Source organism: Saccopteryx leptura, chromosome 1, assembly GCF_036850995.1.
Source record: "Saccopteryx leptura isolate mSacLep1 chromosome 1, mSacLep1_pri_phased_curated, whole genome shotgun sequence".
Classification (NCBI taxonomy): domain Eukaryota; kingdom Metazoa; phylum Chordata; class Mammalia; order Chiroptera; family Emballonuridae; genus Saccopteryx; species Saccopteryx leptura.
Genome location: NC_089503.1, coordinates 151,523,675 through 151,653,228, shown reverse-complemented (window position 1 = coordinate 151,653,228; position 129,554 = coordinate 151,523,675). Strand labels below are relative to the sequence as shown.

Here is a 129,554-nt window from a genome sequence, read left to right as displayed (position 1 = left end):
TTATGGTGTAACCATTAGCGAGCCAGGAGCTACAGATGCAATGGTCCCCAAGGGAGACAAGATGCTGCCTACCCTTGGTCTTTGAGCAGGAGAGTGATGTCATCTGATCACTAGTTTTGGGAGATATATCTGTATAAAACTTTGACTATTTTCTTAATTTTTGATAACTCATAAGAAGAAATTGTCAACCTGACCAGGCGGTGGCACAGTGGATAGAGCGTTGGACTGGGATGCGGAGAACCCAGGTTCGAGACTCCGAGGTCGCCAGCTTGGGCGTGGGCTCATCTGGTTTGAGCAAAGCTCACCAGCTTGGACCTAAGGTCGCTGGCTTGAGCAAGGGGTTACTCGATCTGCTAAAGGCCTGTGGTCAAGGCACATATTAGAAAGTGATCAATGAACAACTAAGGTGTCGCAACGAAAAACTGATGATTGATGCTTCTCACCTCTCTCTGTTCCTGTCTGTCTGTCCCTATACATCCCTCTCTCTGACTCTCTCTCTGTCTCTGTACCAAAAAAAAAAAAAAAAGAAGAAGAAATTGTCTTAGATCAGATAAAATGTTTTTGTTATTAATAATTCTCCTCACCTATAACTCCTTCCAAACCCTTCCATAGGGAAGATAGAGTCTTAAAAACCTTACAGAGAAGAATGAGGAGCAAGAAGATTGTTGTGGGTTGAATTTGTGTCCTCTGAAAATTAACATGTTGAAGTCCTACTCTCAACCCTTGAAAACACGACCTTATTGGGAAATAGGGTGATTGCAAGTGTAATTAGCTGAGATGAGGCCGTTTCTGGTAGGCTCCAATCCATTAGGACTGGTATCCTCATAAAAAGTGGGCATTGGGATGCGGTCGCACTCAGGGAGAACACCAGAGAAGAGGAGCTCTGAGTCAGGGCCAGGCTCGGCAAACCTAGGAGTGCCAGAGATTGCCAGCTCCCCACCAGACAGACTCCCCGTCCCGGCCCTGATAAGGGCCCAGTCCTGACCACTCCTCCATCATGGAGTTGTAGCTTCCAGAACTGTGAGACAATCAATTTCTATCCTTAGAACCACACCGTTTGCGGAACTTTGTTATGGCGGTTCTAGCGAGCTAATAGGAGGATGAAAGCTAAAAGTCTACGTTAAAAAAGGAATAGAGATCCTCGTTGGCATAGTGAAATCGGACTTGTGAAGGTTAAGCATCCGTGAATCTGGACAGGTTGCTTGGAGTGTCAAGGGGAAGACAGGAAGAGAAAAGGGGGAAGAACAGAAATATCTAACAAGAATTTTCTTTTTTTTTTTGTATTTTTCTGAAGCTGGAAACGGGGAGAGACAGTCAGACAGACTCCCGCATGCGCCCGACCGGGATCCACCCAGCATGCCCACCAGGGACGACGCTCTGCCCACCAGGAGGCGATGCTCTGCCCCTCCGGGGCGTCGCTCTGTTGCGACCAGAGACACTCTAGCGCCTGGGGCAGAGGCCAAGGAGCCATCCCCAGCACCCGGGCCATCTTTGCTCCAATGGAGCCTCACTGTGGGAGGGGAAGAGAGAGACAGAGAGGAAGGAGAGGGGGAGGGGTGGAGAAGCAGATGGGCGCTTCTCCTGTGTGCCCTGGCCGGGAATCAAACCCGGGACTTCTGCACACCAGGCCGACGCTCTACCACTGAGCCAACCGGCCAGGGCTAACAAGAATTTTCAATGAAGCTTTACTGAGTGATATGTGAGGTCATTTTACAGCTCCCCAAAAAGCATTCAAAGAACTCTACATCATTTGCTTTCTTAGGTGATCTAGATTAGTTTTCAGGCAAAACTGAAACCTGAGTCCTGGTGGAAGGTACACACATGAAGGCAATGACAAGGTTTCCCACTGAGCCTTGTCCCATCTACCTCACACCCTTATTCATCCCACAGACATTTATTAAGCACCTGTGGTGAGTCAGGCACAGCACCAGGTATACAGAAATTTAGTCATAAACAAGACAGACACAGCCCCTGCCCTCCCGGAGTTTAAAATCTACTGAGAGATTGACAATAAATAATTCATCACGTTTCTATTAAAATGATGATGGGTTTGAGTAATTTTACTTATACAACTAATATGTGTAAAGGTGAAGTATAGAATACTGCAATACTCTGTATATAACCTAGACTGGGGGGTAGAGTTGAGACTTAGAGCTTGAAGAAGAACTAGCAGGCAGCAAGGACGTTGGGTTGGGATGGGTGATGATGAAGATTTGACAGACAGAAAGACAGACAGACAGAGACCGTCTGCACTAAGCTTCTGGGGAATCACACAGTTTGGTTCACGTGAGAAATGGCAAGGGGGTCATTGAGTTCGAATCTCACTAAGGGAGCTAGAGAAAGGTAGGAGATGAAGTGAGAGAAGGGAGCAAAAGTCAGGTCACGCTGAAAATATGCAGAGGGTGAGATATTGAAAAGAGTACGTACTTTCTCCAAGACGAATTTTTTTTTAAAGGCATCTATTAAAAAATGTTATTTAGACTAAAAAAAACAAAAACAAAACTTCAAGTCATCACTCTGCTCTTGAAACACCTAAATCAGCCACAAACTTGAGGTTTTATGCTTCCTTTGCTGTGAAGCTAAATATTATGGGTTGTAATATACACAAACCTTGACATCCTTTCACAAGGAACATGAAAAAGGAAAGTAATCAGTGTTGTATTTGCGGCCACTCTGAGGAACACTGCGTGCACCAGCGCACTGCCAGTCACCTGAGGTAAGGATAAGTTCTACTGACCTGCTCTGTTATCAATACTAGTATCTGCTGGATTCTAAACTCCCGAGCTCAGGGACCACGTCTGTCTGGTTCATCGCAGCTCACCCATTGTCCAACGCAGCACCTGACCCATAGTAAACTCTCAATAGATATTTGCAAAATTAATAGTGGCACTCTGTTTTTGTCTTTGTTTTTTTTTTTTTTTAAGTATGGCTACACTTTATTTTATCTTTTTATTGATTTTAATTTATTGTGTTTACATAGATTCTAGTGTTGCCCTGAATGTATCCCCCCTCCCTCGTATTCCACTCAACATCTCCCTTGCCCTCCTCCCCATAGCGCCCTCCCCCCTTCTCTTCAGGTTTATCCCATCCTCTCATCCCCTTTCCCTCTGTCCTGTTTTCCTCTGGTCCCTTTGATCTCTTCTCTGTCTCAATTCCATTAGTGGCTCTCTGTTTTAACATAACCCATCACTCCATAGATTTTTGCCTACCATTCTTCATTCCAGAGAATTTCATATATGTGCCTAATCAACTCATTCACACTATTCCCCATCATCGGACCCCCATAAGGGAAGTACTTAGCTTACATCACTCCCTGAAGCCTTTGAGAAGTCCTTTATGAAACGTGTGGATCTGTGGGATTCACTGTCTTATTTCTTTGCCAATCACAATGCCCTTTGAACTGCATTCCTCAGCAAGAGTATTCTGTTAAAATTATTTCTGGTTAAGGAATTTTTATTTCAGCACACACACAAATGAAGAGTGTAAAGAAAATTTTAAAATGATAGCATATCAATAGCCGAATTCTCAAGATAGACGAGAGAAAAAGCCACACGCCTGACAAATGTTCAAGGGCTGTGATTAAAAACAAATGATAAGCTCAAGGTTTTGAAAAGTCATCCAAAATCACAACCGAGGCTATAACCTCATTTAGATATCTTTATTATCTTACAGTGTGCCAGGAGGACTCAATGACTCCCCAGAGCCCTAAGAGCATACTTCTTGGAGCCCTCCTTTGGAAAGCACTGATATGTTGTATTGCTATTGTTGCCGAAATACTGTATTTCATGTTCAACTGTGTGTGTGTGTTTGTGTGCATGCGTGCAAAAAACCACGAGATACTGCTTTGTTAGGCATTTTTCTCCTGATGAGTCAATTAGCAATCCATCATCACACAGCATACTGACTTTGCCTTCATTTGAAGCCAATCTGTGTCTTTGTTTGAATATGGTAAAAGTAAAGGGGGAAAAAAAAGGAGAAAGCCTTGATTTCATGTTTTGGTGAATAGTTTCAGTCCACGGTCACTGATGAAGGGTTTACCCTTTGCAGAACTGGAGATTTTTCAGGAGCGCCGAGCTCGAGAATCACTTCGGATAGAAAAAGTAAGCGGTAAAGAACGGACCAGTTAGAGGTGGTAATCGTGCTTTGCTCTTGCAGTACCTAAGGTAACAAGACCAACCATTTTATGAATAAGTGGTTGGAAGAATAATACATGTGCAGGAGCCATTTCTCTATTCAAAGAGGATATAGAATCAAAATTGTCAATACAATGCCTGGAACGTATGTCACACAGAATGTCCTGCTTGACGTCCATAAGTGCATCCCTGTGCTAGCAGATGGGGACCAAGTTAAAATGAAGACATTGGACTACATTAACTTGCACACTGAATCATCACAGGCTTCTTAGTTTATTCAATTTAAGAAGTAGTTTATTTTATTTTATTTTTTGAGGCTTCATCTCAAGCCCAACCCTTTGTTGAAGGCATCAGGTTTCTAAAAGAAGTAAAAGTTTCTTTTTCCACAAATAGAGTGCAAGGTCACTGGTGAGATAAGAAACTCACGAAGAGAGCACACTGGGAATAACACAAAAGTGTATATAATTAGGAGCTGAGTCTTCACATGTGAACCACACAATACATTCTATTTAAACTGAACAAGCCCAGCCCTGGCAGGTGGCTCAGTTGGTTGGAGCATCGTCCCAGTGCTCCAGGGTCATGGGTCGGGGCGCATACAGGGGTCACCCAGCAGATGCATAGATAGGTGGAACCACAAAAAGAGTCCTTGCATTTTAAATTAAAAAATTGAAAATATATAAATAAATATATAAAATATAAAATGTATATATATATATATAAATAAAGAGTTAGTAGCCAGCATGGGACTTAATTTTTTGGTTTGTGAAGTATGGATAGAATTGGGTACCAGAAAGAAGGATGAAAGTATTTTCGATAGAGAAACACCCAAAGTGAACACAAAGAAGTGAGAGGTAGCCTGGTGGATACAACACAGTAGTGGAAGCCACTGGTTGAATAGTTTTTCTACAGCCCTGCCTTGGTGTTGACATCGGGTTTGAAACCAAATTAGTTACAAAGCTCCTGCCCCCCAGAACACCCTGTTCCCAATTCTCACAACCTGTTTGTAATAATTAGTGTTATGTGGTCTTAGCTTCAGGTTACCAGCATCTGGAGGGTTCAAGCAACACTGCCTTACGTTCTGTAGAAACATGCCTCAGTACAGCAAGATGAAGAGCAACCTATTCTATCAATGTGCTTCAGAATCGGTAGCTTCCCTCACAGTCAAAACAATTCTCCAAGGTTGGGTAATAGGAGTGGAAGTGTATCCACTTTTACGTAGACACCCAAAATCTTATCCCTTTATTTATTTTAAGCAAGCCTCATCTTGTCCTTGATTCCCTGCTGCCACTGATAATTGAAGGAAAACAGTGTCTAGTTAAAATCAACTGTCCCCTCTAGTTAAAGGTTTCTGCACCAGTAGTTTTAATTCTTTATCTTTCTGCTAGACATTCCTCGCTGCTGGAAGAGTCTCCCCCACCTTCCTTCCTTGTTCAGATGGGTTCTGAGCAGAGCCGGAGGTTCCTGTGTTGAGTGTACGCGGATGGGGAGGAGAAGGGCCTTCTGTCTATCTGCTGTTCTCTCGATGTGCGCGGTCCAATGCAGTGGTCACCAGCCACCTGTGACGACTGAGAACTTGAAGTGTGGCAAGGCCAACTTGAGATGGGTTGTAAATGGGAAAAGCACGCTAGCTTTCAGAGGCTTCGTGAAATAGACGTGTCCATAACATTTTCATATGGATTGCGAGTTCTAAGAGAAATATTTTGAACATGTTGGGTTAAATAAAGCATGTTAACTATTAGAATTAAGTTCACCTTTTAATTTTTTATTTCTTACCTTTTTATTGTGGCTCCAAGAGCATTTTAAATTACATGTGTATCTTGCATTGCATATTCTCGGACAGAACTGTCTGCCATGTGGAGCAGTGGGTCTGCCTTCCTGACGGTGGGCACTGCATGTGCTGAGAAGGGACTAGTCTTGTGTAGTAACTACACTGCTGGTGACCCTATTGTCTCCACAGTGGGCTCCCGCTGTGAATTCTCCACCCACTACCACTTTCTTTTCCCAATCTAGCCCACTTTGATCTGCCGGTCTGTGATATTGTGACTTATCAAAAAAGATATAGCTTTGGCTGGTTAGCTTGGTTGGTTCTAGCATCATCCCAAAACGTGATGGTTGTGGGTTCATTCCCTGGTCAGGGCACATACAGGAATGGCTGATGTCTCTCTTTCTCTCTCTCTCTCTCTCTCTCTCTCAAATCAATACATAATTTAAAAAAATAATAATAATAAAATATATATAGGATTTGGTCTTCCTCTGTTCTGGCACAGAGCTCCTGAAACCCTGGGAATTTCCTATGGTGAGAGAGAAAGGCTCCTCCTGTTAGACTAGCGAGTGACTTAGGGAGCACACCACTGGATGGGGGCTGGTTGCCAGGGCAACCAACCCGTTGATTAGAGGACTGGAATTTTCTGCCCCAGTGCTCTGACCACCAGGGAGGGGAGAGGGCCTGGAGGTTGAATTGATCACCAGTGGTCAGTGATTTAAGCAGTCACACCTATTCCAGGAAGCCTTCCTCAAACCGAGAGGCTGGGATGCAGAGAATGCCTGGGTGGATGGCCACGAGGAGATTCAGGGAGAGTGGTCACCTGGAGAGGAGAGAGCAGCTCCACAGCCTGCCTCCTGCCCTATGCATCTTCCCCACCCGGCTGTTCCAGGGCGCATCCTCTTGTAATAAACCAGTGATCGAGTAAGTAAAAGGCTTCTTGAAGCTCGGTGAGCCGTTCCAGCAAATTAATTGATCTCAAGGAGGGAGTCATGGAAACCTCTGATCTCTATCTAGCCATTGGATCACAAGCATAGGTGACAACCTGGACCTGTGATTGGCTTCTGAGGTGGACAGGGGGGAGGGAAGTTTTGCAGGACAGAACCCTTAACCTGGCACTATTGGGAAATAGTGTCAGACGTGAGTTAGATTGTAGGACACCCAGCTAGAGTCTGAGAATTACTGCTTGGTAGTGTGGGGAGAGGGAGACTTCCCTCACCCCACCCCATATTGGAATTGGGTGTAAAAGTCTTACAACCCTGTGGCATCTCTGCTTCCTACCACTAAGTAGCACGTGGAGGTTATAGGCTGAGGATGACATCTCAGGCCTGTTACTCTAAAACCCTTCCACTGCCCTGCTGATTGGCCATTCCAGAGCTATGACAGCTAATGCAATGGGACAGAGAAGCCCACGTGTTCTGAGTCCCCCTCACACCACCTGGGGTTAGGGTGCTCTCACCACACCCTCCTTTACCCACGGCCCAGAAGGATGGCTCATTAAATTCCTGTCCAGGAATTCAAGTCGGTTTATCATCTTCTCTCTGATTGCATCCTTGCCTAATCTGTCTCCTTTGTTCCCATCACGGAAAACTGTCTCTTCCCTCTTCCTGTGTGATAGGTGTTTCCCATCCACCATCTTCTCCGTGCTCTGTGAGTTATGGTAAAACTCCCTGCTCTGGCTCATGAGACTGGCTCTTGGTATTCAAAGGAGAACTGAGAAGAGAGGCGACAGAGCCACCGAGCTGTGCTGAGGAATAGAAGATCAACACAAACGTCGGTGACACAGTGCACAATTTCCAATCTCACCTGGACTGTCAGTCTTTCCTGATACCCTCTAATTCTCTGATAAAAATAGTCGCTTCTAGATTTCACATACACTGTTTCATGCCTTCCTGTAATCTCTGTTAAATAATATGCACACATATATAACACATAATCGTTTTAAAAATTCAAACAGGACAGAAAAAGCCAAATAAGAAAAAGCACCCCAAATACCAACATCCAATGATAACTGCTGCTAACAACTTTGTGACTCTTTCCAGATACTTTGATTCCAGATGACTATGCTTAATAATCAATTTCAAATAAATGGGATTATTCTATACATGGTGTCTTTTTCACTGATAGAATCTTGTGGAAATATTTTCACATGAATTCATATAGAAACATATATTAATTTTAATGGCTGCCGGTACTCAACCGTAGGATCATACCTTAATTTTCGTGTTTAATCCACATGAATGGATTGGGAAGGTGCTCAAATAAGCAGACTCAGGGTGAACATCCCAATAGATCATTCTGCATGTGTGCAATTAACCCTCTAGAATAAATTCTAGAAGAGAGATTGTGGGTCAAAACTAGATATAGTTTATATTTTTACACATTGTGCCCAATTGCCTTGTTGAAGGTTTTTTCTTTCTTTACTTCCTGTAAGAATAGGCCGTTCCAATCTTTTAAAACTTTATAGATGTAGAAATGTTTCACAGTTGTTTTTAGTTACATATCTTTGATTATTCACATAAAGTTAAATGTATTTTCCCATTTACTTACAAAATGTGTTTCTTCACGTTTCACGGTCCTATTAAAACCACTGATATTTTTTCATATTGAGTTGTTATTATTTATAAATTCATTCATTTGTACATTATGGTTATCAATCTTTTGACCTGTATTGTGAATGTTTCCTAAATTTTATTCCTTTTCAGCTTGTTTATTGTATTCCTTTCCATAAAGATGTTTTATAATTCAATGTAGTTTCCAATTTCTGTGTTAATTTCTAAACAAATAAATATATACACACATTTTCTTCAAGTTCTTTGATGTTTAATTCTCTTTCTTAGTCACTAGTTAACCATTAAATATCATCTTTTATTCTACTGGCTTGAATACACCTTTACCATATAATAAATGCTCATGCATAGACTTGGTCCTATTCCTAGATTCACCAGTTTTTTCTATGAATTTATTTCTGAGCCAATAAAGAACACTGGGTTTTTTTATTAGCTGCTTTATAGCACATTTTAATATATGGTAGAGCATATCATAATCCTTTAAATTCACCCTTAGGTGAAACACAACATAGATTCTTTTGCTCTCTGGCTTCTGGTTGGGGTTAACCAACAAAGAGATTAAGGAGCATAAAGTTTAAGTATTGATTCTAGTAGCTCCCCACTTGTGGGGCCCTATAAATGGCTGTGTCTCTCATCCCATCAAAAGTCCCAGATCTTAAAAGCCAGCCTTTCCACTCAACTAAGTTTCAAAGTTTCTGTGGCTGTTCAATCTGTTCCTACTTCAGTCTTGGGGGTGACAACAGTGCCTTCAGTTCCCAGTTCTGTGGGAGAGGGCACGCTAAATCTTCCAGTTTCCTCTATTTACTGTCCAAACTTTTATAAATAGTCCCCTTGTTACCCTCTCCTCTCAATATCCTAACTTGAGTGTGTCATCCATCTGTTGCTGGGAAAATCTTACTGACAATGACAAGCAATGACAGTGCACACTTCTATCTAGTCCTGGCTTAAACTGGCATGCTTCCAGTGTGTTACCATGAACCACTGAGGCTCCAGCTACATCTAACCATCCATGCTGTCCTTGAACAGCTCTGCCCTCCCTCTCAGCAGAGGGTTTTACCTGCTTCTACACCTACCAACTTACCTGCATGTCCTTCCTTCCCGCCCTCCTCCCATAATTTCTCTGCCTATGCTTGGGATTCCTTCCCTTGATTTTTCTTGGGGATCTTGGGTTACCCTCCTTTCTTTCTACGTCCTCCAGGTTATCGGATTGGAATATTTCACTCCGGTTCCTTCTTAAGGAGAATTACTCATTGGCTGGAGTCCCCTCCAGCTCCCAACCCCTCTCCTCCTCTTCACCATTAAAAGTCTTGAACTTTACTGGGCGTTCACTTTCCAATCTCTTCCAACTGCTATAACGCCGTGGAAACTTCTGCAAGATCTCTGTGTCAGGGGCGGACAGAGTGAAGCATGCAGGAAGTCTCTTGGAAAATACCACCTATGAAATATTGAAGTGGGGGGAAGAGGGAAGCAGAATTTGCCATGTGAAATTATGCCTCTCTGGGATATGGATTATTTTAAGCTAGTTATTTTTTAAGAAATGAAAGACTCAAGAAAAAATCCTTTGATCTTTCCCAGAATTGCCTGCAAGGATTTAGATACAGGACCAAATTCCAGGAAAGGGGTTATCATTACAGATAACTATAGTTTAATATGAACTAGTGTGTCACAGACAGGGAAGAACCTAGTAAGGCCTGTTTGATCAAAGTCCTTTCTCGGAACCATTGTCACCGATGGCCCAGCAAACATTCATTTGCTTCTCCGCCTCCACTTGAATTGTCTTCCTCCCTTTGAAGTCTGAAACCACTACCCTCTTCTTAGTTCAAGTTGGCATAGACGTCACACTGCCCCATATCCTTGTGGAACGCCCATATGTACATATGTACTTGCATTTAGTCATTTTCTCCTCTTAATCTGCCTCAAGTCAATTCGATTGCGAGACCAGCCAGAAGAACTAAGGAGGAAAAAGAGGGGAAATGTCCTCCTCCCCAGCAAGAGGAAGCAGGGCATGGAATACCTTCAGAGGAGGAGGATGCAGATCTGGAAGATTCTTCATCAATCCAACAGGAAACTCTGAGGCAAACATTGCTTCTCTCAGGAGCCCTGTGCTGGGCAGACGCATCCTCACTCCATGCCCTGGTCCTACCTGCTGCATCCCTGGCTGTGAGCCACCCAGCAAGATGCTAAGTGCTAGCCTCTGTCAGCTCAATGTTGCCGATCACTCTGTACTCAAAAACCATTCTTCCTCAATTCTCCCCTATGACCCCCTGAGCTTCTTCTCCATCAAATTAGAAAGGTTCTCTTTCTCTGACCATCCTACTTAACGTTGTTCCCCGGGGTTCTGCCCCAGGCTTTGTCCATTGTGTGCCTTGAGCACCATATCTAGAAAAGTATCAGATGCTGATAGCTTCAAAACACTGATGACTTCCCCTGTTTGGCTCCAGCCAAGATCTCTGTCTTAAGCTCTAGACACGTAGAGCAAACAGCCCTACAGAAAAGTTGCTGACGTGTCTCCCAGACACCTTCGCTGACCCTCACTGAAGTCTTTGTTTTAAAGCCTGCTTCTTCCCCTTCAGCATCTTCTATCTCAGGAAATGGCATGGTCGTCTGCCGCCTCCCTCCTCGCAGTCTTCTGTGGTCAATCACCACACCTTGTCTGTTTAAACGTCAGCCATTTCCCAAGCTGTTCTCTACATCCCTGCTCCCCTATCTTATTTCAAGCCATGGTATTTGCCTCTTCTGAAATAGCACAGCAGCCTTCAAACAGTTTTCTCCCCTTTCTCTTGTGTATCCTATTTTCATTCAACCTTAGTCTCAAGTACACAAATAAAAGTTTTAAAAACTGAGGTCTCTGGTGAGGGACATGCAGATGAAAATCACATTGAAATACACTTTTTTACTTGTTTTATCTGTTTCCTGCAGCTGCTACAATAAATCACCACAACGTGGTAGTTCAACACGATAGAAATGTATTTCTGCACAGCTCTGCAGACTTGAAGTCTAAAATCAAGGTGTTGGCATTCCCTTTAGGCTGCAGGGAAAATCTGTTTCTCCCCTCTTCCATCTTCTGGGACCTGCTGGCATGGCATCCCCCAGGTCATGTCCCCGTCACCCCAATCTCTGCTTCTGTCTTCACATTCTCTTCTTTTCCGCATGCCTGCCTCAAAAGGTCATCTGTCTTCCTCTTATAAAAATCCATGTGCTGGCCTCGAGGGCCCACCTGGGCAATGCAGGATAAACCCTGCTCTCCAATGTTTAATTTAATCTTACTTTTGCCATGTAACGTAATATTCATGGACTCTGGATATCAGAATGTTAATTTATCTTTTGGGGGGAGGTGGGGTGGGGCTACCATTCAGCCCACTACAGCTATCAAAGCAGCAAAGCTTTACACGCAGCAAATATTTAATGCAGGCAGGAAAGCCAAAGAGACTGGGTGCATATACATCACCAGCCAGTGTGGCCATCAATTGGTACAACTCTCAAAACAATGCGGTAGAAATGACACACTTCCACTAAAAATAGTTACACTCCGATCTGGCAATCTCTCACCTAGAAATCTATCTTTGACGAATACACTTAAATATGGACCCACAGAAGATTCAAACTGAGATCTGTATAAAATTGTATTGTACATATAAAGAAAAGAGTAGGGAAAAAAAAGCATCAAAATGTCTATCATGGTTATCGCTGATAGGACACGGACAGTCTTATTTATACTTGTTGATGGCTTTTAAACATTTTTTGATGAACATGCATTACTCTAATAATCAGTTAAATCTGTTTGCAAGTGTCATCCTATGACTTGTGGATTGGGGTTTGATTCACAATGAAAGGATAAATGACTAGTCAGAGAAGGCTGGCGAATAACTTTCCAAAATATTTAAAATACGATTTGGCTATATCACCAAAGCCAAAGCAAAACAGAATAAAAAAATAAAAAAACTAGATTCTGGAAATCAAATGTCTGGGATTTGTGACTAAACCACCACATGTCTCAGGGCCCATCTATATCTGGAGAAAATTAAAAGTAAGAGACAGATAAGTGGAGCTGGGATGGCCAGTTAAGGTCACGCTGCTGTGAGGCTAAAGGGGACCCAAGGAGTCACCCTGCTCATTTTATTACCTAAAGGTAAGCAGTTGCACTCTAGAGAAATGTTAAAGTCTCTTTTAAGAAAAAAAAAAGTGTTCTAGAGAGAGAAATCCAGTATCTCCATTGGACTTCCGTGTTTTTAAATTGTATCAGTTATATTTGACAATGTTCTGCAGGTTCAGTAACTAGAGAAGAGATGTGAGTCTGTGAATTTTCTTTTGGGAACAATTAAAGAAACAAAGAAGAAACCTGTTCCTTTGATGCAATGTCAAATCTAGCTAGATACAGTACAAAAATTATTTTATGATTCTATTTATAATGAAGCCCTGTATGAATTCCAGTTTAAGAACAAGTTATTGGTAACCAAATAATCATTAAGCAAATATCTGTGTAAAATATTGTGAAGGAAAAAAAAAATCACCATATAATAAAGTTTTTTTTAAATGTGCCAAATCCTTCTAGGAGTAACGTGTGTGAACTGCATCGACAATCCCACAGTTCAAATGCCTTTTAGTTAGGAAATGTTACCACGCGTGGTTAGATATAACCTGAGGGCACCAATTAACCTTAAAATATAGCTAAAAATAATTTATTTCTCATGCCCTGATTTTAGTAATTATGAACTTCAGCCATTCAGTGCCTTACTCAATAATCACCGAGAAGTAAATATCTTACCCAGCCTGTCTCAGGAAGCCTTAGAAGAAATGATGTCTTCCCCATTCATGACACACAAAACCTTTTAAGGATTAAGACAATTGTGGTCAAAGGACTCTCTTCTTTCATTATGTACAAAGATCTCAAAGCCTTTAACCTCGAGAGATTATGCAGAAAATGTGCATACAGTTTCCCCAGAGGAAATTCAGTTTGGATGACTAACTCTATGCGAAGAGGAGGCACAAAGGAATGGACTCGAAAACCAGGCAGGACACATGGAAGCTGAGCAATCCTACCAGTCACCAGGGTCCAGGGAGGTGCATTCATCCTCAAGACGGCGGATACAGTTCTGGGAGGCATCATCAAACAAAGTGACTGTGGTATCGAGGTGTTATAAGCTGGGAAGTTATATACACTTGATTTGCAAATAACTTATTATTTGATGCAATTAGTAAAGATGTTTGTATTTTGTTATCATAACTTGTGGAGAGAATACTTTTAAGTAGAGAGTAAGGCAAAAATAAATACATACATTATGTCAAGCCTACACACATATTTCAAAAATGCCTACACCTATTGATATATAAACTCATAAGCATGTATAAGGACTGTCTTTTAATCTTCAGCCAAAAAATCATGAAATGACAGAAAGAGTCATTTTTAGAGGAGGCTTGAAAAAGCTTCTGTCTCCAGAGGCTGGTGTGGGGATAAGAAATTAAGAAAGACCATACAACAAGGGTTAAGCAAGTAGTCTAGCACTGCATAAATACTAGACCACTATTCCCCCCCAAAATAAAATAAAATAAAAAAGCATATTTGTTACGTGACAGTCTTTATTATAGAAAAGCATGTAATAGAACAGCAAGTATAATATGTCTCTGTAAGCATGTGCGTGTGCGTGTTTGTAGAAAGATGTCTCTGTCAACAGTGAGCATCAAATAAATATTTTATTAAATGAACAAGATTAATCTCAGGGTAATAAGGACTGAATGGATTTTAGTTCCTTCTTTTTTTTTTTTTTTGCATTGTTTTATCCCCTCCAATAGATATATATATGTAGGAAAATATTTTTAGTTTTATTTAAGAAAAACAACAACAAAAATTAACATTATTACTCCCTTACATATGACTCAGTAATGCAATATCCTAGAAATATCACTTACCACTCAATTTGGATTTCAGTGAGATTCATTCTGTTGCCCCAGACCTCATCTTGTTCAGAAACCCTGGTTTTTAGAGCTCTGGGTTTTTCAGAGATAGAAGAATTTGGAAAAGGAAAACTCATGGAAGAGAATGGGGTGCATATAAACCACCATAAAGTTAGGAAAGGAAAGGATTGCACATTTCTGTGTGTTAATTAGGCATTTCTCACACTTTCCTGCATGGATATCCTAACTGTAGAGAGAAGAATCGGTTAAGGCCCCTGCAATCTTGAAATTTCTTTAAGGTCTTATGTTTGACCTAAAACATTATGAGAATTTTGATTTGTATTTCATAACATAGCTGTATTTTTAACATGAAATGAGGTGTACATTTATTTATCCTAGAGTAAAATTAATGCTCCATTAAAAAGCAGGCCACATTTTTTGTGTGAGTGCCTGGTGGGAGGAGGGGGTAGGGTAACTCCTCTGTGTAAAAAAGTCAGTCTTGAAAACACCGTGAGTAAAAATCAGCATCACGGACAGACCAGCTGTTTTATAGGTTCTCTGCAATGTTCATATCCGAAAAATCAAAATAGTACTTAAAACACTAAACTATGGGCCAGTAAGGTAAGTGAAACATAATGACCAAGTACTCATTTCAGCACACCAAGAAATCAGGGGTAGAACTAATAGAAATGTTTTATTTCAGAAGCTTCTGTGCCTGTCACTGTCTTGCTGGTATTCTGATAATATTACACCTTTACTACAGATGTGTGTAACTTTAAAATTTTTACAGATGCTTACTAGAAAGTGAATAAGCCCCAGATGTTTGTGAATGCCCCATAACATCAAATTTAATTAAAAAATAAGACATTATTTTCACCTCTTCCAAGACAACAAAATAGAATTTATAATAGGTCTCAGTCCTTCAGATAATGTTATCCTTTAAAACATGCCATTTTTGTCTCTTAAGAAAACTATTCTCACAGTCCGAGAGGTTAGAAAAGGTTAGAAAGTCACTTTTAATAAAGCATTTAATAATTTTAAATTGTATCACTCTTCTTGTTTAGAAGGGAAAATTATAATTACCTTGTATCACTCTTCTGGTTTAGAGAGGAAAATCATATAATTACCCCAGTATATCTCAATAAGAGGAAGGCATGTAGTAATAAAGATGCCAACGGATGAACATTAAATTAAAACCATGTGGAGACTTGGCAAGAGGATCAGAACAACCCAATTACAATTTAAAAATTAATCTTTTTTTTGAATCTTTGGTAACTGAGCAATCAAGAAAAATAAATTCTATGTTGTTGTGAAACAGTTACTGCTCAAAACCTTTAAAATAATAATACCTTCTTGCAAGAGAATGACACTGGAGCTGATCCTCTGGGCTCGGCTTTCAATGCTAAATGAAACTTTGAAGGGTCTTTTTCTTTTGCAATTATTCATTTCTTGGGTTCAGTGAAACGTGTGGGTCACAAAGAATGATCTTATTTTCTTTTTCTTTTCCTCATAAAACATAGTGTTACAAAATAAAAACTACAGAAAAAAGGGGGCATTAAAAAAAAAAAACAACCACAAATAGTTTTCTACATTAAAGAAGCAACTCAATGTAGTAAATTATTATATCTGAATATTCTATTTTTGCACCACATTGAAAGTGTTGGAGTCTGAAAACGTAAATGCCAATGCTGGATTCAAAGAGATATTTATCACATTCTCTAAATTGATGGGAAGAATACACAGACACAATAGGGATTACAAGTCTCTTTGATGAAGTCTCCCCGATTTGAACCTGATTTTTCCTCTTTCATAGAACAAAAGATAATCTCTCCGAAATAAATATTTCTCCCTTTGAAAAATGATTCAAACAAAAGATAATTGGGCAAAATAAGGTACCGAATACATAGTTAAGTTGGGAAATAATAAATACACACAAAAATAAAACACAAAGATTATATCTCTCCACTCCATTTTCAAAAGAAATAAGGTAATGAACAGACAAGCACTTGTAATTTACAAGCTGAAGTCTTCCTCTGACAGCCCACGGATCAATTAAACCCCTTCAAATTAGTTTTGATGTGTTAATGTGTGAGTTCCCTACTTCCCCAAATTTCCACGGACCATTACCGGGTTTTTATGCGGGCTCCCCACTGAATTGTTTATTGTGTTTCGTTGCATGTTAATTTAATACAAGGTTATTTAAAGCTAGGCAAATACTGAGAAAAATAACTCTAAAGAAGATTATTTCCCACTTTATGTTCTCACACTGTATCTTCTGTCTCCTACTAGGCTAAGAAAAGGTAAGAAACATTTAAATCTTGATTTTTCTCTTCAATAGCTGTATTTGTAATCTTTAGCAATACTTTTATAGATTACCAAAAGAGAGCAAGTGGCCACATCCCAATTTCTACAACCTGTTCAAAAACACCTAGATTGTCAAAATTGTTGGCCTTAACCTGTCATCCATGCTTAACTCTCTCATGGAGTGACTAATAGGTAGAGAAAGAATATTTTACATTTATGACTGGGTAATTCACATATGACGGAATCCAAAACAATACCTCAGTTTTATGTGACAGGGAATTACTGTCACGTTTGCCTTCCCCATGCTTCCTGTTGGGGGTGAGTGGTCTATTCTTCAGCATGACAAAGTCTGATTTCTGAATGGCTGGTAGTGTCAAAGGGCCATTAGTATGCTAAGCCTTTTCGTGGCCTGGGATAGCTCCATCCTGCTTTCCCCAATTGTTGCCATTGGGCCACGTGACTGAGGGATGATTTCAAGGCAAGCTTTGGAATCTTGATGTCTTCCAAAAATTAATATTCCTTCTGGTAATATAATCTATTGATTCCTCTTGCTCAATTTTTTAATGACTGAAAAGTGGTACAATTTTAGCGAAACTCCTAAGTGATGGAAAAAGAACACTTGCCTAGCTTCTCTCCTGATTAGGTTGGAAGAGTTTAAAAAGACAGGTCTAATCTGTTTGGAAAAACTGTTGACAGCTTTCTTTATCATGGTCTTCATTTTAATAAACTCTGCGAAGAATGGTGACACTTAGACTTTGAAAACAATTTTTCAAAATGGAATTACTTATACAAATGTTTATTGTAATCCTTGTGTGTGTGTGTGTGTGTGTGTGTGTGTGTGTGTGTATTGTCAACTATTACCCAGCGCTGATATTTCTTTACCATTTCTGAAAAATATTTTTTGTGTATTTATTACTACCAGCACCCATAGGTTGTAGAAGAAGCACAGAACAAATCTGAAAAGTAAAGAGAGTAAAAAGCAGATGATTTCTAATACTGTATTGACTAGTTGCTTATTTTATTACATCTTATTCTACGTTTAGCCTGCAAACCAATAAGGAAGTTCACTGAAAGAGCACATTTAGCTCCCAAGAAGAGTTGAAGGATGATACACTTTAGATTTGTCTACCAGTGATACCCAAGTAAGAGCTGGCCAGAGGACACGAGATGATCCATCTGTTAACCTTGCAGGAATGACATCTATACAGTGCACGTTATTTAGCTATAGGAGTATTCCAAGAATAATATCCGCCACTTACATATTCAAATTTGGAGAAAAAATACCTACCAAAGTTCAATGCAGATTTTTTTTTGTTATTGACATTTACATTACCCACAAAGTTATGTTAAGTCCTTAAGGGAGAAAACTGAAAACTAAAAATATCTTGTCACTCTGTGACTTAGTAGAGCAGAGACTGCTTAGCTATGTTGCTTTACTTCTCTCTCTCTTTTTTTTTTTTTTGTATTTTTCTTAAGCTGGAAACGGGGAGAGACAGTCAGACAGACTCCTGCATGCGCCCGACTGGGATCCACCCGGCACGCCCACCAGGGGCTATGCTCTGCCCACCAGGGGGCGATGCTCTGCCCCTCCGGGGCGTTGCTCTGACGTGACCAGAGCCACTCTAGCGCCTGGGGCAGAGGCCAAGGAGCCATCCCCAGCGCCTGGGCCATCTTTGCTCCAATGGAGCCTTGGCTGCGGGAGGGGAAGAGAGAGACAGAGAGGAAGGAGGGGGGGGGTGGAGAAGCAAATGGGTGCTTCTCCTATGTGCCCTGGCCGGGAATCGAACCCGGGTCCCCCGCACGCCAGGCCAACGCTCTACCGCTGAGCCAACCGGCCAGGGCCTTTACTTCTTTTTTAACAAATCCCCCCCACCCTGAACCACACACCCCTGCCTCTTTTGCAGTGAGTTGTAGTTACCTGACTGCATCTCTAACCGTTTCCCTTACCAAACACGGGTGTTTGCTGCAATTAACCGCCTCTATTTCTGCACTGTAATCTGATTGTATAAATTGACGGAAGACACAAAACCAGTCTTTTAGTTCCTGTGAGTACTCTATAAGTTGGTGCATCAATATGGACTTCATCTGGATGCGGTGTCTACATGACACTTTGGTTTGGTTTCCCTGGGAAGGAAGGGAGTGTTTTCTATACATAAGTGGAAAAGAGAAAAAAGATATTTGGTGATCAGAAGAGCAGGCTGTGGTAGAGACTTTCATGTCTTAACCCAAGTCCATCTGCTTTTAACTGTTAGAGCACGTAGATTTGCTACTTTTCCCAGAATTCCTCTCACAGTTGAGTGTTCCTGGGCGACTGAATTATGGTCAAGGGAATATGGGTAGAAAGGATGCATGCCACTTCCAAGTCTGATTATTGAAAACTTTCCCTGTCACCTGAAAGATATCTTTTCTCATCCACTGACAGAATGAAAGCTCTCCAAGGACCCTGAGAGAAGTGTAGCCTGGGTCCCTGGCCTTACTGGGAGCACTCTTATTTTACTATTGTCAGAAATAAACTTTTATTCTCATGAGCCACTGAGAATTTAGGGTTTATTTGTTAAAGAAGTTAGCATTAACTAATACAAGGAAATCAAATGGGCCAGAGAGAAACTTTATCTGATTTACAAATTACCATGGAGTTAGTCTTGTTTATGATCAATAAACCCAATTGTGTTCATCATCAATAGATAATTTAAATTTTTTTCTTTTACCGGTTCAGGGAAAGAATAAAACCTATATTTCCCTTCTCCAGCCTGGGGGTGGTCTCTGGCACTTTTCCATGAATCTATGTGACTTGTGTGCCCCTCCCTCCCTGGTCCCAGCCCCCACTCAGCCTCCTTTTCTGGCTTCAGATCCCAATGGAAGATCCCAGCTGTGGGGCTCCGGTCACACCATGTATCCCCTGTGGTGCTCAGCCCTAGGGGGGCCGGCAGCTCCTGCTGATTCTGTTATCTGAGTTGCTTCATGGTCTCTCTTGTTTGGCTCCTGAGCCACTCCATCACCTGTGTAAACAACCCCCCTGAATTAGATTTCCTCCTTTTGAAATATCTAAAGTGGTTTCTGTTTTCCTGGCAGGACATTGACTGATATGTATGTATGTGGGGAAAGCCTCATTGGAAAAGGTGACATTTGATCAAAGACTTAAGAGAGGAGGGAGTTAGCTATGCAGATATCTGAGTGGTGGGGGTGGTGGAGAATGTGTTCCAGGAAGAGGGAACAATCCATACAAAGACCCTAAGGTGCAGAAAGGCCTGGCATGTTGAGAACAAGCCCAGGGTGAGGAAGAGACAACAGCAGTTGGGTAAGGGAGGCACTGGAGCCAGATTATCTCTGGTGTGAGAACCCCCTGGAGGGTTTGAGCAAAGGCATGACATGAATTGCCTTCTACTTTAAAAGGACCTTGTGGCTTTAAAAGGACCTTGTGGAAATATACTCGAGGGGCAGAGATGAGAAAATGAAGACGTTAAAAGACTCTTAGCAGCATTCTAGACGAGAAATGATGGTAGCTTTGACTTGTGTGTGAGCTGGCACTACAGGTAGTGAGAAGTAGCCACAATTTGAAGGTAGAGCCCAAGGAATTTACTGGAGTGCGAGATGAAGGGAGGTGTTAAGGAAGACTTCCCAGTGGTGTGTTGTGAATAGCTAACTAGGGATCTGCAAAGGGGCCCGCAAGTCTAAGCATGGGAGTTACCGGCCTGTGTTCCTCTACTAACAGCACACATTTTATTTTTCCCTTGTGTTCTTCCAAACCTCTTCCAGGGTTAATGGGTGAAAGCCATTAGAGTAGTTTCCTTTTGTTTTTTCTTCTTCTTTTTTTTTTTTTTTTTGTATTTTTTTCTGAAGCTGGAAACGGGGAGAGACAGTCAGACAGACTCCCACATGCGCCCGACCGGGATCCACCCGGCACGCCCACCAGGGGGCGACGCTCTGCCCACCAGGGGGCGATGCTCTGCCCCTCCGGGGCATCGCTCTGTTGCGACCAGAGACACTCTAGCGCCTGGGGCAGAGGCCAAGGAGCCATCCCCAGTGCCCGGGCCATCTTTGCTCCAATGGAGCCTTGGCTGTGGGAGGGGAAGAGAGAGACAGAGAGGAAGGAGAGGGGGAGGGGTGGAGAAGCAGATGGGCGCTTCTCCTGTGTGCCCTGGCCGGGAATCAAACCCGGGACTCCTGCACGCCAGGCCGACGCTCTACCACTGAGCCAACCGGCCAGGGCGTTGTTCTTTTTTTTGTACCTTTCTGAAGTGAGAAATGGGGAGGCAGAGAGTCAGATTTCCGCATGCGCCCTACTGGGATCCACCCAGCATGCCCACTAGGGGGTGATGCTCTGCCCATCTGGGCTGTTGCTCCACTGTGGCAGGAGCCATTCTAGTGCTTGAGGGGGAAGGCATGGAGCCGTCCTCAGGGCCCAGGCCAACTTTGCTCCAGTGGAGCCTTGGCTGCAGGAGGGGAAGAGACAGATATAGAGGAAGGAGAGGAGGAGGGGTGGGGAAGCAGATGGATGCTTCTCTTGTGTGTCCTGGCTGGGAATTGAACATGGAACTTCCACACGTCGGGCTAATGCTCTACCTCTGAGCCAACCGTCCAGGGCCAGAAGTAGTTTCTGATAACATTTTTAGGTCTTTAACTGCCTCTTGTCTAATCTCATGTATAAAGACTGTGTGGACACTGTAGTATGGAACCATTTTTCAGAAATATCCCAGTGTGTTTCAGAACTAGGGTACCACAAAGAGAGAGTTGAGGCTATAGGTAACTCCAAACCTTGAACAACTAAGAGAATCAAGTTGCCATTAGTTAAAATGCGGAAGGCACCTGACCAGGTGGTGGCGCAGTGGATAGAGCGTTGGACTAGGATGTGGAAAGACCCAGGTTCGAGACTCCGAGGTCGCCAGCTTGAGAGCGGGCTCATCTGGCTTGAGCAAAAAGCTCACCAGCTTGGACCCAGGGTCGCTGGCTCCAACAAGGGGTTACTCAGTCTGCTGAAGGCCCGCGGTCAAGGCACATATGAGAAAGCAATCAATGAACAACTAAGAAGTCACAATGCGCAACGAAAAACTAATGATTGATGCTTCTCATCTTTCTGTTCCTGTCTGTCTATCCCTCTCTCTGACTCTGTCTCTGTATAAAATAAAAATTAAAAAAAAAAATGCGGAAGGGCTGGGGGTTGAATGGATGACGAGACCAAGAATTCAGTGGGGACATGTTAAGTTCGTGATATCTAATCAGTATCCGAGGGAGAAAATTGAGCCCACAAGCGGAAACCAAAGCTTTTTTTTTTTTTTTTTTTTTTTTTTTTTTTTTAGAGAAAGAGAGAGAGAGAGTCAGAGAGAAGGATAGATAGGGACAGACAGACAGGAACGGAGAGAGATGAGAAGCATCAATCATCAGTTTTTCGTTGCGACACCTTAGTTGTTCATTGATTGCTTTCTCATATGTGCCTTGACCGCGGGCCTTCAGCAGACGGAGTAACCCCTTGCTCAAGCCAGCAACCTTGGGTCCAAGCTGGTGGGCTTTGCTCAAACCAGATGAGCCCATGCTCAAGCTGGTGACCTCGGGGTCTCGAACCTGGGTCCTCCACATGCCAGTCCGATGCTCTATCCACTGCGCCACCGCCTGGTCAGGCGGAAACCAAAGCTTTTAATTCATGAGAAAAGGATGAGGGGGAGATGAAGGTTTGGTAGCTGTTGGTAAATGGGGGACATTTAAAAGCCAGGAGGCGGAATGAGGCTGTGAAGAGAGAAGTAAAGCAGACTATGGACTGAGTCCAGGGACACACCAGCACCTATGCGCTGCGGGGGAAGGAGCAGGGACCAGCGTGGCATCTGAGAAGGAACATCGAAAGGAAGTGGAAGGGAAGCCGGGACAGTGCTGCGTCCTGGACACCACGTGAGGGACGTGCATTCAGAGCTGAGTCATCAATTGTGTTGAGTGATAGGTCAGGTGACATACAGTCTGTAAATTCATAATGGGATTTAGCAATCAGGAAGATTTGGGTGACCCTGAAAGAGCAGTTTCAGTGCAGTGTCAGGAGAGAATGGTAGAGTTGCAGACGGTGTACATAGACAACTCTTGTTGTTGCAAAGAGATGGGGCAGTAGTAGGTGGGAATAAATTGAGTCAAGGTACCATATTTCCCCTTGTATAAGACACACCCACTTTTGAAAATTTGGGGGTCTAAGAACTGGGTGCATCTTATACAGTGGTTATAGATTTTTTACTTGCATTTTCCGCGGTTGTTGTCTTTGCACTCGTAGTTTAATGAATAAAACTTGAGTTCAATAACTTTATGCAATACATTTCTTTTTTTCAAGTTAAGTGCCTCAAAATTAAGGTGTGTCTTTTACATGACAGTATCTTATACATGGGGAAATACGGTAACTCTTTTTCTTTTTTTAATGGGAGAAATGATCACAGGCTTGTGAACTGAGGGGAACTGTCCCAGGAGCCAGGGAAAGATTTATGATGTAGAAAAAAAAAAAAAAAAGAGGTAGACGTATGGGAACACTGTTCTCACATGGAAGTTTCTCAGGTAGATAGTTGTAAAGCCAGGAGGCAGGGCCATTCACATGCAGGTTCGCATTGGATTCGGACAGTCGGTAAAGAAACCATGGAGCCAAAAACTGGTGGGCCATGACCTTTAATCCTACCTTGCACCCGGCGGGCAAGTAAAAAATACACACTGGGCTCCAAAAGCCAGTCACATTCAGTGCTCACAAAGCCACTGACTTATCCGAGTTTCCTAGAATCAAAGGTTTCTAGCTCACCAGACTTATTCTCCTCTGTTCCCCATCTCCGTCCTTATCCCAAATACAAACTCTACACAGACTGGCATCTCACTCAGTACTCCGCCATCTTGGCTGCTTCTCCAGGCCTACTCCACGTGGCCTCCTTCTGCTCTCCTCTGCTCTCTCTTGCTAATCTCAGGAACCAAGCGTCAAGTCCCGTTCTGCCCCCATTTTATAGTGTAGCTTCACAACCTTTAATCCAATATACAAAATAGGGTAGTCTCTAATACAAAGTCACTTCTCTGAGGCATGATTGGATTGTACCGCCCTACATCAAAAAGGGTAGGAAAGGCTTAATCCCAAAACCAAGCCTCAGGCTACAAGGATTCTACCTGCCTTTAGCCCACCCCAACACACATTAATATCACCTGGGCGATGGCCTCCTCGTGTTATCTTTAACAAAGTGAGCATAATACATTTTATCTGCCCAACAATAGTTTAGGAGTGGACCTCGAGTACAGGTAAAGGGATTCCCTTTCAATGGGAGAACGGAGGGTTCCCCTACAGTAACTGAGGGGAAGACAGAATATGTTAGTGCAGTTGTTGGTAAGTGACACGGTGGTACATGTCTGAAGAAGTGTCCTTTTGATTAATTCTCAGCGATGTGGGAAAGCCATCAGCAAGACTGAGGGTATGAGGAGAAGTCACAGAGATTTCAGAAGTGAGAAGAAAGTGCTAGTCACCTAAGGAAGTGAGAAAATGAGTGGGATAGGAATATTTGAATATAGAATATTGGAAAGTTTAACAGGATTGCCAGTAGAATTAAGGTCCAATTTTAGGTTTGTGACCAAGTGAGCCAAATCAGTATAGTTTACTAATTCACCCCAGTCATTATTAGCTGCATAGGTGCAGGCTCAGGATAGAAAAAGGGTTGGGGTTGCCTGACCTGTGGTGGTGCAATGGATAAATCACTGACCTGTAAGGCTGAGGTTGTCAGTTCGAAACCCCAGGCTTGCCCAGTCAAAGCACATACAGGAAGCAATTACTATGAGTAGATACTTCCTGCTTCTCCCCCCTCTTTCTCTCTCTCCTCTCTCCAAAAATCAATTAAAAAAAAAAAAAAAAAAAAGAGCTGGGGCTGACCTGCGGTGGCGCAGTGGGTAAAGCATCAACCTGGAACGCTGAGGTTGCCCATTCAAAACCCTGGGCTTGCCTGGTCAAGGCACATATGGGAGTTGATGCTTTCTGCTCCTCCCCCCTCTTCTCTCTCCCTCTCTTTCTCTCTCTGTTTCTCTCTCTTCCCTCTCTAAAAAATGAATTTAAAAAGATCTTTAAAAAAAGAATTGGGCCCTGGCCAGATGCTTTGGTTGTTTAGCATCGTCCCAAGGCACAGAAGTTGCTGGTTCAATCCCCAGTCAGGGCACATACAGGAACAGATCAGTGTTTCTGTCTGTCTGCTGTCTCTCTCTCTCTCTCCATTCTTCCCTCACTAAAATCAATAAATAAAATTTTTCTAAAAAAGAATTGGATTTGACTTAGGTGGCAGTTTCACTGAGTACAAGAAAGTAAGAAGGGCAATGGACTTTTGAGTATAAGCAAAAAATTGGTGATAAATAATTGGCTGTGGAATTTAATCTTTTTTTTTCTTTTTTTTAGAGGGAGAGAGGGAAGGAGAAAGTCAGGAATGGAGAGAGATGAGAAGCATCAATTTGTAGTTGTGTCGCTTTAGTTGTTCATTGATTGCTTCTCAGACATGCCTTCACAAGTTCAATTCAAGCCAGTGACCCCTTAATCAAGTCAGTGAACTTTGGGCTCAAGCTGACTACCATGGGATCATGCCTATAATCCTATGCTCAAGCCAGCGACCTCACGGTTTCGAACCTGGGTCTTCACCATCCCAGTTCAGTGCTCTATCCACTGTACCCCCACCAGTCAGGCAGGAATTTAATCCAGATGAGGAGGGAGAAAGAACCATCATCAAGACAGTGCAAAATGGGGAACTGGGGGAATGCTCAAAGGATAGGCAGTTGTTGTGCTGTGGTCAGCAAACCGTGGCTGTGAGCCACATGCAGCTCTTTGGCCCCTTGAGTGTGGCTCTTCCACAAAATACCACGTGTGGGTGCAAAGGCCAGCTTAGAAGCACCTTAATTAAGTTAATAACAATGTACCTACCTATATAGTTTAAGTTTAAAAAATTTGGCTGTCAAAAGAAATTTCAATCATTGTACTGTTGATATTTGGCTCTGTTGACTAATGAGTTTGCCGACCACTGTTCTTATGGAATCAAAGGATGATTGGCAGAACCGGGCCCCTCCCCCCTCACTATTTGCTCTTCATGGACAACTTGTCTTCATGATCTGAGCGAGTCTTTACCTTGATATCTAAGGAGCAGGGTGATAGAACAAATACACAGAGGACATAGAGAAAATAGATAAAAGGGTGATGAGAGGAAAAAGAGAAAGGAGGTACAATTGCTATCTGTTTGTGATTGATTGATTGATTTTAGAGAGATAACAGGGAAGAGAGAGAAAAATATTAACGTGTTGTTCCACTGATTTATGCATAATTTGGTTGATTCTTGTCTGTGCCCTGCCCAGGGATCAAATCCGCAACCTTGGCATATTGGGACAATGCTCTAACCAACTGAGCTACCCGGCCAGTGCCAACTGCTATTTGTGTTTAAAGGGGGCTTCTCAGTTGTCACACGATACTTTTTTCTTGGATTTCTATTGGCCAGAACTGGTTACATGACCATTTCTGGCAAGACTGAGGTTTAAAAATAAAATTTTTATCCCAGAGAATAATAAATAAAAAATAAGGATGAAGGAAAACAAACAAACGAACATTGGGCTTAGGCAATTACTTTATTTCTTTGCTTCTAAAATGTGCATTTCCCCACATTTTACCTCTCTGAGATCAGGATATATAATATATAGTTGGTAGTGTGTCGGGGTTTAATTTTTTGTCCTTAAAATACAGAAAATAACAATGCACTTTACAGTTGAAGACATCTTATATTGGAAGAAAGATGGTAGTGTTTTGCCAAGACAGAAGAATTCTAGATGCAAGGAACAGATTTGCTTCGGGTAAGAGGAAAGGGGAGGAATACAATTAGTTTGTGTTTCTACATGTTAAGTTTGAGAATTTAGGATTGGAATGCCAGACGGTGATGGGGTATGTGATCAAATTTATGTGGGAAAATTCCAAGAGTTCTTCTGAATTTTGATTTGTTTATACCCTTTGTTTTCCAAAAACAATGTCAAGTGGCAGTTTTTTTCACTCTACGTAGAAATGATTCGACTGTTGCCAAAGGCTCAGCAACCCTGCCAGATGTCATCATCATTTTATAAGATGATAGGGTCTCAATTCAAGGCTTTCAATTAAATCAATGGCGAAAAATAAAATGTGATTTAAAATAGGAGTTTGTAGCCAATAAGTGATGGTGAGGCTTTTTTCATGTCTTTAGCGATTGCATGTGAAACTTCTGATAGAAATGTCTGGTTTTAATTTATTTCCTTTTGGATGCTTTATTGAAGATCCAAGTGCAAGGGTTGAAAAAAATTAAAACCAGACAACTTCAGATCCACTGTAAATTTCACATGCCATCAGAAAGCCTAAACTAAATGTTTCTTTTGGCCACCATGCTTGAAATGCAAACAAAAAGTAAAATCAATTCACATTTTAATACTCCTATTTGAAATATTAAAATGGTATTTGGACCTAGACATCTATTAAGCCCCGTGGTAGAATCGCTAAGTTGGGTGAAATTGTAATAAATAAATAAATGCACGTATCAAATTATTTCTGTTCCTGAAAGACTTGTATCCTGTGTTTGAAATGTGAGAAATAAGGAAATGAAAGGGATTATTAATTTTTTTTCTAAAATGAAAGCCTAGTAAAAGACAGATTCATGGTTTCAGTCTCTTGCCAGCAACACGGAGCCCCTGTCCCCAACATCCCCAACAAGGTGTTCTTCAGGAAATGGGATTTGACCAAAGATGAAATATTAGAAACCAATAAGATGTGTAGACCTGAGAGAACAATCACATTAAATATTATTTGCACAACAAATTGGCAGTTACAAAATAGTCGTGGGGATGTAAAGCACAGCAAAGAGAACGTAGGTACTAATACTATAATAACTATGTCTGGTGTCAGGTGGATACTAGACTTACTGGTAGAATCGCTTTGTAAGTAATATAAATACCTAACCACTATACTGTACACCTGAAATATAATATTGAATGTCAACTGTAGTTGAAAAAAAAATTCTACAAACTTTTTCTAAGCAAAAATAACAAAAAGAAAAAGCACTGTCCCCAAGTTATTTTTGACATTTTAAAAAATTTTAGTTAGAGCCATCCATCCATCCATCATCCATCCATCCATTCATCCACCCATCTATCAATTTCATTCTACATCTTCCTTGGTGACTATTATATGTCAGGGCGAGGTTAGGCACTAGGAAAATGATCATCAAGAGCGTATATGATCCTTGTCCTCAGAGAGCTTACCTTTCATTTTGGAGAAAGAGGTGATGACATTGTATAAAAACTGCAGCATGGGAAGTGCTCTGAAGGAGAAAGATATGGTGCAGGTGGGTCTACAGATAGAGGAGTCAGTGTGGACAGGGAAGCCAGAGAAGTAGTCCTTGTGTGAGAGCATTGTACAATTAAGCCACTTGTTTCCTATAGCAAAGAGTCTATTGCTTCTTCTTCAAGAAAGGAAGGGAAAGAGACAGAGAAACATCAATTGGTTGTTCCACTCATTCATTCTGTCATTAGTGGATTCCTGTATGCGCCCTAACCTGGGATCAAACACGAAACCTCAGCGTGTCAGGATGATGCTCTAACCACCTGAGCTACCCGTCCAAGGGCGAGTCCAGAGGCATTTTGATCAGGGTTGATTCAGAGGCTCACAGATGCCATTGAAGACCTAGGCTCTTTCCCTCTCTCTGCTCTCCTGCCCTTTCTCGTTGGCTAGGCTCTCATGCTTGTCCCCTCACACCAAGAAGGTGCCACAGCTCTAGGCATTATGTCCTCATACAACTGCATCCAAAGGCAGGGAAAGAGGTGTTTCTCTTTATGTGTCCCTTTTTTTTTCCAGAGGGGATTTCAGATCCCCTTGGCCATGTGCTAGCTGCAAGAGCTGATGGGAAAGCAAGTATAAGGCATTTTTTAGTGTCTATAGTAAAAGTCAGTCAGCCTCTGTCAGCAAACAAGGGATAGGTAGGAAATGCCTAAAATGATACCTACAGATTCTGCCAGATGGAGTGACTCTCAGCAGTGATCTTAAAGGCAAGGGAGCTGACCAGATAAGAGATAACGAAGGTCATTCCAGTGGCTACGGCTTGTGAGGAGCTCTGGAGAAGGACAGGAAGACAGTGGCTAGAGAGGAAGGAGGGGGACAGACCATACAGAGCCTGTCAAAGCAGGGTAAGGGACTTTGTCCTACTCATTTTGTTTTTCTGAAAAACTCTGATTAACACACCATGGAATGCTCCCATCAACAAAAAGGAATGAACTATTGATACACACAATAACTTGGGTGGATCTCCAGGGCATTTTACTGAATGATAGAAACCAGCCTCAAAAAGTCATATACTTGCATGAACCCATTTAAGTAACATTCTTGAAATGTCAATATAAATAGAACCAGACTAGTGGACTTTATTTCAATGTCAGGTTCCATGCATTGATATCGTATCAGTTATTTATATGATCCATGACCAGGTAGCTCAGTTGGTAGAGCATGATTGGGATATGCCAAGGATGCGGGTTCCATTCCCGGTCAGGGCACATACAGGAGTCAACCAACGAGTGCATGGGTAGGTGAAACAGCAGATGAATGTTCCTGTCTCTCTCCCTTTCTCTTTCTAAAACCAATCATTTTTATTTACTTTTTTAAAGATGTGGCCTGACATGCGGTGGTGCAATGGATAAAGTATCGTCATGGAATGCTGAGGTTGCCAGCCTGAACCCCCCCCCCAACCCCCATTTGCCTGGTCAAGGCACATGCAAAAAGCAACTATGAGTTGATGCTTCCTGCTCCCTGCCGCTTTTCTCTCTCCCCTCTCTCTAAAATCAGTAAAGTCTTAAAAAACAAAAAGAAGATGTAGTCAATAGGAAAAATGTTGAAGGGTACACAACACCTCTCTGTACTGTTTTGCTTTTATCTTTCTGTACATTTTACCTGTCCTTGGACATGGCTTCCTCTCTTTGGTACTAGGTACAGTTGCTGAATCTCTTTCTTTCTCCCGTTTCCTGTTGTATCATGGCTTCTTTGCATTGTCCTCCATGCAGATGGCAAGTCTTTCCCATCCTCCTGTTAACCCTATCCTTTTAATAAAAGTGCTGTTTCCATATGCTTAATCCTAAAACCAGCAGCGTTGTTTTTTAAAAATCTCTTTAAAACACATACACACACACCACACCCCGGCTTTTTATTTTATATCATCATTCTTCTTAAGTTCAGTAGTCCACACTACAAACCTGTTTCTAGCATGTGTCTCAGAAGATAATTTTTTGTTTATATGGATGAAGCGTTAATAGTATTTTTGGTGTCTGTGGAGTATGATCACATATTCAGAAATTACTGGGAATACAGTGACATCAAATATTACGTTTTAAAAGTTTTTCATATAAATTCGCACATTAAAAAAAAAGAACCCTATGCCAGGCCATGTGTGCAGAGCCTTCACTTGGAACCTATGATTGTCCCAATTACCACACACCCGTCACTCAGAACACAGCCTGGTTTTGGGAGCTGGTGAACTCAATCTGGCAACACTTGCAAAAGTACTACCTTAGGTTCTCAAGGGCCAAAGGGGCCTGCTGGCTCTTCTACTGGGTCCAGCCCTAAATAATCACGGTCCTTTGCAAAAATTATGAGTTGCAGGTGTTTAAATTTTCAAGTATTTTCTTTTGGTCTTTTCATTAAATAAGGAGTCAAGGCAACAATTACACTTTGATGGGGGTAGTATACTGCTCACAAAAATTAGGGGATATTTCAAAATGAATATGAAGCGATAAAAAAAGAAGCTTTAGATTTTTTTTAGTAAACAAGAACATCAGAAAAGCAAACAAGTCAAAGAAAGTTGTTCAATTATGCAAATGAGATGCAAAACCAACTTTTATTTCATTGGTGAAAATGCACTATTCAAAAGGCTGAAAGTTCTGGAGTATGTGCACGCTCCCTGATCTCCTAATTTCTGTGAGCAGTGTATTTACACTTAAAACAGTTCTGCATTCTTTTGCAACCAAACTCTTCCCCGCTGTTCTACATTCCAGTATCTATTGAACAGAACACCGAACAGGAATAGGAATAGAAGACCTGGTCCCTGCATTGCGGTTCCGCGGCTCGGGGGACGGAGGAAGTTTGTCCCTCGCGCGGCGCCGTGCGGCGTTCGCGCACGGCAAGATGGCGGCGGTCTCAATGTCAGAGGCGCTGAGGCGGGCGCTGTGGGGGAGAAGGGCAGCCGCTCTGGCTGCGGTGTCTGTCCCCCGGGCTCCGACCAGGTAACGGGGCTGGCAGCTGCTTCTTCAGGCTTCTCGGGCGTCGCCTCCGCTCCTGCGGGGTCCTCTGCGGCTGGGCCCCGAGAAGGCCTGGGGGGGGGGGGAGGCGTCCCGAGAGGGGGCGGGCGGCACTGCGGGGAGGCCGGGCCGGCGGGCGGTGCGGGGCGGCGGGGCCGGGGGGGGCCGCGGCGGGGGCCATTAGGCGGGCGGGCTGTCCCGGCGGCTGCCGAGCCTCGGGAAGGGGCGGAGCCTCACCGAGTCCCCGTCCCCCACCCTCCTTTTCACCTGTGGCCCCGCACTGCTGTCCTGACCTGGGTGGGGGTGGGTGAAGTCACCTGCTGTCCTTGCACTGCCGTCCTTACCTGGGGATGAAGTCACTGCTGGCCATTCCTTCCTGTCCTTACCTGGAGGGGGTGTGTGAAGTCACCTGCTGGCCACTCAGGCCTGTCCTGATCTGGGGGGAAATGACCTTCTGGCCATTCGCTCCCGTCCTTACCTTGGGGGGGGGGGGGTGAAGTCATCTGCTGACTGGTCACTCCGGTGCTTACCTGTGGGGTGAATTCCTCTTCTCTTTCAGTGATGTTGATTAGGTTTCTGAAGTGAAACATTATTTTATGCATCCCTGCTTAGGAGAGACACTTGTTGGGAAATCAACGTTGGTAAAAATATTGGAAGTAAAAATATTGGAAATTAATTTTTCAAAGGCTGATGATAGTCCTGCTGGGAGGATCCTCATCCAGAATTTTATTAAATCCTTGCAGTAATTTGGAAGTTTTTGTTATTGTTTTGTCTTGAAGCATCTTTGCGATGGTGGTATTTTTTGCGACTGCATTACTTAATGTTTCATTTCCCCAAGTTTTCCAGACTTTGTTGTCTTAACTGGACAGAGAGTGCGCGCGCGCACACACACACACACACACACACACACACTCTTATCTGCGAATAATTATGTTTTATTGCTGTTTAATATTGTTAGTATAACTATAAACCAGGGCTCATATAGTGTGTCCTGCCTGAGAGTAAATATTGGGAACAGGGACAGAAGGACTGGACAGACTGATGTGAAGGGCACGGGACCTGTGGGAATTGTTAAAGTGCTAATTAATTTAAGTATTATATTAAATACATGTAAATATAAAGGGGGTGCAGAGGATTAGAACTAGAGTTAACTAGAAAGGATTTTTTTTCTTACCTTTTATTTATTTATTTATTTTTTATTTTTATTTATTCATTTTAGAGAGGAGAGAGAGAGAGAGAGAGAGAAAGAGATGGGGGGGGGGGAGGAGCTGGAAGCATCAACTCCCATATGTGCCTTGACCAGGCAAGCCCAGGGTTTAGAACCGGCGACCTCAGCATTTCCAGGTCGACGCTTTATCCACTGTGCCACCACAGGTCAGGCCTAGAAAGGATTTTTGAAGGTAACTTTTATCAAAGTTTTAACTAGTGAGTTTTGGGCAGGTTCTGTGGGTTATGGAAAGGATTGAAGGCCGTACATAGTTCAGAGATATGTGTATAATACACAGTCATTGGAAAACGAGGATGCGAAGACTGGGAAAGATAAATAAATTTGCATTAACTGTTCTGCATACGAGGGACTTGAAGAATGGAATGTATTTCTCTAGTGTCAGGTACTTCATTCACAGTGTGACTTAGGGCTAGGCTAGAGGTGACTGAGCTTAGTTCTTATTCTCCTAGTCATTATGGACATTAATTTTGTGTTCCCAATTAGTAATGTATTCTCTGTTGCCCTAGAACTGAAAACAGATTTGAAGGGCCCATTGGTGCATGGCTAGTCCGAACATGGCTGGATGTCAGCTGAAGTTAAGATACTACATTTTGGACACTTTGATGATAATCATGGCTACTAATCCAGAATTAAAGAGTTTCTTCTTAGAAATGTCTTAGAAGAGATTTGGAAAGAAAATTAAAATTTAAGTTACTGAAGATTACTTTTTTTTCATACTTTAAAAATTTTTAAAGCTAAGGAAAACAAATTTTAAACAAGTCAAATCACATCCTTATTTGCTTTCTTCCTCCTCCTCCTCCTCCTCCTACTCCTCCTCCTCCCCCCCCTTCTTTTTCTTCTTCAAGATTTATTGATTTTCTGTCATATGGGGAGGAGCAAGAAGAATCAACTCATAGTTGCTTCACTCTAGCTGTTCATTGCTTGCTTGTTGTATGTGCTTTGACTGGGCAAGCTCAGGGTTTTGAACCAGTGACCTAAGTGTTCCAGGTTGACACCAGGCTTTATTTGCTCTCTATGACACTTTTTTTACCCAAAGAACTTAACGATGTTTATCTCTAGGGAAATCTATGGTCCTTTTCTCTCACATATTATTTGCTGTTCATCCTTGAGCTCTGTTTTTTCTTTGTGCTTCAAGAGTAATGAGTATCTGAAAAGGTTGAGTGTGGAAAGAAAGCCAATAATGTTTAGAAAACATTTGCAAATGATGTAACACTACAAATGACTTGAGTAGTCATTCTTAGGGAGTATTAGGAGTATTAGGGAGGGTAGAATCAGTAAGGCACTTGGTAAGGAGGGCAAGTAGTGAAAAGGTATAAATATTGGAAAAAAGGAACTGTTAGTAGAAGGAAAGGAGCTGTTAATGGCTACATTAACTTAGAAATTTTATTATAATGTCAGTAAACAATAAAAAAGCAAACCAAAAAAATATCCAAAAACATACACATGGGAGAAAAAAATTATTTGAACAGTGTAAATGATTCACCTGATGGTAGTTACTTAGCTCCTGCTCTAGAGTGAGTGAGTCTCAGAGATGGAGGAGAGCTGATGAGTGGCCCATAGTTACAATGATTTCCAGAGGGTTTGTCCAGGGTCAGTTTAAATACCATATTTCCCCAAGTTTAAGACCCTCCCATATATAATACGCATCTCAATTTTGGGGCCTGAAATTTGAAAAAAAAAAAAAGTATTACATAAAGTTATTGAACTCAAGTTTTAGTTATCATAAATTCATACAACTCCTCATCACTGTCAAAACTCCCATCTATTAGCTTGTCCTCATCTGTATCTGATGATGAATCACTGTCTTCATATATTGCCTCATCCTCAGTTCCATCAGTGGCATTTGAAATGCTACAACCACTGTATAAGACTCACTCAGTTATTAGACCTCAAATTTCTTGGAAAAGGGTGCATCTTATACATGGGAAAAAATACGGTAGGTTCATCTGAAAGCCAGATGAAGTGGCTCCAGTTTCAAAGAAGCCATACTTAGGACATTTAATGCAGCAATTTTTGTTTTGTTGTCTTTAGCCTCTTCATGCACACCTATCTATCTCATCCAGTTCTGGTTTCATTACTCCTGAATTTGGACTGAGTCTTGTATTTACCTCAAACACAGCCCCTGAGGGTCTGCAGAAGGTGCTAATGAATGTGGTGGTGACTGTGTATCTGGGACCTTTTTTTTTTCATGCTGGTTTTGTGGTCCAATTTCTGGCTCTATCCTGTTGCTCTGTTTCCTTTTTTCTTTTAAGCATTAGATAAGCCACTATAAATTTATGCGTCTGCAGGAACCTGCAATGAGTAAGAGGTCCGAAGATTGACAGGAGTTCTATGTGTATTACACCTTGCTAAGGAAGTGTCTCAGCCCAAACTTGAGAAACATTTAACAGAGGTAGTCAACCTTTTTATACCTACCGCCCACTTTTGTATCTCTGTTAGTAGTAAAATTTTCTAACTGCTCACCGGTTCCACAGTAATGGTGATTTATAAAGTAGGGAAGTAACTTGACTTTATAAAATTTATAAAGCAGAGTTATAGCAAGTTCAAGTATATAATAATAATTACTTACCAAGTACTTTATGTTGGACTTTCGCTGATTGGCAGAATAAATCTTTATAAAACAACTTACTGTAGTTAAATCTGTCTTTTTATTTATACTTTGGTTGCTCTGCTACCGCCCACCATGAAAGCTGGAACGCCCACTAGTAGGCGGTAGGGACCAGGTTGACTACCACTGATTTAATACATGTAAAACCCAGTATATATTGTCCTTACTTCAGATTGGATAAACAGATTCCTCTCTGAAGGGCAGCTACTTTTGCTTTTTCTTTGGAACATATCAAAGCCAAGTTTTGTGAGCTTAAAATGTTTCTTAAGTGCTTTCTAACAGGTTTCATTGTTTGGCTTATTTTCCTCATTAAAAAATAACTAACTAGGCCCTGGCCGGTTGGCTCAGTAGTAGAGCGTCAGCCTGGTGTGCAAGGGGTCCCAGTTCGATTCCTGGCCAGGGCACACAGGAGAAGCGCCCATCTGCTTCTCCACCCCTCCCCCTCTCCTTCCTCTCTGTCTCTCTCTTCCCCTCCCACAGCGAGGCTCCATTGGAGCAAAGATGGCCCGGGCACTGGGGATGGCTCCTCGGCCCCTGCCCCAGGCGCTAGAGTGGCTCTGGTTGCAACAGAGCGACGCCCCCGAGGGGCAGAGCGTCGCCCCCTGGTGGGCGTCCCGGGTGGATCCGGGTCGGGCGCATGTGGGAGTCTGTCTGACTGTCTCTCCCTGTTTCCAACTTCGGAAAAATACAAAATAATAAATAAATAAATAAAAATAATTAGTTGGTCTGTTTCATCAGTAGCAGTATCTTTGTTGAGTAATTCTTGGGAAAATTAAGTATTTTAGAAGTGTCTGGCAAACAGTAAAGCTTACCTAAATAAATGTTAATTTATGTTAATTAAAACCTGAATATTTTTCTTTACTCTTGGTAATAGATGGAATTACTTTTTCAAATACTTGACTCCCTTCCATTCCCAGTGACAGGATTCTACATCACTGCCTTGTTGGCCAAATGACCGGTTTTGGCCAGTCACATGTCACTGGAATTGAGATACCTTGTCAGGCAGAAGCCTGAAGTGGTCCCATTTGCCATGTCTCTTTTCTTTCTGCTGTGAGATGGACGTATCTTGAGTCATGTTTTTTAGCCTACATCCTGGAATGCAGATAACAGGAGCAGAGTGGAAGCTGATTCTTGTAGCGTATATAAAATATAAAATAACTAAGAAATTAACCTCTGTTTTATGCCACAGAGGTGTTTGGATTGTTGGTTACCTGAGCATAACAACCTATACCAGGGGTCCCCAAACTACAGCCCACAGGCCGCATGCGGCCCCTTGAGGCCATTTATCCGGCCCCCGCCGCACTTCCAGAAGGAGCACTTCTTTCATTGGTGGTTAGTGAGAGGAGCATAGTTCCCATTGAAATACTGGTCAGTTTGTTGATTTAAATTTACTTGTTCTTTATTTTAAATATTGTATTTGTTCCCGTTTTGTTTTTTTACTTTAAAATAAGATATGTGCAGCCCTGGCCGGTTGGCTCAGCGGTAGAGCGTCGGCCTGGCGTGTGGGGGACCCGGGTTCGATTCCCGGCCAGGGCACATAGGAGAAGCGCCCATTTGCTTCTCCGCCACGCCCCCCTCCTTCCTCTCTGTCTCTCTCTTCCCCTCCCGCAGCCAGGCTCCATTGGAGCAAAGATGGCCTGGGCGCTGGGGATGGCTCCTTGGCCTCTGCCCCAGGCGCTAGAGTGGCTCTGGTCACGGCAGAGCGATGCCCCGGAGGGGCAGAGCATCGCCCCCTGGTAGGCAGAGCGTCGCCCCTGGTGGGCATGCCGGGTGGATCCTGGTTGGGCGCATGCGGGAGTCTGTCTGACTGTCTCCCCCCCCCACCCCCCACCCCCGTTTCCAGCTTCAAAATAAATAAATAAATAAATAAAATAAAATAAGATATGTGCAGTGTGCATAGGGATTTGTTCATAGTTTTTTTTATAGTCCGGCCCTCCAACAGTCTGAGGGACAGTGAACTGGCCCCCTGTGTAAAAAGTTTGGGGACCCCTGACCTAAACGGACTCTTTGTATACACACACACACACACACACACACACACACACACGCACGCACTCACATTTACAAATGAGCAGGTATTAGCACAGGACTGATCAGTTCTGTGGCCACAGGCTTTTGGAGGGCTGGGAAACAATTTACTTTTGTATGCTTCATGGCACCTAGTATAATGGCTCACACTTAACAGGCAAATGTTTATATAGATAAGTACATATTTGGGGTGTGTGATTGTGAAGAAAAGGAGGAAGCATAAGCAGTATTCCCATTTATAGCCACATCAGAGAAAGCCAAGTAGGTACTAATCTACATAAATGTAAGTATAAAATATCTACAATACCTACTCTTTTCTTATTACCTGTAACGGTCTAAGTTTAGGATATTCACCCAAAACTGTTTACTTCTGTGTTGAAGTTGTCTTAGAAACATTTTTTTTGGTACTTCCACATTTCCTTGGCAAATGTCCTGATTCCTCTCTTGTATTCAGATTTAAAAGAGGTAGAAATGAATTTATTAGGAAAAGGGTACTCATGAAACAAGAGCTTTTGGAGTACTAGTAAGAGGTGTAATTATCAGACTTGCTCTCCGCAAGCTACTTTATGTGAAGTTTTTGAGTTTATAGTCCACGGGTCTTTGTGGAGATGATGGAGCAGCCCAGCTCCTGTGTAGTACATGTTAGCAGGGCTCTCTGGTTGGTGTGGGTTGCAGACACAGTAAGACGATTCTGATAGAAAAGCTTCTAAAATCTATCACATACCTTGGTGAAACTTGAGAATCATTTTTATGGTATTTATTCTAAGCACAAATTAATAATAGCAGCCAACATTAGTTTTTCACCTTGTATTAGCCAGGGTGCCAAGGGCTTGACCTGCATCATCTCATATGTTTCTCTTAGTAATTCTGTGAGCTCGGTTGTTCCTAGTCTCTTCGTTTTTTCAGATGAGGAAACAGGTTTTTCAGTTTATAGGCATATTGTATTTTATTATGCATGGCTTTATTGTGCCTCACAGGTGTTGTGTGTTTTCTACAAATTGAAGGTAAGACCGTTCACCAGTGAAAAGGTTATGACTGGCTTAATTGTCAGACTTGCTTTATCGCGGTGGTCTGGAAAGGAACCCACAACATCTCCTAGGTCTGCCGGTATGTTACTAGGAAATGGTCTGATTCAGGGGTCCCCAAACTTTTTACACAGGGGGCCAGTTCACTGTCCCTCAGACCGTTGGAGGGCCAGACTATAAAAAAAAACTATGAACAAATCCCTATGCACACTGCACATATCTTCTTTTAAAGTAAAAAAACAAAACGGGAACAAAAACAATATTTAAAATAAAGAACAAGTAAATTTAAATCAACAAACTGACCAGTATTTCAATGGGAACTATGCTCCTCTCACTGACCACCAATGAAAGAGGTGCCCCTTCTGGAAGTGCGGCAGGGGCCGGATAAATGGCCTGTGGGGCCGTAGTTTGGGGACTCCTGGTCTGATTTAACAGACTAAAGTCGTGTGTTGACTCTTGCAGCGAGAAATATTATGTGTGATAATAGAAATTAAAACCTCGGTATTTTTTATTTCTTTTCCTTTTAGTGAGGTATGTTCTTGATTTGAGAGACCATCTGATGCGCTTTACTTAGGCTTCACTGTGCCTTTTGTTCAGTAAGCGTGTCCAGTTGAGAAATCAGGTTTTTTCTTTTGTTTATTTGTTCTTCAGTTAGGATTTTTTCCTGTAAATTTTGTAATTATTTTGGTGACAGACTTTCTATAGGTGACTTGATTTTTATACTTTCCCACCCTCTTAAACAAAGTACACATAATTATAGGCATTAACAAGGAATACTGCACATATTTTTCTGTTGTCTTGTTCCAGCAATCATTAGGAAGAAGTTATGTGTTCTGCTGACTTTAAAAACCATCAAGTGTCCATTAGCTTTCTGAGTTCTTGTGTCTGCTGTTTAATAGTGTTTTGGGGTCCTTCCCTGACTGGTCTGCTTCCCCTCTAGCAGTTTCACTACTCCTTTTGATTTATAATGGGTCTGAATATCAAGCAGGTAGACCTGTTAGAATTTTGTGTAAAGTTAAGGAGGGCTAATGAAACTGTGATGATGACCGAAATTTACTTTGTGATTAAAACCTTTAACTCATTTAAGGTTGATAGATAATTATAATACATGAGCTCTTATTACAGTTTTTTCAGTTTTCTTTTTTTAGTTTCCAGAGATTCTGATGGAACTTTATCATACCTGAATTATTCAGTGGCCACATTTTTCATCATGACTTTTGTCTAAATATTTGGGTATTTTAGCGAACTATTTTAAGTCTTTTGTCCTTTAAGTAATGGCATGAGAGCAATTCAGAATTCTAGTTCAGACTCTGCTTCTGTTGTCTGTTACAAGTATTTTGATAAGTGAATAAATACATACAACCTTAGGTTCTTTAGAACTAGTGAGCTGCTCCGAACTGCCCTTTGGTCCTGCCCTTACTCACTAGGCTTACTTTTTCCTTGATGGGATTCTGCTCCATCCAGTTTGGTGGTTTTTAGACCCTGGCTGTTCACCAAAATCACCTGTTTTGTGCCTAAAAAATTCAGATGCCTTGGCCTCAGTACGTAGGGTTCAGCACATTTAGGTCGAGGCTTAGCTTTATGGTGATTCTGATGGGAATCTAGGGCTGAAAACGGCTGTGTTTTCTATTTTTGTTGTTTGTTTGTTTGTTTTCTTAAATAGTTTCCATGCTCTATCCGGAAAGACTTCAAAATACATTTTTCCTTGGGGGGAGAGGTGGAGATCTCCAGAAACAAACAACAATGCTTCAACTTTTGCATATTTTCCTAATATAAATGAAATGTTATGCTTTTCGCCCATGCACTGGATCGAGGCTTTTTCTTGGAGAAACTTTTCTTTGAGGCAAAGCAGGCATTTTGAGAATCTTGGAGAAAGCAGGCCATGTTACTCGCTCTCCAGAGACCCTTGTTCTTCCTTCTGGAAGGGCTCAGGTTTAATACAGCGCAGCTGTTGAACTCTGCCCTTCAGAGTTTTTAGAAGAAAGTGTTTCACCCTTTAAAATGGAAATGCCTTTTTTAGGGAGATGGTCTTTGGTGGATATAGTTCTCTAAGAAAGTTTCATGCTTTTCTAGAGTTCTTTTGTTTCAGTGATTTCTTAGAATTGTTTCCGATGTTGAGAGGAGTGTCTCTGAGAGTGAAGGGCCGGCTGCTTTTGTGTTGTTTTGCTGTATCCTTAACAAAGCTTAGATGAAGAGTTTGTTTCTTTGTGTTTTCTAGGACTCAAAAATATGTTTCCCCCCTTTATTCAGCCACTCCATACATGAGTAAATGGACCTTGAATAGGGTTTAGTAGACAAAGGATTCTGTTCTAGATGACTGTTCAGCAAGCCATATGCTTCTCCTAAAAATGTCAGTCTGTCCTGATGGGCTTTAAAGTGAATGCAGATGTTTTGGCTCTTTTGAGGACTACCACTCTGTGTGTGAAAGAGCACTTCTTTTTCAAGAGATTTCTTTAAAATACTTACAGAAATTTGCATGACATTTATATTTATACATTTTGTCTTTTAAGTCTAATGAAATGAGATTTAATTAGACATTAATCATTTAAATTCGATGTTAATAATCTTAATACAAATGAGATTTAGAGAAACAGGTCTCAATATGGTTTTTGTTAAGACTTTATTATTTATTTAGTCTTTTTAAAATTTTGGAATTTAAAGTGCTTTATAATACGTACTTTTGTGCAGTGAAAGGTGATATTTTGGCAGGAAGGGATGCCTTTTTTGATGTTCGGTGCCTTCTGCTTTGGTAGGTTAACTCTAGAAGTTACAGTTGATAGATTCATGTAGTGTTTGAGTTGGAAGAAAATCTGGGCTCATTCTGTTCCACCTTTATTTAATGCACGCATCTCCAGCAATCCCTGCTTCTTGGTTATCTAGCAGTTGAGGAATATAAGGTAAATTTCTGACAGCCCTAGAAAACCCTCTACTTTTAGACTCATTGGCAAGTGATCTTTCCTTTTAATTATTTAATTATTTAATGTTTCCTTTTAATACTATAGAAAAAAATGGTGACCCCCGCCGCCCCCCATGCACACATCAGCCCTCAGAGCATTGAAGACTTTAGTTATCACTCATTCTTCCTCCGTGTCTGTGCTCCAGGCTTAACCTGTCTAGTTTGTGTACCCTTTATTAACGACCATATTTCTTCATGCTTTACTACCCCTTGGTAGTTCTTAGAATGTATTCCATTTGGCCAGTGCTTTTTTTTTTTTAGCTATACAGTGTGTATTATTTTCTTGTTGTTGAGCTTTGAGAGTTCTTAAAATATTCTGTACAGAAGTCCTTTGTCATACGTATGGTTTGCAAATATTTTCTCCTGACCTGTTTTGTGTTTTCATTCTTTTAGCAGTACCTTTTACAGAGTAAAAGTGTTTAATTTTGGTCAAGTCTGGTTTACCAGGTTTTTCTTTTTATGGGTTATACTTTTGGTTTCACATCTAAGAACTCATTGCCTGACCTTCAACCATGAAAATTTTTTCCTATATTTTCTTCTTGAAGTTTTAATGTATTATATTTACATCTAGATCTATGATCAATGTCAAGTGAATTTTTGTATAAGCTGTGATATTTAAATTGAGATTAATTTTTTGCATATATGCATAAATTTGTTTTACTTCTCTTTATTGTAAAGGATTTTTTTTGCCCTTTAATTGCTTTTGCACCTTATCAACAGCAATCTGTTGGCTATATTTGTTTGGGTCTGTTTTTGTATCCTCTATTCCATTGATCTATACCCTTTGGCAGTACGACACCATCTTGATTGCTATAGTTTTACAGTAAATGCGTATTGTAATTGAGTAGCTGTAATTCTTCCAATTTCCTTTTTCAACAGTTTTTTTAGCTATTCTAGTTGTCTTGCCTTTCTATCTAAATTTTAGAATTAGCTTATCTATTGCTGTGAGAAATCCAGGTGGAACTTGAATGGCATTGCTTTAAATCTATAGATTAGTTTGAGGAGAGTTGTCATTTTTACTACGTCGAGTCTTCCAATCCATAAACATGTTATGTCTCTTCAGTTATTTATTGATTTCTTTTATTAGTGTCTCGTAGTTTTGAATGTACAGATTCTATATATGTTTTGTTATATTTATGCCTAAGTATCTCAGTTTGGAGGAGACAGGGTAAATAGCACTGAATAAAAATTTAGTTGCTAATTGTATAATGTATGCAGAGGTAGGATTGATTTTTTTTTTTTTCTGTATTTTTCTGAAGCCGGAAACGGGGAGAGACAGTCAGACTCCCGCATGCGCCCGACCGGGATCCACGCGGCACGCCCACCAGGGGGCAACACTCTGCTCACCAGGGGGTGATGCTCTGCCCCTCTGGGGCGTCGCTCTGTTGCGACCAGAGCCACTCTAGCGCCTGGGGCAGAGGCCGAGGAGCCATCCCCAGCGCCCGGGCCATCTTTGCTCCAGTGGAGCCTCGGCTGCGGCTGTGGGAGGGGAAGAGAGAGACAGAGAGGAAGGAGAGGGGGAGGGGTGGAGAAGCAGATGGGCGCTTCTCCTGTGTGCACTGGCCGGGAATTGAACCCCGGACTTCTGCATGTTAGTGCTATAAGTATTTTTTAGATTCTTTGGGATTTTTAAGTAGGTAATCATATAGTCTCTAAACAGGAACAATTTATGTCTTTTGGTCTAATCTTTATGCCTTTTGTTTCTAATTATTTTCCAGAAGGATGCTAAGAAAGAGTGGTAACAATAGACTGTCTAAAAATTTTTTTTATTTATTGGTTTTGGCGAGTGAGGAAGGTGGAGGGGGAGGAAGAAACAAAAACATCGATCTGTTTCTGTATGTGCCCCGACGGGGTACCAAACCGGCAACCTCTGCACATTGGGACAATACTCTAGTCTAGCCAACCAAGTTGGCCAAGGCAACAGTTGACGTTCTTGCTGCCATTTATCAATATTAAGGGAATGTATTCATTTTTTCACCATTAGTATAATGCTAGCTTAAGTTTTTTTTGAAATGCCTCTTCTAGATTGAGGAAGTATTCTTCTCCTATTTTGCTAATAGTTGTTTGTTTTTTATCATGAATAGGTATTATATTTTGTCTAATGCCTATTCTTTATCAGTTGATATAGTCTTGTTTTTTTTCTTTAGACGATTCATATGATGAGTTTATATTGATTGATTTTTAACTATTGAACCAGCCTTGCATTCTCAGGATAACACCACTTAGTCCTGTTGTTTAATTCTTCTTATGTATCACTGTATTTGATTTGTGAGTATTTTATTATTTTGAGGATTATTATGTTTGTGTTTATAAAGCATATTGGTCTGTGGCTTTCTTTTTTTGTACTGTTTTTGTTTAAATTTGGACTCATAAGATGAGCTGGGAAGTGTTTCCTCATATTTTCTTTGGAATTACTTTAGTTTCATCCTACAAATTTTAATATGTTTTATTTTATTTTCATTTGGTTCCAAATATTTTCTTATATCCTTTGAGAGTTCCTCTTTGATGCCTGGATTATTTAGAGGTATTTTGTTTCATTTCTAAGTAGTTGGAGCTTTCCCTATCTTATTTCTAGTTTAATGCCACTATGTTTTTTTGTTTGTTTTTTGCCATTATGGTCTGAAAACCCAGCTCCCTGGGGTGTCCTGTACAGTTTCCATCCAGAACCCTGTGGCCCTCGTTACCTTGCTCTGCAGTGCAGTCCTACACGTGCACTTGCATCAGTTGGTTAGGGACAGGACAGAGAGAGATAAAACAGAAAAGCAATGGGATTGATCCTCCATTAGATTCCTAACTTCAGTGAGCGGAGAGGAGAGCTTCCTTCTCTCAGGGCTTTGGCTCCAGCAGGTTTCTCTGTGGCCACGGGAGTGCCTCTGGCTGGTGCACGGTGCGTGAGAGAACAGAGAAGAGAAGGCTCATGGCCGATTCCCACACTTGCCCATTTCTGCTAGTTCCTTCTAGCTCTTAAGTGATGTTGGAGAATTACTTGTGGATTTCCTGCCACATTAAGTTCAGGCAGGGGATATTTGAGGAAAAACATGGTCAACCATTGCTAGATGAGGGGTACTGCAGATTTTGGTGATCTTCCCTGATCTGTTTGGTCTTCAGAGTCTTCAAATAGCTGTTTCATGAATCCTTCAGTGGGAGAGCTATCATAGGAGCAGCTGTTCTATGATGTTACTACTTTTTTTATTATTATTTTTGAAGTTAGAAGCAGTGAGGCAGTCAGACTCTCACATGCGCCCGGCTGGGATCCACTCGGCATGCCCACCAGGGGGCGATGCTCGGCCTATCTAGGGTGTTGCTCCATTGCAGCCAGAGCCATTCTAGCACCTGAGGTGGAGGCCGTGGAGCCATCCTCAGCGCCTGGGCCAACTTTGCCCCAATGGAGCCTTGGCTGTGGGAGGGGAAGAGGGAAAGAGTGAGAGAGAAAGGAGAAGGGTAGAGAAGCAGATGGGCGCTTCTCCTATGTGCCCTGACTGGGAATCGAACCCAGGACTTACACACGCTGGGCCGACGCTCTACCTCTGAGCCAACTGGTCAGGGCCTATGATAGATTATTTTTAAACTGAATTCAAACATATCTTGCATTTTAGCACATCTAAATAGATTGGAAAGATCTAAAGGTGACTGAACGTTCTTCATATGATCAGATTCTAAACCATTGATTCTGAACTGTGGTGTGGGGAAGGGAAGAGTTCACATACCAAAAACTTAGAAATGGGGAGAAGAATGGATTTCAAAGTACATGAGCCCTTAGTTAAAAATCATGGCATTTAATAAAAGATATGAGTTTGTTGCACAAGTTAGTGGGTAGAAAAGTACGTTGAGTCACTGATTTCAACCATCAACCAATAAATCTTTACTATTTGTAATGCTAATTATACTTCTGTATCATATGCATGTAGATAATAGCTCTCTGGTGTAATGAAAGTGGGCCCTCCTGAATAAAAATTAAGAACAGTAATATTTTATATTGAGATAACTTTAGGGAACAAATAATGTTTGTATATATAGGCAGTCGCCAGGTTACAAATGAGACAGGGTCTATAGGTTTGAAAATTAAGTATTTTGATGTACACAAAGGTAAAAATAAATACTAAGACAAACATCTGTCTCAATTGCATTTTATAGATAAATGTACTTGCTCTAGCTTACATACAAATTCAACTTAAGAACACACTACCTGCTTCATAACCCAGGGATTGCTCGTATTGTGTAGGTTGACCTCTTACCTTTTCTCCCAATGAACTCTAAGACTTTGCTTGCTAAGGTTTGTTCACTAAGCCAACAGACATTTCTATTTCTTTCCTAGTCTCAAAAGACTGCTCTGCTTTGAGGGGGAATGTGTAGGGTAGACGCGTTCAAGCCCAGGCCAGGCGCTTTTTTCTCAGGGTCTTTGGGTGGGCTTTGTCTCGGGTTGGCATTTCCCAAGGTAGAGTCTGAGAGGCAAGGATGTGGTTGTAGGTGGTTTACTTGCGAGTTGAGCTAGGAACTAGACGTGAGGAGCCAGGGCATGAGACAGGGAAAGGAGGAGAAAACAGTGTGATGCTGAGATGGTTACTGTGAGCGGCAGAGGCTCAGCAAAATGGGAACTCCCTGAGAAGCACATGGGGTGCCTTTCTGTGTGGACATTCACCCACTGGCCCTGTACCTCTCTGCTCACAGAAGGTGTCAGCTCCTTTTACTCTGAGTTGTCCTTGGGTGCCTGGAGACCCTGAGGCATCAGAGGTTGAAGTAGGATGTCAAGAGGATGGATGACCTAAGTCTGAGTTTCTGTAGCTGAACTGACAATGTGCCAAGAGAATGGTACCAGAGGCGTTGGTTATAGGCTTCTTTTTTTTTTTTTTTTTTTTTTTGTATTTTTCTGAAGCTGGAAACGGGGAGAGACAGTCAGACAGACTTCCGCATGCGCCCGACCGGGATCCACCCGGCGACGCTCTGCCCACCAGGGGGCGATGCTCTGCCCCTCCGGGGCTTCGCTCTGCCGAAACCAGAGCCACTCTAGCACCTGGGGCAGAGGCCAAGGAGCCATCCCCAGCGCCCGGGCCATCTTTGCTCCAATGGAGCCCTGGCTGTGGGAGGGGAAGAGAGAGACAGAGAGGAAGGAGGGGGGGGGGGGTGGAGAAGCAAATGGGTGCTTCTCCTATGTGCCCTGGCCGGGAATCAAACCCGGGTCCCCCGCACGCCAGGCCGACGCTCTACCGCTGAGCCAACCGGCCAGGGCCGGTTACAGGCTTCTTATAGCTCAGGAGCCTCTGTGACCTATTTGAGGGGGGGGGGTAGTGCTAATAATAAGAAGTCATTTATTGAGCACCTGGCCACTAAAGTATATGCTATATATATGTTATTTCATTTCATGGAAGTGATCTCAGTTTTAGATAGTCTATTGACAATTATGTTGTACTTTCATCTGTTCCTACAGTTTTAAATGACTCATATTTACTAGAATTTGCTTTATTCACCAATATTCTTGAAGGCCAAAGAATCAGAAAGTGAGGGCTTAGGATTCCCTTAAATGTAAATAATAATAGAAATACTCCAGGGAAGAGGTGGTTTCTTCTGTAATATTCATTGTTTAAAGACATTGTGATGGCAGGATACTTTTGTTTGGTGTGGTTGACCAGGGACTGTGTTGTGTGTATTGTCCCAGCAAACAAAGCTGCCTGCAGTTTCCTTTGAGAATGTAACAGGTCAGGATATTTGCCAGTAACCTGGATGATCTCATTCTTTGGGTGAACGTGTATTTTCTGTTCACGAATGCTGCCCTAAATGATTCAAAATAGAGACCTTTTCTCCACAGCTGCCTTTTAGGATCTTGCTTCTGTCTCAGTGTCTGTCTGATGGCTGTTGTGTAGGCTTTTCCTGCATCATACGAATGTGTGTCAGCCATTGTAGTGCATAGTTACTGCCAGGCTGGATGCCTCTTGCTAACTGGCAGATTTCAGCTTCCTCTTCCCTTAGTTGAGATTTAAAACATTGTTACATTGCTGATGAAGTTCATGATTTGAGTCTATCTTAGGTTCTGCTTGTAAGCGGCCCCTCCTTAGGACTCAAGTTTTAATTTTGATTCCAAAGATAATCTTTTGGCTTTGAGTTCAAACTGTTGATGTGGCCAATTCCCTTAACAGCCTCTTACTATTGTCCTTGACTCTAGCTTTGGGAAAAAACTCTTTTCTGGAGATTTTATATTGACTCCTGATTCTCGCCTTGGCTGTTGTAGCTTCCTTATACTTGAACCGCTCTCCTGGGTCTATGACCTCAGTCTCACCCAGGACTGAGGAGCACGCATTTTGAAGTCAGCTCTCCCAGCTTTGAGTCTTAGCTCTGACGCTGCCTGTCTCTCTGCCTACTTTGTGTCTGTTTTCTGTTCCATAACATGGACAATAATAATCTTTTTCATAAAGTCTGTAATGTCCTTAAAGCAGTGCCTGGCATATGCTAAGTGCCTAATAAATTGTAACATCATCATCACCACAATCATCATCATCATTTTTCTTTCCTTTGTGACTTTTTTTGTTTGTTTGCCCCCATCTTTTTTTCCCTTCCTTTCAAAATTTTTCCTAGATTCTAGTTCCTCTCTCTGGATTATCAGAGCCTCTTAGGTTTTGTCTATTTATTAACAGTATTTTATTCATGCGTCTATAAAAGAATGATCTGCACCTGGCTTTTTCCAGATCGTGACCTCCCGTGCACTCCTCAGCTCCACGCAGTCTATTTTCGGCATCCATCATTCCACTGAAATAGCTTTCATCAAGGTTGACAGTGACCCTGTTGCTAAATGAATAGACTCTTCTCAGTCCTTATCTAACATGACCTTTGCAGTCCAAAAAGATGACTTTCTCATTCTTGAATGAGTCTTCCTTTGACTTCTGTTTGTTTTTCCTCATTTTCACCTGCACGCCCATCACCTTTTGCCCATTCTTTGAACTGTCAGTGTTTCCGAGTTTGGACACAGCTCATTATTTAAAAAAAAAAAAAATTATGTTACATAATATTTTGTACACACGTGGATATATGTTAGGAAGCATAATGGCAGAATGAGTTTGTATGGACCCTCTGTACATTTAAAAGCTGGAGAATTACCCAGTCTTTATTCTTGGAATCCTCTGGCTGATAGGCTGAGTGACCCCACCCTGATGTGTCCATCCTCACCTCTCACACCTGGGGACATGGCAGCAGGACTGAGTTGAGTACCATGAGGTGAGAAGTGATCCTGTCGGCCCCCTGTACTAAGAGGTTCTGCTGAGAAGCATGCAGGAGGGACAGAGAAGAGGCTGTTAGTGTGGTAGCAAAGACCAGAGTGCCTGCGAGCAAACGCCCAGAGAAGCAGCAGCCTCTGGGAGCCGGGAGCATGGGCACAGACTCCCCTGCGGCCTGTGCAGGAGCCCGCCCGCGCACACTGGGAGCCGGGAGCATGGGCACAGACTCCCCTGCGGCCTGTGCAGGAGCCCGCCCGCGCACACTGGGAGCCGGGAGCATGGGCACAGACTCCCCTGCGGCCTGTGCAGGAGCCCGCCCGCGCACACTGGGAGCCGGGAGCATGGGCACAGACTCCCCTGCGGCCTGTGCAGGAGCCCGCCCGCGTACACTGGGAGCCGGGAGCATAGGCACAGACTCCCCTTAGGACCTCCAGACCTGTAAGAGAATTAATTGTGCTCTCTTAGTCCCCCAACGTGGTGGCACTCGTTACAGCAGCCATGGGAGATGAGTGTGCTCTCTTTGTGTCGTCACCAACCGTGACTTTAGTCACCTTTTATTTACACTAGCACTTATTAGGCACTTAGCATATGCCAGGCACTGCTTTAAGGACATTACAGACTTTATGAAAAAGATTATTATAGTCCATGTTATGGAATAGAAAACAGACACAAAGTAGGCAGAGGAGACAGGCAGTGTCAGAGCTAAGACTCAAAGCTGGGAGAGCTAACTTCAAAACGCGTGCTCCTCAGTCCTGTGTGAGACTGAGGTGATAGACCCAGGAGAGCGGCTCAAGTATAAGTGCCTAAATGGGTAGAGCTCATTTGCATCACACACGTTTCACTCACGGAAGTCAGCACATACATGCGGTGACTAAAAAGTATAGAAAATATTTTAAAAAACATTTAGAAATTCAGGTTAGTTCTCTCATTCTTCTACATAGTGATCATTTAGTACTCAATCAAGGAGACAGCAGTATATGCTGAGGCTGTGGGTTCCATCCCTGGTCAGGGCACACACAGGAATCAGCCAATGAGTGTATGAGTAAGTGGAACAACAACTTGATGTCTCTCTCTCTCCCTTCCTCTGTAAAATCAATAATTTTTTAAAAGAAAGAAACAGCAATTTCAGTGGTAGAGGACTGGATTAGTAAGAGGTGGTGTGTGGTCTCCACTGGGGGTTCTGGGCAGTCCTAAAGGATTACCTAAGTTAATTTTACTGTTTGCAGTTTATGCCTGACATGCTGACTGTAGGACCTGCTCTTCATGTGAGATGTGACTCGACCTTTTTCTAGAGCTTTGTGCCCTCAGAGCTCACAAGGATGTGTGCACACGGCTCTTGCACAGTTGTGTGTGTCACAGCGCCCCTAAGACCTTCTGCGTACCCCCTCCCCTGCGTGGGTCCCTCACCACCACAGCTGTCTGGTGGAAACCTGTGTGTCGTTCTCCTCTCCTCTCGGCTCCGGTCAGCTAGCGTTCAGTCCTCATGCTGTTCTGACTCCTTCAGTTTCCATCCTTACTACTACTGCGGTCACTGCCCTGCTTCCCCACTGGTCTCCGTGACCCCAGCTGTCATGTGTTCTCCCTATCGCCCTGACTTCTCAGTGTGCTGCACACGCAGTGCCTTTGTATCCTGCTCACACCTGCTCGGTCCCCCTCTCACCGGCTCCCGCCGGCCAGCCCAGCCCCACACACTCCGTCTTAGTGGACCCAACGTTCAAACACGCCTTCTCTCCCACAGTTTTGGTTCTGTCTGCGCACTGTTTCCTCTAGCTTTCCTCTGGCTTCCCTGCCCCACACCACCCCAACACCCTGCGCCTGCTTATGTTCTGTCTGCCTTCAGGTGGCATTTAGGCATCCCTTTCTCTCAGGAGCATTGTTTGAAGTCACAGGTTTGGATTGTGATCGCAGAGCCACTGCTTAGGCATCTCCTTGTGTGCTGCCGCTGGACTGCGTGCTCTGAGAGCAGGAACTGCATCTTCCCCACCTCCACACTTTTCATCACCCGCAGTGATACCAGCACATGTCTGCACACTCATTTATTATGAAATAATACATGAATTTAAAGACTATTATTCCATAGCATCTTAAGCAGAAGAGCATTTGAGAGATGTGTTTTCCTTAAGACACAGTACGTGGTCTTAAGCGTAACTGTCATGGACGGTGATGTTACAGGTCATGAACAGTGATGATGTCTATAGTTTTATGATGTTCCCTGCGAACCTTACATTGAATATTAGTATTGCAGATTTTATCTTAAGGCAGTATTTATTAAAATACATAAGTAGAATTCTGTCGGACAGCTTTCTGTGTGATTTGGATTTTCACTAGAACTTCAGACTTTTCCATCAAAGAAACAATGGAAAAGATGGAAATTATAATTGTCGATAGTAAAGTAACATTTTCTTTCTGTAATAAATAGCTGTGTAGCTATTATACTACAGATTTTGGAATGGCAGAGTGCTTGTTTATAGAGTAAGCCTTAACTTTTGAGATTGAGGATTATCATTCTGCTGTTATAGTCCACATTAAACAAGTCATGTAATTTTACTTAATTACATTTATTTATTTTAGAAATAAAAGCAAATAAAAATGGAATCTGTTAGGGTTTAAGGAATTTTGGAATATTATAGATATTGTTAAATTTTATTTCGTTTAATTTACTAGAAGAGTTGGGAGTAGAAAAATAAACACTGTTGGGGGAAGCACGTTTTTTGGAAAATAAAGGATTCATGAGTTTTCAATCAAATTTTAACTACTGGTTTTGTGGTGTTATACCTAATTTAAAAGTAAACTGTGAACATGTTTGTCAAGGCTGTGCCACACATAATAGGCACTAAATATGGGAATTAATACGCCAGTTGTTCTTTTAATTGCTTTCTCAATTGTGTAACATTTGATGCTCAATGGGAGCAAAATATCTGCCCTGACAGTCCTGCCACATCCACCACACCTCTCTGTCCCCAGTGCATAATTGTTCTACCTTGTATCTACTTTTGTCATAGAAATTACAAATGTTGATCGACTTACTACCTATGCAACTTACGACCATTTGACTTTACAACCACAATCGCTAGCCACAACTGCTCCGCGTCTGGCAGCGCAAGCGTTGTCCAGCTGGGCGTACGACAGTGCGGACCAGCTCCGGCAGCACTACCATCTCTGCGTGCACCATTTCAACTGTTATCCCAGACTCGGTACAGCAATTTGTGTTTTGTGTCTTGGATATTTTTCATCAAACCCCTCCCAAGATGTCTACCAAGAGGAAATTGTCTTTGCAAATATTAAACCAGTTGTACTGCAGTGTTTTACTTAAACCTGACTAATGTAAAAATAAGAAACAAAATGGTGTAGAGATGATACAAATGGCATAAAATGAACAAAGAAAATTATGATATATAACAATGATGAAAGAAAATTATGATAAAACATGACTTAAAGATTTTTATAACATCATTTCACAGTACTGTACATATATAGCCTACTCAATTTACAACCAAATCGTGTTATGACTAGTCTGTCGGAACCAGTCGTGGTCGTAAGTCAAGCACTAGCTGTACTAGATTCAAAGCAGGGACATTGAATCATTGCTTATATGTCTACCTTCCCCCAATAAAATCTTTAAAGCCAGCATTATGCAGAAGACGTAGTAGATGTTTTATTTTTTTTTCATAGTAGATGTTTTAATAGATGTTTGATGAATTGAGAGTAGGATTAGAGTCTTGATATACATTCTTAAATATATATAGTCAGCAGAGTTTGGGCTTTGAGAACATAGATATACCGTACTATTTTGTAGTCGATAAGTATATTCACTCTTTCAAACTTTTCAAACTTTTCTTCAAACAGTATTTTATTGACTGTATATGCATCAACATAGCCAAAATATTTTAATGTTAAAATATAGTGATGATTAGTTAATAATACTGTATTGCATAGTGCCGAGAGTAGATATTAAAAATTCTCATCACAGGAAAAAAAATTGTAACTATGGATGGTGACAATAATAACTAGAGCTGTTGTGATCTTTTCACAATAGATACAAATGCAGAATTCTTATCTTGTACATTTGAAACTAATATACTGTTATGTGTCAATAATACTTTAATTCATAAAACTCTTCTTTATCCCTGGCTGGATAGCTTGGTTTGTTAGAGCATCATCCAGGAGTGCAGAGGTTGCCAGTTTGATACCTAGTCAGGGCACATACAGAAACAGATTGATGTTCCTGTCTCTATCCTGCTCACTCCCTTTCCTCCCTCTAAAATCAATAAAATAAATGAAAAACCTAAAAAATTAAAAATCTTCTTTAGGTTAATGTATTTTTAAAAGATGAAATGTTTCAGAAAGTTAATTGAAAAAGTACGGTTACATGTCTCATTGTCTTATTGATTTTGTTACTGAAATTAAATTGCATATGCAGTTCTAACAATACCTATTTAAAAGTCATGGACTTAGGTGTTTTTGTTCAGCGATTTACTTAGGGAAGTCAGTGGAAGTTTTAATTACTATGTACAGGTCTAGTAAACTGTAGTTTTATGACTGTATTTGGATCAATCTTATCGAATTACTGAGTTTTTCTTAAATGTCTGAAGGCCTGTAAAACTATTAATTGAATAATAAGCAGGCTATTTTATTCATTAAGCCAACCACTCTCAAGTTTAGAATGTGTGTCTTATTTGGTCTTTTGTGCGCTTGTGCATATATATTTTGTTGTGTTACATTTATGAGGTAATAAAATCTGGATTGTATTTTACACTATTTTTAAAACTCTTTAAATTTGTTTAAAAGAATTTATAGGTCTCTTCATTTTACAGGCATAAATTACTTTAAAAATACTTATTTCAAAGGGACACTGCTTGGCTAACTAGTATTTTCAGTTTGTCTTTTTAAGAACTCACCTTTAGTTACATTAATCTATTATTAATTTTTTAAAATTTATGCCTTAGTTAAAAAAATTGTTCTAAAATAGGTCATAGGTAACTAACATCTAATGCAGCTGTTTAGAGAAATGAGTTATTCATTTTTTAAAAAGATTTTATTTACTGATTTTATAGAGAGGGGGGTGGGAGCGAGAAGTAGCAACTCATAGTTGCTTCAGTTTAGTTCCTTGCTTGCTTGTTGTATATGCCTTGACCCGGCAAGCCCAGGGATTTGAACTAGCAAACTCAGCGTTCCAGGTTGACACTGATCCATTGCGCCACCACAGGTCAGGTTGTTTCATTATTTTTAATCGGAACTTTTTTTTTTTTTTACAGAGACAGAGAGTCAGAGAGAGGGATGGACAGGGACAGACAGAAATGGAGAGATGAGAAGCATCAATCATTAGTTTTTCGTTGCGCATTGCAACACCTTAATTTTTAATTGATTGCCTTCTCATATGTGCCTTGACCACGGGCCTTCAACAGATCGAGTAACCCCTTGCTCGAGCCAGTGACCTTGGGCTCAAGCTGGTGAGCTTTTGCTCAAACCAGATGAGCCCTCACTCAAGCTGGTGACCTTGGGATCTCGAACCTGGGTCTTCCACATCCCAGTCTGACGCTCTATCCACTGTGCTACTGCCCGGTCAGGCCTGAACATTTTTTTTGTAATTGAATCCATGTCTTAGAATTGGCATCAGTTTTTGAGTTATGCTAATAAGAATTTAAAACATCTAAATGGAATTTAATTGTTAATTGAACATTACTTTCTCAAAAATAATACTGATCACTAATAATTTTACCTGAAATGGATCAGGGATAGTGTTATGTGCTCTTTGTGTATATCTCATTTAATCTTCTCAGTGGCTCCATGAGGTGATTGGTACCTTGCTGAACTATAAAGGTAGGTGATAATTTTTGATGATAAGAATGGTCTATGGTCAGGTCAGGCATCAGGGGCCTCCATGAATAGGTGGTTCACAGGCCCCACGATGAGAATATTGGTTTACTGATGATAAACCATAGCAGTAGGTAGGTGGCAGGACCAGTCAAGTCGGGCAACAGCGTCTTCCTTGCAGTGGGAGATGTAGCCCAAGTGGAGTTAGACCTGGAGTGCCCGCCCCTCTAAAAGTCTGGCCAGCTGCGCTTGCTGAACTGCTAAGCTTATTCAGTGACGCACCTGCAGTTTTTCAGATACCACTCATTTTTCCGTGGAAAAGTAGTTTCGGTCTTGATTTATGACAAAAAAAATCCTATGATGTAAATTTTGAAAATGGTATTTGAAATTTATGTCTGTAGTAGCCTCTTCTGCAGAGTGTAACTAACTATCCCAAGGGTGTAGGTTAAGATGGACTTGTACACAGTAGATGGTACATTAATACTGAAGATTTTTTTTTACTTCAACAGCTGGACTAGCTGACATTTATTGAGCCTTGACCAAGTGCCAGCTACTTACTAAAGCTCTGTGTATGTTGTTTCATTTAATCCTTACAGTAACCATATGCAGGGAGCAAAAATGTGGTCAACATTACTTTTCTATGTCGTATTTTAAATAGATAATGCAGTCATAGATTTCTGTGTGTTTAGGTAAATTATGTGCACGAGTCTTGACCCCCATCTGCTAATTTCCCACTGCTCCCACCCAAGAAGTCACTGTTACTGCTTTCTTACCCTGAGAGTTTGTCTGTGTGTGTTCAAGAAAATGCATTCTTATTCCATTCCATTTTCCACAAATGAAGCATACTAATTATAATATTTTTCACTTTGCTTTCAATTTTACAGCTTCCTAAAATCTTTACACATGCAAACAAGGGTGCAATGAATTTATAAACCCACCACCTTGATTTGACATTAATATTTTGCTGGGTTTTTATTTTGCTCATTTTGCACTTATGCATATGTGTAATAGATAAGCAAAATGCATATATATGCATATATATACACATATATGTTTATCAGCAAAATGCATGTATGAATATATTCTTTTTACCTAAGCTATTTGGAAGTAAATTATAAATAGGGCACTTGATCCCTAAATACTTTTATTTTTTTGAGATAAATTACCACTGCCAATGAAGGTTTTTAAGCAGAGGAATGGTATGCTTGGTTATAATTACTTGGCCTTGTGGGCGAGGAGGCCAGTTAAGTGACTGTTACAGTAGTACAGGGCAAAGGTAGGGACAGAAGTAGGGCAGTGAGTTTGATAGTACTCTGTGCTTAATTGCACAGAAAAGAAAAGTTGGCTTTTCACATTTTTTTCAGAGGAAATCTGGAAAAGAAGTGTTTATCAACCTTTTGCGGGATTCCCTTTTCTCTCACCAGTAAACGAACTGGTCCTGCGTGTTATGAGAGGGAAAGAAATGAACTTTTTATTTCTCTCTACATCAGGCACTCCATGCCGATTATTTAACATGTTATTTAATTCCGCCAGTCATTCTAGGAGGTATTATTACCCTTATTTTTACAGACGAGGAAATTGAAGTGCAGCATTGTAAAGTAATTTGTTCAAGATCACATTGCTAATGACTGGCAGATCTGGAATTTTAACCTGGGTCTAACTCTGAAGTCACTATGAGACCCTTTTCCAAGTTGTTTCATGAAGTTAAAAAAAAAAGTCTTTGCATGTTGGTGATTTTTTCTTCTAGATATATTTTTAAATCATGTAATCATCAGTCTTTAAACAATAGTGTCTCAAGAATGCCAGATTTGCCAATGGACAGATCATTTTTGAGTTGAAGAATGAACACCTCCAACTAACTTCCTCTTTGATGTAACATTGCTAGGTGATGAATGCTAGTCTGTTCAACTAACATGTCCCATGAATTCAGCATATTTTTTGTGATCAAATTTTTTATTTTTTTAATGTTTATTTTTATTGATTTTTAGGGAGAAAGGGAGAGAGAGAGAGAGACAGGAACATCAATCTGTTCCTGTATGTGCCCTGACTGGGGTTTGAACCGGCAACCTCTGTGCTTTGGGACAATGCTCTAACCAACTGAGCTATCTGGCCAGGGCTTGAATTTTTTATTTTAAATATATTTATGATACAAACATGATTCCAGTGGTTTTATGGCAGCTGGGAGTTTTAAACCAAAAGATTCCTAAACTGAAGCAAAAACAAGTTGGGATACTTCAAAGTAAAGATAAATGAAGATAAAATATATAGCCTTTTTTTTTTTTTTTTTAATTAGGTGAGCTCTCCAAGATGAAACAGTAACATAAGCTGGTATGAAGCAAATTATTTAATGGATTTTGACACCTTCTAAGCTTTTTAAGGCATTAGAAAATAAATTATGTTGCTCTTAAAGATGCAAAAATGTAGCTTTTCAAAAGTGGTATCTCGATTCACTTGAAAGTAGTAAACTCTCAATCTCTGTAATACTCCCAACCTCAAATAGTCGATGGGAAACAGACATGGTTCAACTTAAGCTCTCATATGGCATTCCCTGGAAAAGCTCATGGAAGGCGAATTGCTTTAAACTAATGTATCAGTCAGGATATAAACTCCAAAATATCTGTGGCTTAGAATAACAAAACTTTATTTCTTGTTGATGCTGTGAGTCCCTTGGTGGGCGCTCTCCCCTCCGTTTGTCCTCTCGCAGGTCCCTAGACTAACACTGTTGGTCACCTGGTAGAGGAAAAGTGATAGGTAATTAGGCACTGACTCTTTAAAGCAGGGGTCTCAAACTCGTGGCCCGCCGAATAATTTTGTGCGGCCCGCAGACTAATCCACAGACTAATCCACGAAGTTCAAAATATTTTGGATAAAATTAAGTAAGCCTAGGGGATTAGTCTGCGGGCTGCACAAAATTGTTCGGCGGGCCGCGAGTTTGAGACCCCTGCTTTAAAGCCTCTGCTAATATCACTTCCTCTCATATTTCATTGGCTCATGTAAGTTACATGCCCCCAGTGGACTCAAGAGAGAGCAGTGAATGTAATCTCATCATATGCTTGATAGGAGAGCTGGAATATTGGTCACAGCCATAATGACTGACACATACTCTTTATGGGGAACAGAAAGAGTGTTAATAAGTGTCTTTTTTTTTTTTTTTTTTAACAAGATGCTAAATACCTCTGGAATAATTAAGGGTCTTGATGTTGAAAAGTGGACTAGATCGGTAACTGAAAATGTCAAGTTTCTTACTTGACTAGAGGAGTAGACTGGTTCATCTGAGCTTGCTTTTCATTTTGTGCATCACATTTTCAGAAATATATTAAAGATTTACTCTTTGTGCTTGTTTGTAGCAAATTTATTGTAGTGAAGTTTCAAAATTCTCAACTGTTTTCATGCAAAGCAGTAATCTGGTGATTGGTATTAAGTAAACAAAGTATCACTTATTTTGTATTACATAGACAGGCACTAGAAGTTTTAAAGTATAATTGGGGAAAATGTGCTACATAAGGCAGTACAAATGAATAATATTGAAGTTCAACAGCTTCAAGTTGCTCTTCTAAAAGTTTGTGAATACATATATACACACACATACATATACATATATACTGTATATACATATACACACATACACAGAGTACTTCTACATTCATACATGAATAGGTTTTTGTTTTTTGTTTTTGTTTTTGTTTTTTTGTATTTTTCTGAAGCTGGAAACGGGGAGAGACAGTCAGACAGACTCCCGCATGCGCCCCACCGGGATCCACCCGGCACGCCCACCAGGGGCGATGCTCTGCCGCGACCAGAGCCACTCTAGCACCTGGGGCAGAGGCCAAGGAGCCATCCCCAGCGCCCGGGCCATCTTTGCTCCAATGGAGCCTTGGCTGTGGGAGGGGAAGAGAGAGACAGAGAGGAAGGAGGGGGGCGTGGAGAAGCAAATGGGCGCTTCTCCTATGTGCCCTGGCCGGGAATCGAACCTGGGTCCCCCGCACGCCAGGCCGACGCTCTACCGCTGAGCCAACCAGCCAGGGCGAATAGGTTTTTTTTAAGTAAAGTTATAAATATTCAGCTTTGATAAACATGTGTGTGTGTTCCTCTTTGTTGGTAGTATAAACCGAGGTTCAAAGGATTCTTCTTTGGCATATTCTTTTTAGTTTTAATTGTGAAATAGACAATAAAAAAAGACCATTTTAACCATTTTGAAGTGTAGTTCAGTGTCCATATTGTTGTTCAGCCATCACTACAATATATCTTCAGAACTTTTTGTCATCTTCCAAAATGGAAGAAACCTCTGTATCTATGGAACAGTAACTCTCCATTCTCCTTCCCACCCATCATTCTACTTTCTATCTCTATGAACTTGACTAGTCTCATCACTGCGTATGTGTAGAGTCATACACTCTGTCCTTTTGTGACTGATTCACTTAGCATTTCTTTAAGGTTCATTTCTGTTGTAGCATGTATCCAAATTCCCTTGCTTTTTAAGGCAGAGTATTTCATTGTATGTATATATCACATTTTAAATTCATTAATCCATCAGTGATTTTGTATTCTGACCTGTACTGCTTATTTGATCTGAGCCTGTGCCTATGCTGATATCACATGTTAATTACGGTATCATATCAGCTGGGGAGGCAAATCCTATCTTACAGTTTTCAAATTCTGGTTATTTTTGTGAATTTTTTCTTCCCTATGACAGTCACTTAATTTTATAAAAATTCTGTTGGAATTTTTATTGTAATTAATTTGTAGATTAATAGTTGACATCTTTGTGGTAATTTGCTTCCAGTTATTTACAAGACATGCTAAAGGACAAGCAACTCTGTTCCTTCCTTCAAGATGTTCTGAACCAGTCGAGTTACTCTTTAGTGGCCAGGATAGCTCCCTAATGTAACCTTCTCAAATGTGCACTTTCTCTATACTTGTTGTGTTTTGTAATATAGTTACTGTCATCACTAGGACATTCATATTTGTTCCTTTTATTTTCGCCTTATTTCTGTTTATTTTGGTAACCTGGGGCTGTGAACTGGAGGTATTTTTTTCTCCTTTACTTGACATTTTCCACCATGTCCTCCAGCTCCTTTGTTACCACCCTCAGAAACCTTGCCCACATTCTCCTTCTCGTTACTCCTCAATACCATTTCAGAGTCTGGCATGTGAGCATAATTACTCTTATCCCTCTTGCACAAATCTTTCCTTAGTCTGTTGGCTGACTCTCAAAGGATTAGTCTAAGTCTTTGGCCTGAGTAGTGTCCAGAGGCACAGTTGCTATTAGTTCCTGGTACAAGTTCCACCTGGCTCAGAAGAATGGGGAAAAGGACATCTATGAGCAGGAGATTATTAATTTTTATTGACTTTCCCAGTTGAACATTTAAAGATAAATAATATTAAGTACTGTACATAAAGGTTAGAAATTACTGTGATAAATCTGAATTAGTATCAGAAGACGTATTTGTGAATAGTTTATAAAGTATCTTCATTGTTATTTCCACTGAACTAAAGATTTGTAGGTTCTTTTCCTTGCCTTTTACTTCATATAATTTGCAAAATAGTAAAATAGACCCTTTACTCCTCAGCTTAGTTTTTTCTGTTAACAGTTCTTTCTTGCTTCTCTTTCGTGACTATAGTTTGTTGAAAACAGTTTAAATTTTCTGTGTTTTTCAAGATACTGGTAGGTAATTGGCCCAGATATCAACATACATCAGAGATAATTATTGTGACATAGAGACTATGTGTGTATTATTTTATTATTTCAATTAGAACTCTTAGTAATATTTTCTTATGGTTTAGTATGGAACTGAACACTGATTTAATGTGAATTTGGGTTAATTCAATTTGTAATTAATTGGCAACAAACAATTGGCTTTAATAAAAAAAGTGAGAATTAATTGATTCCTTAATAATAATTTCTATAAGATTAGGAATTTTCTTTGTCTAAACTGGTCCTTTGAAGTTCTGGTTCAATTTTAATGTTTACAAAGCCATATTCAATTATATATCGGGATGATTTTGCTATCTATAGTTAGATACAAACTACCCCAATTCTCACTTGCTTAAAACATCAGTAGTCATTTGTTTTGCTCATTAGTCAGCAGTGTGGGCAGGGTCTGGCAGGAAGCTTCTCTCTGCTGCGGTGGCTTACCTGGGGCTCATAGTCCCTGTCCAACAGCTCACTCACATGCGGGCAGTTGGTGCTGGCCAGTGATTCCTCTTCAGTTGGGTCTCTGTGGGGCACTGTGGATAGCCTCATGATCTGTGGCTGGTTTATCGGGGTGAATATTCCAGCAAGCAATGTTCTAAGAGACAGGAAGTAGAAACTGCTAGTTTTTTAAGGCTTGAGCCTAGGAAGACACATCGCTTCACTTTTGTGTTATATTGATCAAGCAGTCACAGAGGTCAGATTTTGGGAACAGGAAACATAGACCCCTTGCTCTTGATGAAGGATGGGGTGTCAGAAAACTTGGAACTGTGTGTTCAAACTGTTATAATGATATGGCAGTTTTGCTGTTCTTGAAGAGTATATTTGAAGTATTAAAAACAGTATTTGCAAAGTGTATATGAGGAAAACTAGAGAACTCCAATGAAAGAAATAAAAAAATATCCTAATAAATGTACCTGGGTAAGAAGACTCACTATTGTTAAGATGTCACTTCTTCCCAACTTGATAGATTCAATGCTGTCCCAGTCAAAACCTTAGCAGTGGCCCTGGTCAGATTGCTCAGTAGCTAGAACATTGGCCTGGTGTGCAGAGGTTCAATTCTTGGTCAGACACACATGAGAAGTTACCATATGCTTCTCTTCCCCTCCCTCTCCTCCTTCTCTCTCTCGCCCCCTTTCTTAGCCGGTGGTTCAGTTAGTTTGAAGATAGCTTGGTTGGTCCAAGTGTCAGCCTCAGGTGCTCAGGATGGCTCATTTGATTCAAGCATTGGCCCCAGATGGGGGTTGCCAGATGGATCCTGGCCGGAGCACATGCTAGAGTCTGTCTCTTTATCTCCCCTACTCTCACTTAAAATAAAATAAAATAAAAAATAAAAAAAACCTTGACAAGCTACTTTGTGGATATTAAGAAACTTATTCTAAGTTTTTTTAGTGTATAAAGAGAAAAATATTTACATCTGACATGCAGTCCAAAATCGCACAGTTCATGTATTATAGAGTTTTGAGCTAGTAATCTGTATTATTTTGCTCTAATACTACTTCTCTTCATTTGAGGAAGGCAGAAACTTTATTTTCTTGAAATGCTGCTACATTTTCTAATACTCCAAGTTCTCCCGAATTTTCTTATTACCTAATGCTTTTTTTCTTGAACTATATGGGTTTGGTTAAAAGTATTCAGTTGCTCTTAATTTCTGGAGTAAGGAGATTTTAAAAGATGCATATGTATACTTTTAAAGTATTATAACAACCAGAACATGTGTTTTAACTATTAATTTAAAATAATTTTTATGTAGGTATATTTTGTATAGATACAGTTCTGAGCAGCATATTTGCAGTGATAAGAAATAATATTAATTTTGGAAATAAGGTACTGATTTTTTTTAAAATATGTATTTATAAAGCAAAACTTTTTGTATTATGAGTTACCTTTGTTAGGTAATTAGTAAGTAGATTTTCTGTAAGCTGTGTCTAGTTGTCCCCCTCTGATCCACAGGGGATACATTTTGAGACTCCCGTTTTTGCTATTAGTACGTACTTATGATGAAGTTTAATTTATAAGTTAGGCAAAGTAAGAAGTTAACCAACAATAACTAATAATAAAATAGAGCCACTGTAACAATACACTGTAATAACAGTTATGTGAACGTGATCTCGCTCTCTCAAAATAACTTACTGGGCTGGACTCGCCCTTCTTGTGATGATGTGCGATGACACAGAGCCTGTGGATGAGGTGGAGGGGGGTGGACATGCTGGACAGAGGGCAGTGCATGTTCTGGGCTGGATGGCACTAGGTGTCATCACGTTACTAAAAATGGTATATAATCCACAACTTATTAATTGTTTATTTCTCAGATTTTCCATTTAATATTTTTGGACTGCCGGTGATGGCAGTTGACTGCAGGTAGTTGAGACAGGGAAAGGAAATGTGTGGATAAGGAGGGCACATTGTAGCTATTGAAAGTGGAACCTTTGGCGTGAAAGTTTGTATCAGTTATTGGTGATTATGTTACTTCAAAATAATGCTAGTGATTATATTGCAGAACTGAATACTATAGATTAAGTTCCTTTGGAAATTTGAGTCAGTTGTGTATACTTTTTTTTTCTTTAGGATTTCATTTATTGATTTTACAGAGAGGAAGGAGGGGAGGGGGGAGAGAGGTATAACTCATAGTTGCTTCGCTTTAGTTTTCCATTGATTGCTTCTCCTATGTGCCTTGACCGGGCAAGCCCAGGGTTTTGAACCATTGACACTATCCATTGCACCACCACAGTTCAGGCTATACTGACTTTCAAAAGAGAAATCTACATAGGATGGCTTAATATTTTGGATAACTCTAAAATATAAATTGTCACATCAGTGATAGCTGTGATATTCACTAGCTTAGAGTATAACATTTCAATCTGTTAGCTTTAAGTAATTTGGGGGGGGGTGAGTGTGGGAAGATGCTAATATAAAGGAGTTATATTCTGTGCCCCCTTTATTTCTGACTTAATATTCTATTTTAACTATTAAGACTTTCTTCAAATCTATGAATGACATTCAGGACTAAAGTAATAAATAACATTAAAATGATCATACAAATCATTCTTGTTTAAACTACTTTTGTTTTGAAATTAGAGTGAAGAACCTTTTTTAACATTAAATCCTTTAACTTTTACTTGAGACCATTAAGAATAGGATTGAGATTTTTCTTTTTTATTCTGATGCCATCATTTAGGGATAAGCATTCCAGGAGAGTTAATAAAACTTTGCGCTTTTTCCCCCTGGTGATGACAGAGGAGCTTCTCAGATAGAGCAGCACAGTTCTTGTCACCTGTGGCTATTCTGACAGAGCCTGCAGACCGGAGTTTCCTGAGCATGCGGTGAACTGTCACGTGAGAGTCTGACAACCCAGAGGACAGAACTTACGGGAGAGAAAAAGGGGTTTTCTGTTTCTATTCATTTTGTTTTATAAGACAGATATTGTTCAAGTAGCCTGTCTGTGTAATGTCTTTCTGCCTTTCTTTTCTCGTTGCGTGGATTAGTTTTTAATTCAAAACCTTGTCCTACAGGTCACTGAGCACTTCCATGTGGAGACTGGCACATGACCAAACCCGAGACACGCAGCTCATCACAGTTGACGAAAAGCTGGTAAGGGTTTTCTTACGTATACTGCTAGGGTTCTGCCTCCAGGCTTATTTGGGTAGAGTAGATTTTCAGAGTGGTGCTTTGGGTTCTTCTAGGAAGGTGTTTGAATTTGACTTTCTGGATTATATGTAAGTTTTGAGAAATTTATTTTAAACAAATATTTGTTGCAAAAAAGGTAAAGATAATTTGTATTAAGCGTTACACAAATATCAAGTCATAAAAATCTTAAATGAAAATGATAAAAAGGCTTCCATTTTTGTGGTATTGATAAGTAGCAAATAGGACATTTTATTTTATAATGCATACATTGTTTCTTATTTCTCTGTTATACTCCTATTGCATTAAGTTACAAGGTACCAGCACTACCTAAAATTAAGTATATTGGGCTTCTCTGGGATCAGTTGCCTTTTGACTGTGAATATTTGTGTGCACACATCCATTTCTGCAGTGCGCATGAGGGATTATAACTCGCAACAAATGAATAACGTTCTTCTGTTAATCGCAGCAGATAGAATTTTAACGACTATAACTTACAAAATTTTTCCACATGTGGTCTTATTGTAAATGCAACTTGTAATTTATGCTTATATTGTACAATAGCATAGATTTTGTAATTGTTCTAAGACTTCCAGTAAAAACATGTGGTTCTACTTTCATTTTTATCTGGTTTACCACTTTCAAATATATGGGTATGTTTCTTAGCTACACTCCCCTTGTAATTGTTGCATATTCTTGTATTACTCAATTTTGAGCATAATTTAAAGTTTCTATTTGCACTATTAAAGATGTAAATAGGAAAGTCAATGGACAAGTTAATATATAAGGAAATCTCACATCTTATACTTAAGGCTGGTTGGTTTTAACTTGAAAGCCAAAGGATAACCAAAATAGTCTTAATAAACTGAAGTACTGGTTTTGGCATCCTCCTGTGAAAGACGCTATGGTGTTTCTTACTGACCTAAGGGGGACACTGGAGCCCTGACGTGGCTGCAGAGGTCCCCTCTGCAGGTTCATCCTGCACCGCTGTCTCTGCACCTGTTTGCTCCAGCGGCACAGCAACCACAGCTTGCTCTTCTCGTTCCTGTGCAGGGCGCTTGGATCCCACTTCTCTCTGCCTCTCCCCCTGCTGCTGCTCCCCTTGCTTTTCATTCAGGGCCTTCCGCTTATTCTTCAAACCGAATACCCCTTGTTTCCTCAGGTATAAAAGAACTGAGGTGAGTGCGTGTGGAAGGGGGAGGGCTGCTCGTGCCATGTATTCATTAATTAGGACACTGCTTTAACTTTTGCAATGACCGTCTCTTTTAAGCCCCAAGAAATTGCCCTCTTGTTCCCAGTATTATGGGGTTTTACTCTATGACATTTTTCAAATTTTGTTGAGTTTAGTAGTAATGCGTCTAAGTTGTGTTCTCTCTGGTTTGAGAGTGCGCCAGTCAGACAGTGGTCTGCTGCTCTACGCAGGGTGTGTGCAGGGGCCGGAGGCATGCAGACTGCCTTGAGTGTCATCTGTGTCTCAAAATCAGTTTCTTGTTTTCAGTGAACTGTGTTGCCTTGCATAGCTCTTCTTCAGCTTTGTTAGGTCTTTCTTGAAGTATATGCTAGTCAAAATGTAGGTGTGGTATTCCAGGTAAAAATCAATTGAATTCTTCTGTATAATTATTTGTAGTTACTGAAGTGATATGTAATACAGATAACTGAAACCCATAGTTGTTCATTTAGGTTTATATAGGAACAAAAGTATTAAGTAATCATAGGGAGGGAGCATGATACTCATAGGGTTTCAGGTCTTCTTATCCCCACATCCTATCAGAGGGAGGATTCGGTAAGTAGCCTGATGACAAGACCAGAGGTTGAAGTGTGCTTACAGAAATACTAAGCGATTGGAACCGATTCTGTTTGCATTTTGAACAAAGTGATTCTAAGACTACATATCAGTATTAATGGTGAAAATGTTTCAAATTGTGAAGTGAATCCTTATGAGTATTTTTAAAGGATATATGGAAACTGCACTTTTGTGTCACTGTTGTAGACTGTAAACCAATTAATTCAGGGGACCATTTTTATTAACCACTAAACAGTACATTACTGTTATATTTGTACCTGAAACTGGAGAGGAACTAAACCTTAATTGGTGTGGTGAGGAAGTCAGCCATTCATTCTCATGACTTCTGTTGGATATCTTATGGAATGTATTTTAAAAATAAAATAGGTAATGCCTATTACTAAAGTCCAGGTCTCAGTTGGATATCAATGTTAGTGTTTATTTTGGATACTAGGAATTTAAACCAGAGGATAACTAGCTGTCACTGAGTTATATTAATGAATCTATTTTTCATTTCAAAAATTATGTAACCTTTTACTCAAGAGAAATTGTGCGTGGAGTCCAGTAAGTAATAAAGTCGATGAAGCTGAGCTTGCTGGAGGGTAAGTGTGTTAGGAGTGCGAGGGAGGACTCGCGAGCCTTCCCAAGACAATGGTTCGCAAAGGGGGGTTTGAATGGGAGCCCAGGACCCTGGGAGAGGTCTGCACAGTCACACTTTTTGTCATCATGCAGAGATACTATTAAGCCAATTTTACTTAAATATCCTGGATGAAACAGCAAAAATTATTAATACATATTTAACTTTTTGAGTAGTACGAACGTTCATGTACATCCTCGTGCCTCCTGACCATCCAGAGTATGATTGATTTATTTAAAAATGTGTAAGGCAATATTAAAAAAAGGCAAATGTATGTTCTTTTTGTTTCCATACATTGGATATCAAATAAACATGATTTTAAGTTAATAAAACTGGAACTGGAACTAATTTCATTTTTTGAAAAAATACTCCCTGGGGTCAGTGAGCATGAAAAAAACTCACTACTCAAAGGGTTAAAAACCTCCACCCTGCATACCCTCTTTTTATTTTCCATGTAACAGAACAGAAGTATGCACAGAACATTCTGTTGCAGGTGCCCAGGTAGCTGTGTTGTGTCAAGGAGGAGTCCTGGTGTTGTTGAACTGCTGTTGCAGACTGAGTCTAGCCACGTTTCTCATGGAATACCTTGTAATTGAAAAAGCAATAACATGACTGACAAACTGTGGTAATTCAGTCTTTGGGACATGGCAGACATTTTCTAGAAAATAAACCCTTGGCCTGACCTGTGGTGGCACAGTGGATAAAGCGTCAACCTGGAAATGCTGAGGTCGCTGGTTCGAAACCCTGGTCAAGGCACATATGGGAGTTGATGCTTCCAGCTCCTCCCCCTTCTCTCTCTCTGTCTCTCCTCTCTAAAATGAATAAATAAAAAAAAATTTTTTTAATTAAAAAAAAAAGAAAATAAACCCTTTACTTCAAGGAAGTGTCACCCATATTCAACTCAAGCTTCCAAGTAAAAATGAGAATTTTTAGAACTTGACTCTGCCACAGATCTGAGCACAACGGTGTCCCAGTTCCAGCAGTGCTGGTGGTGGTCATCATGACTGACTTAGAACACTGTGTGAAGTCCATTCACATTGAAGTACCTACCTGCATGCATCTTGTGAACCCTATGTTCCGTATGACCAATGCATGATGTTATAAAGTCATGCACGGGTAAAACTTTCCATTCAAAGTGCAGGAGAGAACAATGCTGTTATATACGAAGATATTAAGGCTCTGAAAATATCGCTCCTTTTTCTAATTACATATCTGTGTGAGGATGAATTTTCTTCATCTATTGCAACGAAGACAGCTTATTAGTATAATACAACAGTTTGAACACAAGAACAAACATTAGAATTAAGCTGTCCTCTATTAAGCTAGACACCAGAGATTTAAAAAAAAATGCATATCAGTGCCACTCTTCTCACTGAATATTTTAATTTTTGAAAATATGAATTTTCATAATAATGTTATATTAATATATAATCAGTTTACTATTTTAATCTAAGTATACATTTAAGTTTTTCTCCATTTTAATATATTTTTTAAAGATTTTATTTATTGATTTTAGAGAGAAGAGAGAGAGAGAAAAGCAGGGAGGGTGGAGGAGAGGGAAGCATCACCTTGTAGTAGTTCTCGCATGTGCCTGGACCGGGCAAGCTCGAGGTTTCAAACCAGCAGCCTCATTGTTCCAGGTCGGTGTTCTATCCACCGCGCCACCACAAGTTAGGCCATTTAAATGTTTTATATGGCAAATATCTACATATATCTCATACAAACAAAACCTCTTTTGGGTCCCAATAATTTTTATTTTTTATTTCATGTATTTTTAAAATGAAATTTATTGGGGTGACATAAAAACTCTTTTGGGTCCCAATAATTTTTATTTTTTATTTCATGTATTTTTAAAATGAAATTTATTGGGGTGACATTGGTTAATGAGATTACAGAGGTTTCAAGTGTACAGTTGTATTGCATTGTGTGCCCACCACCTAGTAATTTTTAAGAGTGTAAAGGAGTCCTGAGACCAAAATGTTTGAGAATCATTCTCCCAAATCTTCTCTTTTCTGGGTTAAACATCCTCAGGGCTTTGATTACCTTCATGTTCTAGTTAATTCATCATCTTGATCACCTTGCAGTTTGACTCCCTTTTAGAATGTTGCCAGGATTCCTGGTGATGCTCCGGATATGTGGTGTGGGGCCTGGCAGGGATCATTGCCTCTGTCTCGTTTAATCTCAGTGTTTCTGGGGAGGGGGGCTTAAAACTCAAGTGCTCCTACTTCTCCTCATTGTCAGTTTCATGGAGAGCTAAAACCTCAGGTCATTTTTATTTGTACTGTTATCAAGTCACGTTTCATTTCTTCCATTTTAAATGTATGCTGTTTATTATTCTAACCATTATTCTGAGATGAGTTCAGAGGGCATGTTACAAAGTAAAGTTTAATTTATTTTTCTGTTACAGTTGACAGGCAAAATTTAATATATACAACATAAGAATTTAAGGGAATTTTTATAATGTTTCAGGGATGCCAGTACCATTGTAAGTACAAAAACAGAAAAAGATTTTTATATTGGCTATTGATTGTGGGTTGACAACCAGCAGCCTTTTTTAGGCATAGAATATAAAGGGGAAAAGACTGCCCAGATTTCCAGGATAAAGAGATAAAGAGTCTTTCCATTTTAGAACTATATACAATGTTGACATTGTTTTAGGACAAACCCTCAGAGAATAAATTGTAGTATTTCCTGGGTGAATTTTATAGCAGAGCACATGGTAAATTTCTAATCAGTCAGTCTTAAGAATATCTTCTGTTTGTTGTGTATAAACCGCTAATACTCTTTTCATTGACTGTCAGAATTAATAAATTTTAAATATCAAAAGAGTAGATGACAGCATCTTGAAATAATCTCGTCAATTAATGTTGAAGGACAATGTTTAAAAAAACCTTTTTGTGGTTGCACCATTATTTTTTCCGAATATGTGATACTTCCTGCAGATAATCAGGAAAGTTTACAAATGACTGTTTGCTGGGCACTCGGTTTTTGTTGCAGGGTTGCTGTGCTCTGGAGGTTGGGGGAAGGACTTCTTTGTCTTTATGCTGTATTAAGAGAGACTTTCCTTTTAAGCCACCTCAGCCCACCCCATCCCACCCCAATCTCTTTGATGAGCCTGTGTTGTCTTTTTATATTCATGTGGACTATACAAAATACAGAAGTTACATCTTTGGTATTCTTTAAAGATCTTGAGTAGGCACACCTCACAAAACAACTCAAGCATGAATTACATCTACATGGGCATGTTTCTGAAATGCTTTTTCATCATTTTTATTACCTATTTTTAAAATACTGATTTCTGTTCACCTACTGTAGTTGAAATTTAAATACAAAAGGTGGAAAAATCTCCTCAAAATGTAAGAATTATTTTAATTGACTAGTAAAGTAATGCGAGATAAGCCTCACTAGTTTGGACTTTGGTTGTAACTTTTCTGAAGGGAGTTGGCTGCCAGCTACCCCTCATCCTTCATTTATTCAGTAACTACTTCCAGGGTGTGCCAGGCACTGGGCCCTGTGTCAGTAGGTGTTCAGTTGGGCGCCTGGTGATTTTGTTTAAAAACTGTTAAGCACCATTTGTTTCAATTACTATAGTTAACCTTGCATCCTCAGCATAAATGCATATGGGAAAGGAAACTTTACTTAGCAATCTATACATCTCAGATCTGTGGGATGGGGAACGATAGCTATCATTTCTAACTGTTTTTTTTTTTTTTTTTTTTTGAGAAATTACTTTTTAGTCAACACTTTAATGTAACATCCTAATCGAATTTAAAACAGTCTGTATTAATATCTTTATTTAGAAATTAGGTGTATGTGTAAAGTAAATAGTCAGTGTTTTGAATGTTACCAATTTGTTGTTTTACTGCTTGATAATTTCTCCCATATAGCAGTAACACCCAGTTAAAGCTTTGTTACTTGTTGATATTTGCATAAGTAATTGCTATTTGATTAAGCACATGATATTAGCATACTTAGCTCACTGGAGGATAATACTGCTGCTTTAGAGTGTCTGCAAGTAGCAACAGGTTATTTAATAGACATTGTTTTTGTCACCTTAATAAGTTTTAAATTTTTTCATTTCTTGAACTTGCTGTAAGAAATTTGTAAAAATGAACAATTTTTGCCAGCCTTTCAAAATAAAACAACTATATTTGCTTCACAAGCATCGGTTTTATGTTGTTTTTACTTCCTAACATACTAAAAGTTTATAGATGAAAACTTTTTATCAGTCTGCAAACTTGAATTAAAAATCGGTCATAAGAGGTGACCTGAACAAAAAAATAAACCTAAGTTAAAGGCTTAGATTTGCTTTGACTGCTTGCTTTTTTTTTTTTCCCCCTAAAGGGGTCAGTTTTCTTTTGGTGAGATTACTTTCTTTTGGTGTATGGCAGCGCTATCTCTGCTAGATTATTGGAGGCGTAGTGTCTGTGATTGGGGTTATACAGCCTTCTAGCATCTCAAGTGTCTGTTTTGTCTGGACTTTGCTCATGCAGCATTCTTGTGCAAAAATTTCAAGGCTTTAGTCTGGAGCTCTGAGTCAAAGGATATGTCTCTTTGAAGGGTAGACAGGAGTTTTTTTTTTTTATGTTTTATTCACTAAGTAGTATTTCATTTTACATCAAAGAATTGCAGCCTTTGAGAGCCTTCCATGGTGGCAGTTGAGCATGTGTGGTTCTTTTTTTCAAGGTTTTCCCTAAATATGGAATAATGTTTCTCCGTGCTTCTCAGTCTACAGACGTTTATTATATTCTTGTATGTCGATGACACTATTAAACTAAAAAGAGAAAATGCATTGATTATAAATGTTAGTTGGAAGAGAGTTTTATTTTTAAACAACTTTCATTGTACTTTTCTCTTTTGGTTTTTACACTACCCACAAGCTACCAGAAAAAAGGAAATGGTGAATAGCTTTAAAAATTATAGTAATAGTGTGACTTAAAATTCTAAGGAAGGAGTAATGACTGATTTTGGAAGTCATTATTATGAAATCAGTTTTATAGTGAAATGGCCATTTTATTAGCCTTTTTTAAAAAAAGTACTAGATGGGGGATTGGAGAGGGGGGAATATTTATTTTGAAAAATGTTAAAGCCTCAATTAATGAAAAATGTTAAGACTTAGTATAGCTAGAATAAATGTCCTTTCTAAACCTTCGGGATAGATCAGATATATTATGAACTAATAACAATCACACAATAAATGATTGCTTGTATGTGTAAATTAAATCGTATTTAATATTTTTATCACATGATATATATACTTAAGCATGTGAACTCATATTAATATAGCTTGCTTTTATGTTTACTGGTAAACATGCCCCTAAAATTACTGAAAATATCTAAATAGAATTAACTGGTCATTTAAAATAGAAATATTTCTACTCATTAATGACTTATCATTAGTATTAACAACTTCAAATGACTTTTGCACTTAACATTGAATAAAACAAGTCAGACAATTTATTATATACAATTATTTAAAGTCATATTATATTGATAAATACAGAACTTTGTTTTCTAAAATATATTTCCATTAAAATGGTATTTTCATATAGTCAAGCTGTATAAAACTTGTACTTATTAAATACTTATTGAGGAAATGAATGGCAATAGGTTTTCTGTACAAACATTGAAACTTAAAGTAGAGCATGGATCTTTCTATATTAGAATTGTTTAAGGAACAAAAGATCTTTCCTCTGCAGTCTTCAGCCGTCTCTATTATCTGTGCTCTTCAGCAATTAAAGCAGGTTATTTTCCTCTCTGTTCACTTGGAATACTTGAACAGTGCTGGAGAATTGAACTGACCAGGAATGTTTTATCTTCCAAAAGCTTTAAAGTTCTATGTACCAATTAGCAAAATACAGTAAAGGTTTAAACTGTTAACAGCCACAACATCTTTGATGTGTGGCTGTGTCCTAGCTGGTGCTGCAGAGCAGTCTCCATTGTGTCTCCTCTCAGGACAGTCGCTGGGTCACTTCTTTTCCTGCTTTACTACCTGCTGTGTATGGAAATTGTGTAGATACTTAACACAGGCTTTTAAGAATTTAAAATTCTTGCATGTTGCTATATAGGAGCTCTGGTTCTCAATAAAATAGAGTTAATAATATTTTGTTTGGATGTTATATGAAGTTTTTTTATCATATTTTAATGCTTATACAATTTATATGTGAAGATACATTATTTATCTTTAATTATTTCAAAGTACATAAGCTGTATATCATGTCCTTGGAGATTGATTGCTTAACTTTATTCATTTAACTGAATATAATTGTAAATCATAAGAGTTTATGTTAGACCGTGGAGATATTTGATGCTATATTTTATACTGTACTTGAATGTGGGTTGGTTTTTATGTTATTGTTTCTTTCCTTGGTAGCAGAAAGAGAGTATTTTGTTTTTAGTTGTATTGCTTTTTCAATTAGCCAGCTTTCCAGATAATTTCAATACTCAAGAATTCATCCAAATACCCACCTTGGATTTGCTGAAACCTCATGTCCCTCGTCTTAGAGTAACTTCCTGATGCAGGCATGGGGGCGGGGGTTGAGAGGAAGGGAAGAGCGCCGGAATAATGTCTTTTAGTGACAGTTATTTTACTCTTGATACCGTGTCTCCTGGGGACAGTGTCAGAGCGTAGGAAAGGAGAACACAGGTCTCAGAACGTCCGTTTCTGGGTTCCGGCTTCCTCAGTCGATACGACGTAGTCTGTGCTCTGAGTCTGTTGTTTGGAAGACCCCTCGAAAGCTTGAGTGTCATTTGTGCTTACAGAGGAGGAAGCTCAGAAGATGGGTAGTGCCTATGATGCTTTCCTGCGTGCCGTGGACTGTGCCCCCATAAAACGCTGCCTCCTTACAAGGCGTACTTGTCAGGACGTGTTTGCACAGGCTTTGGTCGGTTTCGGCGTCATGTGTAAGATTTCACTTCTTCCAGTGTTGAGTATATTGCAGGTTAGTTTGTGAGGGTGTTTAATTTTAATGCCTCCAATAAAATAGGTATTAAAAAATGGTCTTGGCCTTCTCTGGACAACATGGAGGATCCAGATATACCAAAATCTTGGGTGGAAGCACTAATTTAAATTCAGGGCCTGAGGAGCTGATTAGTGTACTGATTTGCATTTATTACGGTGACTGCTGAGTCTCTGTTAGTATAATTAAAATCTGTTAATAAAATAGGGTTCCTCGTTTCGTTAGTGTGATAAGGTATTAAGTATTTAAATATGTCTGTGTGGCCTCTGTTTTAGCATGATTAGAGATGAAAACTCCTCCAGAGCTAAGAGTTTTCAACTACAACCATCTACAGATGGTTGTACAGATCCTGCAAGGGATATTTTTTCTCGCCCCTCCTTTATGGTATAGAATATTATTGTGCTTTCTCATTTGTTCAATTATTTAAGCACTGCTCTGTGCCCTGGGGATATAGTAGGAACTAAGGAAAACATTGTTGCCCTTGGAGCTTATATTTCTCATGTGCATGCATATGCCAAGTTTATTTACAGAACATTAAGTACTTCATAGATTAATCAAGGTGATAGGACAGAGAGTAAATGGAGGGGGGTGGCAGTCATAGGGTTTTTTAAAGAGAGTAATTGAGGAAATTTATTTTGAAGAGGTCTGATAGATGACCTAAGCTCTGAGTGATGGGAAGGAGCCAGGAATAGGACAGTCCCAGGTTCGAGCAGATCAGGGAAAGGGGAAAGGGAACACCCCAGGCTGCTTACTGACTGGTAGGGAACGGGAGAGCGATATCAGATGAGGTCAGAGGAGGACAGGGGCGTAGCAAGTAGGTTTTTATTCGTGTGTGCCCCTTTTTTGCTGTTCATGAAATAAGCTTTATAATTCTCAACAAATGATTAAATTTTAACACCTACTTTTGCAAAAGGATCCCAGTTGTGGGTTTTTGGGTTTTTTTTTTTTTTTGTCTTTGCATTTTTAGATTTTACATAGGGTATAACAATTGAGTGATTCTTCTATTAAAGAAACTCCTGATTTTGAAATTGCTTTCTGATAAAGGTCGTCTTGGCCCTGGAATATTGACTTCATCTCCTGCTTCGACTATCCACTCTCCATGCCCCTCTCTCATTCCCACCACCCACCCAGAAACCGGGACATGGGTGGAGGTTTGTCACCTAAGTAAAGAGAGGAGTAATGGGCTAAGCTGCTGTCCACCAGGTCAGTGCTGACAAAGGCACCGGCTGTTGAAGCTCCCGCATCTCGCTTCTGCTGGGGTCCCAGGCTGGTGGTGATGGTTGTGTCTGTACCTCAGCTGTGCCTCTTCTTGTGCTGTGTCTACCTCTCCTCTCTCCCCCTTTCTCTCTCTGCTTGGAATAGGTCTCTGTCTTTGTGACTTTCTCTTCCTCTTTGGCAGTCAATGTAGGCTGATAGTCATCTGTCTTTCCTTTTCTGGCTGCTTGTGCCTCCACCCCTCCAGCCCTCCCTCCCAGGGACTGGTTCCTCCTCTTCCTCTGCCCCTCTGCCCCTCTGTCTGCCTGTCCAGTTTTGGCGCGCTGGCCAACATTTTGGCTGTTACCATTCTTCCCTTTTTTGTACTCCTCTGTTCTCTTCCACTCCCTGGTTCTTCATCCCCATTCTCTCCTTTTCTTCATGCTTTTGTAGCTCTTGTCTTCTTTCTTCCCTTATTTCTTCCTTCATTTCCTCCCAAAACGATGAGAGAACCACATGAGATGTAGGGAGGAGAGACAGAGAGGGCCCTGCCCTCTAATGGCTTTTTTCTCTCAGGTCTTATTCTTTTCCTTGGGAATATACAGGACTTTTGAAGACCTTTACTAACTGGAGAAAGAAATACTGTGATTTATACATTATATTATAACTGTTATCTTTAATTGAATCTGAATTAACTGAGAAGTATGCTGTTCTGATTCACATGCTGAGTTCTAGGGGATCTTGTAACAAAACATTGTGGCCATCTGTGTATATATGTGTATAATAATTGATATTTTACCGTTTTTTTGTCATGTAATTTGCCTTTTCTAACAATTTTGCTGAATCATTTATGGCATTACTCTCTTTACATAGATTCTGACAGTCATTTGTGTAGATGTATTGCTATATAATTACCACTCCCATGATAAATTTTTTAAATCATTTACAACCTATTTTTTTTATAAATTTTTATTAATTTTAATGGGGTGACTTCAATAAATCAGGGTACATATGTTCAAAGAAAACATCTCCAGGTTATCTTGTCATTCAGGTATGTTGCATACCCATCACCCAAAGTCAGATTGTCCTCCATCACCTTCTATCTGGTTTTCTTTGTGGCCCTCCCTCTCCCCCTCCCCCTCCCCCTCTCCCTTTCCCTCCCTCCCCCCCCCCCCATAACCACCATACTCTTGTCCATGTCTCTTAGTCTCGTTTTTATGTGCCAACTATGTATGGAATCATGCAGTTCTTAGTTTTTTCTGATTTACTTATTTCACTCCATATAATGTTATCAAGATCCCACCATTTTGTTGTAAATAATCCGATGTCATCATTTCTTATGGCTGATTAGTATTCCATAGTGTGTATGTACCGCATCTTCTTTATCCAGTCTTCTATTGAAGGGCTTTTTGGTTGTTTCCATGTCTTGGCCACTGTGAACAATGCTGCAATGAACATGGGGCTACATGTGTGTCTTTACGTATCAATGTCTCTGAGTGTTGGGGGTATATACCCAGTAGAGGAATTGCTGGGTCATAAGGTAGTTCTATTTTCAGTTTTTTGAGGAACCACTATACTTTCTTCCATAATGGTTGTACTACTTTACATTCCCACCAACAGTGAATGAGGGTTCCTTTTTCTCCACAGCCTCTCCAACATGTGCTATTACCTGTCTTGTTAATAATAGCTAATCTAACAGGTGTGAGGTGGTATCTCATTGCAGTTTTGATTTGCATTTCTCTAATAACCAATGAAGATGAGCATCTTTTCATATATCTGTTGGCCATTTGTATTTCTTCCTGGGAGAAGTGTCTGTTCATGTCCTCTTCCCATTTTTTTTATTGGATTGTTTGTTTGTTGTTGAGTTTTATGAGTTCTTTGTATATTTTGGATATTAGGCCCTTATCTGAACTGTTGTTTGAAAATATCATTTCCCATTTAGTTGGCTGTCTGTTTATTTTGTTGTCAGTTTCTCTTGCTGAGCAAAAACTTCTTAGTCTGATGTAGTCCCATTCATTTATCTTTGCCTTCACTTCTCTTACTTTTGGAGTCAAATTCATAAAATGTTCTCTAAAACCCAGGTCCATGAGTTTAGAACCTATGTCTTCTATGTACTTTTATTGTTTCAGGTTTTATATTTAGGTCTTGGATCCATTTTGAATTAATTTTAGTACAAAGGGACAAACTGTAGTCGAGTTTCATTCTTTTACATGTGGCTTTCCAGTTCTCCCAGCACCATTTGTTGAAGAGGCTTTCTTTTCTCCATTGTGTGTTGTTGGCCCTTTATTGAAAATTATTTGACCATATTTATGTGGTTTTATTTCTGGACTTTCTATTCTGTTCCATTGGTCTGAGTGTCTATTTTTCTGCCAATACCATGCTGTTTTGATTGTCATGGCTCTATAATATAATTTGAAGTCAGGTATTGTATGACCCCAGCTTCGTTCTTTTTCCTTAGGATTGCTATGGCTATTCTGGTTTTTTTATAGTTCAATATAAATCTGATGATTTTTTGTTCCATTTCTTTAAAAAATGTAGTTGGAGTTTTGATGGGAATTGCATTAAATTTGTATATTGCTTTGGGTAATATGGTCATTTTGATTATATTATTCTTCCTATCCAAGAACAAGGAATATTTTTCCATTTCATTGTATCTTTTTCGATTTCCCTTAACAATGCTTTGTAGTTTTCGTTATAGGTCCTTTACATTCTTTGTTATGTTTATTCCTAGGTATTTTATTTTTTTTGTTGCAATCGTGAAGGGGATTATTTTTTTGAGTTTGTTTTCTAATGTTTTGTTGTTGCCATATAGAAAGGCTATGGACTGTATAGCCTTGTATATTATTTTGTATCCTGCGACCATACTGTAATGGTTTACTGTTTCTAGTAATCTTTTTGTGGAGTCTTTGGGGTTTTCGATGTATAGGATCATATCATCTGCAAAAAGTGAAACCTTTACCTCTTCTTTTCCAATATGTATGCCTTTTATTTCTTTATCTTGTCTGATTGCTCTGGCTAGAACTTCTAGCACCACGTTAAATAAGAGTGGAGAGAGTGGACAACACTGTCTTGTTCCTGATTTAAGGAGGAAAGTCCTCAGTTTTATGCCATTTAATATGATTGTTAGCTGATGGTTTATCATATATGGCCTTTATCATGTTGAGATATTTTTCTTCTATACCCATTTTGTTGAGTATCTTAAACATAAAGTTGTGTTGTATTTTATTGAATGCCTTTTCTGCATCTATTGATAAGATCATGTGGTTTTTGTTCTTTGTTTTGTTGATATGGTGTATTACGTTAACCATTTTACGTATGTTGAACCGTCCTTGAGATTCTGGGATGAATCTCACTTGATCATGATGTATTATTTTTTTAATATATTGTTGTGTTCAATTTGCTAGTATTTTGTTTAGGATTTTTGCATCCATATTCATTAGAGATATTGGTCTGTAGTTTTCTTTTTTTGTGCTGTCCTTGCCAGGTTTTGGTATGAGGGTTATGTTGGCCTCATAAAATGTGTTTGGAAGTATTGCTTCTTCTTCAATTTTTTGGAAGACTGAGTAGAATAGGAACCAAGTCTTCTTGAATGTTTGATAAATTCACTAGTATAGCCATCTGGGCCTGGACTTTTATTTTTGGGGAGGTTTTTAATAGTTTTTTTCTATTTCCTCCCTGCTAATTGGTCTGTTTAAGCTTTCTGCTTCTTCATGACTCAGTCTAGGAAGGTTGTATTGTTCTAGGAACTTATCTATTTCTTCTAGATTGTTGAATTTGGAGGCATATACTTTTTCATAGTATTCTACAATAATTCTTTGTATATCTATGATGTCTGTGGTGATTTCTCCTCTTTCATTTTGGATTTTGTTTATGAATCTCTTCTCTTTTTTCCTTGGTGAGTCTTGCCAAGGGTTTGTCAATTTTGTTGATCTTTTCAAAGAACCAGCTCCTTGTTCTATTAATTTTTTTAATAGTTTTTCTGTTCTCGATTTCATTTATTTCTGCTCTGATTTTTATTATTTCATTTCTTCAGCTGCTTTTGGGTTGTCTTTGTTCTTTTTTTTCTAGTTCCTTAAGGTGTGAAGTTAAGTGGTTCACTTGAGCTCTCTTGTTTGTTCATATAGGCCTAAAGTGATATGAATTTCCCTCTTATTACTGCTTTTGCTGCATCCCATAGATTCTGATATGTTGTATTGTCATTTTCATTTGTCTGTATATATCCTTTGATCTCTGCGCTTATTTCTTCTTTGACCCACTCATTTTTTAAAAGTACGTTGTTTAGTTCCACATTTTTGTGGGGGTTTTTTCCATCTTTTTTGCAGTTGAATTCTAGTTTCAAGGCTTTATAATCAGAAAATATGCTTGGTACAATTTCAGTTTTTCTGAATTTGCTGATGTTATTTTTGTGGCCCAACATATGGTCAGTTCTTGAGAATGTTCCATGTACACTAGAGAAAAATGTATACTCTGTCGCTTTGGGATGAAATGTCTTGTAGATGTCTATCATATCCAATACCTCTAGTGTTTCATTTAAGGCCAATATATCTTTATTGATTTTCTGTTTGGATGAACGATCTAGAGCCGTCAGCAGTGTATTGAGGTCTCCAAATATGATTGTATTTTTGTCTTTTTATGTTTTTAGGTAAATCAGTAGCTGTCTTATATATTTTGGTGCTCCTTGGTTTGGTGCATATATATTAAGAATTGTTATGTCTTCTTGATTCAGTGTCCTCTTAATCATTATGAAATGACCATTTTTGTCTCTCATTACTTTTCTATCTTGTAGTCAGCATTATTAGATATGAGTATTGCTACACCTGCTTTTTTTTGGATGTTATTTGCTTGGAGTATTGTTTTCCAGCCTTTCACTTTGAATTTGTTTTTATCCTTGTTGCTTAGATGTGTTTCTTGTAGGCAGCATACAGTTGGATTTTCATTTTTAATCCATTCTGCTACTCTGTGCCTTTTATTGGTGAGTTTAATCTATTTACATTTAGAGTAATTATTGACACTTGTGGGTTCCCTATTGCCATTCTGTAAATTGCTTTCTGTTAGTTTTGTATCTTGTTTGATTCTTCTCTTTTATTTTTCTATCATTTGTTTTTGTTTGGTTGTAATCCATACTTCTTTCCTCTGTTACTACCTTTATTAAGTCATGTGCTTCTGGGGTGGTTTTTCAAGGGTGGTTACCATTAAGTAATGAAAAGGGTACCTACCATGTTCATTGTAGTACACTTTTATGAGTGCTTCTGCACTCCATCATCCTTTGCTATTGTTAATCTCCGTCCTTTCCCTTTCCCTTTTGTTTTTGTTGTCTCAGTTTAAATTTGGTTTTATTATGTTCTTGATGGAGCTTTTACTTGTGGTTTTATTTTTTTTTTTGTTCTTTATATCTGGTTGGAAAACCCTGTTTAGTATTTCCTGAAGAGGAGGTTTTCTGATGATAAATTCCCTCATCTTTTCTGTGTCTGAATGTTTTTATTTCTCCTTTGTATTTGAAGGATAGCTTTGATGGGTATAGTATTCTTGGCTGGAAGTTCCTCTCTTTCAGAACTTTAAATATTGGGGTCCACTCTCTTCTAGCTTATAGATTTTCTGCTGAGAAATCTGATGATAATCTAATAGGCCTTCCTTTATATGTTGTATTCTTCTTTTCTCTGGCTGCCTTGAGAATTTTTTCTTTGTCGTTAGTTTGTGCCAATTTCATTATGATGTGCCTTGGAGTAGGTTTGTTGGGGTTAAGATAACTTGAGGTCTGTTTGCTTTTTGAATTTGAGGCTTTAGTTCTTTCCACAGGCTTGGGTAGTTCTCATCTATATTTGTTTGAATATGTTCTCCATTTCATTTTCTCTCTCTTCTCCTTCTGATATACCTATTATTCTTATGTTAGTCTTTTTGATGGAGTCAGACAATTCCTGTAGGGCTTTCTCATTTTTTAAATTTTTGAGTCTTTCTCTTCTCTCTGTTGTGCCTCAAGTTGCCTGTCTTCTATGTCACTAATCCTATCTTCTATCTGGCCTGTTCTATTAGCTAAGCTTGTTACCTGGTTTTTCAGTTCATGAATTGAGTTTTTCATCTGTTTGATTTGTTTTCATAGTTTCAATTTCCTTGGTAATATATTCTTTGTGTTCGTTGCGTTGTTTTTTGAGCTCCCTAAATTGCCTTTCTGTGTTTTCTTGTATATCTCTGAGTATTTTTAGGATATCTATTTTAAATTCTCTGTCATTTAACTCCAAGGTTTCCGATCGATTAAATTTTTTCTCCATAGATTTTTCCTCATCTATCTGTGCTACATCTCTGTCTTTTGTATCCATGATATTTTATTTCCTTTCCCTCAGTGGCATCTGAGGGTGGTTTTGTTAATAACACTAATGAGAATTAATAAAGAATAAAAATTTAAAAAAAAAAGTAAAAAAAATTTTTTTTTCCTTTTTTCTCTTTCTCTTTGAGAAAATACTGTGAAAAACTATGAATTATATTGTGCTAAATGGAACAAAAACTACCTATAACGGAAGGCCTGATTTGGAGAGAAGTGATAAAGAGGCAAAAAAAGGAGGTAGGGACCCACAAAATGCAAAAAAGGAAAAAATTTGCATCAAGAATAAAATGATTTGCTTGTAAATGATGGTCGACTGAGAGTATAATGAAAGGGATAAGAGGGAAACAAGAAAAACAAAAAAAAATGCTATTGTATTAAGTGGAACAAAAACTAGTTAGAATGGAGAGCCGGCGTTGGGGGTAATGCTAATGAGTTAAAAAGTGAAGTAAAAAGCACACAAAATGCCACAAAAAAAAAAATTGAGTCCCAAATAAAATAACTTGTTCATGAGTGAGTATCGAGTAAGAGGAAAAGTAAAGGAGAAAAGAAGAAACTAAGAGAGAGGGAGAAAAAAGAAAGAGGGAAAAAGAAAAGAGAAAAGAGAAAAAAAAGAGTTAAGGGTTTTGGAATGTAACCCTCGTAGAGAGAGGAAAAAGAAAAGAAAAAAAATGGGAAATGTAACACTTATGGGTAATGTAGTTCAAGATGAAGAGAAAAGAATAAGACGAGCAGAGAATAAAAGGACCAAGGTGGAAGGAAAAAAAAAAAAGACAAGAAAATGAAAGAAACAAAAAAAAGTAGAAAAGGTTATAAAGTCTGTGGATTTTTCTTGATTTTGAGAGGTTATCTTCTTCCTTTTTCTTTCCTCTCCTTCTTCCTGGTTGGTGACTCTGTACCCTGGGTTCTGCCCCTGTGGCATGCTTTGGTAGAGATTTGCAGTTGATGAGTCTCTATGGCGATGTCATATACTAGGCTTCAGTCTCATTGGTAGCTGGGGTTGTTAGCATTTGCAGGCTCCAACAATGGGAGAGTGTTTTCCCAGAGCCTCCTAGTTTCTCCTTCCTGAATTAGCAGCCTGATGATCCAGCTATGAGGCTGCCACTGCCTCTGCCTGGAGAGTAAGAGGCTCAAAGAGCTGGGAAATCCCCACTCTATCCCCACTCAGCGCAAGGCTCTGGGTAAGGCTCTGTCAGAGCTGCTGGCATAATCAGGCAGGGCTGGGAGCCAATTGCTCTCAAGGTACTTGTCTATGAGCCTCCAGGTGTGTCCAGTATGCCTTAGCACTCTGTGGGACCACTCTCCCCAGGCTTTTTGCACTTTGTAACCTGTTTTGGCTGGGAAGAAGATGCCCTAGTTGCTGCCTGCAGAACAGGAGGTCTTAAAAGCTGCCAAGTCCCTCTTTTTAATGTACAGCCCTGAGTGTGAAAGCTCTGCCAATCAGAGCCACCAGCTTAAGCAGGTAGGGGGGTGTGTTGACTTCTGTTCAGTTCCCCAGGTATATCTAGTTAAATTTGCCTTAGCATTCCGTGAGATTGTTTCCTGCAGGCTTCTTCCTTGTTAAAAAGCCTACAGCCTATCCTGTCTAACGTCTGTAGTGTTCTCTGAGGTTTGTTCTGTAGGAATGTGTTTTTCACCCTGTATTGGCTGACAGGAAGTTGCCCCTGCCCCTACGTGCATAGCAAGAGGCACTAAAAAATATCATGTCTCTTGTCTGAGATTGCTTGTCTGAGAGAGACCTTGTCAATTAGAGCTGCGTAAGTCACTTGGAAAGTGAGCAGACTGTGGGTTAAGCTAATTTCAGCGATTGGATCCACAGATCTGCTCCAGACAGACTGCAAGCTGCTTGCGCGCCCCTCCCTGTAGCGCTTCCATATTTTTTCTTCCCCGGGAATGTGCTTTGTTAGCCTGGCAGAGGTGCCCCGCCCACCCGGAGAAGTTTGGGTGTAGGGAAGTTCGCTTTCGTGCATTCCTCACGCGCTGTTGCTGGGGGATCAGGGACCACACTGAGACTCTGGTCGCAACCCACACAAAGGCCTCTGACCCTGCCCCTCTGTCCGGGAACACGGGCGCTCACACCCAGGGTGTTAGGAGGAACCTCTCGCACACTATCCGCGCTCACCAACCAGGATATGGGGGTAATGGAGGCCGCCGTTCGCCAGCCTTCACCGGGGTCCAGCGCTTGTTAACTGGCGTTGGCTGAGTTGCCGCAGGCACACTCTTTCCTCAGCTTGGACGTCTGTGCCCCACCTCGGTTCCCTCCGGGCTCCCAGCCCTGCACTCTCTCTCAGTTCCAAGTGAAAGCAGCCTTTGCTCAGGTTAGTGAGGAAGGCAGAATGTTCTGTTCTCCATTTTATTTCCTACAGGGTTGATTATATATTTAGTCAATTTTTCACTCGATCATACCTTCGTGTTCAGTGTGTGGGACTTCCAGACGCTCCAAGGATAGATTTTTCTGTCACTGGTTGAAGAACTTGTTGAAATTTTGGGGAGAGGTATCGAGAGCGCTCCTCACGGCGCCCTTTCTCTGACGTCACTCCCTACAACCTATTTTTAATAGTGGGAATTTTAAGCTTTATTACTCCAAAGAAGTTTAGAAAGTTTTGGGAGTCTAGTTTTGGGAGTCTGTTCTACAGATTTCAGTTAAGTTTTAAGTTGGTTAATAGCATTGTTTGAATTTTCTTTATCCTCCATTTTTGCCTGTATCTTTTATCAGTTACTGAGAGAGATATGTTAACATCTCAAACTAGTCTGCTTCTTCCATGACTTGCCTCACCTTTCAGCATCACTTACTTTGAAGCTCTATTAGGTGTATAACATTGAAGATGTTTAGATGTTCCTAATGAATTGTTGTTTTTATGCTTATGTAGCATTCTTTTTTTGTGTGTGTGACAGAGACAAAAGAGAGACAGAGAGAGGAATAGGAAGGGAGAGAGATGAAACAGTTGAGAGAGGCACCTTAGTTGTTAGGGAGAGAGGCAGGCACTTAGTTGTTCATTGATTGTTTTCTTATATGTGCCTTGACCGGGGAGGCTTACAGCAGAGCCAGTGACCCCTTGCTCAAGCCAGCAACCTTGGGCTTCAAGCCAGTGACCTTTGGGCTCAAGCCAGCAACCCCACGTTCAAGCTGGATAAGCCTGCGCTCAAGCCAGCGACCTCAGGGTTTCTTTTTTTTTTGCATTTTTCTGAAGCTGGAAACAGGGAGAGACAGTCAGACAGACTCCTGCATGCGCCCGACCGGGATCCACCCGGCACACCCACCATGGGGCGACGCTCTGCCCACCCGGGGGCGATGCTCTGCCCATCCTGGGCGTCGCCATGTTGCGACCAGAGCCACCCACAGAGCCATCCCCAGCGCCCGGGCCATCTTTGCTCCAATGGAGCCTTGGCTGTGGGAGGGGAAGAGAGAGACAGAGAGGAAGGCACGGTGGAGGGGTGGAGAAGCAAATGGGCGCTTCTCCTATGTGCCCTGGCCAGGAATTGAACCCGGGTCCTCCGCACGCTAGGCCGACGCTCTACCGCTGAGCCAACCGGCCAGGGCGACCTCAGGGTTTCAAACCTGGGTCCTTCACGTTCCTGTCCAGTGTTCTATCCACTGTGCCACCGGCTGGTCAGGCTGTAGCATCCCTCTTTCTTCTGCTGCTGATCCTCATTCAGAAGTCTGCTTTGACAACAATAGAACTGCTCGCATTTTCTTAGTCTTAGTTGTGTGTGGTGCGTTTTAGTCCACCCTTTTAATTGATTTGTGAGCTTCTGTTTAAAGTTTGTCTGTTGCACATACATTTGCCTCTTGACTTTTATTTTATTTACATTGATAATCTTTGCCTTCTGATTTCCTTTCCTGAAACCTTTTCTCCCCATTACCTTTCCCATGTTCATTTTGGTTTGAGTACATTTTTAGGGACCCATTTTATCTCCCCCATTGATGTTTTAGCTGTGCTTTTTCTGGTGATTCTGTTAGAGAGGGATATAACATACAACCTTAACTTTTCACAGTCTACCATGAACTATTAATATGTCACTTTACATACAACATAAGAGCCTTTTAAAATAGTGCTTCTGTCTATCCCTATGATCCTTTGTGTTAGTGTCGAAATACATTTTACTTCCACGTTATACACCTCATAGTAAAATATTAAAACTGCATGAAACAATGTTATCTTTTAAAGAAATTAAGAAATAAGAAAAATCTTAAAAAACTTTTTTTGATTTTAGAGAGAGAGATACGTAGAAACATCAATCTGTTTCTGTATGTGCTCTGAGCAGGGATCAAACAGGCAACCTCTGTGTTTCAGGATAATACTCTAACCAAACAAGCTATCTAGCCAGGGCAAGAAGAAAAACAAGAATTTCTTTTTCCTTTCTTTCTTTCTTTCTTTCTTTCTTTCTTTCTTTCTTTCTTTCTTTCTTTCTTTCTTTCTTTCTTTCTTTCTTTTTTTTTTTTTTTTTTTGAGGGAGAGACAGGAAGGTAGTGAGAAGCAACAACTCATTGTTGCTTCACTTGACTTGTGCATTGATTGCTTCTTATAAGTGCCTTGACCGGGGATCAGACACCTTGGACTCAAGCTGAGCCAGCAACCCCTTGCTCAAGGTGACGACCTTTAGGCTCAAGCCAGTGAACTTTGGGCTCAAGCTGGCAACCTTTGGGAACATGTGGATGGTCCCATTCTCAAGCTAGTGACCTCATGTTCAAGCTGACAAGTCTACACTGAAGCCAGCAACCTCGGGGTTCTGAACCAGCGACCTCAGCATTCTGGGTTGATGCTCTATCCACTGCTCTACCACAAGTCAGGCAAGAAGGAAAATATATTTACCCCCCAAATTACCATTTTGATGCTTTAATCCCTTCATATAGATAGAGATTTCTGTCTGGTATCTCTTTGCTTCAGCTGAAGAGCCTCATTTAACATTTCTTATAGTGCAGATCTGTTGGGACAGACTGAGAGTTTCTGTTTATCTGTAAATGTCTTGACTGTGCCTCTGCTTTTACAGACCTTACCAGAATGCCATAAACAGAGAAGAGAATATTTTCTCATTGGTCTGGAGGCTGGAAGCCCAGGCTCCAGATGCCAGCGTCTGGTTGGATTCTGTCTGGCTTCTGGTTAGGACCGTCTCCCTGGCTGTAGACAGCGGCCTTATCATTGTCCCCTCACGTGGCTGGGCGTGGGTAGATCAGCGCTCTAGTATCTGCTCTCTCAAAGGTAATAGTCATCAGGAATCCCACATTGTGACCTGTCTGACCCTGATTGCTTCCCAAGGCCCTGTCTCCAAGTACCATTACACTGATGGTGAAGTCCTCAATCTGTGAATGTGGGTGGGGAGCACTGAATGCTATGGACATTTAGTCCATGACAACCTTTTCATTGGATGTGGAATTCTAAGTGGAATGTTTTTATGTTAGCACTTTAAAGATGTCATTTCATTTAAAAAAAATTGTGGTAAATATACATAAATCAAAATCTACAGTTTAATTATTTTTAAGTGTATAATTCAGAGGCATTAAGCACATTCACATTGTTGTGTAACCATTACCATTATCCATTTCCAGAACTTCTTTGTGATGCCAAACAGAAACTCTGAACCCCTCGAACAATAACTCCCCATTATCTTCTTCTCCCAGTCCCTGGTGACCTTTATTCTACCTTCTGTCTCTGTGAACGTGCCTACTCTAGGTGCCTCACGTAAGCAGAAGCGTACTAAATTTGTCCTTTTGTGACTGGCTTAATTCAGTTAGCATCCTCTTTTCAAGGTGCATCCATGTCGTAGTGTGTCAGAATTCCATTCCTCATTAAGGCTTTAGAATGTTCTGTTGAGTATTTGTGCCAGATTCTGTTCACCCACTCACCTGTCTGTGGCACACATGCTGTTTCTTTCGGCTGCTGTAACATTGTTGTAGATATGAATGTACAAGCATCTGTTCTAATAGTACCCTTTCCCCTCTCTGGTTCCTTTGGCTGGCCAGTGAATCACATCAACAGGACGCAGATGACAAGAGAAAGTCAGATGTAATGCTGAGCACATGGGAACCCCCATACATGGGACATCAGAGACCTCGCATACCTGTGAGGTTCAGATATAGAAATACGTCATGGGGGAAGTCAAGGGTAAAACTTCAGCTTGAATAATGGCGGCTTTGGTTATGGTAAATGCTCAGTGGTTAATGCCAGTAAAAGCTCTGTCCCAGGAACTGGGACACCAGAACGGCCCACATGACTAACGATCTGCAAGTGATCCGCTTCCGTGCCCCAGGAGATCTGCGTGATCTGCTGCTGTGCCCCAGGGGGCTGTGAGCAAAGCCTTTGTGCTCCAAGAACTGAATACCTGCTGACTGAGCCAGTTAACCTGGACTGGGATCTGATGAACTCCCCTCGAAATTCCAGAACCCTTGCCTGCCCTTTTCTCCCCCCTGTGAGAAGGATGGCTGGGGATAGGGGTTTGAGACTATTTGGGAATATACACCTCCCCCCCAGTCTCCACAGAGGACTGGCCCTCTAAAAAAATCACCCATAAAAGATTCAGTCCCTATCTCTATATATTTGGCTGAATTGGTGACAGGTGGAGCAAACTCGGGTATTTTCGGTTCAGAGGAATTGAGGCATGTAAGACATCCTGAGCAAGGGTGGGGTAGGTAGGTGCTTTGGGGACTTTAAAAGGTCATTGCAAGTTGATAAGAAGAAGAGACATTTAGTAAATAGATAGGCCAAAAGACGTCATCATGAATCGTCTTTTGGGCAAGGCCTCTAGTTCTTCTGGGTAGTTTAAGAGAGGGGAGAGGTTTCTCTTGAAACTGAAGAAGCTAAAATGGCCTTTAGCTCCCAGTAATCTGCATTCCCTGGGCAGCTCGTCTGGACCCCTCAACTGTGTACAGTAAACAGCTGAGAATGATCGCCATCCCCACACTGTTACAAGGACAGTGTCCATCTGTGTGATAGTCTGGAGCTACTTTTGAGCAGTTTAGATTTTTGTTACTACCTTCTTGTGCTGTTTCTTCTGGTAGCAGCTCTGATAAAATAACAGTACATTTCAGTCAGTTTTGAAGACTTTTGTTAATTTTTTGGTACACTTTTACAAGTCAAAAATCACACTCCTTTTATAGTTCTGTATGGAAGAACACACACTAAATGCCCCCAAGCCAGTCAGCACCCGCCTGTTTCTTTGTGCCTGGCAACGAGACAGGGAGACTGGACTCTGTTGTGAGTGACAATATACATTTTTACCAAATTGTAAAGCAACTTGATGACATGTCAGGGACCCTGGAAATTCTTATAACCTTTTTTTTTAATAAAGATTTTTATCTATTTTTTTTTAGAGAGAGAGAAAGGTGTGGGGGGGAGGCGGGGAGTGGGAAGCATCAATTCATAGTTGCTTCTCATGTGTGCCTTGACTGGGCAGGTATTTGAACCTGAGACCTCAGCGTTCTGGGTCTACGCTTTATCCACTGCAACACCACACGTCAGACTCTATAGCCTTTGATTTTGTTAATTCTACCTGCAGGGCTAACCTTAAAGGAATAAGATTATTGAGATTTCCTTTGCTGTAATCTATACTTAAAAAGCAGTAACAAAACAATTTGATTTTTCAATAATAAGGAATGGGCTAAGAAATGGAGACACATCAATTTAATAGATTATTAAAATGGCCATTAAAAAGTTTAAAGACTGGTAACTACATAGAGAAAAGTTAGTGTTTGATACTGAAAATAACAAAATAACTTTATTGCTATAATTATATAAAATGGATATGCACATGGATAATTATTGGTAGATAACAGGGATAAGGAAACAGTTGCTAGGGTGTTAAGCATATGGGTGTATTTCTTAAAAGAATTCTAGTTAATATTGTGAAAACTGTATCTTTTAAAATAAGAACCCTGAAAGAATCATCTCTGTCTCCCTTTTTGGCCTGGTAGTTTCTGATACTTTTTTACCTTTCAAACCAAATGCAGTCTCTTCTGTGACTCCCATGGCATGCATCGTACTTTATTTCCTGTCCTGGTTTAATCCTTGAAGCAGGACCCTCTGTGGGGTGTTAGTGTAGGTGGCTAGTTATAAATGAAGGAAGGAGCAGATGGAATCGGACAGTAAGTCTGACTGACTGAGGGGCAGCTTCTCAGACTGCCCAGGAGCAGAACCTCTACCCTGGGGGACCGCGGGCCCTGTGGGCCCCGCACATAGGTGAGAGTGGGGGGAATTGAGGAGGGGGAAGTCCTCTGCTGAGACACACGCAGGAGGAGCCAAGATGGCGGCCATGGAGGGTGCCTATCCTGGACAACCTGGGGAGAGGGTTGGACTGGCTAAGGGCATGTAACCCCAGAAGATCCAGGAAAGGGGTGGCTGCGGGGAGGTGCTGGCCCAAGCCCGCCAAGACTTAGGAAGAAGATTGGTTAGTTGGAAAGAAAGCTTACCCATTCCCAAACCCAAGGAGATGTTTGTTGTCAAAGCTTACCAAAGGCCCCGGGCTCCCTCGCTGGTCTGCTTGCTCACTCTCCTGGTAGCAGACCCACGTGGGCCCACCGTTGGTGAGATGAGACACAGAGAAGTTCTGCCTCTCTCAGCCCTTCTGGGCCTGACCTGCAGGGGTGTGGGTCTGAGGGCCCAGAGGCTGCACTTCTGGGTGAGGCATGGAGGCTCTGGGCACCTGGGGCAGTCCTTCTCCTTTGCTGCAGTATCTTACCACTGTGTCTCCACCCTCCTACGTGGGGGTCCCCAGAATGCACTTCTTGCAACTCTGGAAGAATCCTGTTTCCACCAGCAACAGTTTTGTTCCCCATTTTTTAGGGGAGGACACTGACCCTTATCAGTACTGCACAGGTAGCAGAGGGTGGGGCTTAGATCTTTCCAGATTTGTCTGAATCAAAATCCCTTGCTCTTAGCCAGCGTGTATTTCATACTACGATTATTTACTTCTCCCTCCTGTGTGTGCACACATTGTAGACCTCTTAGATTCTGAAATAAAGCCTTTGTCCTCCACAGCTCCTGGCATAGATAACTTCACAGAGCAGTAGCTTTCAGTTTAAATCAACATGAACAAAGATAAAAATTGTATCTTATTTCTTCACTTTTATGAGCTTCATAGGCTTTTCAGTATGTGAGTATATACTTAGTAAAACAAATTGAACATATATTGTACTCTCTTTTTGACATATACAAGAAATGGAACGATTAGCCTTTATTTGGAAAGAAAAACTAGCTCTGTGTTTCTGTCTTCCAGACTTGAAGCAGCTTACTGATTGCAGAATCCTTTGTTGTATCATAACTACCAACTCAGTTTTCAAGGAAGATTTTCTGCCTCTGACACTTGTGTTATTGCCTGGTGAGACTCACACCAGTGTGTTTCTTTAACAAACAAACACTGGTTCTCCTGGCACAGCTCTGTTTCCACAGTTATGATTGTATCTGAGTCACTATGGCCACTAACTTTTTAGAAGTAAAGTTCTTACATGGTAAGCAAATACATATTTTAGGTACACTGTCAAATTTTTGTATTTTTCAAACTAAAATTTATTTTCTAAAATGTTCCTCGTTATTTGTGAGACCATTAAATGAGTTTCTTGTGTTAGACATGTAGGGATCTTAAAGTTTTTTAAGATCTGACCTGACCTGTGGTAGCGCAGTGGATGGAGCATCGATCTGGAATGCGAGGTCGCCAGTTCGAAACCCTGGGTTTGCCTGGTCCAGGCAAATATGGGAATTGATGCTTCCTGCTCCTACTCCCTTCTCTCTCTCTCCGCTCTCTAAAAAAAAAAAAAAATTAAGAAAGTTTTTTAAGATCTAAGATTGTTTTCTTTTTAACATCTTTTATGGTTGAAGTAGAATGTAAATGCAGTCATCAAATTTAGATCAGTTGAGCTCTAAAATAAATTTAAACACAATTGTTAATCAAGAGCCTGCAGTAGAACGTTTCTACAAGTAATATTTGTAGTTCTAATCTGTGCTTCATAAAACTTTTCAACATGAATCTATATATATAATAACCAGCAATTTAGTGAACTTACTACCAAAAAAGCTTGGTAAAAATGTTGGCTCTTTTGAGTGTATGGAGGGATCTATCAGAAATTCACCCAAGGTGGCGAAAACATTTCCCACCGATTTCTCTTTATGACAATTGTAAAACGACTAAGGTTGAGTGGGTGGGGCATCCGGAAGTACGTAATTACAAAGGCTCATGGCATTGCTGCAGTTTAATGAAGACAGAAGCTAATGATTCCGTTTTTATTTAAAGGACATGGTGCCAGAGAGGAGGTTCCTGCCGAGCAGCTGTGCTTCTTCAGTGTTTTCCTAATTTACCGAAGACACAACTGTCACAAACAGAACTTCTACACTTGATACACAGCTGCAAACGTAGGGAGGCTTTTGTCCGGAGTGCATGCTGAAGAACCCCTTCATATAAATCAACCGGCAGATGACGGACAGTGATGAAAATTTGATTCTTTGAAGTCATAATAGTCATTGAAATGTGTGAAATTCTGGTATTGAAAAGAGAGCGGCCAGCAGGACTCTCAGTCCTGGGTGGTTGCAAGCAGCTTGCTGGGAGGTTTGTCTGCATTTTGACACCAACTTCCCATTGCTTGTTTCCTGCTTCCTTTGTTGCAAAAAAAAAAAAAAAAAGTTGAATTCACACAAGATAAGTGGGGACAGTTGATAACCGAGTCATACAGTTTTTATGTGGAAGACCAATATTTTATAGTGAAAACTGGTATTCAAAAAATCAAGTTCATTTACATATACTGGCATATATGTTCATAATAATTTTTACTATTTCTCCTCCACTGAATCACACTTGGGACATGGAGGGTTAGCCTTCAGCTCTACCAGTGCTAAACATTGTGGTAGCGATGTCACTGGGAGAGAACTTTGGAACTGTGATATGCATCTTTTCAGTAGCAAATTATCTGAATGCCCTTTCATCTCTGTATTATTTTTAAAATGGCATATTTCCATGTGATTGTGTTTCTGAAACTTGATTCTGTTAAGATACTGATATCCTTTAATAGGAATATAGGTATTGTGCATGACCCAGTTGCTTAAAAAATGTTTTAAAATTTATAAATCTGTGTATATTGTCTATAAAGTAACTTGCTTTATTAGAACTTACAGATAATTATTAACTGGTATGTCTTCGGGTTCATAAGGTGCCAACTTAAAGCTTCTCATACCTTACCTGATTTAACTCTTTGCAATCATAGAAAATTTCTGAATTATTTTAAGTTTTTTTTTACCAATAAAATGAGAAATCTATAAAAGGTGATACTGACATCATTAGAGCATTTCTGTCTTTTATAAGTAGGTTTTCAAAAATGACAGATGATCTCTAGTGAATACAGAAGTAGAAATCTAGAGAGAATGTCATTAGTTCAGTATAGTTTAAATCATTGGCAGATTTATTTATTTATTTTGCAAAAGCGGAGTCACAGGTCGGTCAAGTGAGAACTTCAAGGGAAAGCAAAGCACTGGGGGCACAAGTAAAGATTCCTCGTCATGCCTCCCGGCTCTTTGCAAAAATTACATTGTTTTAATGGAGTCTTGGAGTGGAAGCTTTAGCCCATTGAAATGTCACTTAAAGGACAGGTTCCTCTGTCCCTGGCTAAAGCTGTGTGGATGAAATGTTAACAATAGAGTGTTGTAATGCACTTTAAAAGTGTGAGAATCAGTTTGTCTGGACCGAGTTGCCTGCAGGGACTAGCAGTTTGAGTGTCTGTTCCCTGTCCATGGCCGGTGTGTGTGTGGTGCCAGCCTCTGTGTCCTGTCTACTGCGGCTGCTCCATTCCGGGGCACCACCTTGTGTACACAATTAATTCCCTGTCGGGAAAACCTGGGCTTCCAAATGCAGAAACGCGTTTGTTCGGATGCTGATTTTAAAGGGAGGAAGGTATCAATAAGTAATTGCCATCATTTTTTGGAAGCTGTTAGTTCAAAATATATATCATATAAAGAGCCCAGCAACATTTGGTAGCATCTTACTTTAAAGAGGTTTTCCATCCTAAAATATCATACTATTCCTTTGTACTTAAATAGATAGTACAAATCAAGAAATACTATATAGTTGCATTTTTAAAGCTTTATTGGTTATTAAGTTACTTTGGCATATATATACATATATATATACACACGCACACAAATATATATGTGTATATATATATATATATATCTATAATCACACTTATTAAAGTTTTTAAATAAAAAATCTGTTTCCTATGACTTTATCTTCCTGAGGTAACTATTGTTAACCTTATGTTTCCTTTTCTATGGGTCTTAATTTAAAGAGTAGCTGATTTATAGTTCCAGTTCTTATGAATTCAGCTCATATTGGAGGAGGGGTTGCTATGGAATTTGGAAATGGATCCTCACCATGTAATTTTGTAACGTACATGTTGTTTCTTTATGCCCCACCTAAACTAGAGCTGAGGAAACAGTACATACTAATATAAAGATACATAATATTGAATAATAAGTTAATATGACCAATTACAAATGCTGTACTGAATCAAGTGAGGAAGTCCTATTGAGAATTCCCGAGTAGTGGAATCCCTTTCAAACTCTTGAGTAAAGGAATATATTTTAGAAAACCATTAAAGTAATAAAACTGGAAATTACTTTTCACTGTAGTTGAACTTGACAGTTAAAAGTTATCAATTAGAACTTATATTTATATCTTAAAAAGTCTTTACCAGTTGCACTTATTTTGATTTTATCTTATCCTATATTAAAAAAAATACTTAAAAAAATATGTAGGCAAATGCGTATTTGTATAAATATTTATAAGGATCATTTTGATAGTTTTTCCAAACACAAGTTTTGACAAAGTAACCACACCTAGTTATTGGTGCAGGAAGAAAGGGTATTGTGTTGTTAACCAGAGGATTGGTTGTAGCTAAAATAACTTTTAAAGAATTGTGTATTTAATCTGTGGGTAGGAAGACTAGTTGAGTCAGAAATACACTTAGTGTTTTCCCAGTACATGTTGCAGCACAAAGTATTTATACGAATTCTTTGACCCATTTATTAGTGTGGCACTACAAACAAGCATTAATCTTTAAAATTGGAAGGTATATTTCAATGAAATTAAAACTCAGAAAATGGATTAAATTCTCTGGTTTACACAAGTTTGGTATATTTTCATGTTAACTGTCCTTTATAACCATTCACTTATTCACTCATCCATTCATATATTTTACTGCTGCTGTGCAGCATCTTGATTGTTTTAAAACCCCATGAATTAGTATTATAATAATTTTATATAGGCAACATTCTGTTTATATGTTTATAAGTTTGTTTTTTTAAATAATTAAAAAAGTTGTTTTCAATTACAGTTGACATACAATATGGTTTCAGGTGTGCAACATAGTGATTATGCATTTATCTGTCTGACAAAGTGATCACTCCAGTAAGGATAGGACCCATTTGGCAGTACATAGTGACTACAATATTATTGACTCTTTCCTTGCTGTTTCTTACATCCCTGTGACTATTTTTATAACTACCAATCTATACTTCTTGATCCCTTCACCATCTTCACCTGTCCCTTTCAGCCTCCCTTCCATTTGGCTGCTATCAATTTGTTCTCTGTATTTATGACTTTGTTTCTGTTTTATTGGTTTATTTTATATTTTATATTCCACGTATAAGTAAAATCATATGGTATTTACCTTTCTCTGTCTGACTTCACTTTGGAAAATACCCTTTAGGTCCATCTGTATTGTCACACTTGGCAAGATTTTATTCTTTTTTATGGCCAGGTAATAATCCATTGTACATATATATACACCACTTCTTTCTTACCCGTTCTTCTGTCAGTGAACACTTGGGTTGCTTTCATATAGCTTCGCTATTGTAAATAATGCTGCAGTGAAAATAGGGTTGCATATGTCTTTTAGAATTGGTATTTTGGGTATCTTTGAATAAATTACCCAGAAGTAGAATTGCTAGGTCATCTGCTAATTCTATGATATTTTTTTAATTTTTTTGAGGAACCTCCGTATTGCTTTCTATAGTGGCTACACCAATCTGCATTTCACCAAAAGTGTATAAAGGTTCCCTTTTCTCTTCATACTCACCAACACTTGTTTATTGATAGGTTGACAGTAGCCATTTGACAGGTCTTAGGTAATATCTCACTGTGATTTTAATTTGCATATCTATGATGATTAATGATGTTCAGCATCTTTTTCTATGTCTGCTGTCCACTGCACGTCCACTTTAAAGAAATGTCTTTTCAGATACTCTGCCCATTTTTTAGTTGGATTGTTTTGGGGATTTTTGGTGTTAAGTTGTATGAGTTCCTTATATATTTGGGATGTTAACTGCTTATCAGTTGTATCATTGGCAATATATTTTTTCATTCAGTAGGTTGTCTTTTTATTGCGAATTTCTTCTGCAGTGCAAAAACTTTTCAGTTTGCTATAGTCCCATTTGTTTATTTTTGTTTGTTTTTTCCCCTGACCCAAGGAGACATATTTAAAAAATATATTACTAAGAATAATGTCAAAGAGTTTACTGCCTATTTTTCATCTGGGAGGTTAATAGTTTCAGGTCTTACATACAAGTCTTTAATCCATTTTGAGTTGTTTTTTTTTGGTTGTTGTTGTTCTTTTGTGTTTTTCCTAAGTGAGAAGCGGAGGGTGGCAGACAGACTTCCACATGCACCTGACTGGGATCCACCCGACATAACCACCAGGAGGCATTGCTCTGCTGCAACGGAAGCCATTCTAGTGCCTGGGGCGGAGGCCATGGAGCCATCCTCAGTGCCTGGGCCAACTTTGCTCCAATGGAGCCTTGGCTGCAGGAGGGGAAGAGAGAGACAGAGAGGAAGGAGAGAGGGAGGGGTGGAGAAGCATATGGGCGCTTCTTCTGTGTGCCCTGGCCGGGAATCAAACCCAGGACTTCCACATGCCAGTCTGATGCTCTACTGCTCAGCCAACCGGCCAGGGTCTCAAGTTTCATTCTTTTGCATATATCTGTTCATTTTTTCCAACATCATTTATTGAAAAGACTGTCTTTACCCTATTGTATGTTCTTGCCTCCTTTGTCACAGATTAATTGACCATAAAGGTATGAGTTTATTTCTGGGCTCTCCATTCTGTTCCATTGGTGTGCATGTCTGTTTTTATTGCAGTTCTATGCTGTTTTGATTACTGTAGCCTTGAGTATAGTTTGATAGCAGGTAGTGTGATACCTCTAACTTTGTTCTTCTTTCTCAAGATTGCTTTGGCTATTTGGGGTCTTTTGTGGGTTCCATATACATTTTAGAATCATTCTAGCTCTATGAAAAAATGGCATTGGTATTTTCATTGGGATTGTATTGAATCTGGACTTTTACTTTTGATAAGATATGGACATTTTAATGGTAATCGGTAATATATGAATGCTAATTCTTCCCAAATATGAGCATGATATATACTTCCGTTTATTTGTATCCACTTCCATTTTTTTCTTCAGTGCCTTATAATTTTTTGAATATAGGTATTGTTCTAGCAGTGGTCAGCAAACCACGGCTCGCAAGCCACATGCGGCTCTTTGGCCCCTTGAGTGTGACTCTTCCACAAAATACCATGTGCAGGCGCTACCTTGATAAGGAATGTACCTACCTATATAGTTTAAGTTTAAAAAATTTGGCTCTCAAAAGAAATTTCAATCGTTGTACTGTTGTTATTTGGCTCTGTTGACTAATGAGTTTGCCGACCACTGGTTCCTAGGTATTTTATTAATTTCTTGATGTAATTGTAATACGGTTGTTTCCTTAATTTTTATTTTTGATGTCTTGTTATTGGAATATAAAAATCTGAATTTTAATTTTTATCCTGCTACTTTACTGAATTCACTTATTAGTTCTAATATTTGGGGGGCGGGTGTTTTTGTTGGAATCTTTAGGATTTTCTATATACAGTACCATGGCATCTGCAATAATGACAGTTTTATTTCTTCCTTTCTAATTTGGATGACTTTTCTTTTCCTATCTGATTGCTGTGGCTAGGACTTCTAGTACTATGTTGAGTACAAGTGGTGAAGGTGGACATTCTTGATTTACTCCTAATCTTAAAGAAAAAGCTCTCTGCTTTTCACGGTTGAGTATGATGTTAGTAGTGGGTTTGTCATATATATGGCTATAATGTTTCCTTTGGTCCTACTTTGTTGAGTGTTTTTAATAAAAAATGGATGTTGGACTATGTCAAATGTTTTTTCTGCATCTATTTTTTTATTATTGATTTTAATGATTTTCTCTGAACATATGTACATTGATAAATCAGGGTACATATGTTCAGAGAAAACATTTCCAGGTTATTTTGACATTTGATTATGCTGCATTCCCATCACCCAAAGTCCAATTGTCTTCCGTCACCTTCTAACTGGTTTTCTTTATGCCCCTCCCCTCCCCCAACCCCCTCTCTCTCCTCGCTAACCTCCCACCCCCCCCATAACCACCACACTCTTGTCCATGTCTCTGAGTCTCATTTTTATGTCCCACCTATGTATGGAATCATACAGTTCTTAATTTTTTCTGATTTACTTATTTCGCTCCATTATAATGTTATCAATGTCCATCCATGTTGTAAATGATCTGATGTCATCATTTCTTATGGCTGAGTAGTATTCCATAGTATATATGTACCAAAGTTATTTAATCCACTTGTCCACTGATGGACACTTTGGCTATTTCCAGATCTTCGCTATTGTGAACAATGCTGCCATAAACATGGGGGTGCATTTCTCCTTTTGAAACAGTGCTATAATGTTCTTGGGGTATATTCCTAAAACTGGGATAGCTGGGTCAGAAGGTAGTTCGATTTTTAATTTTTAGAAGAATCTCCATTTTGTATTTCACAGTGGCTGCACCAGTCTGCATTCCCACCAGCAGTGCAGGAGGGTTCCCTTTTCTGTCAGGGGTCCCCAAACTTTTTACACAGGGGACCAGTTCACTGTCCCTCAGACCATTGGAGGGCCGCCACATACAGTGCTCCTCTCACTGACCACCAATGAAAGAGGTGCCCCTTCTGGAAGTGTGGTGGGGGGCCGGATAAATGGCTTCAGGGGGCCACATGTGGCCCGTGGGCCATAGTTTGGGGAAGCCTGCTCCACATCCCTGCCAGTACTTATTCTGTGTTGTTTTGTTGATGAGCGCCATTCTGACAGGTGTGAGGTGATATCTCATTGTGGTTTTAATTTGCATTTCTCTAAGGATTAGTGATATTGAGCATTTTTTTTTTTTTTTTGCATTTTTCTTAAGTTGGAAACGGGGAGGCAGTCAGACAGACTCCCGCATGCACCCGACCGTGATCCACCCGGCACGCCCACCAGAGGGCGATGCTCTGCCCATCCGGGGCGTCGCTCTGTTGCGACCAAAGCCATTCTAGCGTCTGAGGCAAAGGCTACAGAGCCATCCCCAGCGCCTGGGCCAACTTTGCTCCAATGGAGCCTTGGCTGCGGGAGGGGAAGAGAGAGACAGAGAGGAGGGAGAGAGGGAGGGGTGGAGAAGCAGATGGGTGCTTCTCCTGTGTGCCCTGGCCGGGAATTGAAACCGGGACTCCTGCACGCCAGGCCGATGCTCTACCACTGAGCCAACCGGCCCGGGGATTTTTTCATATGCCTATTGGCCATCTGTATGTCCTCTTTGGAGAAGTGTCTATTCATTTCTTTCGCCCATTTTTGGATTGGATTGTTTGTCTTCCTGGTGTTGAGTTTTACAAGTTCTTTATACATTTTGGTTATTAACCCCTTATCAGACGTATTGTCATATATGTTCTCCCATTGTGTAGTTTGTCTTTTTATTCTGTTCATATTGTCTTTAGCTGCGCAGAAGCTTCTTTAGTTTGATATACTCCCATTTGTTTATCCTGTGTTTTATTTCACTTTCCCGTGAAGATAAATCAGCAAATATATTGCTGCGAGAGATGTCAGAGAGCTTAGTTACTGCTTGTGTTTTCTTCTATGATTCTTATGGTTTTAAGACTTGCATTTAAGTCTTTTATTTATTTTGAGTTTATTTTTGTGAATGGTGTAAGTTGATGGTGTAGTTTCATTTTTTTGCAGGTAGCTGTCCAATTTTCCCAACACCATTTGTTGAAGAGGCTGTCATTACTCCATTGTATGCACTTACCTCCTTTGTCAAATATCAGCTGTCCATAAAGGTGTGGGTTTATTTCTGGGTTCTCCGTTCTGTTCCATTGATCTATATGCCTGTTCTTATGCCAGTACCAGGCTGTTTTGAGTACAATGGACTTGTAGTATAACTTAATATCCGGAAGTGTGATACCTCCCACTTTATTCTTCCTTTTCAAGATTGCTGAGGCTATTTGTGTTCTCTTTTGGTTCCATATAAATTTTTGTAAAATGTGTTCTATATATTTGAAGTATGTCATTGGTATTTTAATTGGTATTGCATTGAATTTATAAATTGCTTTGGGTAATATAGACATTTTAATGATGTTTATTCTTCCTAACCATGAGCACGGTATATGCTTCCACTTGTTTGTATCTTCCCTGATTTCTTTTATCAGTGTTTTATAATTTTCCGAGTACAAGTCTTTAATCTCCCTGGTTAAATTTATTCCTAGGTACTTTATTTTTTTTGGTTGCAATGGTGAAGGGAATTGCTTCCTTAATTTCTCTTTCTGACAGTTCATTGTTAGTGTATAAAAATGCCTCTGATTTCTGAGTATTCATTTTATATCCTGCCACCTTGCTGAATTCATTTATCAGGACCAGTAGTTTTTTGACTGAGACTTTAGGGTTTTCTATATACAATATCATATCATCCACAAATAATGATAGTTTTACTTCTTTTCCAATTTGGATGCCTTTTATTTCTTTTTCTTGTTTGATTACTGTGGCTAGGACTTCCAGAACTATGTTGAATAAGAGTGGTGAAAGGGGGCACCCCTGCCTTGTTCCTGATCCTAAGGGGATTGCTTTTAATTTTTGCCCATTGAGTATGATGTTGGCTGTGGGTTTGTCATAGATGGTCTTTATCATGTTGAGGTATGTTCCCTGTATTCCCACTTTGCTGAGAGTTTTGATCATGAATGGGTGCTGGATTTTATCAAATGCTTTTTCTGCATCTATTGAAATTATCATGTGGTTTTTCTCCTTCCTTTTGTTTATGTGATGAATCACATTGATTGATTTGCAAATATTGTACCAGCCTTGCCTCCCCAGAATAAATCCCACTTGATAATGGTGTATGATTTGTTTCATATATTACTGGATCTGGTTTGCTAATAATATTTTGTTCAGGATTTTAGCATCTAAATTCATCAGGGATATTGGCCTATAATTTTCTTTCTTTGTGTTGTCTTTGCCTGGTTTTGGAATCAGAATTATGCTCACCTCATAAATGGAGCTTGGAAGTCTTCCTTCCTCTTGAATTTTTTGAAATAGCATGAAAAGGATAGGAGTTAGTTCTTCTTTGAATATTTGGTAGAATTCATTTGTGAAGCCATCAGGCCCAGGACTTTTCTTTTTTGGGAGTTTTTTGATAACTGTTTAGATCTCATTTGTTCTAATTGGTCTGTTTAGGTTTTCTGATTCTTCCAGATTAATTTTTGGAAGATTATATGTTTCAAGGAATTTGTCCATTTCATCTAGGTTGTCTAGTTTTTTGGCATACAGTTCTTCATAGTATTTTCTTACAATATTTTGTATTTCTGTTGTGTTAGTTGTTATTTCTCCACTCTCATTTCTAATTTTATTTATTTGAGTCCTCTCTCTTTTTTTCTTGGTGAGTCTGGTTAAAGGTTCATTGATCTTGTTTTACCTTTTCAAAGAACCAGCTCCTGGTTTCATTGATCCTCTGTATTGTTTCTTTAGCCTCTATGTCATTTATTTCTGCTCTGATCTTTATTATTTTCTTCCTTCTACTAGCTCTGGGCTTTACTTTCCATTCTTTTTCTAGTTCTTTTAGATGCAGGGTCAAGTTGTTTATTTGAGCTTTTTCTAGCTTCTTCAGGTATGCCTGTTGTGCTATGAACTTCCCTCTCAGGACTGCTTTTGCTGTGTCCCATAAATTTTGAGTTGATGTATACTCGTTATCATTCGTTTCTAGTAATTTTTTTTTATTTCTTCTTTGATCTTATTGTTAACCCAGTCGTTATTTAAAACATGCTATTTAGTTTCCAGGTGTTTGAGTATTTTTCAGTTTTTCTGTTGTGGTTGATTTCTAGTGTCATGCCATTGTGATCAGAGAAAGTGCTTGATATGATTTCAATCTTAAATTTGTTGAGACTGCTTTTGTGTCCTAACATGTGGTCTATCCTAGAGAATGTACCATGAGCACTTGAAAAGAATATATATGCTGCTGCTTTAGGGTGAGAAGTTCTGAAGATATCTATTAAATCGAGTTGATCTAGTGTGTCCTTTAAGTCTGCTGTTTCTTTGTTAATTTTTTTTCTTGAGGATCTATCTAGTGATGTTAGTGGGGTATTGATATCCCCTACTATTATAGTATTGCTGTTGATCTCGCCCTTTAAATCCATCAAAGTCCGCTTTATATATTTAGGTGCTCCTATATTAGGTACGTAGATATTTATAACGGTTATATGTTCCTGTTGGATTGTTCCCTTTATCATTATGTAGTGACCTTCTTTATCTTTTAGTATAGTCTTTGTTTTAAAGTCCATTTTGTCTGATATAATTATTGCTACTCCAGCTTTTTTTTTCATTTCCATTTGTGTGAAATATTTTTTTTTCCACCCTTTTATCTTCAGTCTATGTGCATCTTTTGTTTTAAGGTGAGTCTCTTGTAGACAGCATATGTATGGGTCCTGTTTTCTTATCCATTCAGCTACCCTATGTCTTTTGATCGGATCATTTAATCCATTTACATTTAAGGTTATTATTGATATGTAATTGTTTATTGCCATTTTATTCTTTTATTTTTATTTTTTTGTATTTTTCTGAAGCTGGAAACGGGGAGAGACAGAGAGACTCCCGCATGCGCCCGACCGGGATCCACCTGGCACGCCCACCAGGGGTGACGCTCTGCCCACCAGGGGGCAATGCTCTGCCCCTCCGGGGCGTCGCTCTGCCGCCACCAGAGCCACTCTAGCGCCTGGGGCAGAGGCCAAGGAGCCATCCCCAGCGCCCGGGCCATCTTTGCTCCAATGGAGCTTTGGCTGCGGGAGGGGAAGAGAGAGACAGAGAGGAAGGAGGGGGGGTGGTGGAGAAGCAAATGGGCGCTTCTCCTATGTGCCCTGGCCGGGAATCGAACCTGGGTCCCCCGCACGCCAGGCCGACGCTCTACCGCTGAGCCAACCGGCCAGGGCCTGCCATTTTGTTCTTTAAAACTGTATTCCTCTTTTGCTATATTCTTTTTCCCCTTTGATCTGTTTCTAACAGGCCCCTTAGCATTTCTTGCAGCATTGGTTTGGTTGTAGTGAATTTCTTGAGTTATTTTTTGTCTGTAAAGCTTCTTATTTCTCCTTCAATTTTAAACGATAGCCTTGCTGGATAAAGTAGTCTTGGTTGTAGGTTCTTGTTCTGCATTACTTTGAATATTTCTTACCATTCCCTTCTGGCCTCAAGTGTTTCTGTTGAGAAGTCAGAAGTCATCCTTATGGGGGCTCCTTTGTAGGTGATAGCCTTTTTTTCTCTAGCAGCTTTTAATACTTTATCACTTAGCTTTGATATTTTAATTATGATGTGTCTTGGTGGAGATTTCTTTGGGTTTCTCTTTAATGGAGTTCTCTGTGCTTCTTGAACTTGTGAGACGTTTTCCTGCCTTAATTTAGGGAAGTTTTCAGCTATGATATGTTTGAACAAAGTCTCTATCCCTTGTTCTTTTCTTCTTCAGGAACCCCTATGATATGGAAGTTATTTCTCTTTATGTTGTCACAGAGCTCTCTTAGTGTTTCCTCAGACTTTTTGAGTCTCTTTTCTGCTCTGCTTTTGTGTCTTCATTTATCTTGAACTCTAACTCACTGATTCGATTCTCAGCTTTATCCATCCTGCTTTTATTTCCTTTCATTATGTTCTTTATTTCTGATATTGTATTTGTCATTCCTGCCTGATTCTTTTTTATTTTAATGTCTTTTTTTATATTTGCTATCTCTTTATTTAGGTGTTCGTAATGACCATCTATTGTTGTTGTAAGATCTTTGAGCATCCTATCAATTGTTATCTTAAACTCTGCATCTGGTAATTTGGTTATATCTGACTCATTCAGGTCCTTTCCTGAAATTTCTTTTTTTTTGTTTGTTTTGTATTTTTCTGAAGCTGGAAATGGGAAGGCAGTCAGACAGACTCCCGCATGCGCCCGACCAGGATCCACCCAGCACTCCCACCAGGGGGCAATGCTCTGCCCATCCGGGGCGTCGCTCTGTCGCGACCAGAGCCACTCTAGTGCCTGGGGCAGAGGCCAAGGAGCCATCCCCAGCACCCGGGCCATCTTTTGCTCCAATGGAGCCCCGGCTGCGGGAGGGGAAGAGAGAGAGAGGAAGAAGAGGGGGAGGGGTGGAGAAGCAGATGGGTGCCTCTCCTGTGTGCCCTGGCCGGGAATCGAACCCGGGACTTCTGCACGCCAGGCCGACGCTCTACCACTGAGCCAACCAGCCAGGGCCCTGAAATTTCTCTTGATTCATTTGTGTTGTGTTTCTCTGCCTTCCCATTTTGTCTGTGTAAAAAAAGGTTTTGGCCGCTGGAGTCTACAGGTGTGGCCTCTGTGTTCCCTAGGTGTGTTCTGTCTGGAGGCCTGCCACCCTTTCTCCTGCTGCTACCTATGACGTTCAGGTACGGGGTTTGCTGGTACCTGCCTACTGGAGCTGTTGCCATGGTTTCTGCCTCTCCTTCACAGGGGTGACTGTGATCTCGTGCTCGGTGTACAAGCCTCAGTGACCTTGCCCTTCACCCTGCCCCCACGGGTGGGGTTATGCACACCGCGCCTTGCCGCAAGCCTCAGCCCTCAGGACAGGGTTGAACATCTTTGCTCAGCTGCGGGTCTCTGCCAGATTTCTGGTTTTTGCCCTGGGCGGGGTGGGGCTGCATCAGTCACAGGACTCTGCCTGTTTTGGGCTTTTGCTCCACCCCCATGGGAGGAGCTTTCTCCTGTGTCAGGCCACAAGCCTCAATACCCACAGGCGGGGGGAGGCTGCACTCCTGCACTCTTGCTCAAGGGCGGGTCTCCGCCATTTCCGGGGCTCCTGCCCTTCCTCCCTGCAGGCTGGATTGTAGAAAGCCCGCAGCTGGGCTTTACTACTTTCCTGTGTTCCCTCCACCCCAGCCGGACACGACTGAGCTCATACCTGGGCCTCAGTTGTTGTCAGCCGGCTTCTGCCCTTGCCGAGGGAACTGTGCTTCCGCGCCCATGGTCACCCATCCTCGGCGAGCCCTCAGCCGTGTGGGTGGGGGCACTGCAGTTCAGACCCTAACACTCAATAATATAGTCCTGAAAGCTCCCTCCTTCTAAGCGACTCTGATCTAAGTACAGCGGGAAAGCTTGTTTGGCTGGTGTCCTGCTTCCCTTTGCTGGTATTGCTGTTTCCAGGGGAAATATTCACTTCAGATTTGGGGAGTGACTCAGCCCAGGGGTTAGGGTGGCAGTCCCTCAAAGTGTTTCTCCCTGTGCCTCCTAGATTACACTCTCTTCCTGCTACTCCAGTCCTCTCCTCTCTCCCTGTCCCCTGGAGCCCCAGGTGAGTGGTTGTGAGAGAGGTTTTCTGCGCGGTCCCTTTAAGAAGAATCCTGGGTCTGAGAAATCAGTCTTTTTCTCACAAACAGTATCCTGACTTGTTTCCAGCTAAATACTGTCCATATGCCTCTTCTAGGCTCTGGGGCTGCAGACTGGGGCTTTGTTCCTGGGGCTCAGGACCCTCTCCTCTCTGCTAAACTCACTTCCCACCACGCAAGTCTCTCTGGGCTGCCGTTCACTCCAGGGAGCTGGGCAGCCCTCTCCGCATTTCCGCTTTTCCTACCAGTCTCAGTGTGGTTTCTTCGGTGTTCCCTGGTTGAAGAGTCCTCTTAGTTTAGTCCAAAGTTGGTTTTTCCAGATGATGGTTCTTAAAATTAAGTTGTAATACACTTTGGTTCTTGGAGGTGGAAGTTGGTACATCCACCTACTCCATCGCCATCTTGTCCTCCTCTGCATCTAATGATATAATCATTTTATTTTTATCCTGAAGTTTTAAAAAAATAGTCACTGATTTTGGGGTTGAGGGGGCCAGCAGTATTTTCTTCACTCTGGCTATTCATTGGTTCCTTGTCCTATGTGCCTTGACCAGGCAAGCCCTAGGTTTCAAACCAGTGACCTTAGCATTCCAGGTCAGCATTCTATCCACTGTGCTACCCCAGGGCGGGCTTATTCTTTATTTTGTTTATGTGGTGTATCATGTTTATTGATTTGTGGATGGATATTGTACCAACCTTGCATCCCAGAAATCCCTCTTTATTATGTTGTACAGTCTTTTTGATGTATTGCTGAATTCAGTTTGCTTATATGTTGCTGAGGATTTTTCTTTCTGTGTTCATCAAGGATATTGTCCTGCAATTCTCTTTTTTTGTAGTATACTTGTCTGGTTGTAAAATGAGTTTTGGAGCCTTCCCTCCTTTTCAGTATTGTGGTTTTGTTTTGTTTTTTTAGCACAATGGGGTAGTAATTCTTCATTGAATGTTTGGTAGAACTCACCTGTGAAGCCATCTGTCTGCTCCAGTGCTTTTGTTTGTTGGGTGTTTCTAATTACTGATTCTGTTTCATTAGTAATTATTGGTTAGCGCGGACTTTGTTTTCTTCCTGATTCAGCTTTGGAAGATTGTATGTTTCTAGGAATTGATCTGCTTCTTCCAGGTTGTCCAGTTCATTTGCATTTAGTTCCTGAGAATGCTTTGTATTTCTTTGGTCAGTTGTCTCCTCTTCTCTTCCAGTTCTATTTACTTTGGCCCTCTCTTATTTTCTTCATTAGTTGGCTGAAGGTTTATCTATTTTGCTTATCTTTCTGAAGAACCAGCTCTTCATTTCATTGATCTTTCCTATCTTTTAGACTTTGTTTACATTGATGTTATGCCAGGGAGGGGGCTTTGGGTGTCTTGTTGTTGGAGCTGGTTGGGTGGGCCACCTGGTGTGTTGGTTCTGGAGGCTTTTTGGGAGAGGCTCTGGTGTAGATCAGGTCAGCTGCTTTTTGCGCCTTGCTGGGAGTTGCGGGATCTGGACTGATCTGTAGTTGACCTTAGCTTGTCCTGGGCTTGGAGGTGCTTGGGAGAGGCTGTGCCAGGAACGGATGCCAGCTGCCACTAACTACTGCCAGGCATGGGGCCCTTGGTGGGCACCACACCACAACGTTGAGCCCAGGCCAGCCGCCTCTTACCCTGGGTTGATGGCCCCTTAGTTGAAGCTACATTCCAGGCCAACACTGGCCTCGGCTTTCGCCAGGCCTGGGGTTACCTGATGGGAATTACACTGCAGGTTGAGACTGGGCACTACTTCTGCAGACTCAGGGTAGCTTAGCAGGAGGTAATCACTCTGAGGCCAGCCGCTGCTTGTGTGGGATTTGTGGGCCTTTGGGAGAATTTAGGAGATTGGCCATGGAAGAGCCAAGTGAGGCTGCTTTTGTGGAGGAGCCAGTGGACACGGTTTAGCTGGGCACAGTGGGAGGGGTCTCGGGCGATCCCAGCAGCAGGCTGGAATGGAGAAAGGAAGGTGAGGCCTGCCGGCACTGGTCCTGGAGGGAGCTGTCCCTACTCTGCTCCTCCAGCTCAGGTCCTCATGCTAGTCAGTCTACTCCTCCCTGTGTCCCTGTAGCTTTCCGGCCGCCAAGTGCGGAAGGAGTGAGTTCTGCGTGACTGAGTCTGGTTCAGGCCCTTTAAAATTGGTGCTGCCTAGGTCCCCGGCTGACCTCCATGTCACTTGAAACAAGCCTTGCGGCTTTCCACAGCCAGATACAGGAATTCCATTGCCCAGCGCTGGAGCTATGGGCTGGCGAGCGTGGTGTGGGCCTGGGGCCCTTCACTCCCAGGGGACTTCTGCAGCCAGGATGCCCTCCCAGTGACTGATCACTGCACTGTGCATGGAGGACCTGCCTGTTCAGCATCTCCCCCCCCCCCCCCCCGCCCTCTTGTCAGGGCTCTGTGTAGCCTTAGTTATAGGACTTCCATTCAGCTGGTCTTCAGGTGGCTCAGTTACAGTTGTTCTGTAGTTTAGTTGTAATTTTGATAGGTTTGTGGGAGGAAGTGAGCACAGCATTTACCTATTCAAACACACTGACTAAAAGTCTTAACCAGTTATTTAAAATTTATATCCGTAAGCAAACTGTAATTTTAAAATGTTTCATTTATAAGAATGGTATGGTTGACTCTAATGCAACTTTTGATAAAATGTTTAACCATTGCTAAATGAAGACTTCAAGTCTATTATTTTGTGTCCTCTCTACTACTGTAATATGATAAATATATCTAATCTGGGGCTTGAAAATTGTATGTTTTCATCAGTTGAGCATTTGATACTGGGTAGAATTATTTAAAAAGAGACAAGTAATTGACCATTGTTTTTAAATCACATTTCTGCAGAGTTGTACCACTTTTTTGGCTTACCTTTGGAAATAGGTTTGATGTATCATTTTCTTTGTAGCAGGTTTCACCAAAGGGAGATAAGTCAAAATGCTAGTTAAAATTGTTAATTGATTTTAATTGTTTGCAAAATGTTTCAGGCCTTCCTCTGAATAGAATGCCTTATAATCAGTTTGCTACAGAAACCACTAGTCATAGATTTTTATTAAAATTTAGTCATTATTTTTTACATCTTTTACTTTTAATGTTTCTTGACATCCTTTTTGGCACCTGCTCATGAAATAAGTCTATTGGCAATGAGCTCTTCTACCAGCACACTTTCCAGAAATTACCTAAATAAAATTTTATGAACCCTTTTTCACTGTGCCCTAACATACCCCAGTAGGCCTTTTGCGAATAAAAACAGCAGTTTATATTGTAAAAGAGCAGAGTAATGAAATAAGCCAGAAAGCTTTTCAGCAAAACTCAACTTACGAATGGACCTGAATAGAGGTGCATGGCTATAGAAAGCACCGTTAGAGTGGGTTGGGCTGTAGACCGAATGTATCTGCTCCTTGTCTGCAGGACATCACCACCCTGACTGGAGTCCCAGAGGAGCACATCAAGACGAGGCGGGTCCGGATCTTCGTGCCCGCCCGCAATAACATGCAGTCTGGGGTGAACAACACCAAGAAATGGAGGATGGAGTTTGATACCCGGGAGCGCTGGGAAAACCCCTTGATGGGGTGGGCATCAACGTGAGTCTTTCAGTTTCACTGAAGTAACTTTCTCAGCTCTCTTTTTCTACATAGATTTTCCTTTTCAACATCCTAGTTTTAAAACTTCTTCATGTCCAATATGCTTTAGGACAGTACTTTTTGTGTAGGTTTCAGTGTTCTGTGACATAGGCATATATTTATGTGTCATATAGATTTCCTGTTTATACCTGTGGCCCAACAGAACAGTCCGTGGAAACCATCATTTTCAGAGTCCTATTTATTGGATAAAAATGACTTGACATTGTGAGTACGGTCAGTGTATTCCCCAGGCTGTGTACATTAAAGACACACTGTGTAAGCATTGTCAGTAATTAGTAAACTTTCACTTATTTTTAAATTAGAAGAAACCTCTGTATTTTTTTTTTTTGTTTGTAAGGAGAAAAGACTAGATGATATTAGTTATTAGCTATTGTGAAGGAGACTTATAAGTTTCTGGTATCTGATTAATCAGTGTACAGTACATTGGAATGTAGTGGTCATCAGTTCCGTGGCACCAGTGACATAAGTGGCTTAAATATCCCTTGTGGAATGTGGCCCAAATGTCAAATAGCAAGACAGCCTCTTACTGAATAAAAGCTGCTGCTACTGAAGAAAACAGCCACATAAACCAGAAATTGTCGTTCCTTGTGCATAGCTCATCAGTAGCAGGGGCAGTATGATGAGTTCTGTTCCAGCAGATAGTTGAGGCACTGACAGAAATTGTGGAGGACATAGTTTGTGCTTTGTCAGGAGGGGTCTAATCCAGTCTTTCTCGTGGTCTTGTTCCTGGAACAGTGTTAACAAAACAGCACGGTCTTTCTGAGGGTCTGGCGGGCAGCACATTGTGTTTCCCAAGCCCCTCTGCTAACTCCACGGTAAGCAGACAGCTGCTGTGGTCCCTGCAGGTCTCCCAGGCTCCTCAGCAGCTGTGACAGCCGTGCCCTTCCCTACGCAGCCTCCTTTCCACATGCTCCATTCCCGGATCTCCTCGGCTCTGGCAAGCCTTAGTTTACCCCAGACCTGACAAGACTCACTGGTCCTTCCATTGTTTCGTCCAGAGTTCATCATTGTTAGGCCAGTAAATGGCCATTATCCAAATTGGAATCTTAGAACTGAGCATATAAAATCGAGACATATGAGCACAAATGTACTGTATTTAGGTAGCATACACTGCAGAGAGATTGCATACACTTGGAGCGGAGGGTACAGAAGACTTGTTGGGAAAGGTTGGTGGTGGTCAGTGTAAACTGGGGGAAACGGTGGGGATGCACTTCTCCGTGCCGAGGTGCTGGGAGCCGTGGGGCTGTAGAATCAGATGAACAGAGACAGAGGGGTAGGAGAAAATCACATTTTAATACATGTGCATGGGGAACTCACAGAAGCGTGAACATGCCAAAGACAGGCAGAACTGGGTATATATGTCATTTTGGACAAATGAGGAAAGGGAAGAATAGGATCTCAGATTTCAAAAGTGAAAATGGGCAATTGACAGGTACTTGAAGGAGAGTGCAACAGAAAGCGGGCGACCCAGCAACTCTGGGCCCCAGGGGAGTCAGCCCGTGTGCCTGTGGCCTCCTGTCCACAGTACGAGGGGAACTAGGCTAACCCAGACATCCACATTTGTCCCTGGAGCAGGCCTTCCAGCTGACTCTATTGGCAGGAAAGGAGGAGAGTTGCAGTTTTTTTCTGAGTCTTTTGTTTAATAACTTGCTTAAAATCAGTCTCCCAAAATGCAGTTTTGGGGATGGCAGACTTTCTGGTCTCCTTCAGAACATACAGACTACATTAGTGGTAGTTAACTATCTGATTTTCAAATAGTTAAAGAATGTATTCAAAATAAGATATTTCATAAGTGGTGTACTTATTTGATATTATAGCATTTGGTTATTTTCTAAGCATTTTATTTTAAATATTGTTTTTTTCTGCCAAAATTTAATGTTAAATTTTGGAAAAAAATGTTTCTTTCAGGGCTGATCCCTTGTCCAACATGGTTCTAAACTTTAGTACTAAAGAAGATGCAGTTGCCTTTGCAGAAAAAAATGGTATGTTTGGTCTGTTTTTATTTGGTTTTAACAAATAAAATGAAGATATGATTTTGTGTTCTCAACATTAATCAAAACCAGCCAGAGATCTAGAATTTGAGTTGAAATATTTTTCAGTGTAGGTAATCCAGTGGTTTTAAGAATTTTATAGCAGCAGAATACCACCTCTCCCCCCACCTCCCAGAAAAAAATCTATAAAGGAATGTCCATGTACCAGAAAAGCCAATCTGGTCTGATTTGAAGTAGAGGCAGGAAGTAAAGCTGCTTGTCTAACTCCTACCCTGTTTATGAGTCCCTCTACCAAATCACTAACATTTGGTTTTAAAATCTAATTGAACCTTTCAGTTTTGACACCTGTTTATTTATTTTTTTTCTTTCTTTGAGCCAAATCCCACATCTGTTACTCTACCTAATAGCTCTTCTGTTATTTCTAATTAGTTATCACCGTCACACGCCTACTTGGTTGTCTCTGACTGAGCCATTTTCTCTCGTGCTATTTTATAACTTGAGTGGAGTCCTTGTGCACCGTGTTTTTAGTCTATGGTAGTGTGCAGTATTGTCCAAAACTCTCTCCCCCACTCCCTGAGAGCAGCTTCCAGTCCAAGTGCCTGCTGTCCTTTCTCCTGTGTTCTTACTGTACTGTTTGTATGTTTAGACACACAATGACAAATTGCCTCTTGCCTACAGGATTCGGTTTAGTAGCACACTGTGCAGGTTTGTAGCCTATGAGCATAGGTCTCTTCTTCTCATTTTCTGTTGTTAAGCTATGCGACCCAGTCGTGAAACACGCTTTGCAGTTATTCCAGTCTGAATGCTAGTGCTAATTATAATGCAACTCACAGGTATATGGTTTTGGATCGATTTTATAAGGAATGTAATGTGTTCCCATGGTTGAAGAGGCAGTCTTAGTTCCGGGCACCTTGGCCGGTGCACGAGCAACACTTGGTAACTCTCCACTGCTTGTCTTCCAGGGACTTAAACGCACTACTGCGCATTGTGCTAGTATGTTCTGTTCGGTGTGAATGAGGCCTCATTTGTTTCAGTCTTCTGTTACTACAGGGCGGGACAGACATGTAGCAGATCGTTAGTGCTGTCTCGTAGAGCACGGTATGTGTGTGTGTGTGTGGGGGGGTGTTTGCTCTGCACCCCGAGCTGGCATTACCTAGTTCATGGTCAGGAGTCTGAAGCCACCCTGCCTCAGTCTTGGTCCAGGCTGTCTCTCTGACCATTTGTCTGGCCTTGTACTTCCATTTTCTCCTATACACGGTGGGAATTGTTAGGGTTGAATGAGTTAATTAGAAATGCTTAGGGCCCTGACCAGTTGGCTCAGTGGTAGAGCATCAGCCTGGCATGCGGGAGTCCCGGGTTCGATTCCTGGCCAGGGCACACAGGAGAGGCACCCATCTGCTTCTCCACCCCTCCCCCTCTGTTTCTCTCTTCCCCTCCTGCAGCCGAGGCTCCATTGGAGCAAAGTTGGCCTGGGCGCTGAGGATGGCTCCATGGCCTATGCCTCAGGCGCTAGAGTGGCTCTGGTAGCAACAGAGCAACGCCTCAGATGGGAAGAGCATCGCCCCCTGGTGGGCATGCCAGGTGGATCCCGGTCGGGCGCATGCAGGAGTCTGTCTGACTGCCTCCCCGTTTCCAACTTCAGAAAAATACAAAGGAGAAAAAAAATGCTTAGAACATCGTTAAGTATATAATAGTACATAAATTTATCCTACTCGTAGTAGACTTTTAAAAACTTAAATTACATAAGTGTAATTTCTTACTAACACTTTCTTGGCAAATTTAAAATTTCTTAATTGCATAATTGTCTCAAAGTGGTCACAGTCTTTCAAATATTATTTTGATTTAAAATTAACATTGCTTTTCAATTAAACTGTTGTTGGGGAGAAAAATTTTGTTTCTCTTTCTAGGTTGGGATGATAAAATTGACCTAAGAAAGATTACCAGGAGAAAAGCAAAATTAAGCATGGATACAGATGCCCCATAAGCATATGAAACCCAAGGACTAGTCATGCCATTGAGGTTTCTGTGCTGTCCTGAGCTAAGGGGTGGGCTAGGGCTAGGGGGTAAGGCAGTTCACGGGACACTCAGAGCAGGTGTCTGTTCTGCCGCACAGGCAGGTCGTTCAGGTAAAAGTTAATGCTGGTAGTAGCCCTGTTTCTGGGCTAGGCCACCTGTCTGAAGTCCTTCAGGCAGTCAGAGCGGAGGTAAAGGTGGTTCTGTGTCTGCTGGGGCTTGATGTTTTCAGCTCAGAATGCCCCCTGTGCCAGAGTGGCGTAGTTTGGGGTCATGCGTCTACTCCTGTAATATAGCTTATCAGAAACAGTGTGTTCATGTTTGCCATATTTTATGTCTGACTCCTTTAGAAAGCACTCAAGGTCTGTAACAGAGTTTGTTCTCTCTCTGGTCAGCCTTTCTCTCAGGGATCACATGGACCACACTGGCTCTCTGCCCTTCCCTTCTGACTTCTGTGTCCCCAGGAATGGAAGCAGAGGGCCACTATTAGTCAATAGACATATAATGTGGAAAAGCATAGTGGGTAGAACCTTATAAGACTCCAGGCTTAGTCACTGCTTTGTTGATACCTACCTCTGGGACACCCGACAGCTGGTGAGGTGACTGCCTTTCTGAAAGGTCTGTCCCTCCTCGGGCTATGAGCTCTGCTCCCCGCTGGGGGGTCCTCGGGGCTGTGAGCTCTGCTCCCCGCTGGGGGGTCCTCAGGCTGTGAGTTCTGCTCCCTGCTGGGGGGTTCTCAGGGGCTGTCTCACCCTCGCAGTCACTACAGTGCTTGTGGTCGGCCACGTTGTTCACCCTCAGCGTGGTGTGTCCTTCAGTGGATAGGCTCTGTCTCTGGCCGTGACGGTAGGACTCCACAGACCCCAGGGATGGCACAGGATCAGGGTGGTGGATAGTTCCTGAACCACTCGCCTCCCTCAATTCTAGCCTGCTGTCCTGCAGAGTACCGTGGTCAGGAACCTGTCAGTGAACCTCTGCTCCCCTCACACCGTCTACTGTGGTGCTAGTACCGCCGACCACAGGGACCAGAGCACTGGGGAGTCGAGGCAGTAAGAAGACATGGTTTAGAAGCCGGATTATGGAGACTGCTGAGTTAAGAGGCTGGTTACTGGGACCCTCATTCCACTGTTGTCTGCCTCCCGGAGCGCTGGGGCAGGGTGGGTCTCACGACACCCAGCCATGATGGACCAGCTCCCTGCTCTGCACTGAGAAGGGGATTAGGGGATGCTCAGTCCTGGGCCAGCGCATGTGGACCTGTATCTCTCCACTGTCGGGCCGGTCTCTTATTCATTGTACACTCTGGGGGCGGGGGTTCTGTTGCTGATATAGATGATTCTGTGTTGATAGTAAAGTTTGGCCAAGGTTATCCATTTTGAGCCTTACATGTTGGCCTTTCGATCGCTTTTAGAAGTAGGAGGTTAGGGTAAAACTACGACACACAAAACAGTGTGTGTGCTTGGGGACTATTCTACACACAAAAGCCTGCCTTCCCTTCCCTTCTCAGTTTTCTTTTTGCTTTGCTTTGAAATGGTTAAAATAAAAAAGAGAGGACCCTCATTTCTGCTGACATGAAAGATTGTATTGTAGAGAATCATGTAATGAGGAACAAGATTTTCAGATTCGGTTGCTCCCTAGAAAACATTTCTAACTATATATATTTCAGATTCAAGTCATGAACATCGTCATCACGAAAGCTAACATTCATAAACACTTAATTATGAGCTGGACTCTATGGAAGTGCTTTTTATTCTAGTTTAATCCTCCCTGTAACAGTATGAAGCAGGAACAGTTACCCCCATTTCATAGTTAAGAGAAACTGAGGCTGCAGAGACAGATCACATCCGCTGACAAGATCGCCTGCCTGTAAGTGGGTGAGCACATTTTAGTTGAATGCAGATCTGTGTTGTCTCTGACTCTCTTTCCACTACAACAGTAGAATTAGTTGTAAGAAAGACCACATGCCCTCAAATTCAAATAATACTTTCTTTTTGGTTATTGACAGAAAATACACTTGGTCTGAACTACTACAGTGTGTTTGTAAAGTCATGGTGCAATTTTGACCAGTCACAGGAAAACAACATAAGACGATAGAAATGTGAAGTCTGCACCAAATAAAAGGAAAACCCTTCTAGTTTCTGAAGGATGATGTGGCAGCATGCGCATATGCCCAGATGATGACGTAACACCGTGTATACAGCGGAGCAGCCCAATGCCATGCCAGTCAAGATGTAAATAGTACAGAGGAAAGTTCAGTGTGTTCTGTGGCTCGCTAAATTTGAATCCATGACCAAAGTGCAACGTGAATATCGGCGCATTTATAACGAAGCGCCACCACGTAGGAATAACATTACTCGGTGGGATAAGCAGTTGAAGGAAACCAGCAGTTTGGTGGAGAAACCCCGTTCTGGTAGGCCATCAGTCAGTGATGAGTCTGTAGAGGCTATACGGGATAGCTACCTAAGGAGCCCTAAAAAATCTGTGTGTGAGCCCACATCGAACTGCACTGAATAGGTATGGAACTGGGAGAGTTTTCCTTTTATTTGGTGCAGATTTCACATTTCTATTGTCTTTTGTTGCTTTCCTGTGACCTTTCCTTTCCATGACTTTATGAACACACTGTATATAGACTTCCTCAGTACTAAAAACTTTTCTTCTCTGACATTTATATATAAGGTCTACTGGAAAGTTCTGTTCATTTCTATCACAAGTTTCGACACGTAAGCATGTTTATTTGGCGCATGTATGTCTATTTTTATTACTTAATGTATACATACTGATGTAGCAAATTAACTAAAACAAAGTTGATTCATGTTAGTCTTATGTGTGAAGCGATAGTGTACCCATGGCTACTGATAAAAAGTTCATTTTTGCCACTGTAATTTTTACAAATTTCAACAAGGAAGAAATGCTACAGAAGCATGTCTGTCGCATCCACCATATTCCCCAGACTTAGCACCCTCCGACTATCACTTGTTTTTGTCCTTACAAAATTTTTTGAAGGGCAAAACATTCAAAAATGAAGATATCAAAAAAGCACTGGTTCAATTTTTCACATCAAAAGATAAAACATTTTTCAAAATTGGGATATACAAATTGCCCTCACGCTTACAAGAAATCATTAATAATAATGGCAATTATATTACTTAATAAAGTTTATTGATGGTAAGAAAAATTTGTTTTATTCCAAAAACGTACAGAACTTTCTGGTAGACCTTATATAAACCCCAAAATCTTGAAGGGCCTATGCTTAATAGGTAAAGTGATGAGTCAGAGTTCTTCACAATATCAGCAGTATCTTATCACTGCAGCAGTAACTGGGCGGTAGCTTACTTGACCCCGAGTCTTCAGCCCTACCTGTGTTCCCTTCCTTACCCATTCCCTGCCTGTGTGCCCCACAGAAAGCATTCTAGACCTTATCTCCGTCCCCACCACCACGGCGGTGCCCCCCCTTTACTGTAACTCCCACAATGTTGCTCCCTCCCGGTTCTCACCGCGTGGTGCCGTGCTGTGCATTGGGCATCGGTATCCTGTTCCGTGAGACCTGTGCTGAGCACCCTGTCCTACACAAGCCGCGGTGGCTTTGGGGTCAGAGTTCAATAAGGCGTAGTCCTAGTCCTCACCCGTGATAGTTCACCCTGTCTGCTGGATCATGAGCACCTACCAGGGAATATACCTCGTCTGGTGCGTCTGCAACTGTCAGTGTGCTCAGTACGCACGAGTGAATTGGAATAGTGCATTTAGTGATGTAGATTATTCTCCGGGTCATGTTAACGATTCTGTACAAATCACTTCAATCTCGCTACGTGTTTTGTCTTTTAGAAGACCTGTTAATTCCTCTCATTAGAAATCTGAAGAAAGAAAATTATACAAGAGTAATCAGCAATTTCTTATATTTTAGTGTGTTCATAAAATACGACAGAGTTCTGTTAAATTAACTTGTAGCTTCTTGAGGTGTAGGTCAGTGTACTTATGATGATCATCCTATAACTTTAGCCTTGTGTCCAAGCTGTATGTTAGTTTTTCTACTCGTGTAAGTATATGAGAACCCAGAAGAGTTCCTACCACAAGGCCAGTGTCCAGCCACATAGCTCCTGCCTACGGGGCCTGAGTTCCAGGTTCCAAGTTCAGTGTCTTCTGTGACTGTGCTGCTGGTAGAGCACAGGGATTGGTCACAGAGGTCTGCACTGTCCGGTGCGGTAGCACATGCAGCTGGCTAGCCTGGAGTGCGTCCAGTTTGAATGGGCTGTGCCGTTACCTTGAGGCACATGCTGGGTTTCAGAGACTTAGTAGTAGAAGGCATATAACACATCTAACAATTTATATGTTGGTTATATATTGAAATGATATTTTGGATCTATATAAGGTTAGGAAAATATATTAAAAATCAATTTTACCTGCTTTTTATTCATTTATTAATGTGGCTACTAGAAGAGTTGAAATGTTCGTGTGGTCATTTATGTCTCTGTGGGACAGCAGTAACATAGAGCACTAGACAGAATGTGCCTTACGTGTGTCCTCTTAAGTGTTCGTTAACACATGTTCTGTGGTGAACATAAGAAATGGGGACACCTCTCTGTCTTGGAAAAGTCCACGTTTTATACAAAAGAAATCTATTTTTTAGACATTCTTACTGAGTATGCATCTAAGTCAGGGGTCTCAAACTCAACTCAGCATGTGGGCCGCAGAGCAAGATCACAGCCGTTCGGCGGGCCGCACTAGGTCTACAAAAGGCAACTGTTACGCAACACTTTTCTCACTGCAGTTGAAAACAAAAAAAAATCAGTACAACAAGCACAATCGTACATGCAGTTTACTCAGTGTCACAAAACGACCAGAAACTGTAGTTCGCATCACAACTGCTGTTAACTAAGCTAATATCTAGCAAGGATGCTAGAGAAATGAAAAATACAAGTAGGCCCTTAGGCTTACTTAATTTTATCCAAAATATTTTGAACTTCGTGGATTAGTCTGTGGGCCGCACAAAATTGTTCGGCGGGCCGCAAGCTTGAGACCCCTGATCTAAGTGGAAACTCATATATAATGATGAAACAAAAGAGCTGAGAGACCTACATGCTATCATAGTCTCCATTAGTCACCTGTTTTCGATTTCTTAACCAAATAAGCAAGGCGTCCTGAAGGTCCCTCTTGTTACATGAGAGTCACACCTTTCTTCCTGATGTTAATGCTTCCACCAGCTCGCCTGGCCTAGGTCTCCTCTCACTGTCCTTTACTTCTTGTGCACTTGGGGAGTGGGAAAGGAAAGAGAAAACGCTCCCCACCTCGCACTGCCCCTCAACATGTGAGGAAACAGAAGTGCCCCTGTGTCCTTTGACTTTAGGTCTATATCCTGAAGGTCTCCCTTTGACTTCAGCATACACTCCTGAGAACCCATCATGAGTACTCCTTTTCTCATTACAAAGAAAGGTTCTCTGGGGTGTCCTCTGAAATGCAGATTCCTCTTACTCTTAGTTCTGTGACATGAAAAGACCCACCTTTCTCACCCAGTGGCTTTGGTCTGCTATTTCCAGATGGGCCCAAGGGTGCTGCAGAGGAGGGGCTGGGAGACCACTGGAGAGAATTTCAGTAGAGGGATAGGACCTACTACCATTTACATGCCAATAAACCAGGGAAGCCTTCCCCCACCCCATTTGATCTGATTTAGACTTTGTGGCTTTTCTCTGATATGCTGTGTCCCCCCGTCCCCCCCCCCCCGCCATGTTGTTTTCATTGCTGTAAGCTATAAAAACTCGATGCAATTCTCAAAATAGCGTCTCTTTCAAGAGTAGGCCAGAGGATAGGCTGAGAGCTGCGTTGTGTTCCCAGTGGGTCTGCTGGGGTATCAGCAGGTGGACACTGCGGCTGGGCCCTTGATGGGGAGCCAGCAGGAGGCTGGAGTTGCAGGCTGGATTTAGCAGCCTCTCAGAGGTGGACTCAGGCAGCAGAGTCTGGGCTGTCACCTCCCTGAGTCTCCCCTGTACCTGTTAAGAATCATGAATCTCTTAAGATATAAAACGCATGTCAGCTGATTTCACTCCTGTGTTACAAAGGTACTAGGTAGATGGCACAATCAGTTCAAAGTAAAAGTCAAGCAGGACACATCCATGTGGAGAAAAGAAATGCAGATGGGGACAGAATTGGGTCACTGAAGTTGCTACCAGTGATTTGCATATCTCAACAGTTCCATACAACTTAGAAAGTTATCAAGTAGGTGAAAGACAAGGAATTGAGCTATAACTGTAACTAGTAAGGACAGGCTATAGATGATAACCATTTTCCACTGAAACAAAATTTGTTTCTGTCCCCCCACTTTTAATTTTTAAAAAATCTCAGAAATTCATGATCATGAAACAAGATTGGAGTGCATTTGGCCTGATGATTTACGTAGGTGTAGCAAGAGGCCTAATTTGCCAGTGTATTTTGTCACCCCAAGATCTATCTTTCTGGCATACGAATTATTTCAGGCTGGTTCATTCTAAGAAACACCAGATGTGGGAGGAGCTCCGACAGCAAGTAGATGTGACCCTTTGCAAAGATGTTTCGAGAGTGTGTGGCCTTATCTTAGAAATTCCGGTCAGTGCTGAAGGCCCAGATGTAAATCTGGACCACAGCCTTACCCTGGTTCACGGTGCTTCTCCTGGTCACTTCCACCCCCATCTTTTGTCATCAGCTGGAGATGGCACCGAAGGTGGTGGCTCGGGCCATTCTCTCCTGATAACCTCATGTGAATGTTAATTCTTAGACCAACCAGAAGAACACAGAGAAGAGGGGAACTGTTACCTCTCCATTACACTGTAGGGGAAGAAGTATCATTTTCCTTCTGTCATTCTAGGCTCTATGCTGAGACCACCCTTAATAAAAAGAATAATGTGGTAAACAAGTTTAATAACCTGTAGACCTCCTGTTTCCATGGGAGAGACCCCAGAAGTCTGATCCAGCACCTTAAAGGTGTGCCTCCAGCTAAAGACAGAGGTGGTGGAGGGGGAGCCCTGGGCAGCCCGCTGCGCTGCCCAGCGGGTGGAGAGAAGGAGGTCCAGCCTTCTCCATGGGGTGGCGTAGTTGTAGTGGGCCCCTCTATTTCCTAGCTCACTGTGAGGTCTCCCTTATAATTGTAAATGTCTCACACAGAAGGGCAGCTTCCCCTCCTCCCAGAGATTTTTCAGTATTTACTGTTCTTAACAAGCAACCCAAAACAGTCCTTAGGCCAAAGGAGCATATTTTGGGGTGACATTTTCTGTTCTCCTTTATCACTTAAGTTTCCTTAAGTTTGCTTGGCTGAAAATTTTCATGAGGAATCTCAAATTGGACTAGTCAGAGTCTCTTGAGACCAGAAGCCAAATCGATAACCTGCCACCAGATTTCTCCTGCGTGCCTGTTAATCTGGGCAGAGTCCTTGCTGCTTGAGGTCCCAAAATACCCTGAGGGCCTCAAAATATTCTCAGGTTCCCTGATACCTGAGGGAACTTTGGAAGCCTGGGGCAGGCCACTTTTCCTAGAAGGACTTGGTCAGCACTGGCTCTGTGAGGTCAACTTTAGTTCCTTAAAAGTGTCTGGTCCTGACTCAGTGAGCACCCTTCTCAAATACGTCATTCCAGTTGAGCCTTTGTTTGCATAACCCTTGTTTCCATTATGTGCTAACGAAAAGGAGGACATGCTGTTACTGAACATGCACAGATGACTGCATTACCATGAAAATAAGAATGTTCAATGAGAGTTCCTGAAACCTGTAGTGAGAGTAAGGTATCATTTACACATTTTAGTTTACAAAGTAGAGTCTACTAAGTTGTCAAGAATTATAAATGCCCCAAGAAGAAAGATAAAGGACTTTATATGTCCTAAAACATAGAACATTAAAACTATAAAAAATATACCAAACAAAAGCTACAGAGAAAGACAAATGATCTATTTCACGTATATGTGAAATCTAAAAACAGACTCGTAGAGACCAAATGGATGGGTGAGCGGGTGAAAGGGAATATAATCAATTATAGTGTGATAACTACAATTAATGGGGTGATCACACTGTAAGGCATAGAAATTTTTAATCACAATATTGTACACATGAAACTAATACATCAATAAACCTAATTATTTCTAGCTTCAGTTTTTTTTTTATAATGTTGAAAGAATTCATCGTTGTTATTTTCCAAAGCCCTCTGGGGAATATCAAAGATTGTTTTAGGTACAAGGTATTCTGAATGTTTTATTTTACATTAGGATGTGATTTCGGTCCTTTGGATAAGAATAGGATCATGGGTATCCAAGAAACAGTATTTGGCTGCTCGTGTCAAAGTGGCCTTGAAACTCACAGACATAGGAGGCATATGACAAGAATCTGGACTACATATGTCATCAAGAACTAGAGTTAGTATAAAGCATTTAAGGTTATTCTGATAAATCTCAGAATCCTGGAAATCTAGGCAGATTAGACAAAAAGAAGAACCTTTCATATTGTAAGTGAAAGCAATAAACTAAATTAATGAAACAAACCCATCAAAATTGGGCCAACTTTGCTAAGATGTTTAACATACTTTACAGCTTTTCAGACTCTAGCCATACTGTAAATCTAAGACGAATGAAATTTCCCTTTTGCAAATCATATGTATCTTTCTACATCCATTCAAGTTTTGTCCTTCGTGAGTCTTTCATCCGGAAACAATCTGCTTTTCTCTAGGGCATTCCAAAACACATCCCATGACCTCACCTCACATGCAGAGTAGGTACCCCCTCGCCACTCTTGCCGTTGGTAGAGTTCATTTATATAGATGAATTAATTATGTCTTTTTAACCAAAGTGACTTCAGTTTCATAGAGAACACAGATCATTGAAAACTCACACACCAATCTCTTAGTAGACTAACAGAACTTGTCAGTACACACACTTTCCACAGACATATGCCACACTTTTCACAGTCCAGTGCCCCACATAGCCAAAATGAAAGCACTCGTTACCCGGAAGATATAGCCTTTCTTTAGGACATAAAAATAAGAAGCAAACATATATAAACTTGAAGTTTTGTTTGGTAATCAGTGTTCAGTAGCCTTATTAATGATCTTTCTAATATTATCCATTAACATTTATGGTTTTGAGTTACACAAAATTTTGGAAATTAATTTCATGGTGACATACTACAAACATAATTCTGTTGAAATAGCCTGACCAGGCGGCGGCGCAGTGGATAGAGCGTCAGACTGGGATGCAGAGGACCCAGGTTCGAGATCCCGAGGTCGCCAGCTTGAGCGTTGGCTCATCTGATTTGAGCAAAGCTCACCAGCTTGAACCCAATGTCACTGGCTCTAGCAAGGGGTTACTCGGTCTGCTGGAGGCCCATGGTCAAGGCACATATGAGAAAGCAATCAATGAACAACTAAGGTGTTGCAACGCGCAATGAAAAACTAATGATTGATGCTTCTCATCTCTGTCCATTCCTGTCTGTCTGTCCCTGTCTATCCCTCTTTCTGACTCACTCTCTATCTCTGTAAAAAATAAATAAAAAAATTTTTAAAAATTCTGTTGAAATAAAACTCAGAATAATGAATGAATCATTTTGTATAAACACAAATTGACATTTTTCAGGACTGCAAACATTAAACAAGTTTAGAGAAAACAACTAAGAATAAAAATCAGTGCTTGTATTATATTTAAACTGATAGAGAAAAAAACTATTTTTATTAAACCAAAATTATTAAAGTTGTCATTTGTAGATAAATCCAAAGATTTAGCTACATTATCTGAACTTAAATTCTTAAATGTTTCTTATGTCCTAGAAGAGTGTCCTAAATATAGCACATTAAAGGTATTAAGAGTTCAATAATCTATTTTTAAGCACAGAACAGAACCACTTAGAGATTTTTAATAAATTAATTAATAACATCTGGAGGTAGAAAAACATCTACACACAGATGTAAAAGCCTTCCTGAGTTGACAGGGCTGTAGATAGACATATAGTCACATAGAGAGCTCATAACTTTATAAATTCTAAAACTTTAGCCCTGGTTTAATTAGTAAATGCAGAATTACAAAATTTACTAGTCCATACTAAAGATCTGTTCTCTCAGTGAGTCCAAATTCATTTATTTGAGCGCAAATAGACAGAAAAGACTAACTAGTTTTTTCTAGTCCAAAAGAATGAATTTTTCTAAAGCTCTTTATTTAAAGAAATCATCCAATCAAACTGCAAAACAAAATCAATTTCTAAGAGTAGTAGAGAGCAAAATTAAAATGAGAACAGAGTCAGCAAAGTTCTCGTGTTCACCTCCTGGAGCCAAGAAGAGACGTGCCTGGGCTTAGAACCACGGGCCGCTTCTGAGGAAGTTCTCCTGGCTCCCTTCGGTGGGTGGTTGTCGGACGTCCCCGGTGGAACCACCAAAATTGTCATAAAGGAACGTTTCCTGAGATAAAATCATGGCTCTAATACAGATACAAATGAGCATGTGTCGAAGAATCTATCTCACTCACGCAGTAAGGGAGCCAGGCAGATGTTAGAACAGCTCATAGGGAAGTCTGTACAGCTCACATGTATAGAGTTAAAGGAGTGCTGCGCTGAATCGCCAATGAAGACAGAACTGGTTTCCCAGGGGTGGGGGTAGGGGGAGTTACAGACAGAACAGAATATCTCCCATCTGTCAGAGTGGACTCCTCTTAGTCATAATAGCTGTGCTCTGTGAAGTCACCATAAATGCTAACTTAGCAAATACTGAAATGCTGCTCCTAGGACATACAGGGTGAGTGAGTCAAAGCCCCATGAGCCTCCGATCACAATATTTTGTCATTGATCAATATGCTGTTTTGTGTGTTTCTGTGTAAATGGAGACCGTTGACTCGGGAACATTGAGCTCACAGCCAGCAGCCGGTCACTCACACCCGAGCGACGCGTACCTTAACGCACAGACACAGCCAGCCATCTCACCCTCAGGACAGTACAGAGCTCTGTACTTGGGGGCCATTTTGAACAGTAACAGCATCAACAAGAAGCACAAAAACAGGGAAATGTGGCTGTCAGTAGACCAGGAAAAGGACGCTTGTTTACAGATGAGAGTTGAGACAAAGGCAGAGTGTCACCTCGCCTGACCTCCACTGGGCACATTTGCACTGGTGACAAATTTATCGCTGCTCCACGCACGTCACGAATGACCATGGAAGCATCGTAAATATTTGGGCTTACAAATAAATTCTCATGAGTAGGTGAATGCACAAACACCGATTCTGGAATAATGAGGATTACTTGTACCTACAGCTTATAGAGCTGCAAAGTGACTTGGAGACAGTTTGGAGGCCAAGGCCAACATCTGGTGGGCTGGGGATGAGCCATCATTTTCTGTGGAGGCACCGGGCTTGTTTTTCCTGCGCAGCTTTCTTCCAGTCCCTAGTGTGTGGCTAGGGAGGTGTTCAGCCTGGCTGCTCAGGGCCTGAGGAGAGGGTGAATGCCTTAGACTCTCTGTTGGACATCTGAGAGCATTTCCTCAGAAAGTGTGTTCAGCGTGGGGCTCAGTGGGGTGTCTTGTATGTGGTGGGTTGAGTGGATTCCGGAGATCCTTGTGCACACAGCACACACACCCCAGAGCAATCTGATGGTGATTTTTGGACATCCACATTGTTGTATAGTTTTTTTTTTCTCTAGAAAAATGTATTTTAAATTTCTATCAACTTATTTTCAAATGTCCTTTTGGAACATAAACCAGTTTGTATTGTGGCAAATTCTGAATAATGTGGTTCCAGTTACTGCTTTGGAAATAAGATTGAGACTACTTTATAGAAGCTATATTTGGAAAGATGAAGGTGGATGCTGACTATCACATCAGAGGTGGAGTCCTTTTTTCTTGAGGTGTGGCAGCTGTGACAGGCGTGAGATGTTACCATTCTAATATGTCTGCTGCCTGATGTTCTCACCTGATTTGCTCATTTAAATCATCTTGTATAACATGCGTGGAAAGAATTGCGTTGCCAGTATGTCCAAAGCACTTATTTCTCCTCCTTTTTCTCAAAGAAGACCTAAGTTACTTTTAAATTATCCTGACACTGCCCCTCCCCCAAATATTAGACACTTGTGAATTTCAAAGTAGAGGGACTTTTAAAGTGAAATTCCTGAAAAGCTATTCCCCCCCCCCCCAAATTGTATTTTAAGTTCATGCCCTGTTTGTCCCAGGCATCACGTGGGTACGTATCCTGCTGCAGAGCCCTGAGACCTCCTGCAGACCAGCACACCTGTCCTTGCCCCCCCTCCTGGAGCCTTGGCCACCTTCAAGCCCATGGCCTGTCAGCAGTGACCACCAGCCCTTCCGTTCATGCCCGAGTATGCAGGCCTTCTTGTTCTGCACACAAATGAACATTAGGAAAAAATTATTAAACTCTTCACTTCCAGACTGGTGTCGGGGTTACAGAGGGGGTTATTAGAGGAGAAAGACCTTTTGCAGGGATGGGAACCAAGGTCACTAGAGGTAACATATTTCACAAGCAGTAAAAGCACTGCTGGATGTCTCTATTTTTGTATTACTGAACCAAATATAAAATGGTTCTGTAACTAAGAATGAACAGAATTAAGATTCTCTCTCTGCCTCGTACATGGAATTCACAAGTGAATTGTTGTGGTCTGGTTTGTTCAGAGGTTTGCTTTTTTGTTGTTTTTTTTGGTAGTATTTGAAAAGAAGACACCAAATGTTCCTGTCATAGGAAGCAGAATGTCCCAACCACAGTCTGGAGATTGACAAACTGGGCATATTTCTGGGGGGAAAAAATTGAGTGTAGATGTCACAGATCACTTTAAGTTTACTAGAGCTTTTGCCAGAAGTACTTTATCTGACAGGAGGGCTTAAGGTCCCAGGTATCTCTGTGAAAGCATTCCAGTGGCCGGGCTGGTGGGAGCCTGCTCTGCCTGGCTGCAGTCTGGGCGGGCGGCGCCCCGCATAAGCAGGCAGCGCTGCTGGACAGGTCTGATCTCCTGCCGTGCACAGCTGGGGAGGGCGGGGCAGCTCTCCACGGGCTGCCGCATCTTCATTCTGTACACGCACCCTTTGGGGTGTGGACGGTTCATGTCCGTGATCCTACTCAGAAGTCAAGTCTTAGTTCTTTTTTAAAAAAAAAAAAAAAAATACAACTTAATTTAGGGTTGAAAAGAAATTCTCTTGGTATTTCTTGCATATTCTTTTTAAGAATGAGTTCCACATGGAAAGTAGAAAAGTTCACGTAAGGCACCACTAAGTACAAATGTTTCCTGGCTTTTCAAGGTTTGTTATTCTTGCAGTTGCTCTGTCTCATTCGCCGAAGCTCGCCGTTGCCCCAGGAGCCTTTATGTCACTGCAGAATCGTAGAAATGACCCGAGGAAGGTGGTGCGGGTTGGCTAGTGGACCCAGTAAATCGGTTCACCCAGGCGCTGTAAGATGAATGCTTCTGAGAGGGGTGCACAGAAAGGGGTTGTGTCTTAGCAGAGACTCAGAAAAGAGCAGAGTGTTCTTGCAGCCTTCGTCCTACTCAAGGTTTCCTGAGTGACGGACAGACAGTCCCAAAAGAGACGTTTCCGGATGTGTCTTGAGTGGGTCTCTGCTGTGAACTGTTAGTATCAGACTCTCCACGGCCCTCTGAGGCAGAGCTGTCCCACACGGGAGGGTGCAGGGAGGGCGCAGGGAGGGCTACCCCTCACCCCAGCACCCGGGGTCCATGGCCGTGGTAATGTAGAGGGCAGATGCTGTGAGCAGCCGGGCTTCCTCCGTGTGCCTTGCTTGTTTGCACATGGTGCCCTGCCATTCACATTCCAGTCCCGAGAATGCCGCTTCTATGTATTGTTATCACAATCCACAGCCGCTTGGGTCTGGCCCACAGTCCTCAAGGGCCAGCATGCTCCGTGGTCACAGGTAAGTCCAGCCCCCAATCTCTCTGTGCAGTGCCCCGACAGCCCTTCCAGACCTGGGACAGAACAGATAATAGAGCTGTCTGCATTCTGGTTCAGTAAAAAATAATCCTTTCCCTGGTGGCCGACAGACAGAGTGACCGTGTAGATGAGAAAGCGGTTACCTGATGTGTGTGTGTGTATGCGTACTGGTCCCTAAATGTTTCCTAGGACCCCATTTCCTGTTCCCCTTACACCATCTCTATTGGGCTGGCATAGAAAGATCAAGCGCCCTGGCCAGTTGTCTCAGTGGTAGAGCGTCGGCCTGGTGTGCAGGAGTCCCAGGTTTGATTCCCGGCCAGGGCACACAGGAGAGGCGCCCATCTGCTTCTCCACCCTCCCCCTCTCCTTCCTCTCTGTCTCTCTCTTCCCCTCCTGCAGCCAAGGCTCCACTGGAGCAGAGTTTGCCCAGGCGCTGAGGATGGCTCTGTGGCCTCTGCCTCAGGCGCTAGAATGGCTCTGATTGCGGCAGAGCATCGCCCCCTGGTGGGCATGCTGGGTGGATCCCGGTTGGGCGCATGCGGGAATCTGTCTGACTGCCTCCCCTTTTCCAGCTTCGGAAAAATACAAAAAAAGAGAAAAGAATAAAAAATAAAAATTAAAAAAATTAAAAAAAAAGAAAGATCAAGCAGGTCTCGGGAGCTTACCAGTGGTCATTACAACCAGACGTAGAATCCGTGCTGGAACCGCCTCCCTTCTCCACGGCCGGTGGGCAGCGTGGCCTCTGGGCCGCATGCACAGCTGTGAGCTTGCTGGCAGGGGATTCGTAAGACAGCCTGTTCAACACAGTTACAAATAGAAAAAGAAAAAGAGGTTATGGAATCACACAGATTGAAGGGAAATGGGTGAAACAGATAAAATTTCAAGCAGAGGATGTTTTTATACAAGTGCAGTTTTATTCAGTTAAGTGCATAATTTTAGTCAACCTGGGTTAAAATATGGGTTTTTCCACTATTAGGTGCCTTGTTATCTCCTCTGTGCTTTTCTTCGTGATTCAACAGAAAATTAGGGCATATATGATGCCTACCTACCTCACAAACCAAGCAGCCTACTCAGTTTTAAAACTGAGTAGAAATACACTTAAAGTCCTTAGCGCAGCACAGAGAACAGCCCCCCCCCCAATCACTGCCTAGGGGCTGGCGCTCTGCGTTTGAGGGGCCCCTTCTTCGTCGCCCGGGTCGCTCTCTGACTCCCTTGAGTCTTCGAATATGGGAATCGAGGAGGGCAACCCTCTGCCTGCCTTCTCTAGATGCTGCTCTCAGCATACGCACAGGCACAGAGTGTGTTCTCAGTCCTGGGCTCACCGGGCTAGCTCCACGCTAGTGTGTACTTACTTCTCTTCCCTGCCAGCTCGCAGCTTGGGAATTCTCTTTTAATCCCTGCCTTACCTCTGGTGTTTAAACAGTCCCTGACACAGAGCAGGCCATCGATAGTTTATTAAATGAGTAAAGGTTCATTAAATGTTATTGTTGTTTTACAAAAATTTGTTGATCGATGAAGGAAGTACCTGAGAAGTTCATAATGTTGAAGTTATTATGCTCAGTTCACAATATTTATTTGCTTACCAAAACCCCTTTCTATAATTCATAACTACACCAAATTATACCTAACTACATCCAAAGCATTACAGATTCAAAATTAATGGGTTCCAACATGATGCAAATCTTATTTACACTAATACTTTACATAGATGTGTTCTTAGGAAGTTACAAATCAAATTTGAGGGCAAAATAATAACATTATCTGATGCTTACTCTGAGTCACAGGAGACACTGCAGGGAAGACACAGGTGCAGAATCAGCCTGTGTCCAAATCTGACTCTGCCCCTTCCTGGCTCGGTGACCATAGCTATTTACCTGACCCCTCTGTGCCTCACTTTCCTCAGATATATACAGGAAATAGTATTAACTTACCTAAAGAGCTTAGGAAAGTACCTTTCTCATTGAACTCAATAAATTATCAAGTGCGCCTGATTAGGCAGAGGCGCAGTGGATAGAGCATCGGACTGGGATGTGGAGGACCCAGGTTCGAGACCCAGAGGTCGCCAGCTTGAGCACAGGCTCATCTGGCTTGAGCAAAGCTCACCAGCTTGGACCCAGGGTCGCTGGCTCGAGCAAGGGGTCACTCGGTCTGCTGTAGCCCCACAGTCAAGGCACATATGAGAAAGCAATGAACAACTAAAGTGTCGCAATGAAAAATTAATGATTGATGTTTCTCATTTCTCTCTGTTCCTGTCTGTGTGTCCCTATCTATCCCTCTCTCTGACTCTCTCTTTCTCTGTCTCTGTAAATAAATAAAATTAATTAATTAATTAATTAACAAGTGCCACATGCTGTCTAAGCACTTCACATGAATTAGCTTTTTTAAATCCTCATGACAACCTATGGAACAGGTACTTCTCTTACTCCTCTTAGTAAGTTTTTTGAAATGCAGATAACCACTTGTCAGTGTACTTGTTTTATTCAGGCCCTCCTGAAGTAAGGTCTAGCTTTGTGATGGTTTGTTTTAATGGGTCAGAAAGTACTCAGAGCATTCTCTCTCCCCTGAAAGTCAGGTTACAGTAACCAAGTGAATTCTGTCTCTATGGTCTCTCCTGGATTCCGATGTTCCACTTGCTTTTCTGCGTCTCCTTGGCCTGAATGAAGAGGAGGCCCAGCAGTGGGGTGATGGCCCCTTCGAACTGCAGCAGGCAGTAGGGGGAGAGTACTTTGATGACTTGAGTTTCAGAGGCTTCACTGGTATGGCAAAGTTGAATTCTGAGGGGCTGCTGAGGCGTGAGCTCTGTGGCAGCAAATTCTAGACTTCATGAAGCACTAGGATTCAGACAGTTCACAAGATCAAGAAGCTTACGTAGTTAGACACATACTAGTCCTTGTGGACATTTTATTCATGCCGCACGATTCAGCTGTGAATCAGACGTTTCAGGATGAGTTATTTGAAGGAAGTTCTGAGGGAGAAGAATGGTACAGTACAGGGATGGAGAATGGATCTGGGGAAGGTGACAGCTGTGGCGGTGGCTCAGACCAGGGGACAGAAGAGTGGCAGGCCGTACTTCCAGGAGGAGGAGACCGATGTGGGTGCTCTCCTTGGAGTAGGAACACTCAAGAGCCGGACTCAAAGCAGGAGACAGACATTAATAATCTAATTCCCAAAATTGTAGAGCATGGCAGAGGGCCTCTCTCATGAGAGCGGACAGTTTAGGGGTCCTCAAACTTCTGTGCATAGAACGTGCCTGGGGTCAGTAAAGTGCAGATTTCCAGGCCCCCATCAGAGTTTCTGATCCATTTAGTCGGGCCTAAGAATTTGCATCATCAAGCCCTTCCAAGGGATTCTAACGTAGCAGGCCCCTGAAACAGACGCTGGAAAACACTGGGAGTACATCTCTCTCCCATGGTCTCCCGACTCTGACCTGTACAGAGGGGGGCATGCACGTGTGCCTGTATTGCTGTGCATGAGTCTGCACTGTCACAGAGGCACCTGCTTTTAAAAACAGGGAGACGGGTTATAGCTCATTATTCCTCAGTGCAGATGTTACAGAAGTCACATATTAAACCACACAGGGAAATGGAGAATTTCACATCATGCATAACCATCAGTAATTGGACAAAGGATATCAAGCAAGGAGAAATCGAGTCAAGGGTTATACCTTTAAGAGATTGTAAATCACCATCAGGCAATATTTTGAATTCTCTTGTCACACAAAATTAAAAGGGAACAAATTGCTAAGTAAGTGTATTTCGGATGTGTTGACATGTATTCTTGGCCATAGATAAACATTAGGTTTATGTACATCAGCCTCTGCTCACTGTTCTTCAGGTATGGTCTTTAATTCTGTTCCTGTGGGTCTGTTTTTGTTTTCTAGGATGGAGCTATGATGTTGAAGAGAGGAAGGTTCCAAAACCCAAGTCCAAGTCTTATGGCCTAAACTTTTCTTGGAACAAAAGAACGCGAGTATCCACAAAGTAGATTGGCGTTGACTGACTGAAGTCAGCTGTGCGGTATTTCTAGTCCATGTATGATACAGCACCTAATCTCCCAATAAACGTCACCTCGGAACTGCAGGTACAGCTGTGGTGTTTGTTTTAAATGCTGTCTGAGATCTCAAATTGAACATGTTACAATTTCTTATATAGAGGGGAGATCTGAGGTAATTATACCTGCAGGAAATTTTAGTACTTAAATCTATTAAAAAGGAATGCTTGAGAATATTATTCTAAGCAAAACAAGTCAGAAAAAAGTTAAGAACCGTATAGAAAACTAAAACTCATAGACACAGACAACAGTTACGGTGGTGACTAAGAGGGAAGGGGGTAAGGGGGGTTGGGGAGTAAAAGGGACCAAATATATGGTGACAGAAGATGGTGTGACTTTGGGTGGTGGACACACAGTGCAACATACAGATCCATTTAGTCTGGC

The 129,554-nt window shown here is 41.1% G+C and overlaps 1 protein-coding gene across 1 annotated transcript; it reads left to right on the top strand.

Annotated features, from left to right (window-relative positions):
• Positions 1 to 30,745: 30,745 nt before the first annotated feature.
• Positions 30,746 to 129,199, top strand: NDUFS4 (NADH:ubiquinone oxidoreductase subunit S4). The gene is made up of 5 exons (XM_066360845.1): positions 30,746 to 30,896; positions 62,977 to 63,055; positions 107,022 to 107,194; positions 109,163 to 109,236; positions 129,001 to 129,199. The coding sequence occupies exons 1-5, from the start codon at positions 30,799 to 30,801 to the stop codon at positions 129,102 to 129,104; spliced, it is 528 nt and encodes a 175-aa protein (XP_066216942.1). The 5' UTR covers positions 30,746 to 30,798; the 3' UTR covers positions 129,105 to 129,199.
• The last annotated feature ends 355 nt before the right edge of the window (positions 129,200 to 129,554 follow it).

Bases quoted from the DNA above. Each gene is read 5' to 3' on its own strand.
- NDUFS4 (XM_066360845.1), top strand. From the start codon at position 30,799: ATGGCGGCGGTCTCAATGTCAGAGGCGCTGAGGCGGGCGCTGTGGGGG. The intron at 30,897-62,976 runs GTAACGGGGCTG...CTTGTCCTACAG, and splicing joins GTCCCCCGGGCTCCGACCAG to GTCACTGAGCACTTCCATGT. The intron at 63,056-107,021 runs GTAAGGGTTTTC...CCTTGTCTGCAG, and splicing joins TCACAGTTGACGAAAAGCTG to GACATCACCACCCTGACTGG.